Source organism: Dendrobates tinctorius, unplaced genomic scaffold, assembly GCF_039654945.1.
Source record: "Dendrobates tinctorius isolate UK_male_01 unplaced genomic scaffold, ASM3965494v1 ptg000019l, whole genome shotgun sequence".
NCBI lineage: Eukaryota > Metazoa > Chordata > Amphibia > Anura > Dendrobatidae > Dendrobates > Dendrobates tinctorius.
The window spans coordinates 33,348,513-33,492,691 of record NW_027361687.1 but is presented as its reverse complement, the minus strand read 5'-3'; the positions used below and the strand labels follow the sequence as shown (position 1 = coordinate 33,492,691).

Genomic DNA, 144,179 nt, shown 5'->3' with positions numbered 1-144,179 from the left:
TGTGACTGTGTGTAACATGCAGTGTGTGTGTATGTGACTGTGTGTAACATGCGGTGTGTGCGTATGTGACTGTGTGTAACATGCAGTGTGTGTGCGTATATGTGACTGTGTGTAACATGCAGTGTGTGTGCATATGTGACTGTGTGTAACATGCAGTGTGTGCGTATGTGACTGTGTGTAACATGCAGTGTGTGTGCGTATGTGACTGTGTGTAACATGCAGTGTGTGCGTATGTGACTGTGTGTAACATGCAGTGTGTGTGCGTATGTGACTGTGTGTAACATGCAGTGTGTGCGTATGTGACTGTGTGTAACATGCAGTGTGTGCGTATGTGACTGTGTGTAACATGCAGTGTGTGCGTGTATGTGACTGTGTGTAACATGCAGTGTGTGTGCGTGTATGTGACTGTGTGTAACATGCAGTGTGTGTGCGTATGTGACTGTGTGTAACATGCAGTGTGTGTGCGTATATGTGACTGTGTGTAACATGCAGTGTGTGTGCGTATGTGACTGTGTGTAACATGCAGTGTGTGCGTATGTGACTGTGTGTAACATGCAGTGTGTGTGCGTATGTGACTGTGTGTAACATGCAGTGTGTGCGTATGTGACTGTGTGTAACATGCAGTGTGTGTGCGTATGTGACTGTGTGTAACATGCAGTGTGTGCGTATGTGACTGTGTGTAACATGCAGTGTGTGTGCCTATGTGACTGTGTGTAACATGCAGTGTGTGCGTATGTGACTGTGTGTAACATGCAGTGTGTGTGCGTATATGTGACTGTGTGTAACATACAGTGTGTGTGCGTATGTGACTGTGTGTAACATGCAGTGTGTGTGCGTATGTGACTGTGTGTAACATGCAGTGTGTGTGCGTATATGTGACTGTGTGTAACATGCAGTGTGTGTGCGTATATGTGACTGTGTGTAACATGCAGTGTGTGTGCGTATGTGACTGTGTGTAACATGCAGTGTGTGTGCGTATGTGACTGTGTGTAACATGCAGTGTGTGTGCGTATGTGACTGTGTGTAACATGCAGTGTGTGTGCGTATATGTGACTGTGTGTAAATGCAGTGTGTGTGCGTATGTGACTGTGTGTAACATGCAGTGTGTGTGCGTATGTGACTGTGTATCATGCAGTGTGTGCGTATGTGACTGTGTGTAACATGCAGTGTGTGCGTATATGTGACTGTGTGTAACATGCAGTGTGTGTGCGTATATGTGACTGTGTGTAACATGCAGTGTGTGCGTATGTGACTGTATGTAACATGCAGTGTGTGTGCGTATGTGACTGTGTGTAACATGCAGTGTGTGCATATGTGACTGTGTGTAACATGCAGTGTGTGCGTATGTGACTGTGTGTAACATGCAGTGTGTGTGCGTATGTGACTGTGTGTAACATGCAGTGTGTGTGCGTATATGTGACTGTGTGTAACATGCAGTGTGTGTGCGTATAGGTGACTGTGTGTAACATGCAGTGTGTGTGCGTATGTGACTGTGTGTAACATGCAGTGTGTGTGCGTATGTGACTGTGTAACATGCAGTGTGTGCGTATGTGACTGTGTGTAACATGCAGTGTGTGTGCGTATGTGACTGTGTGTAACATGCAGTGTGTGTGCGTATGTGACTGTGTGTAACATGCAGTGTGTGTGCGTATGTGACTGTGTGTATCATGCAGTGTGTGCGTATGTGACTGTGTGTAACATGCAGTGTGTGTGCGTATGTGACTGTGTGTAACATGCAGTGTGTGTGCGTATGTGACTGTGTGTATCATGCAGTGTGTGCGTATGTGACTGTGTGTAACATGCAGTGTGTGTGCGTATATGTGACTGTGTGTAACATGCAGTGTGTGTGCGTATGTGACTGTGTGTAACATGCAGTGTGTGTGCGTATATGTGACTGTGTGTAACATGCAGTGTGTGTGCGTATGTGACTGTGTGTAACATGCAGTGTGTGTGCGTATATGTGACTGTGTGTAACATGCAGTGTGTGCGTATGTGACTGTGTGTAACATGCAGTGTGTGTGCGCATGTGACTGTGTGTAACATGCAGTGTGTGCGTATGTGACTGTGTGTAACATGCAGTGTGTGCGTATGTGACTGTGTGTAACATGCAGTGTGTGTGCGTATGTGACTGTGTGTAACATGCAGTGTGTGTGCGTATGTGACTGTGTGTAACATGCAGTGTGTGTGCGTATGTGACTGTGTGTAACATGCAGTGTGTGTGCGTATATGTGACTGTGTGTAACATGCAGTGTGTGCGTATATGTGACTGTGTGTAACATGCAGTGTGTGTGCGTATATGTGACTGTGTGTAACATGCAGTGTGTGTGTGTATGTGACTGTGTGTAACATGCAGTGTGTGTGCGTATGTGACTGTGTGTAACATGCAGTGTGTGTGTATGTGACTGTGTGTAACATGCAGTGAGTGTGTGTATGTGACTGTGTGTAACATGCAGTGTGTGCGTATGTGACTGTGTGTAACATGCAGTGTGTGTGTATGTGACTGTGTGTAACATGCAGTGTGTGTGTGTATGTGACTGTGTGTAACATGCAGTGTGTGCGTATGTGACTGTGTGTAACATGCAGTGTGTGTGTATATATGACTGTGTGTAACATGCAGTGTGTGTGTGTATGTGACTGTGTGTAACATGCAGTGTGTGCGTATGTGACTGTGTGTAACATGCAGTGTGTGTGCGTATGTGACTGTGTGTAACATGCAGTGTGTGCGTATGTGACTGTGTGTAACATGCAGTGTGTGCGTATATGTGACTGTGTGTAACATGCAGTGTGTGTGCGTATGTGACTGTGTGTAACATGCAGTGTGTGTGCGTATGTGACTGTGTAACATGCAGTGTGTGTGCGTATATGTGACTGTGTGTAACATGCAGTGTGTGTGTGTATGTGACGTGTGTAACATGCAGTGAGTGTGTGTATGTGACTGTGTGTAACATGCAGTGAGTGTGTGTATGTGACTGTGTGTAACATGCAGTGTGTGCGTATGTGACTGTGTGTAACATGCAGTGTGTGTGTGTATGTGACTGTGTGTAACATGCAGTGTGTGTGTGTGTATGTGACTGTGTGTAACATGCAGTGTGTGCGTATGTGACTGTGTGTAACATGCAGTGTGTGTGTATGTGACTGTGTGTAACATGCAGTGTGTGTGTGCGTATGTGACTGTGTAACATGCAGTGTGTGTGCGTATGTGACTGTGTGTAACATGCGGTGTGTGCGTATGTGACTGTGTGTAACATGCGGTGTGTGCGTATGTGACTGTGTGTAACATGCAGTGAGTGTGCGTATGTGACTGTGTGTAACATGCAGTGTGTGTGCGTATGTGACTGTGTGTAACATGCAGTGTGTGTGCGTATGTGACTGTGTGTAACATGCGGTGTGTGCGTATGTGACTGTGTGCAACATGCAGTGTGTGTGCGTATGTGACTGTGTGTAACATGCGGTGTGTGCGTATGTGACTGTGTGTAACATGCGGTGTGTGCGTATGTGACTGTGTGTAACATGCAGAGTGTGTGCGTATGTGACTGTGTGTAACATGCAGTGTGTGTGCGTATATGTGACTGTGTGTAACATGCAGTGTGTGTGTGCGTATGTGACTGTGTAACATGCAGTGTGTGTGCGTATGTGACTGTGTGTAACATGCGGTGTGTGCGTATGTGACTGTGTGTAACATGCGGTGTGTGCGTATGTGACTGTGTGTAACATGCAGTGAGTGTGCGTATGTGACTGTGTGTAACATGCAGTGTGTGTGCGTATGTGACTGTGTGTAACATGCAGTGTGTGTGCGTATGTGACTGTGTGTAACATGCGGTGTGTGCGTATGTGACTGTGTGCAACATGCAGTGTGTGTGCGTATGTGACTGTGTGTAACATGCGGTGTGTGCGTATGTGACTGTGTGTAACATGCGGTGTGTGCGTATGTGACTGTGTGTAACATGCAGAGTGTGTGCGTATGTGACTGTGTGTAACATGCAGTGTGTGTGCGTATATGTGACTGTGTGTAACATGCAGTGTGTGTGTGCGTATGTGACTGTGTAACATGCAGTGTGTGTGCGTATGTGACTGTGTGTAACATGCGGTGTGTGCGTATGTGACTGTGTGTAACATGCGGTGTGTGCGTATGTGACTGTGTGTAACATGCAGTGAGTGTGGACATGTGTGTCTGTGTAACAAGCAGTGTGTGTGTGCACATCTCTCTCTCTCCCTCTCCTTCCCCAGGCAGCGACTCCTTTAAAATTCTTCCTTTCATGGATCCATTTAAATAATGGTCCGGTGACAAACGTTGTGCTCAGTTCAGGAACGGATCTGCTATCCGCCATTTTAGCGGATTTTGACTGAACACAAAAACTGATGTGTGAAACAGGCCTTAGAGAGCTGTAATTGGGGTGATTTCCTGCCCGTCCCCCATAATTATCCGCCTGCTCTGCTCACAAAGCCTGTTGTGCTGATCTGATGACACTTCCCCCATGCGGCTTCCTGTGTGACATACATGTCTGCCGTATGTACAGAACAAGGAGAAGCTTCCCCGAGATAATAGCGACTACAGCCCCCACTGATAAACAGCACGAGTCCATAATTAAAAGGGGAAGTGTATGATTAATAGGGAATGCCATCCCCGGACATGTGATGCCCCAAGGTTGCTGTGTATGTGCCTGTAAGATGCAGCAGGGCCGGCAGCGCCTTCACTAGGTTTGCACATTGGTCACATTCCCCTTAGCAGATAATAAACCTTAGGCCGGGGTCACACTTGCGAGTGTGATGTGAGTCTTGCACCTCATTACCCGGCACTCGGAGCGCTCAGCTGTATAGAAATACATGCCGCCGCACACTCCGGTCCCGAGTGCTGGCGGCAGTGCCAGATACTGAGGCGCAAGCTTCTCGCATTGCAGTTGCATGTGTGACCCCGGCAGGGCCGGACTGGGACTAAAATTCAGCCCTGGCATTTGAAGTTACACAGGCCCACTAGTCACATGGTGACTATATAATATCTTTGTACACTTGTAGTTTACAAGAAGTGAGAGGAGATTAACACGACTATATAACATGTAGTCACAGCTGTGCCCAGTATTTCAGCTCAGTCCTATTTATTGCTTTTAGGTACAGTACTCCTCCCAAATCTCTGTCCCCTTTTGTATGCATGATTACAGAATTCCTGGCAGAACTGCTCTCTATTGGGCAACCAGACCCCCTGGTCATAGCTGCCCCTATCATATCCCCCAACTTTTGAAGAAGGGAAAGATGGACAAAGACTGCGGCGCGCGCAGCGCGCCGCTGCAGATTTTGGCCACGCCCAGCCACACCCATTTCACAACTAGTCACACCCATGTCCACACCTAATCGCACCCATTTAGCACTGCTGATCACACTGACTGGTACTGAGGGCACAGTGGCTGGCATTATGGGCACACTGACTGGCACTAAGGAAGAGAGAAAACAGAGAGAGAGAGAAAAAAGAAAACAGAGAGAGCGAGAAAGAAAGGGGAAAGAAAGAAAGAACAGTGAGAGACAAAGAAAGAACAGTGAGAGACAGAGAAAGAACAGAGAGAGAAAGAAAGAGGGGAAAGAAAGAAAGAACAGAGAGAGACAGAGAAAGAACAGAGAGAGAAAGAAAGGGGGGGGGGGCGAGGGGGGGGGGGCGAGGGGCGAGGGGGGGGCGAGGATGAGGGAGGGGGGGCGAGGATGAGGGAGGGGGGGGCGCGAGGATGGGGGAGGGGGGGGGCGCGAGGATGGGGGAGGGGGGGGCGCGAGGATGGGGGAGGGGGGGCGAGGTGGCTTATCTCCCTGCAGTGCGGGAGGAACTTGGAAACTATCACCGCCCGCAGAGGGCCGGCGGCAGGAGCAACAGTGGCCGCAGCAGCTGGCAAGCGGCCCTGCCGCCCGCGGCCCACGTGACAGCGGCCCAGCGGGAAAATGCCCGGTTGGTTATATTGCCAATCCGGGCCTGGACCCCGGCCTTAGTATTCAGTACATCGCAGCTTATATTTGCACACAGTGATGGACTTACGTGTCCTGCTGTCAGGAGCTTGTCAAATAGGCAGCCCTGCTTTCCATATATGGCCATGAGGTCACATGGTTAGATCACATGACCAGGTCCTGAGCTTAGCACTGCATGAAGAAAAACTGAAGGAGCAGGTAGGAAACAGTGAGGACTACTGTAAGGCTATGTGCCCACGTTAGCGTTTAAAACCTGACACGAAACCGGACTCCTTCCCAGAAAACGCGCGTTTTTTGCACAAAGATCGCGCGTTTTCGATGCGTTTTTTTCCGCGCGTCTTCTGGACTCATAGGAAATAGCTAAAAACGCGGACTTATGCAGAAAATAATGAACATGCTGCGTTTTTAGCCACTAAGCGTTTCCTATGCGGAAAAAAACGCATCAATTGGCACAAAAAGGCCAAAATGCATTAAAATGAATGGGATGCTTATTTTAAGCGTTTGTGAAGCGTCTGATCCGGCACAAACGCTTAAAAAAATGCAATGTGGGCACACAGCCTAAAGGCGGGACCCCAGCTCAGACAGCGGAGTGATCAGGACTGTGCATGTGAGCGGAAGGTGAGACTCGGGGATCGCTGCACCATTCTTGTACCTGCATTACTACACCGGACAGTAACTGGAATTGCTGCAGTGGGATTGAATCTCTTGTTAAACTATCGTTTCTCATTACATACCTCTGTATTTGTACAAGTAAAATGTATCAATAGCCCCTCTGGCCTGCCTGTGTTTTGGACTATTTGGCATGCATCACATTACATCACACTACCAGGAAGCAGATTAAAGGGAATCTGTCCCCCCGGGACGTATATGACCTATTAATATGGGTATACAGGTGATAGAAATGTTACACTGATCCTACCTGTCTGCCTCATATTAATGGGCTTGTTGCTGAGAAATGTTATATTTCTTTATGTTAATGATTTCTTCCAGGCTCTGGGGCGCGCGATGCTGTAAGAAATCTCTGCCTCCTGTCTTCATTGTAATACTTCCTCTCATCAGCGTCAGTTATGGCCCCGGAATATGGCGCCCTGCACTCCTTCAAATACAAACCTCATCCTCCCTTCTGTGGACGCAGCATTCAGGGATCTTCTACGCTGGCGACTTCCGCTCCAGTGATCTCCGGTGTGCACGCTGCTAAGGTGTTCTCCCTACTTCCTCCCTACATACTCATCGCCATGTACACATGGTTCCTAGCCATGACTGAGCAGGGAGGAAGTGGAGAGAGCATATTATCTGCGCGTACATTGGAGGTCACAGTGACTCTCCGGAGCCTGCGCAGTAGAGCAATGAATGCAGCGCCCACAGAAGGGAGGATGAGGTACGTATTTCTGAGGGAGTGCAGGGCACTGGCGCAAGATTCCGGAGCTGTAACTGAGGCTGATGTGAGGGAGTAAGTATTAGGCCGGAGTCACACTACCGTAGAATACGGCTGAGTGCTATGTGAGAAAACATCACATAGCACGCAGTCCAGTGTTATGGGGCAGCTCATATCAGCGATTTTTTTCCTCAGTCGTATTTGACATGCGTGTAAAATCGCTGCGATTAGCACCGATACTCGGCCGAGACTTGCCTATACAAGCCTAAAGGTGTGAGACAAAAAAATCATACAGCACTCTGACCGTGAAAGTGCTGTCCGATTTTTAAGCCCCAATGTCCTTTTAAAAGCTGGCAATTCATCTGCCACATACAGTAAAATCACACTGACAGCTTAGAATATAATAGATACAGTACAGACCAAAAGTTTGGACACACCTTCTCATTCAAAGAGTTTTCTTTATTTTCATGACTATGAAAATTGTAGATTCACTCTGAAGGCATCAAAACTATGAATTAACACATGTGGAATTACATAATTAACAAAAAAGTGTGAAACAACTGAAAATAGGTCTTATACTCTAGGTTCTTCAAAGTAGCCACCTTTTGCTTGATTACTGCTTTGCACACTCTTGGCATTCTCTTGATGAGCTTCAAGAGGTAGTCACCGGAAATGGTCTTCCAACAGTCTTGAAGAAGTTCCTAGAGATGCTTAGCACTTGTTGGCCCTTTTCTCTTCACTCTGCGGTCCAGCTCACCCCAAACCATCTCGATTGGGTTCAGGTCTGGTGACTGTGGAGGCCAGGTCATCTGGTCAAATAGCCCTTACACAGCCTGGAGGTGTGTTTGGGGTCATTGTCCTGTTGAAAAATAAATGATGGTCCAAATAAACGCAAACCGGATGGAATAGCATGCCGCTGCAAGATGCTGTGGTAGCCATGCTGGTTCAGTAAGCCTTCAATTTTGAATAAATCCCCAACAGTGTCACCAGCAAAGCCCCCCCACACCATCACACCTCCTCCTCCATGCTTCACGGTGGGAACCAGGCATGTAGAGTCCATCCGTTCACCTTTTCTGCGTCGCACAAAGACATGGTCGTTAGAACCAAAGATCTCAAATTTGGACTCATCAGACCAAAGCACAGATTTCCACTGGTCTAATGTCCATTCCTTGTGTTCTTTAGCCCAAACAAGTCTCTTCTGCTTGTTGCCTGTCCTTAGCAGTGGTTTCTGTTAGCGTGGGTAGTCTGGGGGCCGGAAACTCCAGGAGTGGACCCTCTGGACCGTGGCAACAAGGGGCCCCGGGTGAGCTGCCAGGTGGAACCGACCCCTATACAGGGACCGTTAGGAGCAGGCCCAGGGGTTCAAGTACCACGGTAGCCGGTACCGAGAGGGGCGGCTCAGGATGGACCGGAGTAGGACTGTGGGACTGAAGTATAGATGACAGAACAGAGCTGGAACCAGGAGGCAGGAATGGAGTAAGACAGTAGACTGGGACGAGAAGGGATGACAGGAGTAGGAACACAGGAGAAAGGATTAGAGGAGGACGGAAGGAATGAAGCTGGATGGAACTGGAACACCGGAGGCAGGACTGGAGTAGGACGGCAGGACTGGAGCAGGATGGAACAGGAACACCGGAGGCAGGACTGGAGTAGGACGGCAGGACTGGAGCAGGATGGAACAGGAACACTGGAGGCAGGACTGGAGTAGGATAGAACAGGAACACCGGAGGCAGGACTGGAGTAGGATGGCAGGACTGGAGTGGGATGGAACAGGAACACCGGAGGCAGGACTGGAGTAGGATGGCAGGACTGGAGCAGGATGGAACAGGAACACTGGAGGCAGGACTTGAGTAGGATGGAACAGGAACACTGGAGGTAGAACTGGAGTAGGACGGCAGGACTGGAGTAGGATGGAACAGGAACACTGGAGGCAGGACTGCGGAAGACAACAAGGAACACGGGTAGCGGGACTGAGAGGCTGCTGCGGGGAGCAGACGAGAATGGAACTGCAGGAGCAGAGAGCACACGATGAAGCGAGGCCCAGTGTGCTAGGAAACACTACAATCAGGCACCTCCCTCAGGGGGAAGCGGCCTGATATGCTCCTGTCTGGTCTGCCATTGGTCAGGGAGGTGCTTCCAGGTCAGGGCATAGCTGGAGCACCAGATGCAGGAGGGAGGCGCGGCCGTGGCCTATGGTGCATGCGCATTGCATGCAGGGATGCCGCCGACCGCACACCTGCCAGAGGCGACCTCCGTGGATATCGGGCGGCGGGAGGCTGCGGCGTGGGAGCGGAGGCCGGGTGAGTACGCAGAGATGGCGTAACAGTACCTCCTCCCCTAAGCCGCCCTCCCCGGAGATTAGCAAGAAATCTCTTGAGGATACGGGGAGCATTGATATTCTCCCGAGGCTCCCAGGATCTCTCCTCAGGACCAAAGCCCTTCCAGTCAACAAGGAAAAATGTCCTACCTCTAACCTTCTTCATGGCGATAATGTCCTCCACTTCAAAGACATCATCGGCAACCACCGGCTGAGGACCGGAATCAGGCAAGGAATGGAAGCGATTCAGCACCACAGGTTTCAGGAGAGAGACATGGAAGGTGTTCGGGACCCGGAGCGAAGCAGGCAACCTCAATTTGTAGGCGACTTTGTTGGTACCTCCAAGAATTTCAAACGGACCGATGTAGCGTGGCCCCAACTTGTAGGAGGGCAGTTTCAACCGGATGAATTTGGATGAGAGCCAGACCTTGTCCCCAACACGATAGAGTGGAGGATCCAATCTCTTCTTGTCGGCAAAATTCTTCATCCGATCAGCGGACTTCTTGAGTGACGTGTTGGTCTCGGCCTAGATCTTGGAAAACTCGGAGGACAAAGCGTTGGCCGCGGGTACCTTGGAGGCAGGAGTTATCGGAAGAGAAACACCAGGATGTCTGCCGAACACAATGAAAAACGGAGACTTGGCCGAGGACTCACCAGCATGGTTGTTGTAAGCGAACTCTGCCCAGGGAAGAAAGTCAACCCAATCGTTCTGGTGGGCGTTGGAGAAATGACGTAGGTACCCAGTCAACGTCTGGTTGGTGCGCTCCACCTGCCCGTTGGACTGTGGATGGTAGGCTGAGAAGTCAAGGGAAATTTTCATGAGCTTACAAAGCGATCACCAGAACTTGGAGGTAAACTGAACCCCTTCGTCCGACACAATGCGTTGAGGTAGTCCATGGAGTCTGAAGATTTGGTGGACGAAGACTTTGGCCAGCTCCGGAGCCGAGGGGAGACCGGGCAGAGGGACGAAGTGGGCCATCTTGGAAAAACGATCCACTACCACCAAGATGACTGTGCAACCAGAAGCAGGAACGGGCAACGGCAGCAACAAGCCGGACGGAGGTCTTCGTGGCACTTTGTTTTTTGCACAGGATGGACAAGAGGCCACAAAATCGAGTACATCTTGGTGAAGCGTGGGCCACCAATAGTGACGCGAGATAAGATCCAGGGTCTTCTTGATCCCGGCATGGCCGGCCAGTTTGGAGGAGTGCCCCCATAGAAGGACTTTTCGCTTGAGGTTCTCAGGCACGAGCATTTTGCAAGGAGGAGGAGCAAGCCAGTTCACTGGAGCCACTGTGATGATCCTATTGGGGTCAATGATATGCGAGGGTTCCTCCGTGGTTTCGTGTGGCTGAAAGACCCTGGACAGAGCGTCGGCTTTGGTATTTTTGTTGCCGGGACGGAAACGGAGCTCGAAGTCAAATCGGGCGAAAAACAAGGACCATCTGGCCTGATGAGGGTTAAGTCTCTGGGCAGACTGGAGATAGGCCAGATTCTTGTGATCCGAGAAGATGACAAAGGGATGGACAGCTCCTTCCAGGAGGTGACGCCATTCCTCCAAGGCCAACTTGATGGCCAGGAGTTCCCGGTCGCCGATCGAGTAGTTACACTCGGATAGAGAAAAGGCCTTCGAGAAGAAGCCACAAGGGTGCAGACGACCGGAAGTGGATCTCTTGGACAATACTGCCCCGGCACCTGCCAAGGAAGCGTCCACCTCGAGTACAAAAGGTTGGTTGCTCTCGGGGCGATGCAGAACCGGAGCTATGGAGAAGGCATGTTTTAGGGTCAGAAAGGCCTCTTCAGCCTCCAGAGGCCAATCCTTGGGAGTGGCCCCTTTATGGGTGAGAGCAGAAATAGATCTTGTGATGGCAGAAAAGTGAGAGATGAATTGCCGGTAATAATTGGCGAATCTGAGAAATCGTTAAATCGCCCTTAGGCTACTTTCACACATCCGTTTTTTTAAATCCGGCATGATGCAGCGAAAACTGTGAAAACCGGATCCGGAATTGGATCCGGTTTTTTCACATAGAATGTAATGATCGCCGCATCGTGCCGGATGGACATGCGGCGACTCCGGGTTTTGCCGGATACGGCAAACATGCACCGTCCGGCGTCTGCAAAAAACGTTGGCTGCAACTTTTTTGCAGCGCCGGACTGGCTTTTTCAACAGCGCATGCCCGGGCACTGTGAGTTTTAACCCCACAAGTGCCCGGCGCGCATCTCTCTCCCCCTCCCCTTCTCTCTCTCCCTCTCTCTCTCTATACGCTCCATACCTTTCTTTGGCTGGCTCTCTCGTCCCCCGCTGTCTCTTTGGCTGATCTCTCGTCCCCCGCTCTCTCTCTGGCTGCTCTCTCATCTCCCGATCTCTCTCCGGCTGGCTCTCTCGTCCCCCGGTGCTGCAGCTCCTTTAAATGTCCTCCAAGCCGCATCAGGAGCCGCATGTACATCCGGTGTCACCGCTGCAGGCCGGATCCGGCGGCCCGGCTTTTCGCCGCACGCCGCCGGACCCCTGACACCGGATGTGTCAAAGAGGCCTTACTCCAACGGGGTGAGGCCATTTGAGAATGGCAGACAGCTTCTCGGGATCCATCCTCAGTCCAGTGTCGGAGATAATGTATCCCAGAAACGGCAGGGAGGTCTGTTCGAAGAGACATTTCTCAATTTTCACATACAGGCAGTTCTTCCGAAGACGCTGTAACACCAAGTGGACACTCTTTCTGTGGGACGAGATATCCGGCGTCCGGCGAGAAGACGAGGATGTCGTCCAAGTATACGACCACACAGGAGTACAAGAGATCCCAGAAGATCTCGTTGAACTCTTGAAACACCGCAGGAGCATTGCAGAGGCCAAAGGGCATGACCAGGTACTCATAATGGCCGTCTCGAGTGTTGAAGGCCGTCTTCCACTCATCTCCAGCCGGATGCGGACCAGATTATAGGCTCCCCTGAGGTCCAGCTTGGAGAAGACCCGGGCTCCTCTGAGACGATCAAACAGCTCCGGAATGAGTGGAAGAGGGTACCTTTTCTTAATGGTAATGTCATTCAAATCCCTATAGTCAATGCACGGCCGTAGAGTTCCGTCCTTCTTTTTGACGAAGAAAAACACGGCTCCTGCAGGTGACGAGGATTTCCGTATAAAACCTTTGGCGAGGTTCTCTCGGATGTATTCGGACATAGCTGTGGTCTCAGCGGGAGACAGGGGGTAGATTCTGCCCCTTGGGGGAGTTGAACCTGGAACAAGTTCAATTGGGTAGTCAAAAGGCCGGTGTGGAGGAAGGACCTCCGCTTCTTTCTTATCAAAGACATCGGCGTAGGAACTGTAGGCTGGAGGAAGACCCGGAAGGTCTGGGAGTGGCCTAGGAGCGGCCACCAGGCGGACAGGAATCAGACAGCGAGCTTGGCATGGGTGCCCCCAGCAGAGTATCTCCCCAGAAGACCAATCGAGGACAGGCTGATGAGCCCTTATCCATGGAAGATCGAGTAGAATGGCGTGGGAGAGCTTAGGCAAAACGTGAAAGGCTATCTTCTCTCGATGTAAGGCACCGATTTGCAACTCCACTTCCTCAGTGACCAAGGTGACGGTCACCTGTAGTGGTTTGCCATCCACCGCGGCAATCTGGAGAGGGTTAGATAGGGCAACCACGGGAATTTGGTATTTGTCCAGCTCTTCTGGCCGAATGAAGTTACCTGCCGAACCCGAATCCACATAGGCCACCTCAGACCCACGTCTCTCCCCTGAAACCAGAAGCACAGAAATAGTAAGAGGTTGAGAGGAATCATCGTCGCCTAGGGAGGCCTCTCTTACCTGACCTAGGCGGAGGAGTTTCCCTGTCTCTTAGGACAGGTGCAGATATAGTGCGATGAAGCTCCACAATAGAGGCACAGACCTTGTGCCTGCCTCTCTTGCTGACGTAACTCGGTCAAGTTGAGATGGTCAATCTGCATGGGCTCGACCAACCGAGGACTGGCAGAACGGATGAAAAAGGGGGCTGGCCTGGTGGATCTCCTCTCTCTCGCTGACTCCCAAGCGCGCTCCTGGAAGCGTAGGTCAATGCGGGTAGCCAGCGAGATAAGGTCCTCTAAGGAGTTTGGGGTATCTCGACCTGCGAGTTCATCTTTTATTCTGCCTGAAAGACCGCGCCAGAATGCCACTACCAAAGCCGCGTTATTCCAGCCGAGCTCGGAGGAGATAGTGCGAAAGCAAATAGCGTACTGACCGACCGTGAGAGAACCCTGAAGTAGATTAAACAGTGATTCAGTGAGGACAGCTAACCGACCCGGCTTATCGAAGACCCTGCGAAAAATATCCAAGAAAACTGGAAGATTCGAGACAACGGGATCATCAAGTTCCCAGAGGGGATTCAACCAGGACAGGGTCTCTTCCTCCAGATGGGACATAATGAAGGCTACTTTGGCCCGGTCAGAGGGATATTGCTGCGGCAACCATTCAAAGTGGAGGCTACACTGATTTAAGAACCCCCTGCAGAGCTTAGGATCCCCAGTGAAGTGAGGCGGTTTGGCGAGGAGGGGCATCGGGAGACCTGTAGGAGCGGAGGGAGGAGTCAGAGCTGTGGCGGCAGAAGGTAGGGCCGACAGGCGGCTATCAAAGGAGGCCATGTGAGACAAAATATGGGCTTGAGTATCTTGTTGCTGGACCAGCTCCTGTTGAACACTGGCAGTTCCAGGATCGGCCACCTGCAGGGCCGACAAACGGGTGTCCATGGACTTCATGACGGACATAATGCGTCCCTGATTCTCCCGCAGGAAGAGTAACTCTTTCTGGGTGGCAGCTGTGGTACCGGCGGGATCCATGGCCTGATTGTACTGTTAGCGTAGGTAGTCTGGGGGCCGGAAATCCAGGAGTGGACCCTCTGGACCGTGGCACCGAAGGGCCCTGGGCGAGCTGCCAGGTGGAACCGACCCCTATACAGGGACCGTTAGGAGCAGGCCCAGGGGTTCGAGTACCACGGTAGCCGGTACCTAGAGGGGCGGCTCAGGATGGACCGGAGTAGGACTGTGGGACTGAAGTATAGATGACAGAACAGAGCTGGAACCAGGAGGCAGGAATGGAGTAAGACAGTAGACTGGGACGAGAAGGGATGACAGGAGTAGGAACACAGGAGAAAGGATTAGAGGAGGACGGAAGGACTGAAGCTGGATGGAACTGGAACACCGGAGGCAGGACTGGAGTAGGATGGAAGGACTGGAGCAGGATGGAACAGGAACACCGGAGGCAGGACTGGAGTAGGACGGCAGGACTGGAGCAGGATGGAACAGGAACACTGGAGGCAGGACTGGAGTAGGATGAAACAGGAACACCGGAAGCAGGACTGGAGTAGGACGGCAGGACTGGAGTAGGATGGAACAGGAACACCGGAGGCAGGACTGGAGTAGGACGGCAGGACTGGAGCAGGATGGAACAGGAACACTGGAGGCAGGACTGGAGTAGGATGGAACAGGAACATCGGAGGTAGGACTGGAGTAGGACGGCAGGACTGGAGTAGGATGGAACAGGAACACTGGAGGCAGGACTGCGGAAGACAGCAAGGAACATGGGTAGCAGGACTGAGAGGCTGCTGCGGGGAGCAGACGAGAACGGAACTGCAGGAGCAGAGAGCACACGATGAAGCGAGGCCCAGTGTGCTAGTAAACACAACAATCATGCACCTCCCTCAGGGGGAAGTGGCCTGATATGCTCCTGTCTGGTCTGCCATTGGTCAGGGAGGTGCTTCCGGGTCAGGGCATAGCTGGAGCACAAGAAGCAGGAGGAAGGCGCGGCCGCGGCCTATGGCATATGCGCATTGCATGCAGGGACGCCGCTGGCCGCACACTTGCCAGAGGCCGACCGCCGTGGATATCGGGCGGCGGCGTGGGAGCGGAGGCCGGGTGAGTACGCAGAGACGTAACAGTTTCCTAGCAGCTATTTTACCATGAAGGCCTGCTGCACAAAGTCTCCTCTTAACAGTTGTTGTAGAGATGTGTCTGCTGCTAGAATTCTGTTCTGTGTGGCATTGACCTGGTCTCTAATCTGAGCTGCTGTTAACCTGCGATTTCTGAGGTTGGTGACTCAGATGAACTTATCCTCCACAGCAGAGGTGACTCTTGGTCTTCCTTTCCTGGGGCGGTCCTCATGTGAGCCAGTTTCTTTGTAGCGCTTGATGGTTTTTGCCACTGCACTTGGGGACACTTTCAAAGTTTTCCCAATTTTTTGGACTGACTGACCTTCATTTCTTAAAGTAATGATGGCCACTCATTTTTCTTTACTTAGCTGCTTTTTTCTTGCCATAATACAAATTCTAACAGTCTATTCAGTAGGACTATCCGCTGTGTATCCATCAGACTTCTGCACAACACAACTGATGGTCCCAACCCCATTTATAAGGCAAGAAATCCCACTTATTAAACCTGACAGGGCACACCTGTGAAGTGAAAACCATTTCCGGTGACTACCTCTTGATGCTCATCAAGAGAATGCCAAGAGTGTGCAAAGCAGTAATCAAAGCAAAAGGTGGCTACTTTGAAGAACCTAGAATATAAGACATATTTTCAGTTGTTTCACACTTTTTTGTTAATTATATAATTCCACATGTGTTAATTTATAGTCTTGATGCCTTCAGAGTGAATCTACAATTTCCATAGTCATGAAAATAAAGAAAACGCTTTGAATGAGAAGATGTGTCCAAACTTTTGGTCTGTACTGTATATACACATAGAATACATATATACTGTATACACTCACTGGCCACTTTATTAGGTACACCATGCTAGTAAGGGGTTGGACCCCCTTTTGCCTTCAGAACTGCCTCAATTCTTCGTGGCAGAGATTCAACAAGGTGCTGGAAGCATTCCTCAGAGATTTTGGACCATATTGACATGATGGCATCACACAGTTGGCGCAGATTTGTCGGCTGCACATCCCTGATGCGAATCTCCAGTTCCACCACATCCCAAAGATGCTCTATTGGATTGAGATCTGGTGACTGAGGAGGCCATTTGAGTACAGTGAACTCATTGCCATGTTCAAGAAACCAATCTGAGATGATTCGAGCTTTATGACATGGCGCATTATCCTGCTGAAAGTAGCCATCAGATGTTGGGTACATTGTGGTCATAAAGGGATGGACATGGTCAGCAACAATACTCAGGTAGGCTGTGGCGTTGCAACGATGCTCAATTGGTACCAAGGGGCCCAAAGAGTGCCAAGAAAAAATTCCCCACACCATGACACCACCACCACCAGCCTGAACCGTTGATACAAGGCAGGATGGATCCATGCTTTCATGTTGTTTACGCCAAATTCTGACCCTACCATCCGAATGTCGCAGCAGAAATCGAGACTCATCAGACCAGGCAACGTTTTTCCAATCTTCTACTGTCCAATTTCGATGAGCTTGTGCAAATTGTAGCCTCAGTTTCCTGTTCTTAGCTGAGAGGAGTGGTACCCAGTGTGGTCTTCTGCTGCTGTAGCCCATCTGCCTCAAAGTTCGACGCACTGTGCGTTCAGAGATGCTCTTCTGCCTACCTTGGTTGTAACGGGTGGCAATTTGAGTCACTGTTGCCTTTCTATCAGCTCGAACCAGTCTGCCCATTCTCCTCTGACCTCTGGCATCAACAAGGCATTTCCGGCCACAGAACTGCCGCTCACTGGATTTTTTTTCTTTTTCGGACCATTCTCTGTAAACCCTAGAGATGGTTGTGCGTGAAAATCCCAGTAGATCAGCAGTTTCTGAAATACTCAGACCAGCCCTTCTGGCACCAACAATCATGCCACGTTCAAAGGCACTCAAATCACCTTTCTTCCCCATACTGATGCTCGGTTTGAACTGCAGGAGATTGTCTTGACCATGTCTACATGCCTAAATGCACTGAGTTGCCGCCATGTGATTGGCTGATTAGAAATTAAGTCTTAACACACAGTTGGACAGGTGTACCTAATAAAGTGGCCAGTGAGTGTATATAGATGTCAGTGACACATTATATACAGCTCTGGCAAAAAATAAGAGACCACTGCACAATTTTATAAAAATCAGCTTCTCTACATGTCTGACAGCCATTCCATTCTAGTGTCATTTGAATTCCAACCGGAGTACACCTCATTCTACTTAATGTGCTTCTGATTAGGTGATCATCTGAACCAAATCTTATTTAATTAAGGAAAGTATAAAAAACCCTGCTGTGGTGTTCACAATCCTCTTGCAATAGGACAAGCTGAATGGCAAAACAAGTGGTAGTAATATCCCAAAAGTAATAGGAATGAAAAAAAATAACTTAACCATGCCAAAGGAGTTGAAAACAAAAGTCTTGAGCCAGGAAAAGAAGGGCTCAACGCTGCTATACTAGCAGAGGGATACAGGGAGCGTCAAGTTGCCTCCATCCTTAAAATTTCTAAGACGGGCAGTCCATTACAACAAGGTCAAGCAGCAGACATTGGGGACAACAAAGCTACAGACCGGCAGAGGGCAAAAACGACTCTCCACTGACTGGGATGACCGTCATCTTATTCGAATGTCACTCAGCAACCGCAGGATGACAACAAGTGACCTACAAAAAGAATTGCAAATGGCAGCTGGGGTGAAGTGTGTGGCAAGAACAGTTCATAACAGGCTCCTAGAGGCATGGCTCAAGTCATGTAAAGCTAGAAAAAAGCCTTTCATCAATGAGAAGCAAAGGAAAGTGTTATGAGTTCATTTTCTGGTCTACCAGTTGTGAGTTCTCCTTCCAGGCTCCCTCTGGTGGTAACAGGAGGTAGTGAGGCTGATTTAATCAGTAGAGATCTGCCACCTGATAATGAGGATGGCGATTGGACCTCAGGAATCTCAAATTGGATTTAAGACGCCCTACTCTGGTGCTGGTGATTCCTTCTGCTTGTCAGGTCTTGGTTCTCAGCTCTGTTCCAGTCAGCTCAAGCTAAGTTTTTCTGCTAATGTTCACACTTGATTTTGTTGTTCTATTCAGTTTTTTGTGTGGTCAGCCAGCCCCGGCTGGGGCTGTGCTGAATTTCCACTCTTATTTATCTGTATTTGCCAATTTGCTTTTTGTCCCTTATTAGATTGGCCTCTTTTTGCTCTGTCTCAGAATATTTCAGAGTGCTGATATAGTGGGAGAAGTCTAGTGACTTCAGGGTTAATTTTGTTATCAGAAGTGTTGGACATTATTTTGTAGGATTTTGGTCAGATTGCAGACAGTGTCTTTCCTTTCCTCTCCTTTCTAGTTAGTTTGGGCCCCATCATGTGCTCAGCCTATTTTCCTGCCTGTGTTTGTGTTTTCATCTTGTTTCACAGTCAATACATGTGTGGGGGCTGTCTATTCCTTTGGGGTCTGCTCTGGGGCAGTTAGTTTTCCCCTTTTCTTGCTTTAGGCTTATTTAGTCCTCCGGCCTTGACGAGGCGTCTAGGTTCATCGTAGGTACACTCCACGGCTGCTGCAAGTTGTGTAGTTAGGATCAGGGATCTGCAATCTGCATAGTTACCAACCTCTCTTGTTTTTCTGGGCTTAGCTGGTTTTGTTTTTTTCCTCCTCGGTGACCCATTCATAACAGAATCACCAGACATACTGCAGATTCTAGGGTACTCAAAAGCAGGAAAAAGTTGTAAAAAAAAAAAAGTGTCAGAATTTTTTTTTTATATGTATTTTTTTCTCTTTTTCTCTGGGGCCGTAGGAGGATTTTTTTTCCCTAATGGAGATTAAGCAATTGTCTGATCGTGTGGAGCAACTTGCTGCTGAAGTGCAGGGAATTTCCACCTACCTCATTCAGTCACATGCTGCTGAACCTAAGATCCCTACTCCTGATGTGTTTTCTGGGGATCGGTCTAAATTTCTGAATTTTAAGAATAATTGTAAATTATTTCTTGCCTTGAAGCCTAACTCATCGGGGAGCTCTGCGCAGCAGGTTAAAATTGTCATCTCCCTGCTGCGCGGCGATCCCCAGGATTGGGCTTTTTCTCTGACACCTGAAAATCCTATTCTGACTAATGTGGATGCATTTTTTCAAGCCTTGGGGTTGTTGTATGATGAACCTAATGCTGTTGATCAAGCTGAGAGAACCCTGTTGGCATTAAACCAGGGTCAGGATTCTGCAGAGTTATATTGTCAAAAATTCCGAAAGTGCTTACTACATGGAATGATGGTGCATTGGCAGCTCTCTTTCGGAAGGGTTTATCAGAGACCGTAAAGGATGTTATGGTGGGATTTCCTGTTACCTCTGGTCTGGATGATTCTATGTCATTAGCCATTCAAGTTGATCGGCGTTTACGTGAACGTAAAACTACACGGGAGGCGCTGCCACCTTTTGAACAAACGTCTGAACCTATGCAATGTGATGGGGTTTTGTCTAGGGCGCAACGTCAGGAGTTTAGAAGGCGTTATAAGCTGTGTTTTTTCTGTGGAGATGCCTCTCATACTATTTCTGCCTGCCCTAAACGAAACGTTTTGCACACACATTTGCTGTGGGCAGTGTACAACCTAAGTTCCTTCTGGCAATTACTCTGATCTGCTCCTTATCCACGTTTTCCACTAAGGCTTTTGTGGATTCAGGAGCAGCGTTGAATCTGATGGATTTGGACTTTGCTAAATGTTGTGGTTTTTCCATGACACCTCTGCGGATGCCTATTACTTTGAGGGGTATTGATGCTACTCCTTTGGCGGAGAATAAACCTCCGTTTTGGACCCAGGTGATAATGCGAGTTACCCCAGACCACCAAGAAAATTGTAAATTTTTGGTGCTGCATAATTTGCATGATACTATTGTTCTGGGTTTTCCCTGGTTGCAAACTCATAATCCAGTTTTGGATTGGAAATCTGGGTCTGTGGTGAGTTGGGGTTGTCAGTGTGTTCTTAGGGACGCTCCTGTTTTCTCCACCTCTCCTCAGTCTCATGATATTCCTGATTATCTGGCCGATTTTTCTGATGTATTTAGTGAGAGTATGTCTGCATCTTTGCCTTCTCATAGGAGTTATGACTGTGCAATTGAGCTGATGCCTGGGTGTAAATTTCCCAAGGGTCGGCTTTTCAACTTACCAGTACCAGACCATGATGCTATGCGATCCTATATTAAGGAGTCGTTGTAGAAGGGTCATATTAGACCATCCTCGTCACCTTTAGGTGCTGTTTTTTTTTTTGTGGCCAAGAAAGATGGTTCATTAAGACCGTGTATTGATTTTCGTTCTCTTAGCAAGATGACGGTTAAATATCAGTACCCGTTACCTCTGATGTCTGATTTATTCTCAAGAGTTGAGTGCCTGCTGGTTTACTAAGCTTGACCTCAGGGGGGCGTATAATCTTATTCGCATCAAGCATGGAGATGAATGGAAGACGGCGTTTAATTCTCCGGAGGGACATTTTGAGTACCTGGTGATGCCTTTTGGGCTCACTAATGCCCCTTCTGTCTTCCAGTACTTTATGAATGATATTTTCCGTGACTTTGTGGATAAGTTTTTGATCATCTATCTGGATGATATTTTGATCTTTTCTAGTGATTGGGATTCTCATGTGGAACACGTCCGGACTGTGTTCCGGATTTTGAGGGAGAATTCCCTGTTTGTTAAGGGATCAAAATGCCTCTTTGGTGTACAGAGGATTTCATTTTTGGGATTTATCTTGTCTCCATCGACTATTGAAATGGACCCGGCCAAGGTACAGGCCATTTATGATTGGGTTCAGCCTACTTCTTTGAAGGCCCTCCAGAAGTTTTTGGGTTTTGCTAATTTCTATCGTAAATTTATATGTAATTTTTCTGGTATTGTCAAACCACTGACTGATCTGACCAAGAAGGGCGCTGATGTGCTGACTTGGTCTCCTGAGGCTGTCTCAGCATTTCAGGAGCTGAAGCGGAGATTTACTTCAGCTCTGGTTTTACAGCAACCTAATGTCTCACTTCCATTTCAGGTGGAGGTAGATGCTTCTGAGATTGGTGCAGGAGCTGTTTTGTCCCAAAAAGACCCTGTGACTTCTAAGATGAATCCCTGTGCCTTCTTTTCTCGAAAGTTCTCCCCACCTGAACGCAACTATGACGTGGGGGATCGGGAATTGTTGGCCATGAAATGGGCATTTGAGGAGTGGAGACATTGGTTGGAGGGAGCTAGACATCAAGTTGTGGTCCTCACCGATCACAAGAATTTGATTTATCTGGAGTCGGCCAAACGCTTGAATCCTAGACAGGCTAGATGGGCCTTGTTTTTCACGCGTTTTAATTTTGTTGTCTCTTTTCTCCCGGGCACTAAGAATGTTAAGGCAGACGCCCTTTCTAGGAGTTTCTTTGCCAATTCTCTTAATGTGACACAGCCTACTACTATCCTAGGTGAGGGGGTAGTTCTTTCTGCCATTTCGCCCGATTTGAGACGCGCCCTGGAGGGATTTCAGGAGGATAAACCTGAGCTTTGCCCTATGGGAAAATTGTATGTTCCTGACCAGTGGAGAAAGAGAGTGATGTCTGAAATTCATTGCTCCGCGTTAGCTGGTCATCCAGGTATTTTTGGTACCAGAGATTTGGTGAGTCGGTCCTTTTGGTGGCCTGCCTTATCTCATGATGTCAGGAATTTTGTACAGTCCTGAGGGACTTGTTCTCGGTCTAAACCCTGTTCTCATTCTAGTGGGTTGCTGATGCCCCTGCCGGTGCCCAAGAGGCCATGGACCCATATCTCAATGGATTTTATTTCTGATCTTCCTGTCTCTCAGAGAATGACTGTTATCTGGGTGATTTGTGATAGATTTTCGAAGATGGTCCATCTTGTACCACTCCCAAAGTTGCCATCTTCCGCTGAGTTGGTGCCCTTGTTTTTACAACAGGTGGTTCGGTTACATGGAATTCCTGAGAACATTGTGTCCGACAGAGGAGTTCAGTTTGTTTCCAGATTCTGGAAAGCCTTTTGTTCCAGTCTGGGAATTCAGTTATCCTTCTCCTCCGCGTTTCATCCCCAGACCAATGGACAGACTGAGAGAACAAACCAGACCTTGGAGTCTTATTTAAGATGCTTTATATATGCTGATCAGGATGATTGGGTCTCATTTTTGCCCTTGGCCGAATTCGCGCTGAACAATAGAGCTAGTTCTGCCACTTTGATGTCACCCTTTTTCTGTAATTTTGGGTTTCATCCTTGATTCTCTTCAGGGCAAGTGGAATCTTCATCCTGCCCAGGTGTGGACACTGTGGTTGAGAGAATGCAGCAGATATGGGACCAAGTGGTGGATAAGTTGTCACTCTCTCAGGAAAATGCCCAGCAATTTTCCAACCGGCATAGGACCATTGGTCCCCGGTTTAAAGTGGGTGATATGGTTTGGTTGTCGTCTAAGAATTTTCCTATGAAGGTTGCATCTCCAAAATTTAAGCCAAGATTTATTGGACCTTATAAGATTTTGGAGATTCTTAATCCTGTTTCTTTTCGATTGGCTCTTCCAGTTACGTTCAAGATCCATAACGTATTTCACAAATCTCTGTTGAAGAGGTTTGTTGAGCCAGTGGTTCCTATGACAGCACCTCCTGACCCTGTGTTGGTTGAAGGCAATGTGGAATATGAGGTAGAGAAAATATTGGATTCTCGTTTGGTTAGACGGAGACTCCAGAATTTGGTCAAATGGAAGGGTTATGGCCAGGAGGATAATTCTTGGGTCTCTGCCTCTGATATTCATGCCAATAGATTGGTTCGTGCTTTTCACCAGGCCCATCCTGATCGGCCTGGTGGGGTGGATGAGGGTTCGGTGACCCCTCCTCAAGGGGGGGGGGTACTGTTGTGAGTTCATTTTCTGGTCTACCAGTTGTGAGTTCTCCTTCCAGGCTCCCTCTGGTGGTAAAAGGAGGTAGTGAGGCTGATTTAATCAGTAGAGATCTGCCACCTGATAATGAGGATGACGATTGGACCTCAGGAATCTCAGATTGGATTTAAGACAGCCGACGCCCTACTCTGGTGCTGGTGATTCTTTCTGCTTGTCAGGTCTTGGTTCTCAGCTCTGTTCCAGTCAGTTCAAGCTAAGTTTTTCTGCTAATGTTCACGCTTGATTTTGTTGTTCTAGTCAGTTTTTTGTGTGGTCAGCCAGCCCCGGCTGGGGCTGTGCTGAATTTCCACTCTTATTTATCTGTATTTGCCAATTTGCTTTTTGTCCCATATTAGATTGGCCTCTTTTTGCTCTGTCTCAGAATATTTCAGAGTGCTGATATAGAGGGAGAAGTCTAGTGACTTCAGGGTTAATTTTGTTATCAGAAGTGTTGGACGTTATTTTGTAGGGTTTTGGTCAGATTGCAGACAGTGTCTTTCCTTTCCTCTCCTTTCTAGTTAGTTTGGGCCCCATCATTTGCTCAGCCTATTTTCCTGCCTGTGTTTGTGTTTTCATCTTGTTTCACCGTCAATACATGTGTGGGGGCTGTCTATTCCTTTGGGGTCTGCTCTGGGGCAGTTAGTTTTCCCCTTTTCTTGCTTTAGGCTTATTTAGTTCTCCGGCCGTGATGAGGCGTCTAGGTTCATCGTAGGTACGCTCCACGGCTGCTGCTAGTTGTGTGGTTAGAATCAGGGATCTGCAATCTGCATAGTTACCAACCTCTCTGGTTTTTCTGGGATTAGCTTGTTTTGTTTTTTTCCTCCTCGGTGACCCATTCATAACAGGAAAGCCAGGCTGAAGTTTGCCAAAGACCAAAAGGATTGGACCATAGAAGACTGGAGTAAGGTAATCTTCTCTGATGAGTATAATTTTCAGCGTTGGGCAACACTTGGTCATCTAATGGTTAGACAGAGACCTGGAGAGGCATACAAGTCACAGTGTCTAGCACTCACTGTGAAATTTGGTGGAGGATCGGTGAGGGTCTGGGGATGCTTCAGCAAGGATGGAATTAGGCACGTTAATCTTTGCGAAGGACATATGTATCAAGCCGCATACAAGGTTATCCTGGAAAAATAGTTGATTCCTTCTGCTCTGGCAATGTTCCCCAACTCTGAGGACTGGTTTTTCCAGCAGGACAATGCGCCATGCTGCACAGCTAGGTCAATCATTGTGTGGATGAAGGACCATCACATCAAATTCCTGTCATGGCCAGCGTAATCTCCAGACCTGAACCCCACTGAAAACCTCTGGAATGTAATCAAGAGGAAGATGGATAGTCACAAGCCATCAAACAAAGAACTGCTTAAATTTGTGTACTGGGAGTGGCATAAGGTCACCCAAAAGTAGTGCGAAAGACCGGTGGAAAGCAGCCAAGACACATGAAAGCTGTGATTAAAAACCATGGCTATTCCACAAAATATTGATTTCTGAACTCTTCCTGAGTTAAAACATTAGTATTGTTGTTTCTAAATGATTATGAACTTGTTTTCTTAGCACTATTTGAGGTCTGCAAGCACGGCATTTTTTTGTTATTTTGACCATTTCTCATTTTCTGAAAATAAATACAAAATGTATTGCTTGGAAATTCGAAGACATGTTGCCAGTAGTTTATAGAATAAAAGAGCAATTTACATTATACTCAAAAATATACCTATAAAGAGAAAAATCAGACAAACTGAAAATTTTGCAGTGGTCACTTAATTTTTACCAGTGCTGTGCATATATATATATATATATATATATATATATATATATATATATATATATATATTACATAGAAGGATGTAAGAAAAGCTGGCAATTCAGCAACCGTGTAGTGTAAAATCACAGCATGAGACAACAGCATAAAATAGATGGATTACATACAGTATATACATATAGAATACATAGATATATAGATGTCAATAACACATACAATTAGTACAGTGTGTGCAGCTTACTGTACATGTATTTAATAAAAGATTATTTTTCTGAAAAAAATGGCGTGGGCTCCTGCGTAGTTTTCTTAACCAGCAGAGGGAAAGTCGACGGCTTGGGGCTAATGTTTATAGCCTGGGAAGGGGGTATTATCCATGAAGCTTCCCAAGCTATTAATATCAGCTCACAACTGTATACTTAGCCATTACTGGCTATTAAAATGGGGGATCCTAAAAAAAATGAAGTATGGTCCCCCTATAATAATAACCAGCAGACAGCTGCAGGCTGATATTAATAGCCTAGGAAGGGGCTATGGAAACTGTTCCCCCATGCTAAAAACATCACCTCTCAGCCACCTCTGAAAAGGCACATCTCTTAAGATGTGCCAATTCTGGCACTTAGCCTCGCTCTTCCCACTTGCCCTGTAGGGGTGGCACGTGGGGTGATAGTTGGGGGGGGTTGATGTCACCTTTGTATTATCAGGTGCCAACAAGCCCTGAGGTTAGTAATGGAGAGGTGTCAATAAGAGCCCCTGATGTGTCTAAACAGTAGACCCCCCCCCACAAGTGACCTCATTTTGGAAACTAGACCCCCCAAGGAACTTATCTAGATGTGTTGTGCAAAATTTGAACCCCCAAGTGTTTCACTAAAGTTTATAACACAGAGCCGAAAAAATAAAAAATCATTTTTTTTCCACAAAAATCATTTTTTAGCCTCCAATTTTTTTATTTTCACAAGGGAAACAGGAGAAATTGGACCCCAAAAGTTGGTGTCCAATTTGTCCTGAGTACGCTGATACTCCATATGTGGGGGTAAACCATTGTTTGGGCGCATGGCAGAGCTTGGAAGGGAAGGAGCACTGTTATGAATGAGTCACCGTAGGAGGCAAAAGCAGAAATACAAGCTAAGTCCAGAAAACCAGAGAAGTTGGCAACTATCAGATTGCAGACCCCTGAACCTATCAACACAACTAGCAGTAGCCGTGGGGGGTTCCTACGATGCCCTAGACCCCTCGATCACAGCCGGAGAATTACATAGGCCTAAAGAAAGAAAGGGGAAATCTAAACTGCCCCAGAGCAGACCCCAAAGCAATAGGCAGCCCCCAACATATAATGACGGTGAAGCAAGATGAAAATACTAACACAGACAGAAAGATAGACTGAGCAAAGACGGGGCCCAAAACTACCTAGATAGGAAAGGACAGGAAGGCTGCTGTCTGCAATCTGCCAAAACCCTATCAAAGACATAAGCCAACAAGCTGATATGAAAAAGGCCCTGAAGCAGCTAGGCTTCAAAAACTAAATCAGCACTCAGGTATTTTCAGAAGACAGAGCTAAATGAATTCAGCACACCCCAGCAGGGAATGGCAGAAATCAGAAAAACAACGCAAAACAAAGTCAAAGCACCAAAGCAAAAGGCCGAGCAGCAAACTTAGCTTTAGAGGAGCAGGAATTCAGACTGGTCTCCAAGGATCCCACAGAGAAATCACCCGCAGGGCAGAAGGGCGTCGGCAGCCTTATATCCAGTCAGTAACTCCACTCAGCCAGTCATCATCATCAGCCTCAGGTGTTTGATAATCAGGCTCACTACCTTTCTTTACCAGAAGAGGGAGTTCCTCGGGCCTCAGTAATGAAGGGGAAAATGAACTCACAACAGTACCTCCCCCTTGAGGAGGGGTCACCGAACCCTCAACTACGCCACCAGGGCGATCAGGGTGAGCCCGATGAAAGGCACGCACCAATCTTTTGGCATGAATATCAGAGGCAGAGACCCAGGAATTATCCTCCTGACCATAACGCTTCCACTTAACCAAATACTGGAGTCTCCGTCTAGCCAGACGGGAATCCAGTACTTTCTCTACCTCATATTCCATGTTACCTTCAACCAATACAGGGTCTGGAGGTGCAACCCCCGGAACAACAGGTTCAACAAACCTCTTCAACAAAGATTTATGGAACACATTATGGATTTTCAATGTGACAGGAAGAGCCAAACGAAAAGAAACCGGATTAATAATCTCCACAATCTTGTAAGGTCCAATAAATCTAGGCTTAAACTTAGGAGAAGCCACCTTCATAGCAATATTTTTTGATGATAACCACACCATATCACCAACCTTAAACTGGGGACCAATGGTCCTATGTCGGTTGGAAAACCGCTGGGCCTTTTCCTGGGAGAGAGATAACTTATCCACCACTTGGTCCCAGATCTAGTGCATTCTCTCCACCACAGTGTCAACACCTGGGCAGGCAGAGGGCTCCACCTGCCCTGAAGAAAATCGAGGATGAAACCCAAAGTTACAAAAAAAAGGTGACATCAAAGTGGCAGAACTAGCTCTATTATTTAAAGCAAATTCGGCCAAGGGCAAAAATGAAACCCAATCATCCTGATCAGCAGAAATAAAACATCTCAAATATGACTCCAAGGTCTAGTTTGTTCTCTCTGTCTGCCCATTGGTCTGAGGGTGAAAAGCAGAGGAGAAGGACAACTGAATTCCCAGCCTGGAACAGAAAGTTCTCCAAAATCTAGACACAAACTGGACTCCTCTGTCAGATACAATGTTCTCAGGAATCCCGTGAAAACGAACCACCTGTTGTAAAAACAGGGGCACCAACTCAGAGGAAGACGGCAACTTAGGGAGTGGTACAAGATGAACCATCTTAGAGAACCTATCACAAATCACCCAAATAACAGTCATCCTCTGAGAGACAGGCATATCAGAGATGAAATCCATTGAAATATGGGTCCATGGCTTCTTGGGGACAGGCAAAGGCATCAACAACCCACTAGAGCGAGAACACGATTTAGACCGGGAGCACGTCCCACAGGACTGCACAAAATTCCTGACATCACGAGACAAGGAGGGCCACCAAAAAAACCGACTCACCAGATCTCTAGTACCAAAAATACCTGGATGACCAGCCAAAGCAGAGCAATGAACTTCAGACATCACTCTCTTCTTCCACTGGTCAGGAACATACAACTTTCCACTGGGACAACGCTCAGGTTTGTCCTCCTGGAACTCTTCCAGAGCACGTCTCAAATCGGGCAAGATGGCAGAAAGAACTACCCCTTCGCCTAAGATGGTAGCAGGCTTGGTCACCACAGGAGAATCAGCAAAGAAGCTCCTAGAGAGGGCGTCTGCCTTGACATTCTTTGTTCCAGGAAGAAAAGAAACCACAAAATCAAAACGTGTAAAAAACAAGGCCCACCTAGCCTGTCTAGGGTTCAAGCGCTTAGCCGACTCTAGGTAAATCAAATTCTTGTGGTCAGTGAGGACCACGACTTGATGCTTAGCTCCCTCCAACCAATGTCTCCACTCCTCAAATGCCCATTTCATGGCCAACAGTTCCCTATTCCCCACATCATAGTTACGCTCAGATGGAGAGAACTTTCGGGAAAAGAAAGCACAGGGATTCATTTTAGATGTTACAGGATCCTTTTGGGACAAAACAGCTCCTGCACCAATCTCAGAAGCATCCACCTCTACCTGGAATGGAAGTGAGACATCAGGTTGCTCCAAAACCGGGGCGGTGGTGAATCTTCGCTTCAGCTCCTGAAAGGAAGAAACAGCCTCCGGAGACCAATTTAACACATCAGCACCCTTTTTAGTCAAATCAGTCAACGGCTTGGCAATACTAGAAAATTTTGCTATAAATTTCCGATAAAAATTAGCAAAACCCAAAAACTTCTGGAGGGCCTTCAAAGAAGTGGGCTGAACCCAATCGTGAATGGCCTGTACCTTGGCCGGGTCCATTTCAATAGTTGACGGGGACAAAATAAATCCCAAAAAAGAAATCCTCTGTACTCCAAAAAGGCATGTAGATCCTTTGACATACAGGGAATTCTCCCTCAAGATCCGGAACACAGTCCGAATATGTTCCACATGAGAATCCCAATCCTTGGAGAAGATCAAAATATCATCCAGATAGATAATCAAAAATTTATCGATAAAATCTTGGAAAATATCGTTCATGAAGCACTGGAAGACAGAAGGGGCATTAGTGAGCCCAAAAGGCATCACCAGGTACTCAAAATGTCCCTCCGGAGTATTAAACGCCGTCTTCCATTCATCCCCATGCTTAATGCGAATAAGATTATACGCCCCCCTGAGGTCAAGCTTGGTAAACCAGCAAGCACCTTTAACTCTGGAGAATAGATCAGAAATCAGGGGTAACGGATACTGATATTTAACAGTAATTTTGTTGAGGGCACGATAATCAATACAAGGTCTTAATGATCCATCCTTTTTGGCTACAAAAAAAAACCCGGCACCTAAGGGTGACGAGGATGGTCTAATATGACCCTTCTCCAACGCCTCCTTAATATAGGATCGCATAGCCTCATGCTCGGGTACAGATAAATTGAAGAGCCGACCCTTGGGAAATTTACACCCCGGGCTCAGTTCAATTGCACAGTCATAACTCCTATGATGAGGCAGAGACGCAGACTCATTCTCTCTAAATACATCATAAAAGTCCGCCAAATAATCAGGAACATCATGCGACTGAGGAGAGGTGGAAAACACCGGAGCCTCACTAAAGGCACACCGACAACCCCAACTCACCACAGACACAGATTTCCAATCCAAAACTGGATTATGAATCTGTAACCAGGGAAACCCCAGAACAATAGTATCATACAGATTATGCAACACCAAAAACCTGCAATTTTCTTGATGGTCTGGGGCGACCCGCATTACCACCTGGGTCCAAAACTGGGGTTTATTTTTAGCCAAAGGAGTAGCATCAATCCCCCTCAAAGGGATAGGCGTCTGCAGAGGTGTCATCGGAAATCCACAATGTTTAGCAAAATCCAAGTCCATTAGGTTTAGGGCTGCTCCCGAATCCACAAAAGCCTTGGTGGAAAATGTGGACAGGGAGCAGATCAGAGTAATAGCCAGAAGAAACTTAGGTTGAACACCCCCAACAGAAAACGTGTGTGCAAAGCGTTTCTCTCGTTTAGGACAGACAGAAATAATATGCGAGGCATCTCCACAGAAAAAACTTATTACGCCTTCTGAACTCCTGACGCTGCTCTCTGGAAAAAACTCTATCACATTGCATAGGTTCAGACATTTGTTCAACAGGTGGCAACACCTCTCGTGCAGCTTTGCGTTCGCGCAAACGCCGATCAACCTGAATGGCTAATGACATAGAATCATCAAGACCAGAGGGAACAGGCAATCCCACCATAGTATCTTTTACGGCTTCTGACAACCCCTTCTGAAAGAGAGCAGCCAAGGCATTATCATTCCAGGTAGTAAGTACTGCCCACTTTCGGAATTTTTGACAGTACAATTCTGCAGAATCACGACCCTGGCTCAATGCCAGCAGGGTCTTTTCAGCCTGATCAATGGCATTAGGTTCGTCATACAACAACTCCAAAGCTTGAAAGAATGCGTTCACATTAGTCAGAATAGGATCATCTGGTTTCAAAGAAAACGCCCAATCCTGGGGATCGCCACGCAGCAAAGAGATGACAATTTTAACCTGCTGCGCGGAGCTCCCTGACGAGTTAGGCTTCAAGGCAAAAAATAATTTACAATTATTTTTGAAATTCAAAAATTTAGACCGATCCCCAAAAAATACATCAGGTGTAAGAATCTTTGGTTCAGCAGTATGTGAATGAGCAAGGTAGGCGGAAATTCCCCGCACTTCCGCAGCGAGCTGCTCCACACGATCAGACAATTGCTTTATCTCCATTGAGAGAAAAAAAAAATTCCCCCTACGGCCTCAGAGATATAGAGGAAAAAATATACACACTTTTTTTTTTTTTTTACAATTCTTTCCTGCTATTGAGTACCCTAGGATCTGCGGTATGGCGGGTGATTCTGTTATGAATGAGTCACCGTAGGAGGCAAAAGCAGAAATACAAGCTAAGTCCAGAAAACCAGAGAAGTTGGCAACTATCAGATTGCAGACCCCTGAACCTATCAACACAACTAGCAGTAGCCGTGGGGGGTTCCTACGATGCCCTAGACCCCTCGATCACAGCCGGAGAATTACATAGGCCTAAAGAAAGAAAGGGGAAATCTAAACTGCCCCAGAGCAGACCCCAAAGCAATAGGCAGCCCCCAACATATAATGACGGTGAAGCAAGATGAAAATACTAACACAGACAGAAAGATAGACTGAGCAAAGACGGGGCCCAAAACTACCTAGATAGGAAAGGACAGGAAGGCTGCTGTCTGCAATCTGCCAAAACCCTATCAAAGACATAAGCCAACAAGCTGATATGAAAAAGGCCCTGAAGCAGCTAGGCTTCAAAAACTAAATCAGCACTCAGGTATTTTCAGAAGACAGAGCTAAATGAATTCAGCACACCCCAGCAGGGAATGGCAGAAATCAGAAAAACAATGCAAAACAAAGTCAAAGCACCAAAGCAAAAGGCCGAGCAGCAAACTTAGCTTTAGAGGAGCAGGAATTCAGACTGGTCTCCAAGGATCCCACAGAGAAATCACCCGCAGGGCAGAAGGGCGTCGGCAGCCTTATATCCAGTCAGTAACTCCACTCAGCCAGTCATCATCATCAGCCTCAGGTGTTTGATAATCAGGCTCACTACCTTTCTTTACCAGAAGAGGGAGTTCCTCGGGCCTCAGTAATGAAGGGGAAAATGAACTCACAACAGAGCACCATTTGACTTTTTCCACGCAGAATTGACTGGAATTGAGATCGGATGCCATGTCGCATTTGGAGAGCCCCTGATGTGCCTAAATAGTGGAAACCCCCCCAGTTCTAACTCCAACCCTAACTCCAACACACCCCTAACCCTAATCCCAAACCTAACCCTAACCACAACCCTAACTGCAATACACCCCTAACCACAACCCTAACCCTAATCCAAACCATAACCCTAACCACAAACCTAACCCTAACACACCCCTCACTCTAATCCCAACCATAACCGTAATCCTAACTCCAACTCTAGCCCCAACCCTAACCCTAACTTTAGCCCAACTCTAACCCTAATGGGAAAATGGAAATAAATACTTTTTTTTAATTTTATTATTTTTCTCTAACTAAGGGGGTGATAAAGGGGCTTTGATTTACTATATTTTTTATTTTGATCACTTTAATAGGGTCTATCACAGTGATCAAAATGAACCAATAGGAAAAATCTCCTATTGTTGCAGGGTGCCGGCCGGCAGATCTCGGCAGGCACACTGTGCACGCGCCTGCCATTTTCTTACTGGCAGAAGGCCTCAGGGACACCGGGCGGTACCGGAGGGGGGGATTGGGAACCCTATTTCTCTCTCCTCTGATGTGCGATCACATCAGAGGAGAGGAATTAAATGGCAAATCAGACTTTTTTTTTTCTTTTTGGCGGTCTCCGTTATACTGTTAATAACGGCAACCGCAACCCCGGAGGTGGTAAAAACCGACCCAAATCATGTTCTCTGGGGTTTCAGCTACCCCCGGCAGCTGAGACCCCTGAGAAATTCCGACTGAGCGGCGTTATACACTTAAACGTCAATGCCGTTAAAAGCGGTGCTGTGGTTATGTACCCTTAAGGCTGGTTTCACATTTGCGCTTTTGTGCGCAGCGCATCGTGCGCACCCGTGCGCATGCGCACTGCGCACCTATGTTTAACATGACGTGCGCATGGTCTTGCGCACACTTGTGTTTTCGTGCGCATGCGTTTTTTTGTCTTTTGCGCCAGGCGCGCCAGACGCAACATGTTGCATTTTTTGGTGCGCCCTGTCTTGGCAAAAAAACGCATGCGCACGCTTGCGCACGGAATGCACAAAAACAACACATTGAAGTCTATGGGAACGCATGCGTGCGCATGGTCTTGCGCACGGTTGCGTTTTTTTGCGCATGCGTTTTTGAGTGAAACAAGTCTAGAATGTTCTCTAGACAATGGAAAAAACGTCACACTTAAAAACGCATGCGCATAAAAGACGCAAACGCATGCAAAAACGCATGTAAAACGCAAACAACGCTGCGGGTTTTTTACGCATCAGCGTGCGCATGACGTTAAAAAACCGCGCGTTTGTTTTGCGTTTTTCTTTGCGTTTTTTATGCGCCCGATGCGCTGCGCAAAAAAACGCTAATGTGAAACTAGCCTTAATAGGTTATATACATTTTGGGGGGGGACAGATTCCCTTTAATTAACCCCTTCCCGACATGCACTGTGTATACACGGTGCTGCGTACGTGCAAACCATCATATAGGTACGGTGCTGCCATGATCAGGTGTGTGTGTGTCAGCTCTGTGAGAGCTGACAGCCTGTAGCAACACCCACACTTGGTGCTAGCTCCGATCGATCGCAGGAGTTTAACCCCTCTGATGCCTATGTCAATAGTGATGGCGACGTTCAGGAGCATCGCACAGGGAGTAAGCTCCCTGTCAGCTTCAATTCCATAGGCACAAAGCGATGCGATCGCGTTGTGTCGATGGTCTCCATTGTGACCTATGACTGTGGGGTCCTGCAGGTAAGGTGGCCTGTGAGCGTCTGCTAAGAGCAGGAGCTCACACATCTCTCCTGCCTGCCACACACTGCTCTGATGCCCTGCAGTGCAGAAACATTGCAGAAGATCAGATCAGTGATCTGTTACTATACAGTGAAGTCCCATCCTGGGACAATGTAAAAAAAAAAAAAAAAAAAAGTTAAGTGTAAAAATATTTAAATATTTAAAAAAATCCACACAGAACAAAATATATATATCTATATATATAGATATATATACATATATATATATATTATTTCAATAAATACATTTATCTATGTAAAAAAAAACAACAAAAAAAACATTTTAATATCTCTATATCCGGAATGACCCGACCTATAAAACTGTCCCACTAGTAAACCCCTTCAGTGAACACCATAAAAAAAATAAAAAAAGACAAAAAAACTATGCTTTATCATCATACCGACAAACAAAAAGTGCAATAAAACCTGATAAAAAAGACAGATATAAACATGGTACTGCTGAAAATGTCATCTTGTCCCACGAAAACCAAGCTGCTATAAAGCTCAGTCAGTGGAAAAATAAAAAAATTTATAGCTCTCAGAATAAAGCGATGCAAAAATAATTATTTTTTCTAGAAAATAGTTTTCATTATATAAGGCCGGTTTCACATTAGCGCTTTTTCAGCGCGCGCACCGCCGGGGGTAGCTCCGCCCCCGAGCCGGCTCTCTGCCCGGCGTGCCCGCCCCTTCCTTGTAGCGCCGCCTCCTAGCGGACAGCGGCGCCTGCGATCGGCGCACCCTATCTTTAGCATAGGGTGCGCCGATCGTGCGCAGGCCGTGCGCTAGTTGCGCTTTGACCTGCGCTGCGCACTTTTGACGGTGCGCCGTGCGCGCCAAAATCCGAAAAGTTTGATTTTGGCGCGCACGGCGCACCGTCAAAAGTGCGCAGCGCAGGTCAAAGCGCAACTAGCGCACGGCCTGCGCACGATCGGCGCACCCTATGCTAAAGATAGGGTGCGCCGATCGCAGGCGCCGCTGTCCGCTAGGAGGCGGCGCTACAAGGAAGGGGAGGGCACGCCGGGCAGAGAGCCGGCTCGGGGGCGGAGCTACCCCCGGCCGTGCGCGCGCTGAAAAAGCGCTAATGTGAAACCGGCCTAAAATCGCCAAAACATAAAAAAATATAAATGAGGCATCACTGTAATTGTACTGACCCAAAGAATAAAACCGCTTTATCAATTTTACCGCAAGCGGAACGGTATAAAAAAACCCCAAGAAAACAGTTCATGAAACGCTGGTTTTTGTTCATTCTACCTCCCAAAAATCAGAATAGAAAGCGATCAAAAAAAGTCACGTGCCCAAAAATGGTAACAATAAAAAAGTCAGCTCTTCATGCAAAAAATAAGACTTCACATGACTCTGTGGGTCAAAATATGGAAAAATTATAGCTCTCAACATGTGAGAAGGTAAAAACTATTTTTCGCAATAAAAGCCATCTTTTAGTGTGTGACAGCTGCCAAACTTCCTTTTCTTTTATTATCCCTGCCATAGTGAAGTGATACCATCTGCGCCTCACATGGTGCGTGGCCTATGGTACTTTATCTCGGAATTATAGAAAGAGTCCCAGATTTGGGTATAGCCCCCATCTCTAAGCACACCATGTTATGTCACCCCCTGGGGGTCGTCCTGGGAACTTTATCCATGGATCTCTAACATCCACTGACCACAGGGAGATTTATGAGACTACCTGACAGAGCGACGGTCTGTTATCCATAGCAACCAATCACAGCACAGCTTTCATGTCTCACTGTGCCATTGAATAAAGAAAAAGTTGCTCTGATTGGTTCCAACTGATACGGCACTTTGTTTTTCAGGCAGTCTACCAGATCTCCCTCCTGTGCAGCAGCGCTGGGGGCGACTCCATACCTGCTGCTGTTATCTACGTGGCTATGTGGTTTCCATGGTCACCAGGTGCAGCCTGGCTTATCGGCATGATGTCACAGTCCTGCTCATAAAATATTCAGTATTTACTTTCCACACCTGCGGGCAATGGCCAGGAAAATGTGACCCCCGGCAACAGAGACGCAGAGCATCGCTCCTCCACCTCCTGACATACACAGTGATATATCCTGCAGATTATTACACCACTGACCCCTCTGCAGAACATCGCTCCTCCACCTCCTGACAGATACAGTGATATATCCTGCAGATTATTACACCACTGACCTCTCTGCAGAACATCGCTCCTCCACCTCCTGACAGATACAGTGATATATCCTGCAGATTATTACACCACTGACCTCTCTGCAGAACATCACTCCTCCACCTCCTGACAGATACATAGTGATATATCCTGCAGATTATTACACCACTGACCTCTCTGCAGAACATCGCTCCTCCACCTCCTGACAGATACATAGTGATATATCCTGCAGATTATTACACCACTGACCTCTCTGCAGAACATCGCTCCTCCACCTCCTGACAGATACATAGTGATATATCCTGCAGATTATTACACCACTGACCTCTCTGCAGAATATCACTCCTCCACCTACTGACAGATACATAGTGATATATCCTGCAGATTATTACACCACTGACCTCTCTGCAGAACATCACTCCTCCACCTCCTGACAGATACATAGTGATATATCCTGCAGATTATTACACCACTGACCTCTCTGCAGAACATCGCTCCTCCACCTCCTGACAGATACATAGTGATATATCCTGCAGATTATTACACCACTGACCTCTCTGCAGAATATCACTCCTCCACCTCTGCAGATTATTACACCACTGACCTCTCTACAGAACATCACACCTCCACCTCCTGACAGATACATAGTGATATATCCTGCAGATTATTACACCACTGATCTCTCTGCAGAACATCGCTCCTCCACCTCCAGATACATAGTGATATATCCTGCAGATTATTACACCACTGACCTCTCTGCAGAACATCGCTCCTCCACCTCCTGACAGATACATAGTGATATATCCTGCAGATTATTACACCACTGACCTCTCTGCAGAATATCACTCATCCACCTACTGACAGATACATAGTGATATATCCTGCAGATTATTACACCACTGACCTCTCTGCAGAACATCACTCCTCCACCTCCTGACAGATACATAGTGATATATCCTGCAGATTATTACACCACTGACCTCTCTGCAGAACATCGCTCCTCCACCTCCTGACAGATACATAGTGATATATCCTGCAGAGTATTACACCACTGACCTCTCTGCACAACATCGGTCCTCCACCTCCTGACAGATACATAGTGATATATCCTGCAGATTATTACACCACTGACCTCTCTGCAGAACATCGCTCCTCCACCTCCTGACAGATACATAGTGATATATCCTACAGATTATTACACCACTGACACCTCTGCAGAACATCGCTCCTCCACCTCCTGACAGATACATAGTGATATATCCTGCAGATTATTACACCACTGACCTCTCTGCAGAACATCGCTCCTCCACCTCCTGACAGATACATAGTGATATATCCTACAGATTATTACACCACTGACACCTCTGCAGAACATCGCTCCTCCACCTCCTGACAGATACATAGTGATATATCCTGCAGATTATTTCACCACTGACCTCTCTCCAGCGCATCGCTCCTCCACCTCCTGACAGATACATAGTGATATATCCTGCAGATTATTACACCACTGGCCTCTCTGCAGAACATCGCTCCTCTACCTCCTGACAGATACATAGTGATAGATCCTGCAGATTATTAACCCGGAGGTATCTCTGTAGACCTGCAGAACATTGCTCCCAGTACATTTTAAAGGGGAGGGGTAGGGCTCAGCTGTCATCTCTCTCTCACACACACAATAGGTGGGATCTCCCCTCGTCATCACCGCCCCATGGTGGCTCCGTCTTCCTCTGTCTTTCATTTGAACATCTGGAGGTTCCCCACCTCCCACCTTCCTCTTACAACCTCAGGACCACCGCCCGCCCCGGGGATTAAATGGTGTGATGTCGCTATAGTAACCATAGGATGTGGCATCCACCGTTAACCAGCGTTTTCAGCTGCTGACAATAGCAGGTTAGCGCACAGCGGCACTCACCGTACAGGAGGGAGGGTCCCCCGTCCATGCCGGAGGATTACAGGAAAGAGGCGAGACCCTCAGGACAAACCCTGGCATCCCACACCCACTGGTGAGTCTCAGGCTCCATGTACTGACCACCACATGTATGAGGCTCCGGTCACAGTGTAGAGTCTTACCCTTCTGGGTGAGGTTACAGATGATCCCCCTAACCTATGATTGCTATACATCCCCCATATCTATATACCTCCTGTGTAATCACCTGTACCGCCATAATATACCCTCTAATTTAGGGGTGCTATTCTCTACCTACTAGGACTCTGTGGTTATGTAATGGTGGCAGCTCCCACACATGACATGAGCAGAGGAGAATATTGAGTGCCCACGATACAGAGAGACACCACCTGAGCTCACAGAGCTGTGCCATTTTTATTTTGGAGACAGATTCCTGATGTCATTATTGTAGTATAGTAGTTATATTCTTGTACATAGGAGCGGTATTATAGTAGTTATATTCTTGTACATAGGAGTAGTATTATAGTAGTTATATTCTTGTACATAGGGGGCAGTATTATAGTAGTTATATTCTTGTACATAGGAGCGGTATTATAGTAGTTATATTCTTGTACATAAGAGTAGTATTATAGTAGTTATATTCTTGTACATAGGGGCGGTATTATAGTAGTTATATTCTTGTACATAGGGGCAGTATTTTAATAGTTACATTCTTGTACATAGGGGCGGTATTATAGTAGTTATATTCTTGTACATAGGAGTAGTATTATAGTAGATATATTCTTGTACATAGGGGCGGTAGTATAGTAGTTATATTCTTGTACATAGGAGTAGTATTATAGTAGATATATTCTTGTACATAGGGGCGGTAGTATAGTAGTTATATTCTTGTACATAGGAGTAGTATTATAGTAGTTATATTCTTGTACATAGGGGGCAGTATTATAGTAGTTATATTCTTGTACATAGGAGCAGTATTATAGTAGCTATCTTCTTGTACATAGGAGCAGTATTATAGTAGTTATATTCTTGTACGTAGGAGCAGTATTATAGTAGTTATCTTCTTGTACATAGGAGCAGTATTATAGTAGTTATCTTCTTGTACATAGGAGCAGTATTATAGTAGTTATATTCTTGTACATAGGGGCAGTATTATAGTAGTTATATTCTTGTACATAGAAGCAGTATTATAGTAGTTATATTCTTGTACATAGGGGGCAGTATTATAGTAGTTATATTCTTGTACATAGGAGCAGTATTATAGTAGCTATCTTCTTGTACATAGGAGCAGTATTATAGTAGTTATATTCTTGTACATAGGAGCAGTATTATAGTAGTTATATTCTTGTACATAGGAGCAGTATTATAGTAGTTATATTCTTGTACATAGGGGGCAGTATTATAGTAGTTATATTCTTGTACATAGGGGCAGTATTATAGTAGTTATATTCTTGTACTTAGGAGCAGTATTATAGTAGCTATCTTCTTGTACATAGGAGCAGTATTATAGTAGTTATATTCTTGTACGTAGGAGCAGTATTATAGTAGTTATCTTCTTGTACATAGGAGCAGTATTATAGTAGTTATCTTCTTGTACATAGGAGCAGTATTATAGTAGTTATATTCTTGTACATAGGGGCAGTATTATAGTAGTTATATTCTTGTACATAGAAGCAGTATTATAGTAGTTATATTCTTGTACATAGGGGGCAGTATTATAGTAGTTATATTCTTGTACATAGGAGCAGTATTATAGTAGCTATCTTCTTGTACATAGGAGCAGTATTATAGTAGTTATATTCTTGTACGTAGGAGCAGTATTATAGTAGTTATATTCTTGTACATAGGAGCAGTATTATAGTAGTTATATTCTTGTACATAAGGGGCAGTATTATAGTAGTTATATTCTTGTACATAGGGGCAGTATTATAGTAGTTATATTCTTGTACATAGGAGCAGTATTATAGTAGCTATCTTCTTGTACATAGGAGCAGTATTATAGTAGTTATATTCTTGTACGTAGGAGCAGTATTATAGTAGTTATATTATTGTACATAGGGGGCAGTATTATAGTAGTTATATTCTTGTACATAGGAGCAGTATTATAGTAGTTATATTCTTGTACATAGGGGCAGTATTATAGAAGTTATATTCTTGTACATAGGAGCAGTATTATAGTAGTTATATTCTTGTACATAGGGGCAGTATTATAGTAGGTATATTCTTGTACATAGAGGGCAGTATTATAGTAGGTATATTCTTGCACATAGGAGCAGTATTATAGTAGTTATATTCTTGTACATAGGGGCAGTATTATAGTAGGTATATTCTTGTACATAGGGGGCAGTATTGTAGTAGGTATATTCTTGTACATAGGAGCAGTATTATAGTAGTTATATTCGTGTACATAGGAGCAGTATTACAGTAGTTATATTCTTGTACATAGGGGTCAGTATTATAGTAGTTATATTCTTGTACATAGGAGCAGTATTATAGTAGTTATATTCTTGTACATAGGAGCAGTATTATAGTAGTTATATTCTCGTACATAGGAGCAGTATTATAATAGTTATATTCTTGTACATAGGGAGCAGTATTATAGTAGTTATATTCTTGTACATAGGGAGCAGTATTATAGTAGTTATATTCTTGTACATAGGGAGCAGTATTATAGTAGTTATATTCTTGTACATAGGGGCAGTGTTATAATAGTTATATTTTTGTACATAGGGGCAGTATTATAGTAGTTATAGTCTTGTACATAGGAGCAGTATTGTAGTAGTTATATTCTCGTACATAGGAGCAGTATTATAGTATTTATATTCTTGTACACAGGAGCAGTATTATAGTAGTTATATTCTTGTACATAGGGAGCAGTATTATAGTAGTTATATTCTTGTACATAGGGGACAGTATTATAGTAGTTATATTCTTGGACATAGGAGCAGTATTTTAGTAGTTATATTCTTGTAGATAGGGGTCAGTATTATAGTAGTTATATTCTTGTACATAGGAGCAGTATTATAGTAGTTATATTCTTGTACATATGGGGCAGTATTATAGTAGTTATATTCTTATACATAGGGGTCAGTATTATAGTAGTTATATTCTTATACATAGGGGGAAGTATTATAGTAGTTATATTCTTGTATATACTGTAGGGGCAGTATTATAGTAGTTATATTCTTGTACATAGCGGCATTATTATAGTAGTTATATTCTTGTACATAGGGAGCAGTATTATAGTAGTTATATTCTTGTACATAGATGGCAGTATTATAGTAGTTATATTCTTGTACTTAGGTGGAAGTATTTTAGTAGTTATATTCTTATTTATATATAGGGATAGTGTTATAGTAGTTATATTCTTGTACATAGGTGCAGTATTATAGTAGTTACATTCTTGTATATAGGGGCAGTATTATAGTAGTTATATTCTTGTACATAGGGACCAGTATTATAGTAGTTATATTCTTGTACATAGGTGCAGTATTATAGTAGTTATATTCTTGTATATAGGAGCAGTATTATAGTAGTTATATTCTTGTACATACAAGCGGTATTATAGTACTTATATTCTTGTACATAGGAGCAGTATTATAGTATTTATATTCTTGTACATAGGTGCAGTATTATAGTATTTATATTCTAGTACATAGGTGCAGTATTATAGTAGTTATATTCTTGTATATAGGAGCAGTATTATAGTAGTTATATTCTTGTACATAGAGGCTCGTTAAAGGGTCAACATTGACTTTTAGGATTGCTACCTCCAATAGGTGGCACTAGAGTTCTAGTCCTCTTCCTCTCTGAAGAGACAATTTGCATAATTAACATATTTCCCAGAGGAGCATTGTGGCTTTAAGTCTCGTCACCTCGACATGCTTAGCATGTCATTCTCCGCAAGGAGAAATTATACTTTTTGGATATCGGGTCAGATGCCTCTCTCACAGCCAAACCAGATCTCCCACTTTGCACTGATGAGGGGCAGTACCCCGAAACACTGTATGTGCAAATGGAGATTCTGGCTTGGCTTTTATCCTAAGTCATGTATCTAGGCTTGTTAAAGGGTCAACATTGACTTTTAGGATTGCTACCTCCAATAGGTGGCACTAGAGTTCTAGTCCTCTTCCTCTCTGAATAGACAATTTGCATAATTAGCATATTTCCCAGAGGAGCATTGCAGCTTTAAGTCTCCTCACCTCAACATGCTTAGCATGTCATTCTCTGCAAGGAGAAATGATACATCTTGGCTATCGGTCAGGCGCCTCTCTCACATCCAAACCAGATCTTCCACTTTGCACTGATGAGGGGTAGTACCCCGAAACACAGTGTCTGCAAATGGAGATTCTGGCTTGGCTTTTATCCTAAGTCATGTAACTAGGCTCGTTAAAGGGTCAACATTGACTTTTAGGATTGCTACCTCCAATAGGTGGCACTAGAGTTCTAGTCCTCTTCCTCTCTGAAGAGACAATTTGCATAATTACTAAAAACTCTGAATCATTTAAATGCACTTTTGCTTTTTATTTATTTAATTATAGCAGGGTCTTTCTCATTTTGTCTTTTGTAGGTTTTGCATTTAGGGTGCAGTATTATAATAATAATATTCTTGTACATAGAGGCATTATTAGCTATATTCTTATATATAGGGGCAGTATTATAGTAGGTATATTTTTGTACATGGGGCAGTATTATAGTAGTTATATTCTTGTACATAGGGGGCAGTATTATAGTAGTTATATTCTTGTACATAGGAGGCAGTATTATAGTAGTTATATTCTTGTACAAAGGGGCAGTATTATAGTAGGTATATTTTTGTACATGGGGCAGTATTATAGTAGCTATATTCTTGTACATAGGGGGCAGTATTATATTAGTTATATTAGTGTACATAGGGGACAGTATTATAGTAGTTATATTCTTGTACATAGGGGCAGTATTATAGTAGTTATATTCTTGTACAAAGGGGCAGTATTATAGTAGGTATATTTTTGTACATGGGGCAGTATTATAGTAGCTATATTCTTGTACATAGGGGGCAGTATTATATTAGTTATATTAGTGTACATAGGGGACAGTATTATAGTAGTTATATTCTTGTACATAGGAGCAGTATTATAGTAGTTATATTCTTGTATATAGGGGCAGTATTACAGTAGTTATATTCTTGTACATAGGAGCAGTATTATAGTAGCTATATTCTTGTACATAGGGGGCAGTATTATAGTAGTTATATTCTTGTACATAGGAGCAGTATTATAGTAGCTATGTTCTTGTACATAGGGAGCAGTGTTATAGTAGTTATATTCTTGTACATAGGGGCAGTATTGTAGTAGTTATTTTCTTATACATAGGAGCAGTGCTATAGTAGTGAGAGAGAGAGATTTTATGTCCCGGGAGGGAAACTGCAGCAGCGGAAATGCAAAAAAGAAGTGACATGCTGCGGAAAATAACCTGCTGCAAAACTGCGCTGATTTTTCTGCAGCATGTGCACAGCGGATTTGGTTTTCCATAGGTTTACATGGTACTGTAAACCGCATGGAAACTGCTGCGCATCCGCAGGATCAAAACCACTGCGGATCCGCAGCAAAATCCGCAACGTGTGCACTAGGGTGACCGCAAAAAAAATCGATGTCGGAATTTTGTCCGTCTGGACCCCACAAAACGATTCCCCTTTCCAGATATTGAGATAGCCAAAATTTGAGCTCGATCAAACGACGTTAACCCGTGCCGCTCGTCGCTCAAAGTTTGAAAAAATCCAAATTGAGGTATTTTTAGGCTGTGTGCACACGCTGCGGATTTTGCTGCGGTTCCGCAGCGGTTTTGGCCGCTGCGGACCCGCAGCAGTTTCTGCTGCGGTGTACAGTACAATGATTCCCTATGGGAATCAAAAACCGCAGTGCAGACGGTGCGGAATTTTCCGCGCGGATTATCTGCGGTTTTCAATCCGCAGAAAGAATTGACATGTCAATTCTTTCTGCGGATTCTCCTGCGGTTTGCCATCTCCTCCATTGAGGAGATGAAAAACCGCAGGGCAAAACCGCAGAGCAATCCGCAGGTAAAACCGCAGGTCTTTTGACCTGCGGTTTCACCTGCGGATTGTACAAAATCCGCGCGGATGAATCCGCACCTTTTCCGCAGCGTGTGCACACAGCCTAAGATTTAGGTATTTTGCATAGTCTGTTAGACTATAAAGAATATAAAATAGATATGACAGGCTCAAACCCCAACTTAGGTGCTCTGGGAAAAAACAAGACTAAAGTATAGGAGTAACCCCGGCACACTAATAACATGAAAGTAAAGTCTTCTCAACGACAGTCTTTAATTGTTGTGATTTTATTGATTGTGAAAAAAAGGGTGGTGTTACAATCCAAAAAAGGGTGGTGTTACAATCCAACGTTTCAGCTCTACTTCTCGAGCTTTCATCAGGGATATGACTAGATCCTTGGTTTTGAGGTGTGTGTATAAGTGGTATAGGTTTGCCTTTGTAATCCAGCTGCTGGAACGGTACCTATAGTAACCACGATGTGTAGGGTCAGCACGTGACTCCCGTCCTTGTGTCCTAAATCTAGTCAGGTGTGGAGGAGGCCTTCCTTCATTGGATTCCTGCAGCCCGTAGAGAGCGGCAGCATCAGCTGATGCTGCAGTTCTCTACCCAAGATCGTCGTGGGACTCACTCGTGGACTGCTTCGGATCATGGGTGAGTTTTTTTGTGGTTTGTTATGTTAATATTTATTCCGTAGATGACAATGGCTTCGGGGAACAATGTGACAAGTATTGGTAAGTATGTTACTCTATGTTATATGTACTGTATGTCTATGTATGTATTGTGTGAATGTATTGTATGTAGCATGCATGTAGTATGTATGTAGCATGTATGTAGTATGTATGTAGTATATATGTGGTATGTATGTAGCATGTAGTATGTATGTAGCATGCATGTAGTATGTGTGTAGTATGTATGTAGCATGTAGCATGTATGTAGCATGCATGTAGTATATATGTGGTATGTATGTAGCATGTAGTATGTATGTAGTATGTATGTAGCATGTAGCATGTATGTAGCATGCATGTAGTATGTATGTAGCATGTAGTATATATGTGGTATGTATGTAGCATGTAGTATGTAGCATACATGTAGTATATATGTAGTATGTATGTAGCATGCAGTATGTATGTAGCATGCATGTAGTATGTATGTAGTATATATGTGGTATGTATGTAGCATGTAGTATGTAGCATGCATGTAGTATGTATGTAGCATGTATGTAGTATGTATGTAGTATATATGTGGTATGTATGTAGCATGTAGTATGTATGTAGCATGCATGTAGTATGTGTGTAGTATGTATGTAGCATGTAGCATGTATGTAGCATGCATGTAGTATATATGTGGTATGTATGTAGCATGTAGTATGTATGTAGTATGTATGTATGTAGCATGTAGCATGTATGTAGCATGCATGTAGTATGTATGTAGCATGTAGTATATATGTGGTATGTATGTAGCATGTAGTATGTAGCATGCATGTAGTATATATGTAGTATGTATGTAGCATGCAGTATGTATGTAGCATGCATGTAGTATGTATGTAGTATATATGTGGTATGTATGTAGCATGTAGTATGTAGCATGCATGTAGTATGTATGTAGTATATATGTGGTATGTATGTAGCATGCATGTAGTATGTATGTAGCATGTAGTATGTATGTATCATGCATGTAGTATGTATGTATGTAGTATGTATGTAGCATGTAGTATATATGTAGCATGCATGTAGTATATATGTAGTATGTATGTAGCATGCATGTAGTATGTATGTAGTATGTATGTAGCATGTAGTATGTATGTAGCATGCATGTAGTATGTATGTAGCATGTAGTATGTATGTAGCATGCATGTAGTATATATGTGGTATGTATGTAGCATGCATGTAGTATGTATGTAGTATGTATGTAGTATGTATGTGGTATGTATGTAGCATGTAGTATATATGTGGTATGTATGTAGCATGCATGTAGTATGTATGTAGTATGTATGTAGTATTTTTTTTTTTTTTTTTAACATTTAACACATTAGCCGGATGATGGGACTACTACTGTCCCATCATTGGCTAATGTGTCAATCACTGTCATGGTAGCAGGCATCGCCCGATGGGACTTGAAGTCCCATCGGACGATGCCTGCACAGACCCCCGGACATCAGCACAGCCCCCCGGCAGGCCGGTACAGACCCCCACAGGGTGCACAGACCACCGGCAGGCCGGCACAGCCCCCCGGCAGGCCGGTACAGACCCCCACAGGGTGCACAGACCACCGGCAGGCCGGCACAGCCCCCCGGCAGGCCGGTACAGACCCCGGGCAGTCCACACAGCCCCCCGGGCAGTCCACACAGCCCCCCGGCAGGCCGGCACAGCCCCCCGGCAGGCCGGCAGAGACCCCCGGAAGGCCCGAAATGACGGCGCATCATGATGCGCACACACCTCGCATCATGATGACGTCATTTCGGCTGTCAATCAACTTTGAACTTCCAATTCCGATGCCCGATATTGAAAAAATATCGGATGTCGGTATCGGAATTCCAATACAGCAAGTATCGGCCGATACCCGATACTTGCGGTATCGGAATGCTCAACACTAGCGGCAGTATTTTAGTTGTTATATTCTTGTACATAGAGGCAGTATAATAGTAGTTATATTCTAGTACATAGGGGCAGTATTATAGTAGTTATATTCTTGTACATAGGGGCAGTATTATAGTAGTTATATTCTTGTACATAGGGGCAGTATTATAGTAGTTATATTCTTGTACATATTGGCAGTATTATAGTATACTCTTGTACACAGGGGTCAGTATTATAGTCGTTATATTCCTGTACATAGGGGCAGCATTATAGTTGTTATATTCTTGAACATAGGGGCGGTATTATAGTAGTTATATTCTTGTACATAGGGGCGGTATTATAGTAGCTATTTTCTTGTACATAGAAGCAGTATTTTAGTTATATTCTTGTACACAAGAGCAGTATTATAGTTGTTATATTCTTGTACATAAGAGCAGTATTATAGTAGTTATATTCTTGTACATAGGGGCAGTATTATAGTAGTTATATTCTTGTACATAAGGGCAGTATTACAGTTGTTATATTCTTGTACATAGGGGCAGTATTACAGTAGTTATATTCTTGTACATAGGGGCAGTGTTATAGTAGTTATATTCCTGTACATAAGGGCAGTATTATTGTAGTTATATTCTTGTACATAGGGGGCAGTATTATAGTAGTTATATTCTTGTACACAGGGGCAGTATTACAGTACTTATATTCTTGAACATAGGGGCGGTATTATAGTAGTTATATTCTTGTACATAGGGGCGGTATTATAGTAGCTATTTTCTTGTACATAGGAGCAGTATTTTAGTTATATTCTTGTACATAAGAGCAGTATTATAGTTGTTATATTCCTGTACATAAGGGCAGTATTACAGTAGTTATATTCTTGTACATAGGGGCAGTATTATAGTAGTTATATTCTTGTACATAGGGGCAGTATTATAGTAGTTATATTCCTGTACATAAGGGCAGTATTATGGTAGTTATATTCTTGTACTTAGGGGGCAGTATTATAGTAGTTATATTCTTGTACACAGGGGCAGTATTACAGTACTTATATTCTTGTACATAGTATAGTAGCTACAGTCATATGTTAAAGTTTGGGCACCCCTATTAATGTTAACCTTTTTTCTTTATAACAATTTTGTTTTTTGCAACAGCTATTTCAGTTTCATATATCTAATAACTGATGGACTCAGTTATATTTCTGGATTCAAATGAGGTTTATTGTACTAACAGAAAATGTGCAATCTACATTTAAACAAAATTTGACCGGTGCAAAAGTATGGGCACCCTTATCATTTTCTTGATTTGAACACTCCTAACTACTTTTTACTGACTTCCTGAAGCACTAAATTGGTTTTGTAACCTCATTGAGCTTTGAACTTCATAGCCAGGTGTATCAAATCATGAGAAAGGGTATTTAAGGTGGCCACTTGCAAGTAGTTCTCCTATTTGATTCTCCTATGAAGAGTGGCATCATGGGCTCCTCAAAACAACTCTCAAATGATCTGAAAACAAAGATTATTCAACATAGCTTTTCAGGGGAAGGATATAAAAAGTTGTCTCAGAGATTTAACCTGTCAGTTTCCACTGTGAGGAACATAGTAAGGAAATGGAAGAACACAGGTACAGTTGTTGTTAAGCCCAGAAGTGGCAGGCCAAGAAAAATATCAGAAAGGCAGAGAAGAAGAATGGTGAGAACAGTCAAGGACAATCCACAGACCACCTCCAAAGACCTGCAGCATCATCTTGCTGAAGATGGTGTCACTGTGCATCGGTCAACAATACAGCGCACTTTGCACAAGGAGAAGGTGTATGGGAGAGTGATGCGAAAGAAGACGTTTCTGCAAGCACGCCACAAACAGAGTCGCCTGAGGTATGCAAAAGCACATTTGGACAAGCCAGGTACATTTTGGAAGAAGGTCCTGTGGACTGATGAAACAAAGATTGAGTTGTTTGGTCATACAAAAAGGCGTTATGCATGGAGGCTAAAAAACACAGCATTCCAAGAAAAACACTTGCTACCCACAGTAAAATTTGGTGGAGGTTCCATCATGCTTTGGGGCTGTGTGGCCAATGCCGGTACCGGGAATCTTGTTAAAGTTGAGGGTCGCATGGATTCAACTCAGTATCAGCAGATTCTTGGCAATAATGTGCAAGAATCAGTGACGAAGTTGAAGTTACGCAGGGGATGGATATTTCAGCAAGACAATGATCCAAAACACCGCTCCAAATCTACTCAGGCATTCATGCAGAGGAACAATTACAATGTTCTGGAATGGCCATCCTAGTCCCCAGACCTGAATATCATTGAACATCTGTGGGATGATTTGAAGCGGGCTGTCCATGCTCGGCGACCATCAACCTTAACTGAACTGGAATTGTTTTGTAAAGAGGAATGGTCACAAATACCTTCATCCAGGATCCAGGAACTCATTAATAGCTACAGGAAGCGACTAGAGGCTGTTATTTTTGCAAAAGGAGGATCTACGAAATATTAATGTCACTTTTATGTTGAGGTGCCCATACTTTTGCACCGGTCAAATTTTGTTTAAATGCAGATTGCACATTTTCTGTTAGTACAATAAACCTCATTTGAATCCAGAAATATAACTGAGTCCATCAGTTATTTGATATATGAAACTGAAATAGCTGTTGCAAAAAACAAAATTGTTATAAAGAAAAAAGGTTAACATTAATAGTGGTGCCCAAACTTTAACATATGACTGTATTTTGCTCAGGGTGTATAACAGAAGCTCTCTGTATATAATAAATGTGGTGACCATCTACCATCTCTGGTGTGCGCGGTGCTGCCTGCTCATCAGTAAGGGTGGTTTCACATTAGCGTTTGAGGCCGCAGCGTCGGCCTGCGCACGGGTGCCGCTAAGCCCCGCCCCCTGCCGAGCCTCCTCCGGTAGCTCCTCCTACCGGCGCATGGCGCTGCATGCGTCCCCTATCTTTAGCACTGGGGACGCAGGCCGTGCGCAGGTATGCATTTGGCGAAGCATGCGTCCTTTTGACGGGTGCGCCGACCAGCGCCAAGCGCAACCTGTTGCAATTTGGTGCTCTCGGCGCACCGTCAAAAGGACGCATGCGCCGCCAAACGCATACCTGCGCACGGCCTGCATCCCCAGTGCTAAAGATAGGGGACGCAGGATGCATGCAGCATCATGTGCCGGGAGGCGGAGCTACCGGAGGAGGCATGGCAGGGGGCGGGGCTTGGCGGCCGTGCGCAGGCCGACTCTGCGGCCTTAAGCGCTAATGTGAAACCACCCTTAGGAAGTCCTGTCCTGTGATACTGTCAGGTATAAGATCCTAGAAAGTCTCAAGGCTGTATATAAGAAGGATATAAAGGGAAAACCAGGTAATGTGAACTGGAGGAACATCCATGTATCGGGATTTGTCCATGTTTGCTAATGTTATTGTTTAAGTGATGTAACAGCGCAATATTTATCTCCTTTACTATTTATTGCTTTGAGATTTTAATGTAATATTTTTGTAACATATGGTTGCCAGTTTTTATATAAAAACATCATTATAGTAGCTATTTTCTTGTACAAAGGAGGCAGTACTATACTGGTTTTACTCTTGTCTATAGTTTCAGTTTTGTACTATATGATAGGATTAGATTCTGAGCTTGGACAGTATCACATGATAGGATTAGATACATTATTTTCTGACCATTAGTAGGAAGAGACTTGGTTTGTGTTTGTGCTGTGGATAGATGAGGCACACTAGTAGTTAATATCCTGAGCAGATGTTGGGGGTTTTAATCTCTATATTCATATAAACTCCTTTTCTCTTCCAGACATCACAGATTCATAAATCATTGGTCTTATAGTTAATACCAGAGATTGCAGATCACTGAGGATTAACCCTTTGATGACTTGAGGGGGTGAAACATCAGCTGTCACATGACCAGCAGATCCAGTGTATCAATCAGAAATGTGTCTTTTTTTTGTAGAGAGACAGGAACATAAAGGTGTGTTCCGGTATATGGCTCTGTAGTGTGACATCTTGTAATGTGTGTAGTCATCATGAAAATCTAACTACTGTAACCTGTGGAGAACATTAGTGTATAAACCAAACCTAGAAAACTCACAAAATAAAAGTCACAAATGCATTATATGGCAGCACACTATTAGTTTTCTTATCTCTCCAACATGTGAATTCTACTTGTACCCTGCAGCCAATCAGTGGTTGCCGGAGGATGAGGAAACTCTCATCATCCTTCCAGTTACCAAAGGTTTAATCATGAAAAATTCATGTGAAATTCTAGGAGCCCCGGAAACTCCGCACCTATAATAACCACCATCATCCGGTGATGTCTTATCAGGTTATCAGCCAGGGTTAACTCTTTCAGATACAGGATTCAGCACATAATCAGAGTACTGCTGTAATGTCTGATACAGTCTGCTGAGCTGTGTATCTAAACCTGGTGTATCTCCTGCATGTTTCGCGGATATCATGCAGTTGGGTCTGGAGAACATTCCGCATTGAGAACATTCCTGGACAGCACAGACCCGTCTTTTCTTGAGCTGATGGCGCAGTCCCAATGAGAACAATGAGGATCATTAAACTCTGAAGTGTCCAACCACACGCGACATGCCGAGCCAAAACTAGAGACTACTAGACACCCTCCTCAACATTGACATTGTAACATCAAGAAAAATTGGTGGAAAGATGAAAATCACAGGATCAGTAGACAGTTACTGGTCGGCATATTATGGAAGATTAGAAACAACATTCAAAATTCTGGTAAAAGCCTCTTTATGACCTCACATCACTGCTCTCAGGGGATATCATGATGTAGAGCATGACGACAGTAGAGGCCTGTGTTCTTCAACATTGTCTTGGAGAAAACATGGGCAACACCATGAAGTATGGAGTGGGGTGGCATAACGTCCACTAGCCGGACCCTCTAGTCTTCATTTTAGGTGTATTAAAAGCTACATTGATTTAGTGGTCTAATCAGTGGAGACGCCATTTCTTTGGGGTCCCAGGAACCATTTTCCAACACGACATCAGCCTACACACAATGCTGGTGCTACCGTGGCCTCAACCTGTTCCCATGGGTGCAGCGTCTCCAGACCATGTATTTATTGTCTATCTATCCATCTATCTCATATCTATTTTCTATCTATGATATATCTACAGGTGCTTCTCACTAAATTAGAATATCATCAAAAAGTTAATTTATTTCAGCTCTGCAATACAAAAAGTGAAACTCATATAATATTATATAGAGTCATTACAGAGTGATCTATTTCACATGTTTATTTCTGTTAATGTTGATGATTATGGCTTACAGCCAATGAAAACCCAAAAGTCATTATCTCAGTAAATTAGAATACTTTATAACACCAGCTTGAAAAATGATTTTAAAATCCAAAATGTTGGACTACTGAAATATGTTAAGTAAATGCACTCAATACTTGGTCAGGGCTCCTTTTGCATCAATTACTGCATCAATGTGGCATGGAGATGATCAGCCTGTGGCACTGCTGAGGTTGCTTTGATAGCAGCCTTCAGCTGTCACGATCCATTTTTGGATCCGTGGCAGATCTGGAATCTCACATTAAAACTTTTTTCCTGCCAGGCCATCGGGGGTAATATCAGTCCCCCCCCCCCGATGTAAGTACATTGCTGGTGAGACATGGCCCAAATGCAGGTCTTTGCCCAACTGCTTCAGACCCTCACTGATGAGTTTAAAGTGTTGCGTGGTGAGGTGGTGCAGCAGCTGCAGCAGTTAACGGGGATCTGGGCCGCAGCTCAGTTGCAGGCTCTTCAGCTCCGGAAAATCAAGCAGGGGGGCTGGCCGGCTGAGGAATACTGCTCAGAGTTCAGGAGGTGGGCCACTGACATGCAGTGCCCTTAGGAGCCACTTTAATCAGGGTCTGTCCCCTAGGTTGCAGGATACTCTGGTGCAGTATGCCGCCCCAGGTCGTTGGAGGCCGCCACGTCCCTTGCTATCCGGATAGAAAGACGCCTCAGGAAGAGGCATACACCAAATGTGCCCCCGGTGGTCCTTGCTAAGGAGGAGGACACTCTGGTGCTGATGGACGAACCAATGCTGGTGGGAGGAGGTAGTTCCCAAACGGTGTAGTCTGCGGTTCGTCGTGGTGTGGGGGCATGTTTTTACTGTGGGCAGACTGGTCATTTCATCGGTGTCTGCCCAGCTCGCTCCAAAATATCTGTACCATCTAAGAAGCCATGTCCCCCTGGTCGTGTAGAGGGAGGCAACCAGGGAGTGTATATTTCTCCAATTTTTCTCCTCAGTGTACCTTACCTGCTGAAGTGGTGGTTGGCGGAGTAACTGAGAGTATACCGGTGCTTGTAGACAGTGGAGCTGGTGGATGCTTACTTTGTCCAGACCCATTGCCTGAGGTGTAGGACGCTAGCAAAACCCTTAAGCGTCCAGGCCATTGACTCTGTCCCACTTAGCCAGGGGAGGTTGACCCAAGTCGTAGATTAGATACATCTGCATATAGGGACTCATCTTGAGAAGTCCATGTTGTGCTACGTCTTGGGGGGGGGGGGGAATGCCATCACCCATCGTTTTAGGCCTCCCTTGGTTGAAAAGACACAACCCGGTCATAGATTGGCGGTCCAGGGAAGCAGCCAGCTGAGATCAGTCATGTAAGGGCTGCTGCCCGAGGGCTACTGTCTCTGCCTTCTTTCTACAACTGTCCCCTTCTTCTGCAGTGGGGGAAGCAGAGGTGCTGCCAGGAAGTAGGGGCAAGTCTCAACTCTCACCACAAGCTAACCCTGAGTGTCGGAGTTCTCTTAAGAGAAGGGGTCAGAGGAGGGTGGTGGTTCCTTCTGACCATTGTGGGGGGTGTGAGTGTGACTACACAGGGAGACTCCTCTGTTGTTGGTTCTGTGAAGAGTTCACCATCTTGTGGCAAACGTGTGCATGGCAATAAACGTTCAGGTCCATACCTGTGTGTGAATGAGTACATATGGGTGTCCCCCAAAAACATCCAGTGGAAGTGAGCTGCTGGGGCCTGGACTTCTCTAGTGATCGGGCCGTATCGGATGTCGGCCATTCACCGCCCAGGGACTTACAAGATGGAGTTACCCCCAGTAATGCCCGCACACAACTCATTCCCCAGGTCGGCGCTCTGGAGATTTGTGGCACCTCCGGAGTATATGTTGTCATTTCCATCAGTCCACGTTTGCCATAAACCTGAGGGTCAGGTGATTGCTGAAGTGAACTCTGGTGGATTGAGGCGTCCTCACCGTAGGTTGCTTTCAGGTGTGGTCTGGTGTTGAGGGCCCAGAGGCCCCTCATTGAGGGAGGGGTGCTGTCACGATCCATTTTTGGATCCGTGGCAGATCTGGATTCTCACATTAAAACTTTTTTCCTTTCAGGCCATCAGGGGTTAATATCAGTTTTTCCCCCCGCTGGCGTAATTACATTGCTGGTGAGTTTGCTGATGCAGGTGGTGACCACTCCCACCTTCCTTTAAAAGGTCACCTGATGCAACAGCTGACTGTTGGTTATACAGGTCCTTTTGGATACCAACCCTGCTGAAGACAGGAGGTTGCTGGTGCAGTGGTGCTTCAGCTGAATGCTGTTATCTGGTGCCTTACTCTGCTGTGCTGTGCATTGCAGCAGAGAAAACTAAATGTGGTTATTGTTACCCTGTTCCTTTTGCTGTCTGTCTAGCCTTACCTTGTGGTGCATTAGTGCAGCGGTGGGACCAGTGTATTCACTTGCCAATTCTCTACTTAGGGATAGGTGCAGGGCAAGTGAGGGCTAAAGTATCCTGGTCGGCGACAGGTTGAAAGAACCTGTATAGGGATGCTAGTAAGAGCAGGGCACATCCTCAGGAGAGTGCAGGAGGTGTCCATTTCCCCGTTCCCTATTGCAGGGCCCACCGTTGTAATTGTTTCCCCCGTGTTCCCATGTTTTTTTTACTGTTTAGTGACCGACCGATTGTTGGGTCATGTCACACAGGGCCAGTCACTTTGTAACATCAGCTCGTCTGCATTGTTGGGTCTGGTGTCTCTCATCTTTCTCTTGACAATACCCCATTCATTCTCTGTGGGGTTAAGGTTAGGCGAGTTTGCTGGCCAATCAAGCACAGTGATATTGTTGTTTGTAAACCAGGTATTGATACTTTCGGCAGTGTGGAGAATTGCCATGTCCTGCAGGAGAATGAAATTTTCATCTCCAAAAAGTTTGTCGCCAGAGGGAAGCATGAAGTGTTCTAAAAGTTCCTGGTGGACAGTTGCGCTAACTCGGGTCTTGAAAAAAAACAATAGACCTACACCAGCAGATGACATGGCTCCCCAAACCATCACTGATTGTGGAAACTTCACACTAGGCCTCAAGCAGCTTAGATTGTGGCCTCTCCACTCTTCCTTCAGACTCTGGGACCTTGATTTCCAAAAGAAATGCAAAATTTACTTTCATCTGAAAACAACACCTTGGACCACTGAGCCACAGTCCAGTTCTTTTTCTCCTTGGCCCAGGTAAGACGTTTCTGCGTTGTCTATTGGTCATGAGTATCTTGACACAAGGAATGCGACACTTGTAGCCCATGTCCGGGTAACGTCTGTGTGTGGTGGCTCTTGAAGCAATGACTCCAGCAGCACTACACTCCTTGTGAATCTTCCCCAAATTTTTGAATGGCCTTTTCTTAACAATCCTTTCAAAGCTGCGGCTTTCCCGGTTGCTTGTGCACCTTTTCCTACCACACTTTTTCCTTCCACTCAACTTTCCATTAATATGCTTGGATACAGCACTCTGTGAACAGCCAGCTTCTTTAGTAATGACCATTTGTGGCTTACCCTCCTTATGGAGTGTGTCAATGACTGCCTTCTGGACATCTGTCAAGTCAGTGGTCTTCCCCATGATTGTGAAGCTACTGAAACAGAATAAGGGTGTGTGCACACGCTGCGGATTCTGTTGCGGTTCCACAGTGGATTTGGCCCTGCGGATCCGCAGCAGTTTCTGCTGCGATGTACAGTACCATTATTCCCTATGGGAGATGGAAACCGCAGTGCAGATGCTGCGGAATTTTCCGCGCGGATTTTCTGCGGTTTCTAAACCGCAGAAAGAATTGACATGTCAATTCTTTCTGTGGATTCCACAGCAGTTTACCATCTCCTCCATTGTGGAGATGGTAAAACCGTAGGGCAAAACCGCAGGATAATCCGCAGATAAACCGCAGATCTTTTGAACTGAGGATTTATCTGCGGATTTTGAAAATCCACGCGGATCAATCCGCAGCAGATTCTGCAGCGTGTGCACACAGCCTAAGAGACCTTTTTAAATGCTTAGGAAGCCTTTGCAAGTGTTTTTGTTAATTATTAATTATTCTAATTTACTGAGATAATGACTTTTGGGTTTTCATTGACTGTAAGCCATAATCATCAACATTAACAGAAATAAACACGTGAAATAGATCACTGTTTGTAATGACTCTATATAATATATGAGTCACTTTTTGTATTGAAGAACTGAAATAAATTAACTGTTTGATGATATTCTAATTTCGGGGGACACACTTGTCTTTCTATCTATATATTATCTTTATCTATCCCATATCTATCATCTATGTGTCTCCTGATGTCTGAGGTGACACTCCTGGGCACAATTACAGGTGAGTGGTGGCAGTACTATGTGCCCGGTGCGGGTGAGCGGGTGTGTGTGGCGTGTTTATAGGATTACACAGCGTTTACAGCGGCGGCCTTGAGCCTCCTCGTTGTTAACCCTCTCCCTGCCGGCCCTGTTCCCGTCATACCCCGGACTGTCGGACTCCCCCACCTTACTGTAGCCACTAGGGCTGCCGGATTGTGAGGCTTCATGCAGACAGTAAGGTCAATACTTCTTCCCTTCATGGGCTCCTGCTGCCCTTTTTTCTTTGTGCTTCTATTCCTCTTCCTTTCTTTCCCCTCTGCTTGCTGTCGTTACAATGTGTCAGTGTGGGCATTCATCTGTTAACACGCTGATACAATGTAACAAACCATCAGTTGTGCCGGTCTAGGTCAGGATGGCTCTCTAGGTTTTCATTGTCAGCAACCACAAATCATATTCTCCACCTCCTAACCCCGAGCTGAGAGGATTGTGTGTTAAGAAGAGCTTCCAATGTACGGGGGTGCAGGGGCCACACACTGTATTACCCAAGGGGTGACGGACGCTGTGGGTGGGGTGGAGCGCGGCTCTTTCCGTCCACAGGTGAGGAGGAGGCTCTCGCCCTGTGGGTGTCACATTCCTGCTGCGCTATGTGGACTGGTGACGTAGTTTCAGTCAGTAAATGATTTCCGGACAGTTCATCAATGTGAGTCAATGAGGTGAAGATCCGCAGTCTGCCTGTGCCAGGCTCCTGACAACTAACACCAGGTAATGGAGGGGTAGAGGGAGGGTATCCTACTGTGCCAGGCTCCTGACAACTGACACCAGGTAATGGAGGGGTAGAGGGAGGGTATCCTACTGTGCCAGGCTCCTGACAACTGACACCAGGTAATGGAGGGGTAGAGGGAGGGTATCCTACTGTGCCAGGCTCCTGACAACTGACACCAGGTAATGGAGGGGTAGAGGAAGGGTATCTCACTGTGCCAGGCTCCTGACAACTGACACCAGGTAATGGAGGGGTAGAGGGAGGGTATCCTACTGTGCCAGGCTCCTGACACCTGACACCAGGTAATGGAGGGGTAGAGGGAGGGTATCCTACTGTGCCAGGCTCCTGACAACTGACACCAGGTAATGGAGGGGTAGAGGGAGGGTATCCTACTGTGCCAGGCTCCTGACAACTGACACCAGGTAATGGAGGGGTAGAGGGAGGGTATCCTACTGTGCCAGGCTCCTGACAACTGACACCAGGTAATGGAGGGGTAGAGGAAGGGTATCTCACTGTGCCAGGCTCCTGACAACTGACACCAGGTAATGGAGGGGTAGAGGGAGGGTATCCTACTGTGCCAGGCTCCTGACACCTGACACCAGGTAATGGAGGGGTAGAGGGAGGGTATCCTACTGTGCCAGGCTCCTGACAACTGACACCAGGTAATGGAGGGGTAGAGGGAGGGTATCCTACTGTGCCAGGCTCCTGACAACTAACACCAGGTAATGGAGGGGTAGAGGGAGGGTATCCTACTGTGCCAGGCTCCTGACAACTGACACCAGGTAATGGAGGGGTAGAGGGAGGGTATCCTACTGTGCCAGGCTCCTGACACCTGACACCAGGTAATGGAGGGGTAGAGGGAGGGTATCCTACTGTGCCATGCTCCTGACAACTGACACCAGGTAATGGAGGGGTAGAGGGAGGGTATCCTACTGTGCCAGGCTCCTGACAACTGACACCAGGTAATGGAGGGGTAGAGGAAGGGTATCTCACTGTGCCATGCTCCTGACACCTGACACCAGGTAATGGAGGGGTAGAGGGAGGGTATCCTACTGTGCCAGGCTCCTGACAACTGACACCAGGTAATGGAGGGGTAGAGGAAGGGTATCTCACTGTGCCAGGCTCCTGACAACTGACACCAGGTAATGGAGGGGTAGAGGGAGGGTATCCTACTGTGCCAGGCTCCTGACACCTGACACCAGGTAATGGAGGGGTAGAGGGAGGGTATCCTACTGTGCCAGGCTCCTGACAACTGACACCAGGTAATGGAGGGGTAGAGGGAGGGTATCCTACTGTGCCAGGCTCCTGACAACTGACACCAGGTAATGGAGGGGTAGAGGAAGGGTATCTCACTGTGCCATGCTCCTGACAACTGACACCAGGTAATGGAGGGGTAGAGGGAGGGTATCCTACTGTGCCAGGCTCCTGACAACTGACACCAGGTAATGGAGGGGTAGAGGGAGGGTATCTCACTGTGCCATGCTCCTGACAACTGACACCAGGTAATGGAGGGGTAGAGGGAGGGTATCCTACTGTGCCAGGCTCCTGACAACTGACACCAGGTAATGGAGGGGTAGAGGGAGGGTTCCTACTGTGCCAGGCTCCTGACAGCTGACACCAGGTAATGGAGGGGTAGAGGGAGGGTATCTCACTGTGCCAGGCTCCTGACACCAGACACCAGGTAATGGAGGGGTAGAGGGAGGGTATCCTACTGTGCCAGGCTCCTGACGACTGACACCAGGTAATGGAGGGGTAGAGGGAGGGTATCCTACTGTGCCAGGCTCCTGACAACTGACACCAGGTAATGGAGGGGTAGAGGGAGGGTATCCTACTGTGCCAGGCTCCTGACGACTGACACCAGGTAATGGAGGGGTAGAGGGAGGGTATCCTACTGTGCCAGGCTCCTGACAACTGACACCAGGTAATGGAGGGGTAGAGGGAGGATATCCTACTGTGCCAGGCTCCTGACAACTGACACCAGGTAATGGAGGGGTAGAGGGAGGGTTCCTACTGTGCCAGGCTCCTGACAACTGACACCAGGTAATGGAGGGGTAGAGGGAGGGTATCCTACTGTGCCAGGCTCCTGACACCTGACACCAGGTAATGGAGGGGTAGAGGGAGGGTATCTCACTGTGCCAGGCTCCTGACGACTGACACCAGGTAATGGAGGGGTAGAGGGAGGGTATCCTACTGTGCCAGGCTCCTGACAACTGACACCAGGTAATGGAGGGGTAGAGGAAGGGTATCTCACTGTGCCATGCTCCTGACAACTGACACCAGGTAATGGAGGGGTAGAGGGAGGGTATCCTACTGTGCCAGGCTCCTGACAACTGACACCAGGTAATGGAGGGGTAGAGGGAGGGTATCTCACTGTGCCATGCTCCTGACAACTGACACCAGGTAATGGAGGGGTAGAGGGAGGGTATCCTACTGTGCCAGGCTCCTGACAACTGACACCAGGTAATGGAGGGGTAGAGGGAGGGTTCCTACTGTGCCAGGCTCCTGACAGCTGACACCAGGTAATGGAGGGGTAGAGGGAGGGTATCTCACTGTGCCAGGCTCCTGACACCAGACACCAGGTAATGGAGGGGTAGAGGGAGGGTATCCTACTGTGCCAGGCTCCTGACGACTGACACCAGGTAATGGAGGGGTAGAGGGAGGGTATCCTACTGTGCCAGGCTCCTGACAACTGACACCAGGTAATGGAGGGGTAGAGGGAGGGTATCCTACTGTGCCAGGCTCCTGACGACTGACACCAGGTAATGGAGGGGTAGTGGGAGGGTATCCTACTGTGCCAGGCTCCTGACAACTGACACCAGGTAATGGAGGGGTAGAGGGAGGATATCCTACTGTGCCAGGCTCCTGACAACTGACACCAGGTAATGGAGGGGTAGAGGGAGGGTTCCTACTGTGCCAGGCTCCTGACAACTGACACCAGGTAATGGAGGGGTAGAGGGAGGGTATCCTACTGTGCCAGGCTCCTGACACCTGACACCAGGTAATGGAGGGGTAGAGGGAGGGTATCTCACTGTGCCAGGCTCCTGACGACTGACACCAGGTAATGGAGGGGTAGAGGGAGGGTATCCTACTGTGCCAGGCTCCTGACAACTGACACCAGGTAATGGAGGGGTAGAGGAAGGGTATCTCACTGTGCCATGCTCCTGACAACTGACACCAGGTAATGGAGGGGTAGAGGGAGGGTATCCTACTGTGCCAGGCTCCTGACAACTGACACCAGGTAATGGAGGGGTAGAGGGAGGGTATCTCACTGTGCCAGGCTCCTGACAACTGACACCAGGTAATGGAGGGGTAGAGGGAGGGTATCCTACTGTGCCAGGCTCCTGACAACTGACACCAGGTAATGGAGGGGTAGAGGGAGGGTTCCTACTGTGCCAGGCTCCTGACAGCTGACACCAGGTAATGGAGGGGTAGAGGGAGGGTATCTCACTGTGCCAGGCTCCTGACACCAGACACCAGGTAATGGAGGGGTAGAGGGAGGGTATCCTACTGTGCCAGGCTCCTGACGACTGACACCAGGTAATGGAGGGGTAGAGGGAGGGTATCCTACTGTGCCAGGCTCCTGACAACTGACACCAGGTAATGGAGGGGTAGAGGGAGGGTATCCTACTGTGCCAGGCTCCTGACGACTGACACCAGGTAATGGAGGGGTAGAGGGAGGGTATCCTACTGTGCCAGGCTCCTGACAACTGACACCAGGTAATGGAGGGGTAGAGGGAGGATATCCTACTGTGCCAGGCTCCTGACAACTGACACCAGGTAATGGAGGGGTAGAGGGAGGGTTCCTACTGTGCCAGGCTCCTGACAACTGACACCAGGTAATGGAGGGGTAGAGGGAGGGTATCCTACTGTGCCAGGCTCCTGACACCTGACACCAGGTAATGGAGGGGTAGAGGGAGGGTATCTCACTGTGCCAGGCTCCTGACGACTGACACCAGGTAATGGAGGGGTAGAGGGAGGGTATCCTACTGTGCCAGGCTCCTGACAACTGACACCAGGTAATGGAGGGGTAGAGGGAGGGTTCCTACTGTGCCAGGCTCCTGACAACTGACACCAGGTAATGGAGGGGTAGAGGGAGGGTTCCTACTGTGCCAGGCTCCTGACAACTGACACCAGGTAATGGAGTGGTAGAGGGAGGATATCCTACTGTGCCAGGCTCCTGACAACTGACACCAGGTAATGGAGGGGTAGAGGGAGGGTTCCTACTGTGCCAGGCTCCTGACAACTGACACCAGGTAATGGAGGGGTAGAGGGAGGGTATCCTACTGTGCCAGGCTCCTGACACCTGACACCAGGTAATGGAGGGGTAGAGGGAGGGTATCTCACTGTGCCATGCTCCTGACGACTGACACCAGGTAATGGAGGGGTAGAGGGAGGGTATCCTACTGTGCAAGGCTCCTGACAACTGACACCAGGTAATGGAGGGGTAGAGGGAGGGTTCCTACTGTGCCAGGCTCCTGACAACTGACACCAGGTAATGGAGGGGTAGAGGGAGGGTATCCTACTGTGCCAGGCTCCTGACAGCTGACACCAGGTAATGGAGGGGTAGAGGGAGGGTATCCTACTGTGCCAGGCTCCTGGCAACTGACACCAGGTGATGGGGGGGTAGAGGGAGGGTATGTCACTGTGCCAGGCTCCTGACAACTGACACCAGGTGATGGAGGGGTAGAGGGAGGGTATCCTACTGTGCCAGGCTCCTGACAGCTGACACCAGGTAATGGAGGGGTAGAGGGAGGGTATCCTACTGTGCCAGGCTCCTTACAACTGACACCAGGTAATGGAGGGGTAGAGGGAGGGTATCCTACAGTGCCAGGCTCCTTACAACTGACACCAGGTAATGGAGGGGTAGAGGGAGGGTATCCTACAGTGCCAGGCAACTGACACCAGGTAATGGAGGGGTAGAGGGAGGGTATCCTACTGTGCCAGGCTCCTGACAACTGACACCAGGTAATGGAGGGGTAGAGAGAGGGTATCCTACTGTGCCAGGCTCCTGACAACTGACACCAAGTAATGGATGGGTAGAGGGAGGGTATCCTACAGTGCCAGGCTCCTGACAGCTGACACCAGGTAATGGAGGGGTAGAGGGAGGGTATCCTACTGTGCCAGGCAACTGACACCAGGTAATGGAGGGGTAGAGGGAGGGTATCCTACAGTGCCAGGCTCCTTACAACTGACACCAGGTAATGGAGAGGTAGAGGGAGGGTATCCTACAGTGCCAGGCAACTGACACCAGGTAATGGAGGGGTAGAGGGAGGGTATCCTACTGTGCCAGGCTCCTGACAACTGACACCAGGTAATGGAGGGGTAGAGGGAGGGTATCCTACTGTGCCAGGCTCCTGACAGCTGACACCAGGTAGTGGAGGGGTAGAGGGAGGGTATCCTGCTGTGCCAGGCTCCTGACAACTGACACCAGGTAGTGGATGGATAGTGGGAGGGTATCCTACTGTGCCAGGCTCCTGACAACTGACACCAGGTAATGGAGGGGTAGAGGGAGGGTATAATACTGTGCCAGGCTCCTGACAGCTGACACCAGGTAATGGAGGGATAGAGGGAGGGTATCCTACTGTGCCAGGCTCCTGACAGCTGACACCAGGTAATGGAGGGGTAGAGGGAGGGTATCCTACTGTGCCATGCTCCTGACAACCTCACACTAGGCTCACTCATACTGTTTTGGGTTTCTGACAACCCGATACTAGGGTCACCCATACTTTGCCTGGTTCCTGACAACCTGACACCAGGTGTCGGAGATATAGAGGGGTCTCTGGTACTGTGCCGGGCTCCTGACAACCCCACACTAGAATCACTCATAATAAGTTAAAGTAATGCTATGCTGTGCCTTTAAATATAATATGGCGCTGTCTCTTTAAATGTAGTATGGCAATGTTTGTTTAATGTGGTGATGTCTCTTTATACTTAAAAGGAGGGGGGACACCTATTTGAACATAGTGACGTTTATTTGTCGCGGGGTCTCTTAGTGTTATGTGCATTTTGGCTATTAGAACCGGGGATATATTTGCTTTTGATGAGATGCTGTCAGGGCATGCTGGGATTTGTAGTTTTGCGACAATCGGAACGTCACTGGTTGGGGACTGCTGACAGAAATACTGTGTTGGATCAATAGATAAATGAGGTTCTCTCCCTTTAAATCTTCCAGTCTATTGTTATCGCAGGGTGTGAGCACTGTGCTTTCTAATAATCTGTGCTCTGTCCCTTTAATAGATACGACATCACCTCCTAAAAGTGCACTGTTCCTTTAAATGCCTGCTGCATTCACCCTGACCATGTCCTGCCTAGCCTGGACTTAAGATGTGGCACTGTCTTTAAATCTTGCTGAATGAAATCCCTGCTCTGTCTCTTTAACGATGGCTGCTGTTCCTTGTAATGTGCCTGTTGCTTACATTTTCGATCACTGCCGTTTCTGAGCGTGTTATGTCCTCTAATCGCTGCAGCGTAGTACTGTCCCTTTAAATTACATAAAATCGTCTCATAGCTTTAAATTATATAAAGAGGCTCTGTCCCTTTAAAAGTTTTCAGCAGAGTATTTCTAGAGGTTTCCTTCGGTTCTCTTTTTTTGGTGTGTGCGCTGTTCCTTTATTACTTCTGAAGTTGACATTAGAGGGGTATTGTCGTTTTTGAGTGCTGTCCCTTTAAGAAGCGGCAGCCGCCCGGAGGCAGAGCTGTTGGGACTTGCTATGATCGCTCTTCCTCATTCCTCAGTCACACACACAGCGACAGCTCTGAGCAACGACCCCAGAGGAGACTTCCCGGGGGGCGACACAGACTAGGTGAGTACCCCCAGCTGGGCACCCCCTGTAGACCAGGGGTGGACACTGTACAGGGCCCCTGTGTAACTACACTATACGGGCCCCTCATACTGCCCCCATCTATGTGTGACAAGAGCCGCCTGCTGGCCGAGGCTGGTAGTGCCCCATTGTGTCCACCCCAGTCCTGGCCATCAGCACTACTACTGAACCCCAGCGTGGATGATGGGAGGTGGAGTACTGATATGGATCCTCCTCCAGCACGCTGTAAACAACAGAAGCATTGTGATCCCAGCAGAGTATCACCCCCCCCCCCCCCCCCCGTCCCCATAGAGATGTGCAGAGCATTGCTCTACCCCCTGCGGCATCATGTCAGATGCACGGTGATGTATGTCACTCCACCATTGATCTGCAGAGCATTGCTCCTATGAGTGATCTTTCCGGAGACCTCGCTGTGGAGTCCCATTATCTGGATTCAGATCAGTTTCTGTCCTCTTATGTCTCTGCCTTCAGGGTCTTGTCTTGGTGCAGTGACACAGAGGGGGGCAAAGATGGCTGATCAGTGTGATAAATGGTGACCCCAGGCTTCAGTATATTGTTTATGATGTGTATTGCGGAGCATCATTCATTGGACAGAGAAATCCTGATAGAGTGCATGGACCCGACATCTCTCGAGTCACAACAGTCCTGTAATAACCACAACACAAATACCGACGAAATACTAAATCTCTGACCGATCATCCCTACTGGTGGGGATCGGGTCCCTGAATACATGTTACAGGACTTATCGAGTTATCTCCTGTATTATACACCAGAGCTGCGCTCACTATTCTGCTGGTGCAGTCACTGTGTACATACATTACATTACGGATCCTGTACTGATCCTGAGTAACATCCTGTATTATACCCCAGAGCTGCACTCACTATTCTGCTGGTGCAGTCACTGTGTACATACATTACATTACGGATCCTGTACTGATCCTGAGTAACATCCTGTATTTTACCCCAGAGCTGCACTCACTATTCTGCTGGTGCAGTCACTGTGTACATACATTACATTACTGATCCTGAGTTACATCCTGTATTATACTCCAGAGCTGCACTCACTATTCTGCTGGTGCAGTCACTTTGTACATACATTACATTACAGATCCTGTACTGATCCTGAGTTACATCCTGTATTATACCCCAGAGCTGCACTCACTATTCTGCTGGTGCAGTTACTGTGTACATACATTACATTACTGATCCTGAGTTACATCCTGTATTATACTCCAGAGCTGCACTCACTATTCTGCTGGTGCAGTCACTGTGTACATACATTACATTACGGATCCTGTACTGATCCTGAGTTACATCCTGTATTATACCCCAGAGCTGCACTCACTATTCTGCTGGTGCAGTTACTGTGTACACACATTACATTACTGATCCTGAGTTACATCCTGTATTATACTCCAGAGCTGCACTCACTATTATGCTGGTGCAGTCACTGTGTACATACATTACTGATCCTGTACTGATCCTGAGTTACATCCTGTATTATACTCCAGAGCTGCACTCACTATTCTGCTGGTGCAGTCACTGTGTACATACATTACTGATCCTGTACTGATCCTGAGTTACATCCTGTATTATACTCCAGAGCTGCACTCACTATTCCGCTGGTGCAGTCACTGTGTACATACATTACATTACTGATCCTGAGTTACATCCTGTATTAGGCTAGTTTCACAGTAGCGTTTTGGCCCACAGCGCATTGGCGCCGCTAAGCCCCGTCCCCTGCCACACCCCCTGCGGTCATCACCTAGTATCGCACATCGCTGCATGCGATCTGCACACCCTATCTTTAGCATAGGGTGCGCAGACCGTGCGCTGGCCGTGTGCTAGTAAGATTTTGCGTGCACTGCGCCCTTTTGACGGTGCGCCGAACACACCATGTTGTATTTTGGTGTGCAGGCCCGCAGCGCACGCAAAATCCTACTAGCGCACGGCCAGCGCACGGTCTGCACACCCTATGCTAAAGATAGGGTGTGCAGATCGCATGCAGTGATGTGCGATACTAGGCGGAGATGACTGGAGGGGGCGTGGCAGGGGCGGGGCTTAGCGACGCCGTGCGCTGCGGGCCAAAACGCTAGTGTGAAACTAGCCTTATACCCCAGAGCTTCACTCACTATTCTGCTTGTGCAGTCACTGTGTACATACATAACATTACTGATCTTGTACTGATCCTGAGTTACATCCTGTATTATACTCCAGAGCTGCACTCACTATTCCGCTGGTGCAGTCACTGTGTACATACATAACATTACTGATCTTGTACTGATCCTGAGTTACATCCTGTATTATACTCTAGAGCTGCACTCACTATTCTGCTGGTGCAGTCATGATGTACATATATCATACATTACATTACTGATCCTGTACTGATCCTGAGTTACATCCTTTATTATACTCCAGAGCTGCACTCACTATTCTGCTGGTGCAGTCACTGTGTACATACTGTACATTACATTACTGATCCTGTACTGATCCTGAGTTACATCCTGTATTATACCCCAGAGCTGCACTCACTATTCTGTTAGATTTCATTGTACACATTCATCACATTATCCATCTCTTGTCTGGTCGTTTGACTCTTCGTAGGTCTGTGTGGACTGACAGGTGCAGCTCTATGGATCAGCGAAAATGCGTCTGATGCAGCGTGCATTACCTCCTGCTCCACACAACACCTGGAAAGTTTGCATTATTTGAAAGGCAAATATTGATATTGAATCTGAGTGAAGTGGAAAGGAACCAAGAAGCGAAACGCCAGGAGCCAACTTCACCTGCATAAGACATTCTGTATGTATAATACACTGTATATAATAATATACTGTATTATTCTGTGTATATACACTGCACAGTACCACTTCTCCTGTCCTGTACACTGTGTGTAATTCTCAGTATCTGTATTATTCTGTATATATACACTGCACAGTACCACTTCTCCTGTCCTGTATACTGGGTGTAATTCTCAGTATCTGTATTATTCAGTATATATACACTGCACAGTACCACTTCTCCTGTCCTGTATACTGGGTGTCATTCTCAGTATCTGTATTATTCTGTATATATACACTGCACAGTACCACTTCTCCTGTCCTGTATACTGGGTGTAATTCTCAGTATCTGTATTATTCTGTATATATACACTGCACAGTACCACTTCTCCTGTCCTGTATACTGGGTGTAATTCTCAGTATCTGTATTATTCTGTGTATATACACTGCACAGCACCACTTCTCCTGTCCTGTACACTGTATGTAATTTTCAGTATCTGTATTATTCTGTATATATACACTGCACAGTACCACTTCTCCTGTCCTGTATACTGGGTGTAATTCTCAGTATCTGTATTATTCTGTATATATACACTGCACAGTACCACTTCTCCTGTCCTGTATACTGGGTGTCATTCTCAGTATCTGTATTATTCTGTATATATACACTGCACAGTACCACTTCTCCTGTCCTGTATACTGGGTGTAATTCTCAGTATCTGTATTATTCTGTGTATATACACTGCACAGTACCACTTCTCCTGTCCTGTACACTGTGTGTAATTCTCAGTATCTGTATTATTCTGTATATATACACTGCACAGTACCACTTCTCCTGTCCTGTATACTGGGTGTAATTCTCAGTATCTGTATTATTCTGTATATATACACTGCACAGTACCACTTCTCCTGTCCTGTATACTGGGTGTAATTCTCAGTATCTGTATTATTCTGTGTATATACACTGCACAGTACCACTTCTCCTGTCCTGTACAATGTGTGTAATTCTCAGTATCTGTATTATTCTGTATATATACACTGCACAGTACCACTTCTCCTGTCCTGTATACTGGGTGTAAATCTCAGTATCTGTATTATTCTGTATATATACACTGCACAGTACCACTTCTCCTGTTCTGTATACTGGGTGTAATTCTCAGTATCTGTATTATTCTGTGTATATACACTGCACAGTACCACTTCTCCTGTCCTGTACACTGTGTGTAATTCTCAGTATCTGTATTATTCTGTATATATACACTGCACAGTACCACTTCTCCTGTCCTGTGTGCTGGGTGTAATTCTCAGTATCTGTATTATTCTGTATATATACACTGCACAGTACCACTTCTCCTGTCCTGTATACTGGGTGTAACTCTCAGTATCTGTATATATACACTGCACAGTACCGCTTCTCCTGTCCTGTATGCTGGGTGTAATTCTCAGTATCTGTATATATACACTGCACAGTACCACTTCTCCTGTCCTGTATACTGGATATATTCTTCATTATCTGTATTATTCTGTATATACACTGCACAGTACCACTTCTCCTGTCCTGTATACTGGGTGTAATTCTCAGTATCTGTATTATTCTGTGTATATACACTGCACAGTACCACTTCTCCTGACCTGTACACTGGGTGTAATTCTCAGTATCTGTATTATTCTGTATATATACACTGCACAGTACCACTTCTCCTGTTCTGTATACTGGGTGTAATTCTCAGTATGTGATTTATTCTGTGTATATACGCTGCACAGTACCACTTCTCCTGTCCTGTATACTGGGTGTAATTCTCAGTATCTGTATTATTTGTATAAATACACACTGCACAGTACCACTTCTCCTGTCCTGTATACTGGGTGTAATTCTCAGTATCTGTATTATTCTGTATATATACACTGCACAGTACCACATCTCCTGTCCTGTATACTGGGTGTAATTCTCAGTATCTGTATTATTCTGTATATATACACTGCACAGTACGACTTCTCCTGTCCTGTATACTGGGTGTAATTCTCAGCATCTGTATTATTTTGTATATATACACTGCACAGTACCACTTCTCCTGTCCTGTATACTGGGTGTAATTCTCAGCATCTGTATTATTCTGTATATATACACTGCACAGTACCACTTCTCCTGTCCTGTATACTGGGTGTAATTCTCAGTATCTGTATTATTCTGTATATATATACACTGCACAGTACCACTTCTCCTGTCCTGTATACTGGGTGTAATTCTCAGTATCTGTATTATTCTGTATATATACACTGCACAATATCACTTCTCCCGTCCTGTATACTGGGTGTAATTCTCAGTATCTGTATTATTCTGTATATATACACTGCACAGTACCACTTTTCCTGTCCTGTATACTGGGTGTAATTCTCAGTATCTGTATTATTCTGTATATATACACTGCACAGTACCACTTCTCCTGTCCTATGTGCTGGATGTAATTCTCAGTATCTGTATTATTCTGTGTATATACAATGCACAGTACCACTTCTCCTGTCCTGTATGCTGGGTGTAATTCTCAGTATCTGTATTATTCTGTATATATACACTGCACAGTACCACTTCTCCTGTTCTGTGTACTGGGTGTAAATCTCAGTATCTGTATTATTCTGTATATATACACTGCACAGTACCACTTCTCCTGTTCTGTATGCTGGGTGTAAATCTCAGTATCTGTATTATTCTGTATATATATACACTGCACAGTACCACTTCTCCTGTTCTGTATAATGGGTGTAATTCTCAGTATCTGTATTATTCTGTGTATATACGCTGCACAGTACCACTTCTGTCCTGTATACTGGGTGTAATTCTCAGTATCTGTATTATTCTGTATATATACACTGCACAGTACGACTTCTCCTGTCCTGTATACTGGGTGTATTTCTCAGTATCTGTATTGTTCTGTATATACACACTGCACAATATCACTTATCCTGTCCTGTATACTGGGTGTAATTCTCAGTATCTGTATTATTCTGTATATATACACTGCACAGTACCACTTCTGTCCTGTGTACTGGGTGTAATTCTCAGTATCTGTATTATTCTGTATATATACACTGCACAGTACCACTTCTCCTGTCCTGTATACTGGGTGTAATTCTCAGTATCTGTATTTTTCTGTCTATATACACTGCACAGTACCACTTTTCCTGTCCTGTATACTGGGTGTAATTCTCAGTATCTGTATTATTCTGTATATATACACTGCACAGTACCACTTCTCTTGTCCTGTGTGCTGGATGTAATTCTCAGTATCTGTATTATTCTGTATATATACACTGCACAGTACCACTTCTACTGTTCTGTGTACTGGGTGTAAATCTCAGTATCTGTATTATTCTGTATATATACACTGCACAGTACCACTTCTCCTGTTCTGTATGCTGGGTGTAAATCTCAGTATCTGTATTATTTGTATAAATACACACTGCACAATACCACTTCTCCTGTCCTGTATACTGGGTGTAATTCTCGCTGTCTGTATTATTCTGTATATATACACTGCACAGTACCACTTCTCCTGTCCTGTATACTGGGTGTAATTCTCAGTATCTGTATTTTTCTGTCTATATACACTGCACAGTACCACTTCTCCAGTCCTTTATACTGGGTGTAATTCTCAGTATCTGTATTATTCTGTATATATACACTGCACAGTACCACTTATCCTGTCCTGTATACTGGGTGTAATTCTCAGTGTCTGTATTATTCTGTATATATACACTGCACAGTACCACTTCTCCTGTCCTGTATTCTGGGTGTAATTCTCAGTATCTGTATTATTCTGTATATATACACTGCACAGTACCACTTCTCCTGTCCTGTATACTGGGTGTAAATCTCAGTATCTGTATTATTCTGTATATATATATACACTGCACAGTACCACTTCTCCTGTCCTGTATACTGGGAAGTAATTCTCAGTATCTGTATTATTCTGTATATATATACACTGCACAGTACCACTTCTCCAGTCCTTTATACTGGGTGTAATTCTCAGTATCTGTATTAATCTGTATATATACACTGCACAGTACCACTTCTCCTGTCCTGTATACTGGGTGTAATTCTCTGTATCTGTATTATTCTTTATATATACACTGCACAGTACCACTTCTCCTGTCCTGTATACTGGGTGTAATTCTCAGTATCTGTATTATTCTGTATATATACACTGCACAGCACCACTTCTCCTGTCCTGTATACTGGATGTAATTCTCAGTATCTGTATTATTCTGTATATATACACTACACAGTACCACTTCTCCTGTCCTGTATACTGGGTGTAATTCTCAGTATATGTATTATTCTGTATATATACACTGCACAGTACCACTTATCCTGTCATGTATACTGGGTGTAATTCTCAGTGTCTGTATTATTCTGTATATATACACTGCACAGTACAACTTATCCTGTCCTGTATACTGGGTGTAATTCTCAGTGTCTGTATTATTCTGTATATATATACACTGCACAGTACCACTTCTCCTGTCCTGTATACTGGGTGTAATTCTCTGTATCTGTATTATTCTGTATATATGCACTGCACAGTACCACTTCTCCTGTCCTGTATACTGGGTGTAAATCTCAGTATCTGTATTATTCTGTATATACAGTGCCTACAAGTAGTATTCAACCCCCTGCAGATTTAGCAGGTTTGATAAGATGCAAATAAGTTAGAGCCTTCAAACTTCACACAAGAGCAGGATTTATTAACAGATGCATAAATCTTACAAACCAAAAAGTTATGTTGCTCAGTTAAATTTTAATAAATTTTAAACATAAAAGTGTGGGTCAATTATTATTCAACCCCTAGGTTTAATTTTTTGTGGAATAACCCTTGTTTGCAATTACAGCTAATAATCATCTTTTATAAGACCTGATCAGGCCGGCACAGGTCTCTGGAGTTATCTTGGCCCACTCCTCCATGCAGATCTTCTCCAAGTTATCTAGGTTCTTTGGGTGTCTCATGTGGACTTTAATCTTGAGCTCCTTCCACAAGTTTTCAATTGGGTTAAGGTCAGGAGACTGACTAGGCCACTCCAACACCTTGATTTTTTGCCTCTTGAACCAGGCCTTGGTTTTCTTGTTTGTGTGCTTTGGGTCGTTGTCTTGTTGGAAGATGAAATGATGACCCATCTTAAGATCCTTGATGGAGGAGCGGAGGTTCTTGGCCAAAATCTCCAGGTAGGCCGTGCTATCCATCTTCCCATGGATGCGGACCAGATGGCCAGGCCCCTTGGCTGAGAAACAGCCCCACAGCATGATGCTGCCCCCACCATGCTTGACTGTAGGGATGGTATTCTTGGGGTCGTATGCAGTGCCATCCAGTCTCCAAACGTCACGTGTGTGGTTGGCACCAAAGATCTTGATCTTGGTCTCATCAGACCAGAGAACCTTGAACCAGTCTGTCTCAGAGTCCTCCAAGTGATCATGAGCAAACTGTAGACGAGCCTTGACATGACGCTTTGAAAGTAAAGGTACCTTACGGGCTCGTCTGGAATGGAGACCATTGCGGTGGAGTACGTTACTTATGGTATTGACTGAAACCAATGTCCCCACTGCCATGAGATCTTCCAGGAGCTCCTTCCTTGTTGTCCTTGGGTTAGCCTTGACTCTTCGGACAAGCCTGGCCTCGGCACGGGAGGAAACTTTCAAAGGCTGTCCAGGCTGTGGAAGGCTAACAGTAGTTCCATAAGCCTTCCACTTCCGGATGATGCTCCCAACAGTGGAGACAGGTAGGCCCAACTCCTTGGAGAGGGTTTTGTACCCCTTGCCAGCCTTGTGACCCTCCACGATCTTGTCTCTGATGGCCTTGGAATGCTCCTTTGTCTTTCCCATGTTGACCATGTATGAGTGCTGTTCACAAGTTTGGGGAGGGTCTTAAATAGTCAGAAAAGGCTGGAAAAAGAGATAATTAATCCAAACATGTGAAGCTCATTGTTCTTTGTGCCTGAAATACTTCTTAATACTTTAGGGGAACCAAACAGAAATCTGGTGGTTTGAGGGGTTGAATAATAAATGACCCTCTGAATAAACTTTTCACAATTTAAAAAAAAATTAAACAAAGAAATAACATTCTTTTTTGCTGCAGTGCATTTCACACTTCCAGGCTGATCTACAGTCCAAATGTCACAATGCCAAGTTAATTCCCAATGTGTAAACCTGCTAAATCTGCAGGGGGTTGAATACTACTTGTAGGCACTGTATACACTGCACAGTACCACTTCTCCTGTCCTGTATACTGGGTGTAATTCTCTGTATCTGTATTATTCTGTGTATATACTGCACAGTACCACTTCTCCTGTCCTGTATACTGGGTGTAATTATCAGTATCTGTATTATTCTGTCTATATACACTACACAGTACCACTTCTCCTGTCCTGTATACTGGGTGTAATTCTCAGTATCTGTATTATTCTGTATATATACACTGCACAGTACCACTTCTCCTGTCCTGTATAGTGGGTGTAATTCTCAGTATCTGTATTATTCTGTATATATACACTGCACAGTACCTCTTCTCCTGTCCTGTATACTGGGTGTAATTCTCAATATCTGTATTATTCTGTCTATATACACTGCACAGTACCACTTCTCCTGCCCTGTATACTGGGTGTAATTCTCAGTATATGTAGTATTCTGTGTATATACACTGCACAGCACCACTTCTCATATTTGCTATGTTCGCTATATATTTATCACTCTGCATATTTTTATTCTCTCCTGTTGCTTCCTGTGCGGTTAGAGTGGTGGCGCTCTGTACTAATAATATGAGTGGTGGATTTTGATGTCAGCTTTTGGACCATAGCACATCACTGTCACTACTCATCTAGGTACGCTACAGTACAAGTCTTTCCAGGGGTCCTTACTGGCATAACCACTGGTTCGGCAGTGATATGGGTCTGGTAGAGAGGAATAATTCTGTATCTCAGTCTGGTAGAAGCAGGTGACTGATTAGTTGGTCACCACAATAGCTCACATTGTAACCCAAAGCTTTGTTTCATGGGCACAGGATGGAGGTGGCGGAACGTCTGCAAATATCACAATTATTCAGTATGAAACCACAAGAGCTTTAAGCGGAAAGTAATAAAAAAAAGAGGAAAGAAGGTGCAAAACAAGGGAACTTGGCGTCAGATTAAAGTGATGTGAGCATGAGTCAAAGTGAGAAAGTATATGAGTAGGGTACGGATTATTATATGAGCAGCATCATGTGTGGTAGTATTTTGGTAGTATATGGAGTAATACATGAGCACCACAAAGGGTATTATTTCGGTAGTGTTATATGGACACAATGTGCTGTAGTATTTTGTTAGTGTATGGAGTATTCTATAGACATCAGATGCAGTACTATTCAGATGTTGCATAGATTATTATATAGGTACCACAATTGTAGTATTTTGGTAGTTTTACATGGACATCATGTGCGGTAGTATTTGGGTACACTTTTATATGGGCACCAAATCCCCGGTAGTTCTTTTAGTATTATGTTACACGCTCCCCTCCCCCACTGTATAAACTTCTTATTTACGGGAAACCACTGTGGAACTGCAGTGACATTACTGATACTAGGAAAACGGATCCATATAACCGGAGTCTGCCCGCCGCTCCGCCCCCATTATGGGACCTGTAGGCCACTGTTAGGGAAGTTGTGGTCAGTGTCAGACACGATTTCAACATCATAGTGAATGTAAATTAATCAGGCCGGCGCCTCCAAAATGGTGCCAGTCATCCCCACACTGTTGCTGGGTGCAATCTTCGGTTATCACATAACTATGTAACATGGTGTCGTAATATAAGGGGTCTGGATATAACTGACGCCTTCACAGACGCGAGCATCAGGGTACTGCAGAGTCGCCTCCAATCATGGTAAATCCACATGATAATGTCACCAGGGTCTCCATAACATTTCCCATAATCCTACGCAGCGACACCTAACTTATTATTGCCGTCTCATCCTACATGCCTGTTATATTGTACAGGCACCTGACTTCAAAACACAGGACTGGAGTATTACCCCAGAGAATCTTCCAACATCCTCCATAAAGAGGAATCTAATGGCTTCCTTCCCCATTTACATTAGTAGCAGCAAAACAACCTGCAGAGCATCACGCCACTGACTAACACATACATCTGTCAAGGAGAGGTTCACTGCTCTGGAGATCATTCCTTCCACCTCCTGACAGATTCATTGTGATATATTCTGCACATATGGTGCAACTTTGGCATGGGGTCACTTACTTTCTTCTCTCTCTTCACAGATCTTGGACATAAGCAATATTTGGGGCCTGTGATAGTCTTCTTGTCGTCATGCCTCGCTGGGTGGTCTGTCAGTGGTTGGCATTGGTGCTGCTGTTATATGTTGATGCGGAGCCTGTGCCCAGGATCACATTCCAGCGGGGTAAGTGGCCCTTCTGGTTCCTGGGAAGCTGAGTGACAACCAATATGGCCTCCATTTAGGGACTGTATGGCTTTATTGAGGGACTGCATTTCTTGAATACCAGGTCTCTGAGAGACTGTATCCCTGGAGGGCTAAGTCTTTAGTGACGGGTTCCCTATTGGACTAGGTTTCTGAGGGACTCTTTCCCTCGAGCACTAGGTCTCTTAGGGACTGTTTCCCTTGAGGACTAGGTCTCTTAGGGACTGTTTCCCTTGAGGGCTAGGTCTCTTAGGGACTGTTTCCCTTGAGGACTAGGTTTCTGAGGGACTCTTTCCCTCGAGCACTAGGTCTCTTAGGGACTGTTTCCCTTGAGGACTAGGTCTCTTAGGGACTGTTTCCCTTGAGGACTAGGTTTCTGAGGGACTCTTTCCCTCGAGCACTAGGTCTCTTAGGGACTGTTTCCCTTGAGGACTAGGTCTCTTAGGGACTGTTTCCCTTGAATACTAGATCTCTTAGGGATTATTTCCTTTCAGGACTAGGTCTCTTAGGGACTGTTTCCCTTGAGGACTAGGTCTCTTAGGGACTGTTTCCCTTGCGTACTAGGACTCTTAGGGACTATTTCCCTTCAGGACTAGGTCTTTTAGGGACTGGTTCCCTTGATGACTAGGTCTCTTAGGGACTATTTTTCTTGAGCACTAGGTCTCTTAGGGACTGTTTCCCTTGCGTACTAGGTCTCTTAGGGACTATTTCCCTTCAGGACTAGGTCTCTTAGGGACTATTTCTCTTGAGGACTAGGTCTCTTAGGGACTGTTTCCCTTGATGACTAGGTCTCTTAGGGACTGTTTCCCTTGATGACTAGGTCTCTTAGGGACTATTTCTCTTGAGCACTAGGTCTCTTAGGGACTGTTTCCCTTGCGTACTAGGTCTCTTAGGGACTATTTCCCTTGCGTACTAGGTCTCTTAGGGACTATTTCTCTTGAGGACTAGGTCTCTTAGAGACTGTTTCCCTTGATGACTAGGTCTCTTAGGGACTGTTTCCCGTGAAGACTAGGTCTCTTAGGGTATGAGCACAAGATTAGGAACAGCTCAGTGTTTGTTCAGGATTTGACGCAGGTGAAATCTACACCAATTCTGCCTCTGAGGTCACTGGCAGGTCACCTGCGTTTTTGATGCATTTTTTCATTGCCTGTGTTTTTTTTGTCATTTGAAATAAAGCTAGTTGAAAGTTGAGTTCTAGGAAGGAAAAAAAAAAGTGACTTCCTGTTTGCAGATATATTAGGGTATGTTCCCACGGTCAGTAAACGCTGCGGGTTGGACGCTGCGTACATCCACAATGTCCAAATGTTGCACATAGTGGATGTGATTTCAAGAAATCCCATGCCCACTATGCATGCACCGATACCTGCGGAGACGGACATGCGGCGTGTCTTTCCAGACCGCAGCATGTCAATTTATGTAGCGGAGATGCTCAGTCTCCTCTGCGTAAATTACCCATACACTTTCATTAGATGCGGTAAAACAGCATTATCTTTCTAGTCACATGTGTATTAAATGCAGGAACGCAGCTTACTACGCATGTGTACTAATTTAAATAGTGGTGAATCTTGTGACTCAGCCGGAAGTACATGACACAGGAAGTGGAGGAAAGCACAGATAGAGGTCCCCTCCTTTTTTAATAAATAAATAATGATTTTTAAAAAATAGCATGGATCCCCATTTATTTGTTAACCAGCCAGAGTAAAGCAGACTGCTGGGACTGGTATTTCAGGCTGGTAAGGATCCAATATCCATAAACCATACCAGTCTGATAATACCAGGCCGCAGCAGTCTGCTTAACTTGGAAGGTTTGCAAAAATAGTGGTGTCCCCCTATTTTTGTTAACCTGCTAAGGAAAATGCAGACAGCTGCAGTTTGGTATATGCACGCTGGCGAGGCCAATAGATTTTGACCCTCACCAGCCCAAAAATAGCAGCCTACAGCCACACCACAATTGGCACATCCAAAGATGCGCCAATTGTGGCACTTTACCCGGCTCTTCCCACTTTCCCTGTTGCTTTGGCAAGTGGGGTAATATTTGTGGGATTGATGTCACCTTTGTATTGTCATGTGATCAATCAAGCCCACGGATTACTAATGTAGAGGCTTCTATAAGACACCTATCCGTTACTAATCCTATAGTTACTTGGTAAATAAAGATACAGCCAGAATAAAGTCTTCTAATTGAAATAATGACCCAGACTCCTTTAATAGATCTTAATTAAACCATACTTACTGTATCGCCTAATTCCACCAAAGCTCTCGATCTCCTGTAAGAGAAATAAAATAAAAAAGCAACAATATCTTTACCTGTCTACTGAGAAGATATAAATACTGTCCCACAACGAGTCCAGCATTGCTACATCTAGATGCTTTTGGCTGAACTGTGGCTTTATGCCACCACTCAGCCTGACATCCAGACACAGCGGAGTTTGAAGATGATCACTGGAGATAACTCAGTCTCCGGCGGTCACATGCGCTTCAGTTCTTGTGATCAGCTGATCGTGAGAACTTGGCTAGTGACCGGAGATAATCCCTTCCCCAGCGGTCACGTGCACTGCAGTTCTCACGATCAGCTCAGCTCATCGCAGGAACTGCAGTGTAGGTGAACTTCCAGCTGAAACAAGGTACAACATTATTTAAATTAGTACACATGCATAGTAAGCTGCGTTCCCGCACTTAATACGCATGTGACTAGAAAGATTATGCGGTTTTACTGCGTCTAATGAAAGTCTATGGGTAATTTACATAGAGAAGACTGAGCGTCTCCGCTATATAAATTGAAATGCTGCCGTCTGGACTGATTCCCTTGCGTACTAGGTCTCTTAGGGACTATTTCCCTTCAGGACTAGGTCTCTTAGGGACTATTTCCCGTGATGACTTGATCTTTTAGAGACTGTTTAACTTGAGGACTAGGTCTCTTAGGGACTGTTTCTCTTGAGGACGAGGTCTCTTAGGGACTGTTTCCCTTGAGGACGAGGTCTCTTAGGGACTGTTTCCCTTGAGGACGAGGTCTCTTAGGGACTGTTTCCCTTGAGGACTAGGTCTCTTAGGGACTGTTTCCCTTGAGGACTATGTCTCTTAGGGACTGTTTCCCTTGAGGACTAGGTCTCTTAGGGACTGTTTCCCTTGAGGACTAGGTCTCTTAGGGACTGTTTCCCTTGAGGACTAGGTCTCTTAGGGACTGTTTCCCTTGAGGACTAGGTCTCTTAGGGACTGTTTCCCTTGAGGACTAGGTCTCTTAGGGACTGTTTCCCTTGAGGACTAGGTCTCTTAGGGACTGTTTCCCTTGAGGACTAGGTCTCTTAGGGACTGTTCCTTTGAGGACTATGTCTCTTAGGAACTGTTTCCTTTGTGGACTAGATCTCTTAGGGTCTGTTACCCTGGAGGACTTTGTTTCTGAGGGACTGTTCTTTAAACATATAGTTCCCATGGAAAACTGTTTACCTGACCTTTTGAGGGATTCTGTTTTTTGGGGACTATTTCGCTAAGGTTTTTCTGGATGAATTTGTCCCTGAGGGACAAACGACCTCAATAAGAGTTGCAATATTAGTTTTTTCCCAGTTTTTTCAGGAAACAGTCTTCCAGAGACAGTCTTCATATGGACTGTTTCTCTGGAAGACTGTTTCCTGAAAAAACTGGGAGAAAACTAATATTGCAACTCTTATTGAGGTCGTCTCCCTGATTTTCCTGAAGCAGACATGACTTATATTTACTGGAAGATTCCTTCTAACTCTGATACTAGAAGTGATCAGAGACTCAGGCCCATCACCTGCAGAAAGTCCCTGGAGAACCAGCAGAACAGGTTGGTTGTGCCATGAGATATTTCACCGCAGGGTCATGTCGGTTTCCTATGTAAAGTTTGTAAAGTTGATAAACATGTGACTGATTCTGACCACTCCCTCCCCAGGGTCACTACAGACAAGTGTAATTATTGTAGTACCTCTGCTACCTGTGTTTTAGGTGACCCATTCAGATCAGTCAACATCTTTAGTAGAAGTGACATCCAGCACTATGATCGCCTGCTTCTCTCAGAGGACAAGGAGACGCTGTATGTGGGCGCCAGGGACAACATCCTTGCCTTCAGTATGAAGGACCCCCGGAATATCCAGCTGACAAGAGAGGTAAGACCCTGTCTTTCAATGAGAGAACAGTGCCTTTGATAAACTATGTATCTAATGGACTTTTCAGGTAGACCATGTTTCTGAGGAACTGCTTCTGTGGAAGACCATATGTCTGAGGGACTGCTTCTCTGGAGTACCATATCTCTGAGGGACTGCTTCTCTGTAAGACTATATTTTTGAGAGACTGCTTCTCTGGAGGACTGTGTATTTCAGGGACTATATTTCTGGAGGACCATGTTTCAGAGGGACTACTTCTTTTGAGAACTAAGTCTTTGATGGACGGCTTACCTGGATGACCATGTCTCTGAGGGACTACTTCTCTTGAGGTCTACGTCTCTGATGGACTGCTTCTCTGGAGGACTATGTGTCTGAGGGACTGATTCTATGGAGGACCATGTATCTGAGGGACTGTGTCTCTTTAGGACCATGTCTCTGAGGGACTGCTTCTTTGGAGGACCATGTCTCTGAGGGACTGCTTCTCTGGAGAACCATATCTCTGAGAGACTGCCTCTCTGGAGGACCATATCTCTGAGGGATTGCTTCTCTGGAGGACTATGTCTTTGAGGGACGACTTCTCTTGAGGACCATGTCTCTGAGAGACTGTTTCTCTTGATGACCATGTCTCTAAGGGACTGCTTTTCTGGAGAACCATGTCTGTAAGGGACTGCTTATCTGGAGGACCATGTTTCTGAGGGACTCATTCTTTGGAGAATCCTGTCTCTGATGGACTGCTTCCCTAGAGTACCATGTATCTCAGGGACTGCTCCTCTGAAGGACCATGTCTCTGAGTGGCTGCTTCTCTGGAGTACCATGTCTCTGAGGGGCTGTCTCTATGGAGGACCATGGCTTAGGTAGACTATTTTTTTGAATGAAGGTGTTTCTAAAGGACTTTAACTCTAGAGCACTATGTCTCTGGGGTACTACGTCTCTGTTGTTCTGGTCCTTTGAGGGACTATTTGTTTTTTACTTACTCATTTCCTGAGGTTTCGCTGGAGGACTTTATCTCTGAAGGACGATGTTTTTGAGGAACTATTTATCTTGGTGCCTGTTTCTCTGGATTACTGTGTCTTAGGGGAAGTGTGCCTAAAGGGAACTGTTCCTCTTGAGGACCTTTTCTTTTGTAGACCGTCTCTTCAAGGGATTTTTTCTTTCCATGACTGTTTCTCCTAGGCACTATTCTTGCTTGGAACTGTTTCTCTGGAGGACTGCTGTGTTTTACAGGGCTGTATTAGAGGCCATGACCAACATGTCTCTCTACAATTTGTATTCCCTCAGATTCCTTGGGCTTCTAAACATGATCAGATTGACAACTGTAAGTCTAAGGCACGGAAAGAGGTAAGAACTGGCGCTGTGTTACCATGATAAACACACTAGATGTCATATATGAAGACACAGGCTACATGACAGGGTCACATGGGGACCTTTAACACCTTAATTAGACCCCCGACTCAAATAAGCAGTGTGTGAGTGACATATTTGCACTTTAGTGCCAAAGCCTAATGCCAGACACAACAGCGATCCATAGAGGTCATTGTAGGACCTGAGGAATCTAGATTCAACAGTGACCCCTATAGGACAAAATTGAAAATAAACATACGTCCTGATATTTTTTATCATATTTTTAGACTGAATGTCTGAATTTCATTCGAATTCTGCTCCCTTTAAATGCCACCCACCTGTACGTCTGTGGGACCAACGCGTTTAGTCCAAGCTGCACCTATGTGGTAAGTACTTGCACCTTTTCCCCAGATTCCTCCTAGAGGCAGGATGTAGGAAAGGGTACTGTCTGACCACGATCTGCGGCATTACAATACCAGGGTAGGTACAATACAGGGAAAGAGCTTGTGAAGTGGCTGATAACAGAGGAAAGCAGCTTGTCCCGACACATATAATATATATATATTGATTAAAGAGTCGGAGCTGAGGGTGCAGTTACACATTACGCCGCTCCTATAATTACACTAGAGGGCGGCTAATCAGTAAATGGCGGATCTCACACTCATTAACCTATTACGTTCCGCAATTAAGTGGCAACATGAAAGAAGCGTCATGACCTCATCAGATGTGACACAAGGAGCTGACAATCTATTAATGTCTTAGGAGCTTTGGACCTCAAGCTCTGCAGTTTGGAAGCACAGGGGTCAATCCTGGACCAAACCGCTTACAACCTATGATTGTCTTAGGAGTTTTGGTGCTGTAGTTTTATAGTTTGGAGACAGTGGAAGTGAATTCTGGACCAAAGAGCTTACAATCTGTTTGTCAATTTCAGAACCTGACCACATTTTCTTTGGTGCTCAATCAAAACAACGAGACCTTGACGGTTGAAGGGAAGGGTCAGTCGCCCTTTGATCCTGAGCACTCACACACTGGCATCATGGTAGGTAAGTATGCCTAGGGTCGCATGAAAAGTGGGGGGCCTTGCTGTGGTTCAATGCCTCGTTCGTCCGCTTCGTAGTTATGGGAGAACAGCGTGATGACTGGTGCATGTAGGAATGACCATGTCTATTCTCACCCAACTCTCCAGGTATCTAGGTAATATTTTTTGTCCTCTTTCCTTGTAGACGGGGAGCTGTATACTGGGACCATGAACAAATTCATAGGAAACGAGCCAATCATACTGAGGAGCTTGGGTACCCGGCTGCCCCTCAAGACCGATGCCTCTCTGGGCTGGCTGCACTGTAAGAGATATATATATGTATATATAATTAGAGTCCAGCCAAAATTGTTTTAGAATTTCATTTTAGGTTTCAGACCCTTTAAGGTAGCAAAGGTTTAAGTCGAAGGGTGCTGCAGTGATTGTTCTCTTACTGTCAGGCTGAGTGACACCTACATTCATTATTTCCTTCTCTATTAGCTGATGCCTCATTTGCGGGGTCGTTCTACATCCAGGACCCGGACTCATCCGGCAGGGTCTACTTCTTCTTTGAGGAGACTGGGAAAGAATTTGATTTCTTCGACAAGGTGACGGTGTCCAGGGTTGCCCGGGTGTGCAAGGTGATGATTAATACTTGCCATAAAGACTAGTATTCAATTCTATCTATATTCAAGATGCCAAATCCCAATCCACCGAAGGACCCATAGACCAGGAAAGACCAAACAGGATATAGTTAATCAATTAATTTTTATTATATTGGTAGTGGAAATAAAAAAAACAATTTAAAAACAATGTGCACATATAGGGACAACTATAAGACAATAAAATGGACCCAATTATATACTATGTTCACATATGTGTTCCTCATATATTTAAATAAATTATTGATGAAAATAATTTTTTGTGCAGACAATAAAGAAAATTTTTTTTTTTCGATATATCAAAAAAAGTGTGAGCAAAATGAAAAATCAGATATTTACTACAATATAAAGTGCAATGTGCATGTGCAGAAAAGCATATATCAATACTGTAACCAATAACTACTGCAATATAAGGTCCAGTGTGCATGTGCAAAAAACCATAGATCTTTGAACTCACATTGCGGTGCAAAAAAGAGTCACAGTGACTTTTACATAAAGTGCAGTGCTATAGAGGAATACATGGAATTAGCTCATGTACCTTTAAGGGTCACCACATCCCTTTAATGTGCATTCCGACGCATGTTTCCAAATATTTCCTTCATCAGGGGGTATATATGTGCACATTGTTTTTAAATTGTTTTTTATTTCCACTACCAATATAATAAAAATTATTGATTAACTATATCCTGTTTGGTCTTTTCTGGTCTATGGGTCCTTCGGTGGATTGGGATTTGGTCTCTTAATCAGTGGGTAAACCACTAATTTCACTGAACACTGGTGGTAGTATATATAATTATTTTTAATTTATTACTATTATATATTTTTATATGTACATATACAAATATTTTATATATCATATATAATACTATAACTGGTGTTCGTGTATTTTTTACTATATTCAAGATGGCAGGATATAGTCTTCCATTATAATTCCAGGATGACATAGGTGGAGACAAAGTTCTACAGAAAAGATGGACAACATTTCTAAAAGCTCAACTTGTCTGCAACTACCTGGACAACTTCCCCTTCAATGTCATATATCACGTGGTGCTGCAAAATTCAGAAAATCCAGAAAATGCTGTGTTCTATGGAGTCTTCAGCTCCCAATGGTGAGTATCACATGAATGGCTGTATTATAGCAGTTACTTGTTTTCTTGTACATATGGGGCTGTATTATAGTAGTTACAGCTTTATTCACATTACGGCAACCTAAACTGACATCCCAAGCAAGGAGAGCATTATAACGAGGCAGCCAAGAGGCCCGTGTTCACTCTGGAGGAGCTGCCAAGATCCACAGATCAGGTGGGAGGAGAATCTGTCCACAGGACAACTATAAGTTGTATACTCCACAAATCTGATTTTTATGGAAGAGTGGCAAGAAGAAGACATTTTTTAAAACAAGCCATAAGAAGTCCCATTTGCAGTATGCAAAAAGCCATGTAAGGGACACAGTGAACAGGTGGAAGAAGGGGCTCTGGTCAGATGAGACTAAAGTAGACCTTTTTGGGCTAAATGCAGAACGCTATGTGTGGTGTAAATGTAACACTTCACATCACCCTGAAACACCATCCCCACTGTCACACATGCTGGTGGCAGCTTCATGCTGTGGGGAGGCTTTTCTTCAGCAAGGGCAGGAAAGCTGGTCAGAGTTGATGGGAAGATGGATGAAGCTAAATATAGGGCAATCCTGGAGAAAAACCTGTTAGAGGCTGCAAAACACTTGAGACTTTGGCGTGGGTTCATCTTCCAGCAGGACAACGTCCCTAAACATACTGCCAGAGCTAAAATAGATTGTTTACATCAATGCATACTTATGAAACCAAGAATAATTCCTCACAAAATAGAGAGATCCCTGCACAAAAGAGGACACAAACATAGAGTGACTATAAAGGAGCGATACGATCAAGAAGCATGGCAAAATATAAATTTTATTGAAAATATATTAGAATAAATAATACATAATAGAAGGAATATGGAAGCAATAAACTCACTTACACATGGTGGGGCAAAGTACAAAAAATAGAAACAAAGCTGCAAATCCCAGGATGGCAGTCACTTTGCAATAGTCACGATATAAGTAGTACATTGTCTATTGTAGAATAAAGTTAGTAGACGCAATACAAGTACACATTATAACTTTCAGATTTATATTTTTTAAATATTATAAAACTTTGTAGAATTTCCTTTACACTTCACAAAAACTTGCTAGCTTGTTTTAGTACCAAATAAAATTCCAATAAAATACATTTCAGTTTGTGGGTGTGAGAAAATGTGGAAAAGTTGGGCATGAATGCATTTTCAAGGCACTGTGTTTTCCTGTATTTAGGAACAGTATTATGGTAGTTATATTCTTGTACATAGGGGAAAACATTATAGTAGTTATATTCTTGTACATAGGGGGAAGTATTATAGTAGTTATATTCTTGTACATAGGGGGAAACATTATAGTAGTTATATTCTTGTACATAGGGGGCAGTATTATAGTAGTTATATTCTTGTACATAGGGGGAAACATTATAGTAGTTATATTCTTGTACATAGGAGCAGTATTATGGTAGTTATATTCTTGTACATAGGGGCAGTATTATAGTAGTTATAGTCTTGAACATAGGAGTAGAATCATAGTAGTTATATTCTTGTACATTGGGGGCAGTATTATAGTAGTTATATTCTTGTACATGGAGGGAAACATTATAGTAGTTATAGTCTTGTACATAGGGTAGTATTATAGTAGTTATATTCTTGTACATAGGAGCAGCATTATAGTAGTTATATTCTTGTACATAGGGGCAGTATTATAGTAGTTATAGTCTTGTACATAGGGGCAGTATTATAGTAGTTATATTCTTGTACATAGGGGCAGTATTATAGTAGTTATATTCTTGTACATAGGGGCAGTATTATAGTAGTTATATTCTTGTACATAGGGGCAGTATTATAGTAGTTATATTCTTGTACATAGGGGCAGTATTATAGTAGTTATATTCTTGTACATAGGGGCAGTATTATACTAGTTATATTCTTGTACATAGGGGCAGTATTATAGTAGTTATAGTCTTGTACATAGGGAGCAGTATTATAGTAGTTATATTCTTGTACATAGGAGTAGTATTATAGTAGTTACATTCTTGTACATAGGGGCAGTATTATAGTAGTTATATTCTTGAACATAGGAGTAGAATCATAGTAGTTATATTCTTGTACATTGGGGGCAGTATTATAGTAGTTATATTCTTGTACATAGGGGAAACATTATAGTAGTTATATTCTTGTACATAGGGGCAGTATTATAGTAGTTATATTCTTGTACATAGGGGGAAACATTATAGTAGTTATATTCTTGTACATAGGGGGCAGTATTATAGTAGATATATTCTTGTACATAGGGGGAAACATTATAGTAGTTATATTCTTGTACATAGGAGCAGTATTGTGGTAGTTATATTCTTGTACATGGGGGCAGTATTATAGTAGTTATAGTCTTGAACATAGGAGTATAATCATAGTAGTTATATTCTTGTACATTGGGGACAGTATTATAGTAGTTATATTCTTGTACATAGGGGGAAACATTATAGTAGTTATATTCTTGTACATAGGAGCAGCATTATAGTAGTTATATTCTTGTACATAGGAGAAGTATTATAGTAGTTATATTCTTGTACATAGGGGCAGTATTATACTAGTTATATTCTTGTACATAGGGGCAGTATTATAATAGTTATATTCTTGTACAAAGGGGCAGTATTATAGTAGTTATTGTCTTGTACATAGGGGCAGTATTATAGTAGTTATTGTCTTGTACATAGGGGCAGTATTATAGTAGTTATAGTCTTGTACATAGGGGCAGTATTATAGTAGTTATATTCTTGTACATAGGGGCAGTATTATAGTAGTTATATTCTTGTACATAGGGGCAGTATTATAGTAGTTATATTCTTGTACATAGGGGCAGTATTATAGTAGTTATATTCTTGTACATAGGAGCAGTATTATAGTAGTTATATTCTTGTACATAGGGGCAGTATTATACTAGTTATATACTTGTACATAGGGAGCAGTATTATAGTAGTTATAGTCTTGTACATAGGAGCAGTATTATAGTAGTTACATTCTTGTACATAGGGGCAGTATTATAGTAGTTATATTCTTGAACATAGGAGTAGAATCATAGTAGTTATATTCTTGTACATTGGGGGCAGTATTATAGTAGTTATATTCTTGTACATAGGGGGAAACATTATAGTAGTTATATTCTTGTACATAGGGGTAGTATTATAGTAGTTATATTCTTGTACATAGGAGCAGCATTATAGTAGTTATATTCTTGTACATAGGGGCAGTATTATACTAGTTATATTCTTGTACATAGGGGCAGTATTATAGTAGTTATAGTCTTGTACATAGGGAGCAGTATTATAGTAGTTATAGTCTTGTACATAGGAGCAGTATTATAGTAGTTACATTCTTGTACATAGGGGCAGTATTATAGTAGTTATATTCTTGTACATAGGGGCAGTATTATAGTAGTTATATTCTCATACATAGGGAGCAGTATTATAATACTTGCTAATGTATAGTAAATGATCTTTAGCTTAGGTTGTCAATGGTTCCTTTTTGCAGATAGTACATGGTAGGACATGCATTCTGTACAATGGGAAGAAAATTGCAGTGATTACTGGGATGCACTGCCTTTTGTGGACCTGTAAATGCAGCACATGGTCGATACTCTGATGAGTAGTAATGCAATGTAAACTTGTCACTGCTCCCTGATCAACAATCTGCACGATATGCTAGTGGCAGCCATATTTGCTACTGAACAATGTGTTTTTAATCAATGGAAATGAGCACTTCTACATGTGTCCGATGCCTGCCTATAGTGTGCTGTGCAGCTACTGTATCTAATCCTATTGTATGATACTGTCTGCTGAGCTGTGTATCTAATCCCATCCTGCATGATACTGTCTGCTGAGCTGTGTATCTAATCCTATAATGTGATACTGTCTGCTGAGCCGTGTATCTAATCCTATCCTGTGTGATACTGTCTGCTGAGCTGTGTATCTAATCCTATAATGTGATACTGTCTGCTGAGCCGTGTATCTAATCCTATCCTGTGTGATACTGTCTGCTGAGTTGTGTATCTAATCCTATCCTGTGTGATACAGTCTGCTGAGCTGTGTATCTAATCCTATCCTGTGTGATACTGTCTGCTGAGCCGTGTATCTAATCCTGTCCTGTGTGATACTGTCTGCTGAGCTGTGTATCTAATCCTATCCTGTGTGATAGTCTGCTGAGCTGTGTATCTAATCCTATCCTGTGTGATACTGTCTGCTGAGCCGTGTATGTAATCCTATCCTGTGATACTGTCTGCTGAGCCGTGTATGTAATCCTATCCTGTGTTACTGTCTGCTGAGCGGTGTATTTAATACTATCCTGTGTGATACTGTCTGCTGAGCCGTGTATCTAATCCCATCCTGCATGATACTGTCTGCTGAGCTGTGTATCTAATCCTATCCTGTGTGATACTGTCTGCTGAGCTGTGTATCTAATCCTATAATGTGATACTGTCTGCTGAGCCGTTTATCTAATCCTATCCTGTGTGATACTGTCTGCTGAGCCGTGTATCTAATCCTGTCCTGTGTGATACTGTCTACTGAGCCGTGTATCTTATCATCTCCTGTGTGATACTGTCTGCTGAGCTGTGTGTCTAATCCTATCCTGTGTGATACAGTCTGCTGAGCTGTGTATCTAATCCTATCCTGTGTTACTGACTGCTGATCCGTGTATCTAATCCTATCCTGTGTGATACTGTCTGCTGAGCTGTGTGTCTAATCCTATCCTGTGTGATACTGTCTGCTGAGCTGTGTATTTAATCCTATCCTGTGTGATACTATCTGCTGAGCCGTGTATCTAATCCTATGCTGTGTGATACTCTGCTGAGCTGTGTATCTAATCCTATCCTGTGTGATACTGACTGCGGAGATGTGTATCTAATCCTATCCTGTGTGATACTGTATGCTGAGCTGTGTATCTAATCCTATCATGTGTGATACTGTCTGCTAAACCGTGTATCTAATCCTATCCTGTGTGATACTGTCTGCTGAGCCGTGTATCTAATCCTATCCTGTGTGATACTGTCTGCTGAGCCGTGCATCTAATCCTATCCTGTGTGATACTGTCTGCTGAGCCGTGTATCTAATCCTATCCTATGTGATGCTGTGTATCTAACTCTATCCTGTGTGATACTGTCTGCAGAGCCGTGTGTCTAATCCTATCCTGTGTGATACTGTCTGCTGAGCCGTGTATCTAATCCTATCCTGTGTGATACTGTCTGCTGAGCCGTGTATCTAATCCTATCCTGTGTGATACTGTCTGCTGAGCCGTGTATCTAATCCTATCCTGTGTGATACAGACTGCTCAGCTGTGTATCTAATCCTATCCTGTGTGATACTGACTGCTGAGCTGTGTATCTAATCCTATCCTGTGTGATACTGTCTGCAGAGCCGTGTATCTAATCCTATCCTGTATGATACTGACTGCGGGGCTGTGTTTCTAATCCTATCCTGTGTGATACTGGCTGCTGAGATGTATATCTAATCCTACAATGTGATACTGTTTACCTGAACCGTGTATCTAGGTCTTTGATCATGTGACTCTTGCAGGCAGGTTGGGGGCTCCAGCTCTTCCGCTGTCTGCTCCTTCAGGCTGAAGGACATTGAAGAGGCTTTTAACGGGAACTACAAAGAGCAGAATAAGGAAAGTTCTAAGTGGACACGATATACGGGCCCTGTGTCTAGTCCCCGGCCAGGCAGTGTAAGTACTTACACTATCACCCCCATCATCTCCTATAATTAGGGAGAATTTCAATAATAAAATTTGTAATATGGCTGCAATACCTCAGTCAACCTTCAGGTGGCTCCACATCACACTCCTATGTTGTAATGCTCTGTGCTGCTGTGTGACTATTACCTCCTTTTTCCCATCCAGTGCTCCTCAGGAAAGTTCTCAGACACTGACCTGAACTTCATGAAGGATCACTTCCTGATGGATAAGAAGGTGTCTCCAGTCGGCAGTCAGCCGCTGCTCATCCAGCAGAGCGTCAGCTACACGCGCATGGCCATAGATACAGTGAGGGCCCTGTCAGGAGAGAAGTACACAGTGATGTACCTGGGCACAGGTAAGTGCCGCTGTGCCCTCTGCTGGTGGAACTCACACCTGCACCCACATGAAAACGGGGATTTGTTTAAACTTCTTTTAGGGAAACATTTTCTTAAACATTTTTCTTTAGAACCTTTGTCTGTATGGTCTCTAATAACTCTGCTTTCCTAGTATCAGACAGATAATGTAGGGAAAACAATGTCTCACAGAAGTATCCCTTTAATAAGTCTCCACTGTGCTGCAGATCGGGGGTCCGTACATAAAGCTGTACTGGTAAAAGGGGGCACAGAATCCTACATCATTGAGGAAATCAACCTCCTGCCCCAGGATGAGCCCATCGGGACCCTCCTACTGGAGTCCACCAAGGTGATAAGTCATCTGTCATTATAACATAATCTATTGTTTTCTGCTATCAGCCACTTATGTGGATCTGCTCAGCACCATTATGATCATGTTTAGACTCTGCCCCTGTAGTTTATATGTAATCTCTTACAGAAAATGGTGTACGTGGGCGCCAGAGATGGTATTCTCCAGGTCCCCCTGGCGAACTGCAGTGTCTACAGGACCTGCATCGAGTGCATCCTGGCAAGAGATCCATACTGTGCCTGGAACATGCACAGTGGCGAGTGTCAAGTGGTGCCATCCGTCCAGGAGAATCGGTAGGTGATGCCCAACATGTGCTCAAAACCTCCAATTTGTACTCTCCAAACTAACATGTCTATATTACCCACAGAGAGGTCTGGCTACAAGATATTGAGAATGGGAACCCCAACACCACTTGCCTGAGCAGCCGAGGAAGAAGCCCTCGACCTGGGCACAGCATCGACAATCCACCCACAAGAGGTGATTGATAGCACTGCCGATCTCTATTGATGGATAGGCGGCATTCTCAGTGATGTCACTGCTGATCTCTAGTGATGGATAGGAGGCATTCTCAGTGATGTCACTGCTGATCTCTAGTGATGGATTGGTGGCATTCTCAGTGATGTCACCGCTGATCTCTAGTGATGGATAGGTGGCATTCTCAGTGATGTCACCGCTGATCTCTAGTGATGGATAGGAGGCATTCTCAGTGATGCCACCGCTGATCTCTAGTGATGCATAGGAGGCATTCTCAGTGATGTCACCGCTGATCTCTAGTGATGGATAGGAGGCATTCTCAGTGATGTCACTGCCGATCTCTAGTGATGGATAGGAGGCATTCTCAGTGATGTCACCTCTGATCTCTAGTGATGGATAAGAGGCATTCTCAGTGATGTCACCGCTGATCTCTAGTGATGGATAGGCGACATTCTCAGTGATGTCACCGCTGATCTCATCATCGTAGGTACGCTCCACGGCTGCTGCTAGTTGTGTGGTTAGGATCAGGGATCTGCAATCTGCATAGTTGCCAACCTCTCTGGTTTTCTGTGACTTAGCTTGTTTTGTTTTTTTTCTCCTCGGTGACCCATTCATAACAGGAGGCATTCTCGGTGATGTCACCGCTGATCTCTATTGATGGATAGGCAGCATTCTCGGTGATGTCACCGCTGATCTCTAGTGATGGATAGGTGGCATTCTCAGTGATGTCACCTCTGATCTCTAGTGATGGATAGGCGGCATTCTCAGTGGTGTCACCACTGATCTCTAGTGAAGAATAGGTGGCATTCTCAGTGATGTCACCGCCGATCTCTAGTGATGGATAGGAGGCATTCTCAGTGATGTCACTGCTGATCTCTAGTGATGGATAGACAGCATTCTCAGTGATGTCACCGCTGATCTCTAGTGAAGAATAGGTGGCATTCTCAGTGATGTCACCGCCGATCTCTAGTGAAGGATAGGCGGCATTCTCAGTGATGTCACCGCTGATCTCTAGTGATGGATAGGAGGCATTCTCAGTGATGTCACCGCTGATCTCTAGTGAAGATTAGGCAGCATTCTCAGTGATGTCACTGCTGATTCATGTAATCATTTCTTTCTTCCAGTTGGTAACATCTCCGTTGCGTATAATTCTGTCATTGAGCTCCAGTGTCCACGCATATCATCTCTTGCCACCTACAGCTGGAAACATCGGGGACAATTCCCGGAGAAGCAGGTGGTGACCTCCGCAGGCACTCTGGTTGTCACAGTGAAGAGAGACACCCTGGGGCAGTACGAGTGCTGGGCCAATGAGAACGGCTTTCAATACATGGCCGCCCAGTACTGGATCAGGGACCTCAGTGGGGTGGGCATCAGTCACAAGGACTCCTACAACCGGGATAGTAACATGGCAATTGAGAATGGCCTTCCATTCAGCAGCAACGAGCAGGACTACTACAAGCCATTTGTGGCAGTGACGGTGCTGCTGGCGCTGACACTGTGCGGGTGTGTGTTTCTGGTGCTGTATTCCTGGCGAGACCAGATCAGAGCCAAGAGTAAGATCCAGGGATGCAGTACACCCGAGTCTGAGAAACTTTCTGGCTCTAAAGTGCAGGAGAAGATCCCGCTCAATGGCTTTTGCCAATATGGCCGTGACATCACCAAACCATGCTGTGTGCCCTGCAGAGGAGGCGGCACGATGGACGTAGACAACAACAGCATCAACCTGACACCAAACGGGGCCGCGGCTGATGCAGCCTCTGACATGTGAGCCGCCACTCCAGCTACGCCACTGTACCAGCTAACAGACTGCCATCTTTTATAAAGAGGGGGGTAATGGCGGATCTTCTGGTCACCTGGTTTATGTGACTATGATGGCCGTCTATCTCCAATACGAGTGCCGCCACACTGGACCAAATATGACTTCTTGGACCATAAGCCAAGATGGCTTCCCAGAAGAGGACGACTGTTACCCCTTTTATAATGTGAACCCACGTGTACATAGAAACATGACCACTGCCTGGAGGAGCGGGTATCTGGTGCCAGCACCGGCGGTGAATGACCAGGATCCCAGCGCCACAATGCACATGAAGCCACGTGACACGCGTGACCAAAGCTGCGAGCGTGACTGCGCAAATGTGTTCATATGTGTGAGATGAGAAGCTATCGTGTCCTTGTCCGTACCGTATCAGTATTATAGGGGGCGTCGTGTACATGAGATCTCACTGCCAGAGGGGGTGCTGTTTTTATATAAAAAACAAAAAAAACAAATAATAATACCTCTGTGTCATCGCTACACAGCAAATGTACCTGAAAACGAGCATCGGATCCTCCTGGGGCAGGTAGCCTTGGATACACGGCTCAGCAGACGGAATTACACATGCAGGCTTAGATACACGGCTCAGCAGACAAAATTACACATGATAGAATTAGATACACATCTCAGGCACTTTATGCTCTATCATCATATTCCGATTTGGATATATTTTGCTTTATGTGGTTCTCTATCGTCACACTGTGGACAGGAGAGGTCACTGCAGGTAAAATTATTCTACTGATGTGTGTGGCATTACAGAGGATCGCATACCCCTGGGATAGTGGCATTGTAGACATGTGTGAACTCATGGAGTGATGGCATGCAGAGGATCACATGCTCCTGAGAGGTTGGCACTGCAGACATGAGTGAACCCTTGGGGCAATAGCATTGCAGAGGGTCATGTATCCCTGGGGTGGTGGCATTGTAGAGGGTCATGTACATCTGGCGTGATGGCATTGCAGAGGGAGGAGCATGTACCTCTGAGGTGGTGCCATTTTTTCAAAGGGTTGAATACCCCTGGGGTGGTGGCATTGGAGAGGGGTGTATACCTCTGAGTGGTGGCATTGGAAAGGGTCATGTGTCTCTGGGGTGGTGGCGTTGCAGAGGAAGGAGCATGTACCCCTGGGGTTGTGGCATTTTAAAGTGGCATTGCAAAGAGTTGGGAATGCCTGGGGTGGTGGAATTGCATAGGGGCATGTATCGGTGGGGTGGTGTCATTGCAGTGAGGCAAATACTTCTATGGTCGCGTACATCTAGGGTTGTGGCATTGCAGAGGGTGATGAACATCTGGAGTGGTGGCATTGCAGAGTGAGGGGCATATACCTCTGGGTAGTAACATTACAGAGGGAGGGCCATGTACCTTTGGGGTGGTAGCATTGCAGAGGGACGTATACCTCTGGAACGATGGTATTGCAGAGGGGCATTTATCCCTGAAATGGTGGCATTGCACAGGGGCGTATACCCCTGGGGCAACCGCATTGCAGAGAAGCATATACCCATCAACCCAGCACATGACATTGCAGTGTAGAACCCGGGAATCCTTGGATCCACTCCAGCTGTGGTGTAATCTCTCCCTGGCTCTGTAAGGAGATTATCGTGGACGATGTGACCTTCGCTGAGTTGATCATCATGTAATTACCCGTATAGATATTATTACAGTCATCGCCACAGGCTCATTAATAGAAGAATGGACAACGAGAATGGAGAATGGGGTCTCAAGTACAATTTTAAAGCCCTTTTCCTGTAATCGGCAGGCTCAGAGCTGCTTATGGTATGGTCCATAGCATTATATATTAAAGGTGTTGATGAAAAGGTGCTGAGGGCACTCCATTTAAGATTGGGATCAGTCAACCGCATACCAAGGCAAACATGTAATATAACAAAAGAAGTGTGCAAGACCAGTTAGGGTCACCAAATAAAATGATAAATTATTTAAAGAGCAAGAACAAACAGTGACATATCGTTAAAAAGCAAACAAGCTAAGATGATCCACCGGATGTGTCTATATTAGGACTAACACCCCTCCTCCAATGTCCATGCCAAGATAAACCACTAATCCAGAGATGTCAAACTGAAATACACAGACAGTCAAAATTAAAAGCTTGGGCAAAGTCACGGGCTAACCTTAATATTTATTAAAAGAAAAATGTCTACAATTGCAGAAATCATCAAATATAACAATGAACTTTTTCATATAAAAATAAAGTTAAGGCTAGTTTCACACTAGCGTTTTGGAGCGCAGCAACGGCCTGCGCACGGCTGCAGCTAAGCCCCGCCCCCTGCAGCGCCCCCGCCGGTAGCTCCGCCCACCGGCGCATGACGCTGCATGCGCCCTGCGTCCCCTATCTTTATCACAGGGGGCGCAGGCTGTGCGCAGTATGCGTTTGGCGGCGCATGCGCCTTTTTGACGGTGCGCCGACCTGCGCCAAACGCAACCTGCTGCATTTTGGTTGCGTCGGCGCACGTCAAAAAGGCGCATGCGCCGCCAAACGCATACTGCGCACGGCCTGCGCCCCCTGTGATAAAGATAGGGGACGCAGGGCGCATGCAGCATCATGCGCCGGTGGGTGGAGCTACCGGCGGGGGCGGGGCTTAGCGGCGGCCGTGCGCAGGCCGTCGCTGCGCTCCAAAACGCTAGTGTGAAACTAGCCTAAAGTGGTTGTCCCAAAAACAAAGTACATTTTAATTAATAGATCTTAGAATAAAGTATTGGAATAATATATGTCATTTAAGAGCAGTAAAAAGCATATGGCCCAATAGCCTAATTTAAATATGTAATAAAAAATATAAAAACCTTGAATAATACTTATAAAGTATGATGCAAACAAAAGTGCCCCCCAAACACAGTAAGACACCACCAAAGTGAATTCCCACACTCACAGTACCCTCTATAGACAAGGTATGATGACCCTATTGTACCCCCCTCCATCAATCCCCTGGACAAATAATGGTCACCCCATCACAGTATTATTCTCCAACTGTGATATACACAGAGATATAAAGTCCATTAAAATTGCTCCATGCAGTATAAGGAAGCTCTGCATTGTCTTCTTTACAGTATAATGGCCCCACATAGTCCTCCATACAGTATAATGGCCTCACATAGTCCTCCATACAGTATAAAGGTCTCCAGATAGTTTTACATACAGTATAACAGCCTCACAATGTGCTCCATACAACATAATGGCCTCACATAGTGCTTCACAAAGTATAAAGGACTCCATCCAGTGGATAATAATAATTAGAAGTGGATATTGTTCCATACAGTAAAATAGTACTCCATACAGTATTATGGCCCCACATAGTGTCCTATACAGTATAATGGCTCCATATAATGCTCCATATAGTATAATGGCTCCACATAGTTCGCTATACAGTATAATAGCCTAGCAAAGTGCTCCATACAGCATAATGGCCTCACATATTGCTTCATAAAGTATAAAGGACTCCATCCTGTGGATAATAATAATAAGTGGATATTGTGCCATAAAGTTTAATAGGCCCCACATAGTGCTCCATAGTATAAAAGGCTCTACATAGTACTCCATACAGTATAATGGCCCTACATAATTCTCCATACAGTATAATGGCCCCACATAGTGTTCCATACAGTATAATAGCTCTAAATAGTTCTCCATACAGTATAATAGCCTAGCAAAGTGCTCCATACAGCATAATGGCCTCACATAGCGCTTTGCAAAGTATAAAGGACTCCATCCAGTGGATAATAGTAATGATAATAAGTGGATATTGCTCCATACATTATAATGGCCCAACATAGTGCTTCATACAGTATAATGGCCCACATATTACTGCATACAGTATAATGGCCCCACATAGTCCTCCATAAAGTATAAAGCGCTCCACATACAGGGGTTGGACAAAATAATGGAAACACCTGGAAACATCAACAAAAGTTAGTTTAATATGGTGTAGGTCCATCTTTTGCGGCGATTACAGCCTGAATTATCTGAGGTATGGATTCATACAAGGTGTGAATTGTTTCCAAAGGAATTGTAGCCCATTCTTCAGTTAAAAGACCCTCCAGTTCTTTGAGCGATGATGGCAGCGGAAATCGACGTCTAACTTGAATCTCTAAAATCGGCCATAAATGCTCAATAATGTTGAGGTCTGGGGACTGTGGGGGCCAGATGAGATGCTCAACTTCATTAGAATGTTCACGTGCCATGCTTTCATGATTCTAGCTGTATGAATTGGTGCATTATCATCCTGAAAGATGGCATTCCCCTCCGGGAACAGTAATTGAACCATAGGATGCACTTGGTCGCCCAAAATGCCTAAATAATCGCGACTTAATTCTTCCATGAAGGGATATCATTGGCCCGGCGGATCTCCACGAAATAGCACCCCAGATCATCACAGAACCTCCGCCATGTTTTACGGTTGGGAGAAGGCAGTCTGGATGGAATGCTTCTTTCAGCTGTCTCCAAGCGTACACTCGGCCGGAGGTCGGAAATAGGGTAAACGATGATTCGTCTGAGAATATCACGTTTCCACTGCTCGAGGGACCAATTCTGGAGGTTTCTACACCACTCTAAATGCTTGGAAACATTTGTCATTGAGAGCAGCGGTTTTCTAATTGCAGCTTTTCCGTGGAAGCCAGATTTGTGCAGCTCCCGACGAACATTTTTCGTGGAAACTGGGTTCTGTAGACGTTCATTGAACTCAGCAGTGATTTTCGGAGCCGTGGTCTTGCGATTCTCTCTCACAATTCACTTTAGAGTCGACGGTCTCTCTCAGTCAACTTCGACTTTCGGCCGGACCTGTGCTTTGCTGCGGATGTTTTTCCTTCTCTTTCAAACGTAGTCATTACTTTGGAGACAGTACCTCTTGACACGCCAAGCATTCGGGCACTTTCTGTTACACTAGCGCCTGCCATACGAGCACCAACAATTTGGCCTCTTTGAAAATCCGAGAGGTCTGCCATTGGTATCAGGTTCTCATCAATGTTCTTACAATTCTGCAAAACAAACAGTTAATTTACATACACATATCACATAACACAAATAATCAACTACAAAACATTACCATATATCACGGTTTGCATGTTTATAACATGTTCAAAGATTATGATGCCAAAACGTTAGGTATTTCCATTATTTTGTCCAACCCCAGAGGTTTTGCCTGCGCAGTCTGGCTCCAGACAGAATGAGGCAGCCAGCGGTGAGGAGTGTGTGTGGCGCCGGAGATGGCGGTACCGTACACACTGCATACCGCCATCTCCAACGCCATACTTACATACCTGACCGGGAGGAGCGTTGCCGCGGCGCTTCTCTTCGGCCAGAGACCGGGGCGGGAGTGCGGCCGGAATCGCGCATGCACATAGCGCGATCAGGCGCCATTTTACTGAAGACACACTTGCAGTGTGTCTTCAGCAATATGGCGCCGGACAGCGCTATGGGCATGTGCGTACTTCAGCGCCAGACTCCTCCCCCGGCCTCCAGCAGAACGTGGTGACAGAAAGAAAGGAGGGTGAGTATAAATGTTTTTTTTTGTATGTGTGTAGTTTTAATAGGAGTGAGGGGGCCAAGCATACCAGGATTGGGGGTGAGGGGACCATGCATACCAGGATAGGGATGAGGGAGTACCATGCATACCAGGATTGAGGGGTGAGGGGACCATGCACACCAGGATAGGAATGAGGGGTGCCATGCGTACCAGGATAGGAGGGTGGCAGCACATATCAGAATGGGAGACCATATACCAATAAAAATGCTCGCCACCCGGGCGTAGAACGGGTTCATAGTACAGTATAATAGCCTTACAAAGTGCTCCATACAGCATAATGGTCTCACATAGTGCTTCATAAAGTATGAAGAACTCCATCAAATGGATAATAGTAATAATAATAATAAGTGGATATTGCTCCATACAGTATAATAGGCCCCACATAGTGCTCCATACAGTATAAAAGGCTCCACATAGTGTTCCATACAGTATAATAGACCCACATAGTGCTTCACACAGTACAATGGCCCCACAGAGTGCTTCATACAGTATAATGGCCACACATAATGTTCCTTACAGTATAGAAGGCTCCACATAGTGCTCTGTACAGTATAATGGCCCCGCATAGTGCTTCACACAGTACAATAGCATCACATAGTGCTTTGTAAAGTATAAAGGACTCCATAAAGTGGATAATAGTAATAATAATAAGTGGATATTTCTCCATACAGTATAATAGGCACTGCACCATATAGTGCTCCACATAGTGCTTCATACAGTATAAAGGGCTACACATAGTTCACCATACATTATAATAGCCTAGCAAAGTGCTCCATACAGCATAATGGCCTCACATAGTGCTTCATAAAGTATAAAGGGCTCCATAAAGTGGATAATAATGATAATAATAAGTAGATATTGCTCCATATAATATTCTAGGCCCCACATAATGCTCCATACAGTATAAAAGGCTCCACATAGTGTTACATACAGTATAATAGACCCACATAGTGCTTCACACAGTACAATGGCCCCACATGGTGCTTCATACAGTATAATGGCCACACATAGTGCTCTTTACAGTATAAAAGGCTCCACATAGTGCTCCGTACAGTATAATGGCCTCGCATAGTGCTTCACACAGTACAATAGCATCACATAGTGCTTCGTAAAGTATAAAGGACTCCATAAAGTGGATAATAGTAATAATAATAATAATAATAATAATAAGTGGATATTTCTCCATACAGTATAATAGGCACTGCACCATATAGTGCTCCATACAGTATAAAAGGCTCCACATAGTGCTTCATACAGTTTAAAGGGCTACACATAGTTCACCATACATTATAATAGCCTAGCAAAGTGCTCCATACAGCATAATGGCCTCACATAGTGCTTCTTAAAGTATAAAGGGCTCCATAAAGTGGATAATGATAATAAGAAGATATTGCTCCATATAATATTCTAGGCCCCACATAATGCTCCATACAGTATAAAAGGCTCCACATAGTGCTCCCTACAGTATAATGGCCCCACATAGTGATCCATACAGTATAATTGCACAACATAGTGCTCCATACAGTATAATGGTGATACATACAATATAAAGAGCTCCACATAGGCATCCATACAGTATAATGGCCCCATATAGTTCTCCATAAAGTATAATGTCCTCAGATAGTGCTTCATACAGTATACTAGCTCGGCACAGTGCTGCATATTGTATAATGCACCCCACATAGTGTTTTATACAGTATAATGAGCCCCACATCATCCTCCACACAGTATAATGGGCACAAAATTGTTCCATGCAGTATAACGGGGCTCTGCGTTGTCTTACATACTGAATAATGGCCTTACATAGTACTCCATACAGTAAAAAGGTCTCCACATAGTGCTCCATACTCACATAAGTGGCAAAATTGAGATCTCACAAGTGAACATGTCTGCTGCTAGTTAGAAGTCAAAATTCACCATACAGTATAATGGCCTTGCATAGTGCTCCATACAGCATAATGGCCTCACATAGCATTCCATAAAGTATAAAGTGCTCCACATAGTGCTCCATACAGTACAAAGAGCTCCACATAGTCCTCCATACAGTATAATGTCCCAATATAGTTTTCCATACAGTATAATAGCCACACATAGTGCTCCATAAAGTATAATGCACCCTACATAGTGCTTCATACAGCATAATGGGCCCCATATAATCCTCCATACGGTATAATGGCCCCACATAGTGCTCCATATAGTATAATTGGTACCTCAAAGTGCTCCATACAGTATAATGTGCACCACATAGTGCTCCATACTGTATAATGGTCACAAAATTGCTCCATATAGTATAGCAGGGCTCACATTGTCTTCCATACAGTATAAAGGCCCACATAGTGCTCCATACAGTAAAATGGTCCCACATAGTCCTTTATACAGTATAATTACCCCACATAGTACTCCATACAGTATAATGGCCCCACATAGTACTCCATAGAGTTTAATGGCCCCACATAGTCCTCCATACAGTATAATGGCCCCACATAGTACTCCATACAGTAAAATGGTCCCACATAGTCCTCCATACAGTATAATTGCCTGCCCAACCCACATAATGCTCCATACAGCATAAAAGGCTCCACATAGTTCTCCATAAGGTATAATAGCCTCCCATAATGCTCCATACAGCATGATGGTCTCACATAATGCCCCATACATTATAATGGCCCCACATAGTGCTCCATACTTTATAATGGATTGTTTCAAACTTGAGAGTTGATTGTTCAACACAAGTGCAATTGTCGGGCAAAGTGAAGGCATATACATAGAAGTGACTAACTTTTCAACCCTCTCGGGCCTTGATGACAAAGTCGCTCTGGGGAAAGGGGACAAAAAAACAGTACATCAGTGCACAAGCATCAAGTTTATGTACAGAAATATACAATATTTACAATAAACATTCCCACTAAGGAAAGGTTGTTTTAACACAAAGCGGATTCATCAACCCAGGTAGCAGCAAACAGCGCACTGTCAGTTATTAAACATATATGAGTTTAAAAAGAATAAGAAACCCTCCTGAAAGTGTAGTTCGTTGATATCAATAATAGCGGAGTCCACGAGGGTATGGGGTAAAAAATAATGGTCAGTAAATGTGTGGGCTTAAAGGGAATCTGTCACCTATTTTTTGGACTATCAGCTGCCAGCACCTCCATCAGGTGCTTAACTACAGAATTCTGTAATGCTGTAGATAAGACCCCGATGTAATCTGAAAGAGAAGAAAAACGAGTTATATTATACTCAGCCAGGGGCGGACTGGGTCCGGTTTTGGTCCGATGGGTGTTGCGGTCTGTTTCGGTGCCTCCCATCTTCTAACGATGACGTCCTCTTCTTTGCTTCCTGTCGCGGCTCCGGTGCAGGCGTACTTTATCTGCCCTGTTGAGGGCAGAGCGGAGTACGGCAGTGCGCAGGTGCTGGACCAGGCCAGAGAGGTCTGGCGCCTGCTCACTGTAGTACTTTACTCTGCCCTCAACAGGGCAGATAAAGTACGCCTGCACCGGAGCCGCGACATGAAGCAAAGAAGAGGACGTCATCGCTAGAAGATGGGAGGCGCCGGACCCGACCGCAACACCCATCGGACCAAAACCGGACCCGGACCGCCCCTGGGTGAGTATAATATAACTCGTTTTTCTTCTCTTTCAGGTTACATCGGGGGCTTATCTACAACATTACAGAATGCTGTAGATAAGCCCCTGATGGCAGTGCCGGCAAAAAAAAAAAAAATAGGTGAGAGATTCCCTTTAAATAAAAGCTGAGCCCCCAAATAAAAAGTCTGTTTGGAAAAGTGGTATACCAGTATAAGGAAATTCCACAATGTGTCCAAATGCCACATTGAGATCCCAGTATTGAAAAGTTTATAGCAAGTTCCTGGAAGGTGGAAAAAGATGTAAGAGGTCTGAAAGTTGGATCAGGCAATGAGGAATAAATCCCTGGTCATGAAATTACCCTTGTGTTAGGTGTCTAGTTCCCACCACTGCACAGGGGGAATCTCAAGCCATGTCTTCTGCGGTCTCCCATTCTTCTTCAGCCGCAGAGGTGTCGGACCCAGTGTCTTGCTCAGGATAATGCTATATGTCTGGTTGCTGCTGCTGCCCCAGGTTCAGCTATAGCAACCAGCATTAGTCAGCGGTGAGCAGATGCTCCTGGGACTAAGTCCTGCTTTTCCTCATCTGATGTTGTAAATATCTTGTGACACACATCACACGAATCCACTTTCAATGGTGGTATACAACTAAAGTGCTGCAGTGCTAGACAATAGTATGGGAAATCGCATGTACGTAACACAACAAGAGAAAAAACAAAATAAATCCCAAAAATGACAAAAAAGTATGCAAAAATAATATTTACTTAAATGGACAAGTACACGGAGAGGAAGGGTTACATCTACTGGTACATGTATATGAGGCCGTCCACCCAGATCAATACATTTTATGTTGTAGCCAAAGAAGTATTTAAAAAAAAATAATAAGGGAACAAATAGCAGGAAAGGAGTACATTGCTGCAAGGTTGTCAACATTGTCAAATGTGAATGGCAAAGTCACATAGAACAGTAGCGTAGTTAGAAAATATTGCACATTCCCACAATTGGCCTATTAGCACAACATTAGAGCCACTGCACCCATCTGAGCATGCCCTGGAGACGACCGCTCATTGGTAGTCAGAGGTCACATGCTCAGGTCCTCAAGCAGCTCGGATTGGGCCATTAGGATCGGTCCCAGAAGGCAGCAGTTATAAAAGGATTGCACAGCCGCACGGCCATACGCTAGTATAGACAATGTGGAGTGAATGTTGTATGCACGTATGAATGTCTCTGGTGACTGACTCATTAAGAAACCCCTACCCTTGGCTTTGCTTGTACGCCACTGTGCACTTGGGCTGCACTCCACAGTAGCCAGCGTCCAGTGGCGTTCGCAGTTGCGGCGCCCTGCGCCTAGTGGGTCTAGAGAGGCTCTTGCCCTGTCCTTGGGGCAGAGTCTTGTGACTGTACACTAGCGCAGACTCAGCTGTGCCCTGTGTCAGTTAACGGTACGGCATTTGTGTTACACGGTACCATGGCTCTTTGAAGCAACAGAGCCCGTCACTACTACATACAGGGTGGTGTTTAACCCACGTGTGTCCAGTGCGATACCGCTATTTAGTGTCCGCCATTACCGAGCAGCAGTTAACATCTCTGCACAGAGGAGCCCGGGCTGCGAACACACCTTATTACCATCTCTTTATTATTTCATGCGTTCCGCCAGCCCCTAACAGGTAAGGGTAGATGTCAGGGTGCTCCCGCATCTCCTGTGAGCATGTCTCAGACAGTGAAACAATACATAAAGTATAATGGCCCCACATAGTGTAAGTGTTCCATACAGTACAACAGCCCAACATAGTGCTCCATACAGTATAATAGGCCCCACATAGTGCTCCATACAGTATAATGGGCCCTACATAGTTCTCCACACAATATAATGTCCCAATATTGTTCTCCATACAGTATAATGACCTCATATAGTGGTCCATATAGTATAGTAGCCACACATAGTGCTCTATACAGTATAATGCACCCTACATAGTGCTTCATACAGTATAATGGGCTCCACGCAGTACAATGGGCCCATATAGTCCTCCATACAGTATAATGGCCCCAAATATTGTTCCATACAGTTTAATGACCCACCTAGTGCTCCATACATTTATAATTGGTACCTCAAAGTGCTCAATACAGTATAATGGGCACCAAATAGTGCTCCATACTGTATAATGGCCACAAAATTGCTCCATACAGTATAACGGGGCTCTGCATTTCAGAATGGGTCACAGTATAATGGGCCCATACAGTCCTCTATACAATATAATGGTCCCACATAGTACTCCATATTGTGACGTCCGTCTGCAAGTCTGGGCTGCAGTAAGACAGCACCCCGAGCAGCCCCGATACCCTTTACCCCTATACAGGGATCTGGATTTACAGCGGAGCCCAGGAGGCGCTGTCTGAATAGGAGCAGTGGGCCAGAGCAGGACGGTCGCCAGAAAGGGGTAAAAAACGGACCAAAAGCGAAGTCAGGTATCCGGGTCTTAACCAGGCGGGCAGCAAAAGTACAAAAGCGGCAGACAATAGCAGAGTCAAATTCAGGCCGAAGTCAGAATCATAAACCAAGAGGACGGCAGAGGTACAGAAACGTTAGGCAAAAGCAGAGTCAAATTCAGGCCAAAGTCAGAGTCATAAACCAGGAGGGCAGCAGAGGTACAGAATCGTTAGGCAGTAGCAGAGTCAGAAATCCAGGCAAAGGTCGGAATCAACTATAGTAAATCACAAAGTAGCATGCAGGGGAACCAAGAATATATCCGGCGGCTTGCAAGCCCAGTCCCAAAGTATTTGAGGGATCAGGTCATCTCTCACAGGCTCCCGGCCTGCTGATGTCATCAGGACCGCCCCCAGGACCAGACCCGATGATGATGCACCAACCCCTTCATGACTGACAGAGGAGCGGAGTCTGCGTCCACCAGACGTCCGCGCAGAAGCCCCCTCACTGCCGCCGCCATCACTCGGGCGTGAACCACGGCGCCTCCCAGTGACTGAGGCAGGAACAGCAGGCCCTGAGTTCGACAGTGATGTGTCAGTCCGGCGCCTCCTGGTGGCCGAGGCCTGGACAGCATGCCCCGAGGGCGGCGTGACAGTCCGTTGCCTCCTGGTGGCTGAGGGCGGAACAGCAGGCCTCGCGTCTGACGGTGACGTGACACATATAGGATAATTGCCCCACATATGCTCCATACGGTATAAAGAGCTCCACATAGTTCTCTCTCCATATGGTATAATAGCCTCGCATAGTGCTCTGTACAGCCTGATGGCCTCACATAGTGCTCCATATATTATAATGACAGCACATAGTTCTCTATACAGTATAATGGCCCCTCATAGTGCTCCATACGGTATAATAGATTGTTTCACCGCACACTCGAGAGTTTTCATGCAAATAATCTTTAATGATTGTTCAACACAAGTGCAAGTGGCGGACAAAGTGAAGGCACATACAAAGAAGCGACTCAAATGCTTTGACCTGCTCGGGCCTTGATCACAAAGTCGCCCAGGGGAAAGGGGGACAAAAAACAGTATGTCAGTGCCCAAACATCAAGGTTATGTACAGAAATATACAATATTTACAATAAAGATTCCCACTAAGGCTATGTGCACACGTTGCGGATTCCGCTGCGGTTTTTTCCGCGCGGAAACGCAGGTAAAACTGCAGGTAAAGTGACCTGCGGTTTTCCTGCATTTTGGTCTGCGGTTTTGCCCTGCGGTTTCACACCTCTACTATGGTAGAGGTATTAAACCGCTGCGGAAACCGCACAAACAATTGACATGCTGCGGTTTATAAACCGCAGCAAAACCGCGCGGAAAAAAACGCACCGTCAGCACAGCGTTTTTGAAACCCCATAGGGTTTCATTGTACTGTACTTGGTCAGCGGAACTGCTGCGTTTCCGCAGCGGCAAAACTGCTGCGGAAACGCAGCAGAAACCGCACCGTGTGCACACAGCCTATCACAAAGCTGATTTAGCTTCAAACAGCCGCACTGTCAGTTATTAAACATATATGAGTTTAAATAGGATAGGGAATCCTCCTGAAAGGGAATTCCAGTGACATCAATAATAGCGGAGTCCATGAGGGCATGGGGTAAAAAATAATGGTCAGTAAATGTGTGGGTTTAAATAAAAGCTGAGCCCCCCCCAATAAAAAGGCTGTTTGGAACAGTACAGTGTCCCAACATAGTGCTTCATGCAGTATAACGCTCACCACATAGTGCTCCATACAGTATAATGGGCACCACATTAAAAAAAACAAAAAAAAAAAACTCGCTCACTTCTGCCCATTTCCCCACTGCTCTGGTCTCTTCATGGTGTATTCAGATCCTCTGCACATCCCAGTATAGTAGGTGCGTTGTAATGATGTAATCGCGCCCAATGCGCTAAGACGTCACGCACAGAGGGGGAATGATCGTGAGGGAGCGTCAGCTGACGCTTTCTCCATCATGGCTTTCAACTGAATTGGCGTCTAGGATGCCGATATAGTTAAAAGAGTGATGCCAGGGTGGTGTACCAGCACAGCCTCATGGGAGAAATTTACTCGAGGGACCCGCCTGGCTTTGGGAGCAAAATATGCTCACCCTACGGGCCAGAGTTTGACATATGTGCACTAATCAAATAAAATTCTAACCACAATAATTATGCAAAACACAATGGATTTTAACATGTCCTTCTATAAGAAACCTGAAAGTGCAAAATGTATACAAAGTCATGGACTGAAATCATCAAATAAAGACATGTGAGTCCTGAATAAATATTTGACAAGTCCTGCAGAAAGACAAGAGACTCCAGATAATACAATTGGGTCTCATACCTATCACAGTGAATAATAGCGGTCCGATTTCCGATCTCGGTCCAGAAAAGTGGGACAAGTGTCATGAGATTTTCATGCGAGTACAATCAACTCCTGGCATCTGATTTACATGCAAATGTGATCCGATTTCAATGTGATTTTAACATGAGCTTTTACTTTTTACTCAATACCCTTGTTTCTACGACTGAACAACAGTTGATCAATACTACTCCAACCGAAGAATTCAAGGTTATTGGTTATTTTAAATTTTTGTGGAAAGTCAAAAACTGAAAAGTGGGACATGCAATATTATTCGGCCCCTTTACCTTCAGTGAAGCAAACTCACTCCAGAAGTTCATTGTGGATCTCTGAATGATCCAATGTTGTCCTAAATGACTAATGATGATAAATATAATCCTGTGTGTAATCAAGTCTCTGTATAAATGCACCTGCTCTGTGATAGTCTCAGGGTTCTGTTTGAAGCACAGAGCGCATCATGAAGACCAAGGAACACAACAGGCAGGTCCGTGATACTGTTGTGGAGAAGTTTAAAGCCGGATTTGGATACAAAATGATTTACAAAACTTTAAACATCCCAAGGAGCACTGTGCAAGCGATCATGTTGAAATGGAAGGAGTATCATACCACTGCAAATCTACCAAGACCCAGCCATCCCTTTAAACTTTCATCTTAAACAAGGAGAAGACTGATCAGAGATGCAGCCAAGAGGCCCATGATCACTCTGGATGAACTGCAGAGATCTACAGCTGAGGTGGGAGACCCTGTCCATAGGACAACAATCAGTCGTACACTGCACAAATCTGGCCTTTATGGAAGAGTGGCAAGAAGAAATCCATTTCTCAAAAATATCCATAAAAAGTGTCGTTTAAAGTTTGCAACAAGCCACCTGGAAGACACACCAAACATGTGGAAGAAGGTGCTCTGGTCAGATGAAACCAAAATTGAACTTTTTGGCAACAATGCCAAGCGATATATTTGGCGTAAAGGCAACACAGCTCATCACCCTGAACACACCATCCCCACTGTCAAACATGGTGGTGGCAGCATCATGGTTTTGGCCTGCTTTTCTTCAGCAAAAACAGGGAAGATGGTTAAAATTGATGGGAAGATGGATGGAGCCAAATACAAGACCATTCTTGAAATAAACCTGTTGGAGTCTGCAAAAGACCTGAGACTGGGACGGAGATTTGTCTTCCAACAAGACAATGATCCCAAACATAAAGCAAAATCTACAAAGGAATGGTTCACAAATAAACGTATCCAGGTGTTAGAATGGCCAAGTCGAAGTCCAGACCTGAATCCAATCGAGAATGTGTGGAAAGAGCTGAAAACTGCTGTTCACAAACGATCTCCATCAAAGAACACTGAGCTCGAGCTGTTTGCCAAGGAAGAATGGGCAACAATGCCAAACGATATATTTGGCGTAAAAGCAACACAGCTCATCACCCTGAACACACCATCCCCACTGTCAAACATGGTGGTGGCAGCATCATGGTTTTGGCCTGCTTTTCTTCAGCAAAAACAGGGAAGATGGTTAAAATTGATGGGAAAATGGATGGAGCCAAATACAGGACCATTCTTGAAGAAAACCTGTTGGAGTCTGCAAAAGACCTAAGACTGGGACGGAGATTTGTCTTCCAACAAGACAATGATCCCAAACATAAAGCAAAATCTACAATGGAATGGTTCACAAATAAACGTATCCAGGTGTTAGAATGGCCAAGTCAAAGTCCAGACCTGAATCCAATCGAGAATCTGTGGAAAGAGCTGAAAACTGCTGTTCACAAACGATCTCCATCAAACCTCACTGAGCTCGAGCTGTTTGCCAAGGAAGAATGGGCAAGAATTTCAGTCTCTCGATGTACAAAACTGATAGAGACATACCCCAAGCCACTTGCAGCTGTAATGGCAGCAAAAGGTGGCGCAACACATCATTAAGTTAAAGGGGCCGAATAATATTGCACGCCCCACTTTTCAGTTTTTGAATTTCGACAAAAATTTAAAATAACCAATAAATTTTGTTCAACTTCACAATTGTGTTAAACTTGTTGATTCTTCACCAAAAATTTACATTTGGTATCTTTATGTTTGAAGTATATGTGGGAAAAGGTTGAAAAGTTCCAGGGGGCCAAATACTTTCGCAAGGCACTGTAAGTCTCTATAGAAGAGGATGGTGAGCAGATATTGCTTTAGAAATACAGATTATCTCATATAACTCAGAATAGAAGACAATGGTGAGCAGATATTGCTTTAGTAATACAGATAATCTCATAATTCAGTATAGAAGAGGATGATGATAAGATATAGCTTTGGTAATACAGATATTGTCATATAACAGTATATAGGAGGATGGTGAGCAGATACAGCTTTAGTAATACAGATTATCTCATAGAATTCAGTATATAAGGGGATGATGAGCAGATAGAACCTTAATAATACAGATTGTCTCATATAACTCCGTATAGACGAGGATGGCGAGCAGATATTGCTTTAGTAATACAGATATTCTCACAAAATTCAGTATAGACGAGGATGGTGAGTAGAGCTAGATCTACTAATATGGATAATCTTATATAGAAGTGGACAAAATGCATCTTGTCAAACACTGAGTTGAGTACCCACAGTAGTGATGTGCACAGGGTATAGGTAACATATTTCCTGTGAACGTGCAGCACACACAAATCTAGCACACTATGCATCATCAGTCTAACACCAATTCCTTCGCACCTTAGTGTTGATAATTTATGATAATCAGTCGCTAGTGCCCAGTACTCAGTACCACTTCTCCTGTCCTGTATACTGGGTGTAATTTTCAGTATCTGTATTATTCTGCATATATACACTGCACAGTACCACTTCTCCTGTCCTATATACTTGGTGTAATTCTCAGTATCTGTATTATTATGTATATATACACTGCACAATACGACTTCTCCTGTCCTATATACTTGGTGTAATTCTCAGTATCTGTATTATTCTGTATATCATGCACAGTACCACTTCTCTTGTCCTGTATACTGGGTGTAATTCTCAGTATCTGTATTATTCTGTATATCATGCACAGTACCACTTCTCTTGTCCTGTATACTGGGTGTAATTCTCAGTATCTGTATTATTCTGTATATATACACTGCACAGTACCACTTCTCCTGTCCTGTATACTGGGTGTAATTCTCAGTATCTGTATTATTCTGTATATATACACTGCACAGTACCACTTCTCCTGTCCTGTATACTGGGTGTAATTCTCAGTATCTGTATTATTCTGTATATATACACTGCACAGTGCCACTTCTCCTGTCCTATATACTTGGTGTAATTCTCAGTATCTGTATTATTCTGTATATATACACTGCACAATATGACTTCTCCTGTCCTATATACTTGGTGTAATTCTCAGTATCTGTATTATTCTGTATATCATGCACAGTACCACTTCCCCTGTCCTGTATACTGGGTGTAATGCTCAGTATCTGTATTATTCTGTATATATACACTGCACAGTACCACTTCTCCTGTCCTGTATACTGGGTGTAATTCTCAGTATCTGTATTATTCTGTATATATACACTGCACAGTACCACTTCTCCTGTCCTGTATACTGGGTGTAATTCTCAGTATCTGTATTATTCTGTATATATACACTGCACAGTGCCACTTCTCCTGTCCTATATACTTGGTGTAATTCTCAGTATCTGTATTATTCTGTATATATACACTGCACAATACGACTTCTCCTGTCCTATATACTTGGTGTAATTCTCAGTATCTGTATTATTCTGTATATCATGCACAGTACCACTTCTCTTGTCCTGTATACTGGGTGTAATTCTCAGTATCTGTATTATTCTGTATATATACACTGCACAGTACCACTTCTCCTGTCCTGTATACTGGGTGTAATTCTCAGTATGTTTTGTTCTGTATATATACACTGCACAGTACCACTTCTCCTGTCCTGTATACTGGGTGTAATTCTCAGTATCTGTATTATTCTGTGTATATACACTGCACAGTACCACTTCTCCTGTCCTGTATACTGGGTGTAATTCTCAGTATCTGTATTATTCTGTATATATACACTGCACAGAACCACTTCTCCTGTCCTGTATACTGGGTGTGATTCCCAGTATCTGTATTATTCTGTATATATACACTGCACAGTACCACTTCTCCTGTCCTGTATACTGGGTGTAATTCTCAGTATCTGTATTATTCTGTATATATACACTGCGAAGTACCACTTCTCCTGTCCTGTATACTGGGTGTAATTCTCAGTATCTGTATTATTCTGTATATATACACTGTACTGTACCACTTCTCCTGTCCTGTATACTGGGTGTAATTCTCAGTATCTGTATTATTCTGTATATATACACTGCACAGTACCACTTCTCCTGTCCTGTATACTGGGTGTAATTCTCAGTATCTGTAATATTCTGTATATATACACTGCACAGAACCACTTCTCCTGTCCTGTATACTGGGTGTGATTCCCAGTATCTGTATTATTCTGTATATATACACTGCACAGTACCACTTCTCCTGTCCTGTATACTGGGTGTAATTCTCAGTATCTGTATTATTCTGTGTATATACACTGCACAGTACCACTTCTCCTGTCCTGTATACTGGGTGTAATTCTCAGTATCTGTAATATTCTGTATATATACACTGCACAGAACCACTTCTCCTGTCCTGTATACTGGGTGTGATTCCCAGTATCTGTATTATTCTGTATATATACACTGCACAGTACCACTTCTCCTGTCCTGTATACTGGGTGTAATTCTCAGTATCTGTATTATTCTGTATATATACACTGCACAGTACCACTTCTCCTGTCCTGTATACTGGGTGTAATTCTCAGTATCTGTATTATTCTGTATATATACACTGCACAGTACCACTCCTCCTGTCCTGTATACTGGGTGTAATTCTCAGTACCTGTATTATTCTGTATATATACACTGCACAGTACCACTTCTCCTGTTCTGTATACTGGGTGTAATTCTCAGTATCTGTATTATTCTGTGTATATGCGCTGCACAGTACCACTTCTCCTGTCCTGTATACTGGGTGTAATTCTCAGTATCTGTATTATTCTGTATATATACACTGCACAGTACCACTTCTCCTGTCCTGTATACTGGGTGTGATTCTCAGTATCTGTATTATTCTGTATATATACACTGCACAGAACCACTTCTCCTGTCCTGTATACTGGGTGTGATTCTCAGTATCTGTATTATTCTGTATATATACACTGCACAGTACCACTTCTCCTGTCCTGTATACTGGGTGTAATTCTCAGTATCTGTATTATTCTGTATATACTGCACAGTACCGCTTCTCCTGTCCTGTATACTGGGTGTAATTCTCAGTATCTGTATTATTCTGTATATATACACTGCACAGTACCACTTCTCCTGTCCAGTATACTGGGTGTAATTCTCAGTATCTGTATTATTCTGTATATATACACTGCACAGTACCACTTCTCCTGTCCTGTATACTGGGTGTAATTCCCAGTATTTGTATTATTCTGTATATATACACTGCACAGTACCACTTCTCCTGTCCTGTATACTGGGTGTAATGCTCAGTATCTGTATTATTCTGTATATATACACTGCACAGTACCACTTCTCCTGTCCTGTATACTGGGTGTAATTCTCAGTATCTGTATTATTCTGTATATATACACTGCACAGAACCACTTCTCCTGTCCTGTATACTGGGTGTGATTCTCAGTATCTGTATTATTCTGTATATATACACTACACAGTACCACTTCTCCTGTCCTATATACTGGGTGTAATTCTCAATATCTGTATTATTCTATATATATACACTGCACAGTACCACTTCTCCTGTCCTGTATACTGGGTGTACTTCTCAGTATCTGTATTATTCTGTAAATATGCACTGCACTGTACCACTTCTCCTGTCCCGTATACTGGGTGTAATTCTCAGTATCAGTATTATTCTGTATATATACACTGCACAGTACCACTTCTCCTGTCCTGTATACTGGGTGTAATTCTCATGATCTGTATTATTCTGTATATATACACTGCACAGTACCACTTCTCCTGTCCTGTATACTGGGTGTAATTCTCAGTATCTGTATTATTCTGTGTATATATACTGCACTGTACCACTTCTCCTGTCCTGTATACTGGGTGTAATTCTCAGTATCTGTATTATTCTGTATATATACACTGCACAGTACCACTTCTCCTGTCCTGTATACTGGGTGTAATTCTAAGTATCTGTATTATTCTGTATGTATACACTGTACAGTACCACTTCTCCTGTCCTATTTACTGGGTGTAATTCTCAAAATCTGTATTATTCTGTATATATACACTGCACAGTACCACTTCTCCTGTCCTGTATACTGGGTGTAATCCTCAGTACCTGTATTATTCTGTATATATACACTGCACAGTACCACTTCTCCTGTCCTGTATACTGTGTGTACTTCTCAGTATCTGTATTATTCTGTATATATACACTGCACAGTACCACTTCTCCTGTCCTGTACACTGGGTGTAATCCTCAGTATCTGTATTATTCTGTATATATACACTGCACAGTACCACTTCTCCTGTCCTGTATACTGGGTGTAATTCTAAGTATCTGTATTATTCTGTATGTATACACTGTACAGTACCACTTCTCCTGTCCTATTTACTGGGTGTAATTCTCAAAATCTGTATTATTCTGTATATATACACTGCACAGTACCACTTCTCCTGTCCTGTATACTGGGTGTAATCCTCAGTACCTGTATTATTCTGTATATATACACTGCACAGTACCACTTCTCCTGTCCTGTATACTGTGTGTACTTCTCAGTATCTGTATTATTCTGTATATATACACTGCACAGTACCACTTCTCCTGTCCTGTATACTGGGTGTAATCCTCAGTACCTGTATTATTCTGTATATATACACTGCACAGTACCACTTCTCCTGTCCTGTATACTGTGTGTACTTCTCAGTATCTGTATTATTCTGTATATATACACTGCACAGTACCATTTCTCCTGTCCTGTACACTGGGTGTAATCCTCAGTATCTGTATTATTCTGTATATATACAGTGCACTGTAGCACTTCTCCTGTCCTGTACACTGGGTGTAATCCTCAGTATCTGTATTATTCTGTATATATACACTGCACAGTACCACTTCTCCTGTCCTGTATACTGGGTGTAATTCTAAGTATCTGTATTATTCTGTATGTATACACTGTACAGTACCACTTCTCCTGTCCTATTTACTGGGTGTAATTCTCAAAATCTGTATTATTCTGTATATATACACTGCACAGTACCACTTCTCCTGTCCTGTATACTGGGTGTAATCCTCAGTACCTGTATTATTCTGTATATATACACTGCACAGTACCACTTCTCCTGTCCTGTATACTGTGTGTACTTCTCAGTATCTGTATTATTCTGTATATATACACTGCACAGTACCACTTCTCCTGTCCTGTATACTGGGTGTAATCCTCAGTACCTGTATTATTCTGTATATATACACTGCACAGTACCACTTCTCCTGTCCTGTATACTGTGTGTACTTCTCAGTATCTGTATTATTCTGTATATATACACTGCACAGTACCACTTCTCCTGTCCTGTACACTGGGTGTAATCCTCAGTATCTGTATTATTCTGTATATATACACTGCACAGTACCACTTCTCCTGTCCTGTACACTGGGTGTAATCCTCAGTATCTGTATTATTCTGTATATATACACTGCACTGTACCACTTATCCTGTCCTGTATACTGTGTGTAATTCTCAATATGTGTATTATTCTGTATGTATACACTGCACAGTACCACTTCTCCTGTCCTGTATACTGGGTGTAATCCTCAGTACCTGTATTATTCTGTATATATACACTGCACAGTACCACTTATCCTGTCCTGTATACTGTGTGTAATCCTCAGTATCTGTATTATTCTGTATATATACAGTGCACTGTAGCACTTCTCCTGTCCTGTATACTGGGTGTAATCCTCAGTATCTGTATTATTCTGTATATATACACTGCACTGTAGCACTTCTCCTGTCCTGTATACTGGGTGTAATCCTCAGTATCTGTATTATTCTGTATATATACACTGCACAGTACCACTTCTCCTGTCCTGTATACTGGGTGTAATTCTCAGTATCTGTATTATTCTGTATATATACACTGCACAGTACCACTTCTCCTGTTCAGTATACTGGGTGTAATTCTCAGTATCTGTATTATTCTGTATATATACACTGCACAGTACCACTTCTCCTGTCCTGTATACTGTGTGTAATTCTCAATATGTGTATTATTCTGTATGTATACACTGCACAGTACCACTTCTCCTGTCCTGTATACTGGGTGTAATCCTCAGTACCTATATTATTCTGTATATATACACTGCACTGTACCACTTATCCTGTCCTGTATACTGTGTGTAATTCTCAATATGTGTATTATTCTGTATGTATACACTGCACAGTACCACTTCTCCTGTCCTGTATACTGGGTGTAATCCTCAGTATCTGTATTATTCTGTATATATACACTGCACTGTACCACTTATCCTGTCCTGTATACTGTGTGTAATTCTCAATATGTGTATTATTCTGTATGTATACACTGCACAGCACCACTTCTCCTGTCCTGTATACTGGGTGTAATTCTCAGTATCTGTATTATTCTGTATATATACACTGCACAGTACCACTTCTCCTGTCCTGTATACTGTGTGTACTTCTCAGTATCTGTATTATTCTGTATATATACACTGCACAGTACCACTTCTCCTGTCCTGTACACTGGGTGTAATCCTCAGTATCTGTATTATTCTGTATATATACAGTGCACTGTAGCACTTCTCCTGTCCTGTATACTGGGTGTAATCCTCAGTATCTGTATTATACTGTATATATACACTGCACTGTACCACTTCTCCTGTCCTGTATACTGGGTGTAATTCTCAGTATCTGTATTATTCTGTATATATACACTGCACAGTACCACTTCTCCTGTCCTGTATACTGGGTGTAATTCTCAGTATCTGTATTATTCTGTATATATACACTGCACAGTACCACTTCTCCTGTCCTGTATACTGGGTGTAATTCTCAGTATCTGTATTATTCTGTATATATATACACTGCACAGCACCACTTCTCCTGTCCTGTATACTGGGTGTAATTCTCAGTATATGTATTATTCTGTATATATACACTGCACAGCACCACTTCTCCTGTCCTGTATACTGGGTGCAATTCTCAGTATATGTATTATTCTGTATATATATACACTGCACAGTACCACTTCTCCTGTCCTGTATGCTGGGTGTAATTATCAGTATCTGTATTATTCTGTATATATATACACTGCACAGTACCTCTTCTCCTGTCCTGTATACTGGGTGTAATTCTCAGTATCTGTATTATTCTGTATATACACTGCACAGTACCACTTCTCCTGTCCTGTATACTGAGTGTCATTCTCAGTATCTGTATTATTCTGTATATATACACTGCACAGTACCACTTCTCCTGTCCTGTATACTGGGTGTAATTCTCAGTGTCTGTATTATTCTGTATATATACACTGCACAGTACCACTTCTCCTGTCCTGTATACTGGGTGTAATTCTCAGTATCTGTATTATTCTGTATATATACACTGCACAGTGCCACTTCTCCTGTCCTGTATACTGAGTGTAATCCTCAGTATCTGTATTATTCTGTATATATACACTGCACAGTACCACTTCTCCTGTCCTGTATACTGGGTGAAATTCTCAGTATCTGTATTATTCTGTATATATACACTGCACAGTACCACTTCTCCTTTCCTGTATACTGGGTGTAATCCTCAGTATCTGTAGTATTCTGTGTATATACACTGCACAGTACCACTTCTCCTGACCTGTATACTGGGTGTAATTCTCAGTATCTGTATTATTCTGTATATATACACTGCACAGTACCACATCTCCTGTCCTGTATACTGGGTGTAATTCTCAGTATCTGTAGTATTCTGTATATAAACACTGCACAGTACAACTTCTCCTGTCCTGTATACTGGGTGTAATTCTCAGTATCTGTATTATTCTGTATATATACACTGCACAGTACCACTTCTCCTGTCCTGTATACTGGGTGTAATTCTCAGTATCTGTATTATTCTGTATATACACAATGCACAGTACCACTTCTCCTGTCCTGTATACTGGGTGTAATTCTCAGTATCTGTATTATTCTGTATATACACTGCACAATACCACTTCTCCTGTCCTGTATACTGGGTGTAATTCTCAGTATCTGTATTATTCTGTATATTAACACTGCACAGTACCACTTCTCCTATCCTGTTTACTGGGTGTAATTCTCAGTATCAGTATTATTCTGTATATACACACTGCAAAGTACCACTTCTCCTGTCCTGTATACTGGGTGTAATTCTAAGTATCTGTATATACACTGCACAGTACCACTTCTCCTATCCTGTTTACTGGGTGTAATTCTCAGTATCTGTATTATTCTGTATATACACTGCACAGTACCACATCTCCTGTCCTGTATACTGGGTGTAACTCTCAGTATCTGTATTATTCTGTATATATACACTGCACAGTACCACTTCTCCTGTCCTGTATACTGGGTGTAATTCTCAGTATCTGTATTATTCTGTATACATACATTGCACAGTGCCACTTCTCCTGTCCTGTATACTGGGTGTAATTCTCTGTATCTGTATTATTCTGTATATATACACTGCACATTACCACTTCTCCTGTCCTGTATATTGGGTGTAATTCTCAGTATCTGTATTATTCTGTATATATACACTGCACAGTACCACTTCTCCTGTTCTGTATGCTGGGTGTAAATCTCAGTATCTGTATTATTTGTATAAATACACACTGCACAATACCACTTCTCCTGTCCTGTATACTGGGTGTAATTCTCAGTATCTGTATTATTCTGTATATTCACACTGCACAGTACCACTTCTCCTATCCTGTTTACTGGGTGTAATTCTCAGTATTTGTATTATTCTGTATATACTCACTGCACAGTACCACTTCTCCTGTCCTGTATACTGGGTGTAATTCTCAGTATCTGTATATACACTGCACAGTACCACTTCTCCTATCCTGTTTACTGGGTGTAATTCTCAGTATCTGTATTATTCTGTATATATACACTGCACAGTACCACTTCTCCTGTCCTGTATACTGGGTGTAATTCTCAGTATCTGTATTATTCTGTATATATACACTGCACAGTACCACTTCTCCTGTCCTGTATACTGGGTGTAATTATCAGTATTTGTATTATTCTGTATATACACACTGCACAGTACCACTTCTCCTGTCCTGTATACTGGGTGTAATTCTCAGTATCTGTATATACACTGCACAGTACCACTTCTCCTGTCCTGTTTACTGGGTGTAATTCTCAGTATTTGTATTATTCTGTATATATACACTGCACAGTACCACTTCTCCTGTCCTGTATACTGGGTGTAATTCTCAGTATCTGTATTATTCTGTATATACACTGCACAGTACCACTTCTCCTGTCCTGTATACTGGGTGTAATTCTCAGTATCTGTATTATTCTGTATATATACATTGCACAGTGCCACTTCTCCTGTCCTGTATACTGGGTGTAATTCTCAGTATCTGTATTATTCTGTATATATACACTGCACAGTACCACTTCTCGTGTCCTGTATATTGGGTGTAATTCTCAGTATCTGTATTATTCTGTATATATACACTGCACAGTACCACTTCTCCTGTCCTGTATACTGGGTGTAATTCTCAGTATCTGTATTATTCTGTATATAAACACTGCACAGTACCACTTCTCCTGTCCTGTATACTGGGTGTAATTCTCAGTATCTGTATTATTCTGTATATATACACTGCACAGTACCACTTCTCCTGTCCTGTATACTGGGTGTAATTCTCACTATCTGTATTATTCTGTATATACACTGCACAGTACCACTTCTCCTGTCCTGTATACTGGGTGTAATTCTCAGTATCTGTATTATTCTGTATATATACACTGCACAGTACCACATCTCCTGTCCTGTATACTGGGTGTAATTCTCAGTATCTGTATTATTCTGTATATATACACTGCACAGTACCACTTCTCCTGTCCTGTATACTGGGTGTAATTCTCAGTATCTGTATTATTCTGTATATATACACTGCACAGTATCACTTCTCCTGTCCTGTATACTGGGTGTAATTCTCAGTATCTGTATTCTGTATATATACACTGCACAGTACCACTTCTCCTGTCCTGTATACTGGGTGTAATTCTCAGTATCTGTATTATTCTGTATATATACACTGCACAGTACCACATCTCCTGTCCTGTATACTGGGTGTAATTCTCAGTATCTGTATTATTCTGTATATATACACTGCACAGTATCACTTCTCCTGTCCTGTATACTGGGTGTAATTCTCAGTATCTGTATTCTGTATATATACACTGCACAGTACCACTTCTCCTGTCCTGTATACTGGCTGCAATTCTCAGTATCTGTATTATTCTGTATATATACACTGCACAGTATCACTTCTCCTGTCCTGTATACTGGGTGTAATTCTCAGTATCTGTATTATTCTGTATATGTACACTGCACAGTATCACTTCTCCTGTCCTGTATACTGGGTGTAATTCTCAGTATCTTTATTCTGTATATATACACTGCACAGTACCACTTCTCCTGTCCTGTATACTGGGTGTAATTCTCAGTATCTGTATTATTCTGTATATATACACTGCACAGTACCACTTCTCCTGTCCTGTGTACTGGGTGTAATTCTCAGTATCTGTATTATTCTGTATATATACACTGCACAGTATCACTTCTCCTGTCCTGTATACTGGGTGTAATTCTCAGTATCTGTATTCTGTATATATACACTGCACAGTACCACTTCTCCTGTCCTGTATACTGGCTGCAATTCTCAGTATCTGTATTATTCTGTATATATACACTGCACAGTACCACATCTCCTGTCCTGTATACTGGGTGTACTTCTCAATATCTGTATTATGCTGTGTATATGCACTGCACAGTACCACTTCTCCTGTCCTGTATACTGGGTGTAATTCTCAGTATCTGTATTATTCTGTATATATACACTGCACAGTACCACATCTCCTGTCCTGTATACTGGGTGTAATCCTCAGTATCTGTATTATTCTGTATATATACACTGCACAGCACCACTTCTCCTGTCCTGTATACTGGGTGTACTTCTCAGTATCTGTATTATGCTGTGTATACACTGTACAGTACCACTTCTCATGTCCTGTATACTGGGTGTAATTCTCAGTATCTGTATTATTCTGTATATATACACTGCACAGCACCACTTCTCCTGTCCTGTATACTTGGTGTAATCCTCAGTATCTGTATTATTCTGTATATATACACTGCACAGTACCACTTCTCCTTTCCTGTATACTGGGTGTAATCCTCAGTATCTGTATTATTCTGTATATATACACTGCACAGAACCACTTCTCCTGTCCTGTATACTGGGTGTAATTCTCAGTATCTGTATTATTCTGTATATATACACTGCACAGTACCACTTCTCCTGTCCTGTATACTGGGTGTAATTCTCAGTATCTGTATTATTCTGTATATATACACTGCACAGTGCCACTTCTCCTGTCCTGTATACTGGGTGTAATTCTCAGTATCTGTATTATTCTGTATATATACACTGCACAGTGCCACTTCTCCTGTCCTGTATACTGGGTGTAATTCTCAGTATCTGTATTATTCTGTATATATACACTGCACAGAACCACTTCTCCTGTCCTGTATACTGGGTGTAATTCTCAGTATCTGTATTATTCTGTATATATACACTGCACAGTACCACTTCTCCTGTCCTATACACTGGGTATAATTCTCAGTATCTGTATTATTCTGTATATATACACTGCACAGTACCACTTCTCCTGTCCTGTATACTGGGTGTAATTCTCAGTATCTGTATTATTCTGTATATATACACTGCACAGTATCACTTCTCCTGTCCTGTATACTGGGTGTAATTCTCAGTATCTGTATTCTGTATATATACACTGCACAGTACCACTCTCCTGTCCTGTATACTGGGTGCAATTCTCAGTATCTGTATTATTCTGTATATATACACTGCACAGTACCACATCTCCTGTCCTGTATACTGGGTGTACTTCTCAATATCTGTATTATGCTGTGTATATGCACTGCACAGTACCACTTCTCCTGTCCTGTATACTGGGTGTAATTCTCAGTATCTGTATTATTCTGTATATATACACTGCACAGTACCACATCTCCTGTCCTGTATACTGGGTGTAATCCTCAGTATCTGTATTATTCTGTATATATACACTGCACAGCACCACTTCTCCTGTCCTGTATACTGGGTGTACTTCTCAGTATCTGTATTATGCTGTGTATACACTGTACAGTACCACTTCTCCTGTCCTGTATACTGGGTGTAATTCTCAGTATCTGTATTATTCTGTATATATACACTGCACAGCACCACTTCTCCTGTCCTGTATACTTGGTGTAATCCTCAGTATCTGTATTATTCTGTATATATACACTGCACAGTACCACTTCTCCTGTCCTGTATACTGGGTGTAATTCTCAGTATCTGTATTATTCTGTATATATACACTGCACAGTGCCACTTCTCCTGTCCTGTATACTGGGTGTAATTCTCAGTATCTGTATTATTCTGTATATATACACTGCACAGTGCCACTTCTCCTGTCCTGTATACTGGGTGTAATTCTCAGTATCTGTATTATTCTGTATATATACACTGCACAGAACCACTTCTCCTGTCCTGTATACTGGGTGTAATTCTCAGTATCTGTATTATTCTGTATATATACACTGCACAGTACCACTTCTCCTGTCCTGTACACTGGGTATAATTCTCAGTATCTGTATTATTCTGTATATATACACTGCACAGTACCACTTCTCCTGTCCTGTATACTGGGTGTAATTCTCAGTATCTGTATTATTCTGTATATATACACTGCACAGTATCACTTCTCCTGTCCTGTATACTGGGTGTAATTCTCAGTATCTGTATTCTGTATATATACACTGCACAGTACCACTCTCCTGTCCTGTATACTGGGTGCAATTCTCAGTATCTGTATTATTCTGTATATATACACTGCACAGTACCACATCTCCTGTCCTGTATACTGGGTGTACTTCTCAATATCTGTATTATGCTGTGTATATGCACTGCACAGTACCACTTCTCCTGTCCTGTATACTGGGTGTAATTCTCAGTATCTGTATTATTCTGTATATATACACTGCACAGTACCACATCTCCTGTCCTGTATACTGGGTGTAATCCTCAGTATCTGTATTATTCTGTATATATACACTGCACAGCACCACTTCTCCTGTCCTGTATACTGGGTGTACTTCTCAGTATCTGTATTATGCTGTGTATACACTGTACAGTACCACTTCTCCTGTCCTGTATACTGGGTGTAATTCTCAGTATCTGTATTATTCTGTATATATACACTGCACAGCACCACTTCTCCTGTCCTGTATACTTGGTGTAATCCTCAGTATCTGTATTATTCTGTATATATACACTGCACAGTACCACTTCTCCTTTCCTGTATACTGGGTGTAATCCTCAGTATCTGTATTATTCTGTATATATACACTGCACAGTACCACTTCTCCTGTCCTGTATACTGGGTGCAATTCTCAGTATCTGTATTATTCTGTATATATACACTGCACAGTGCCACTTCTCCTGTCCTGTATACTGGGTGTAATTCTCAGTATCTGTATTATTCTGTATATATACACTGCACAGTGCCACTTCTCCTGTCCTGTATACTGGGTGTAATTCTCAGTATCTGTATTATTCTGTATATATACACTGCACAGAACCACTTCTCCTGTCCTGTATACTGGGTGTAATTCTCAGTATCTGTATTATTCTGTATATATACACTGCACAGTACCACTTCTCCTGTCCTGTACACTGGGTATAATTCTCAGTATCTGTATTATTCTGTATATATACACTGCACAGTACCACTTCTCCTGTCCTGTATACTGGGTGTAATTCTCAGTATCTGTATTATTCTGTATATATACACTGCACAGTATCACTTCTCCTGTCCTGTATACTGGGTGTAATTCTCAGTATCTGTATTCTGTATATATACACTGCACAGTACCACTCTCCTGTCCTGTATACTGGGTGCAATTCTCAGTATCTGTATTATTCTGTATATATACACTGCACAGTACCACATCTCCTGTCCTGTATACTGGGTGTACTTCTCAATATCTGTATTATGCTGTGTATATGCACTGCACAGTACCACTTCTCCTGTCCTGTATACTGGGTGTAATTCTCAGTATCTGTATTATTCTGTATATATACACTGCACAGTACCACTTCTCCTGTCCTGTATACTGGGTGTAATTCTCAGTATCTGTATTATTCTGTATATATACACTGCACAGTGCCACTTCTCCTGTCCTGTATACTGGGTGTAATTCTCAGTATCTGTATTATTCTGTATATATACACTGCACAGTGCCACTTCTCCTGTCCTGTATACTGGGTGTAATTCTCAGTATCTGTATTATTCTGTATATATACACTGCACAGAACCACTTCTCCTGTCCTGTATACTGGGTGTAATTCTCAGTATCTGTATTATTCTGTATATATACACTGCACAGTACCACTTCTCCTGTCCTGTACACTGGGTATAATTCTCAGTATCTGTATTATTCTGTATATATACACTGCACAGTACCACTTCTCCTGTCCTGTATACTGGGTGTAATTCTCAGTATCTGTATTATTCTGTATATATACACTGCACAGTATCACTTCTCCTGTCCTGTATACTGGGTGTAATTCTCAGTATCTGTATTCTGTATATATACACTGCACAGTACCACTCTCCTGTCCTGTATACTGGGTGTAATTCTCAGTATCTGTATTATTCTGTATATATACACTGCACAGTACCACATCTCCTGTCCTGTATACTGGGTGTACTTCTCAATATCTGTATTATGCTGTGTATATGCACTGCACAGTACCACTTCTCCTGTCCTGTATACTGGGTGTAATTCTCAGTATCTGTATTATTCTGTATATATACACTGCACAGTGCCACTTCTCCTGTCCTGTATACTGGGTGTAATTCTCAGTATCTGTATTATTCTGTATATATACACTGCACAGTGCCACTTCTCCTGTCCTGTATACTGGGTGTAATTCTCAGTATCTGTATTATTCTGTATATATACACTGCACAGAACCACTTCTCCTGTCCTGTATACTGGGTGTAATTCTCAGTATCTGTATTATTCTGTATATATACACTGCACAGTACCACTTCTCCTGTCCTGTACACTGGGTATAATTCTCAGTATCTGTATTATTCTGTATATATACACTGCACAGTACCACTTCTCCTGTCCTGTATACTGGGTGTAATTCTCAGTATCTGTATTATTCTGTATATATACACTGCACAGTATCACTTCTCCTGTCCTGTATACTGGGTGTAATTCTCAGTATCTGTATTCTGTATATATACACTGCACAGTACCACTCTCCTGTCCTGTATACTGGGTGCAATTCTCAGTATCTGTATTATTCTGTATATATACACTGCACAGTACCACATCTCCTGTCCTGTATACTGGGTGTACTTCTCAATATCTGTATTATGCTGTGTATATGCACTGCACAGTACCACTTCTCCTGTCCTGTATACTGGGTGTAATTCTCAGTATCTGTATTATTCTGTATATATACACTGCACAGTACCACATCTCCTGTCCTGTATACTGGGTGTAATCCTCAGTATCTGTATTATTCTGTATATATACACTGCACAGCACCACTTCTCCTGTCCTGTATACTGGGTGTACTTCTCAGTATCTGTATTATGCTGTGTATACACTGCACAGTACCACTTCTCCTGTCCTGTATACTGGGTGTAATCCTCAGTACCTGTATTATTCTGTATATATACACTGCACAGTACCACTTATCCTGTCCTGTATACTGTGTGTAATCCTCAGTATCTGTATTATTCTGTATATATACAGTGCACTGTAGCACTTCTCCTGTCCTGTATACTGGGTGTAATCCTCAGTATCTGTATTATTCTGTATATATACACTGCACTGTACCACTTATCCTGTCCTGTATACTGTGTGTAATTCTCAATATGTGTATTATTCTGTATGTATACACTGCACAGTACCACTTCTCCTGTCCTGTATACTGGGTGTAATCCTCAGTACCTGTATTATTCTGTATATATACACTGCACTGTACCACTTATCCTGTCCTGTATACTGTGTGTAATTCTCAATATGTGTATTATTCTGTATGTATACACTGCACAGTACCACTTCTCCTGTCCTGTATACTGGGTGTAATCCTCAGTATCTGTATTATTCTGTATATATACACTGCACTGTACCACTTATCCTGTCCTGTATACTGTGTGTAATTCTCAATATGTGTATTATTCTGTATGTATACACTGCACAGCACCACTTCTCCTATCCTGTATACTGGGTGTAATTCTCAGTATCTGTATTATTCTGTATATATACACTGCACAGTACCACTTCTCCTGTCCTGTATACTGTGTGTACTTCTCAGTATCTGTATTATTCTGTATATATACACTGCACAGTACCACTTCTCCTGTCCTGTACACTGGGTGTAATCCTCAGTATCTGTATTATTCTGTATATATACAGTGCACTGTAGCACTTCTCCTGTCCTGTATACTGGGTGTAATCCTCAGTATCTGTATTATACTGTATATATACACTGCACTGTACCACTTCTCCTGTCCTGTATACTGGGTGTAATTCTCAGTATCTGTATTATTCTGTATATATACACTGCACAGTACCACTTCTCCTGTCCTGTATACTTGGTGTAATTCTCAGTATCTGTATTATTCTGTATATATATACACTGCACAGCACCACTTCTCCTGTCCTGTATACTGGGTGTAATTCTCAGTATATGTATTATTCTGTATATATACACTGCACAGCACCACTTCTCCTGTCCTGTATACTGGGTGCAATTCTCAGTATATGTATTATTCTGTATATATATACACTGCACAGTACCACTTCTCCTGTCCTGTATGCTGGGTGTAATTATCAGTATCTGTATTATTCTGTATATATATACACTGCACAGTACCTCTTCTCCTGTCCTGTATACTGGGTGTAATTCTCAGTATCTGTATTATTCTGTATATACACTGCACAGTACCACTTCTCCTGTCCTGTATACTGAGTGTCATTCTCAGTATCTGTATTATTCTGTATATATACACTGCACAGTACCACTTCTCCTGTCCTGTATACTGGGTGTAATTCTCAGTGTCTGTATTATTCTGTATATATACACTGCACAGTACCACTTCTCCTGTCCTGTATACTGGGTGTAATTCTCAGTATCTGTATTATTCTGTATATATACACTGCACAGTGCCACTTCTCCTGTCCTGTATACTGAGTGTAATCCTCAGTATCTATATTATTCTGTATATATACACTGCACAGTACCACTTCTCCTGTCCTGTATACTGGGTGAAATTCTCAGTATCTGTATTATTCTGTATATATACACTGCACAGTACCACTTCTCCTTTCCTGTATACTGGGTGTAATCCTCAGTATCTGTAGTATTCTGTGTATATACACTGCACAGTACCACATCTCCTGTCCTGTATACTGGGTGTAATTCTCAGTATCTGTAGTATTCTGTATATAAACACTGCACAGTACCACTTCTCCTGTCCTGTATACTGGGTGTAATTCTCAGTATCTGTATTATTCTGTATATATACACTGCACAGTACCACTTCTCCTGTCCTGTATATTGGGTGTAATTCTCAGTATCTGTATTATTCTGTATATATACACTGCACAGTACCACTTCTCCTGTTCTGTATGCTGGGTGTAAATCTCAGTATCTGTATTATTTGTATAAATACACACTGCACAATACCACTTCTCCTGTCCTGTATACTGGGTGTAATTCTCAGTATCTGTATTATTCTGTATATTCACACTGCACAGTACCACTTCTCCTATCCTGTTTACTGGGTGTAATTCTCAGTATTTGTATTATTCTGTATATACTCACTGCACAGTACCACTTCTCCTGTCCTGTATACTGGGTGTAATTCTCAGTATCTGTATATACACTGCACAGTACCACTTCTCCTATCCTGTTTACTGGGTGTAATTCTCAGTATCTGTATTATTCTGTATATATACACTGCACAGTACCACTTCTCCTGTCCTGTATACTGGGTGTAATTCTCAGTATCTGTATTATTCTGTATATATACACTGCACAGTACCACTTCTCCTGTCCTGTATACTGGGTGTAATTATCAGTATTTGTATTATTCTGTACATACACACTGCACAGTACCACTTCTCCTGTCCTGTATACTGGGTGTAATTCTCAGTATCTGTATATACACTGCACAGTACCACTTCTCCTGTCCTGTTTACTGGGTGTAATTCTCAGTATTTGTATTATTCTGTATATATACACTGCACAGTACCACTTCTCCTGTCCTGTATACTGGGTGTAATTCTCAGTATCTGTATTATTCTGTATATACACTGCACAGTACCACTTCTCCTGTCCTGTATACTGGGTGTAATTCTCAGTATCTGTATTATTCTGTATATATACATTGCACAGTGCCACTTCTCCTGTCCTGTATACTGGGTGTAATTCTCAGTATCTGTATTATTCTGTATATATACACTGCACAGTACCACTTCTCGTGTCCTGTATATTGGGTGTAATTCTCAGTATCTGTATTATTCTGTATATATACACTGCACAGTACCACTTCTCCTGTCCTGTATACTGGGTGTAATTCTCAGTATCTGTATTATTCTGTATATAAACACTGCACAGTACCACTTCTCCTGTCCTGTATACTGGGTGTAATTCTCAGTATCTGTATTATTCTGTATATATACACTGCACAGTACCACTTCTCCTGTCCTGTATACTGGGTGTAATTCTCACTATCTGTATTATTCTGTATATACACTGCACAGTACCACTTCTCCTGTCCTGTATACTGGGTGTAATTCTCAGTATCTGTATTATTCTGTATATATACACTGCACAGTACCACATCTCCTGTCCTGTATACTGGGTGTAATTCTCAGTATCTGTATTATTCTGTATATATACACTGCACAGTACCACTTCTCCTGTCCTGTATACTGGGTGTAATTCTCAGTATCTGTATTATTCTGTATATATACACTGCACAGTATCACTTCTCCTGTCCTGTATACTGGGTGTAATTCTCAGTATCTGTATTCTGTATATATACACTGCACAGTACCACTTCTCCTGTCCTGTATACTGGGTGTAATTCTCAGTATCTGTATTATTCTGTATATATACACTGCACAGTACCACATCTCCTGTCCTGTATACTGGGTGTAATTCTCAGTATCTGTATTATTCTGTATATATACACTGCACAGTATCACTTCTCCTGTCCTGTATACTGGGTGTAATCCTCAGTATCTGTATTATTCTGTATATATACACTGCACTGTACCACTTATCCTGTCCTGTATACTGTGTGTAATTCTCAATATGTGTATTATTCTGTATGTATACACTGCACAGTACCACTTCTCCTGTCCTGTATACTGGGTGTAATCCTCAGTACCTGTTTTATTCTGTATATATACACTGCACTGTACCACTTATCCTGTCCTGTATACTGTGTGTAATTCTCAATATGTGTATTATTCTGTATGTATACACTGCACAGTACCACTTCTCCTGTCCTGTATACTGGGTGTAATCCTCAGTATCTGTATTATTCTGTATATATACACTGCACTGTACCACTTATCCTGTCCTGTATACTGTGTGTAATTCTCAATATGTGTATTATTCTGTATGTATACACTGCACAGCACCACTTCTCCTGTCCTGTATACTGGGTGTAATTCTCAGTATCTGTATTATTCTGTATATATACACTGCACAGTACCACTTCTCCTGTCCTGTATACTGTGTGTACTTCTCAGTATCTGTATTATTCTGTATATATACACTGCACAGTACCACTTCTCCTGTCCTGTACACTGGGTGTAATCCTCAGTATCTGTATTATTCTGTATATATACAGTGCACTGTAGCACTTCTCCTGTCCTGTATACTGGGTGTAATCCTCAGTATCTGTATTATACTGTATATATACACTGCACTGTACCACTTCTCCTGTCCTGTATACTGGGTGTAATTCTCAGTATCTGTATTATTCTGTATATATACACTGCACAGTACCACTTCTCCTGTCCTGTATACTGGGTGTAATTCTCAGTATCTGTATTATTCTGTATATATACACTGCACAGTACCACTTTTCCTTTCCTGTATACTGGGTGTAATCCTCAGTATCTGTATTATTCTGTATATATACACTGCACAGTATCACTTCTCCTGTCCTGTATACTGGGTGTAATTCTCAGTATCTTTATTCTGTATATATACACTGCACAGTACCACTTCTCCTGTCCTGTATACTGGGTGTAATTCTCAGTATCTGTATTATTCTGTATATATACACTGCACAGTACCACTTCTCCTGTCCTGTATACTGGGTGTAATTCTCAGTATCTGTATTATTCTGTATATATACACTGCACAGTATCACTTCTCCTGTCCTGTATACTGGGTGTAATTCTCAGTATCTGTATTCTGTATATATACACTGCACAGTACCACTTCTCCTGTCCTGTATACTGGCTGCAATTCTCAGTATCTGTATTATTCTGTATATATACACTGCACAGTACCACATCTCCTGTCCTGTATACTGGGTGTACTTCTCAATATCTGTATTATGCTGTGTATATGCACTGCACAGTACCACTTCTCCTGTCCTGTATACTGGGTGTAATTCTCAGTATCTGTATTATTCTGTATATATACACTGCACAGTACCACATCTCCTGTCCTGTATACTGGGTGTAATCCTCAGTATCTGTATTATTCTGTATATATACACTGCACAGCACCACTTCTCCTGTCCTGTATACTGGGTGTACTTCTCAGTATCTGTATTATGCTGTGTATACACTGTACAGTACCACTTCTCCTGTCCTGTATACTGGGTGTAATTCTCAGTATCTGTATTATTCTGTATATATACACTGCACAGCACCACTTCTCCTGTCCTGTATACTTGGTGTAATCCTCAGTATCTGTATTATTCTGTATATATACACTGCACAGTACCACTTCTCCTGTCCTGTATACTGGGTGTAATTCTCAGTATCTGTATTATTCTGTATATATACACTGCACAGTGCCACTTCTCCTGTCCTGTATACTGGGTGTAATTCTCAGTATCTGTATTATTCTGTATATATACACTGCACAACACCACTTCTCCTGTCCTGTATACTGGGTGTACTTCTCAGTATCTGTATTATGCTGTGTATACACTGTACAGTACCACTTCTCCTGTCCTGTATACTGGGTGTAATTCTCAGTATCTGTATTATTCTGTATATATACACTGCACAGCACCACTTCTCCTGTCCTGTATACTTGGTGTAATCCTCAGTATCTGTATTATTCTGTATATATACACTGCACAGTACCACTTCTCCTTTCCTGTATACTGGGTGTAATCCTCAGTATCTGTATTATTCTGTATATATACACTGCACAGAACCACTTCTCCTGTCCTGTATACTGGGTGTAATTCTCAGTATCTGTATTATTCTGTATATATACACTGCACAGTACCACTTCTCCTGTCCTGTATACTGGGTGTAATTCTCAGTATCTGTATTATTCTGTATATATACACTGCACAGTGCCACTTCTCCTGTCCTGTATACTGGGTGTAATTCTCAGTATCTGTATTATTCTGTATATATACACTGCACAGTGCCACTTCTCCTGTCCTGTATACTGGGTGTAATTCTCAGTATCTGTATTATTCTGTATATATACACTGCACAGAACCACTTCTCCTGTCCTGTATACTGGGTGTAATTCTCAGTATCTGTATTATTCTGTATATATACACTGCACAGTACCACTTCTCCTGTCCTGTACACTGGGTATAATTCTCAGTATCTGTATTATTCTGTATATATACACTGCACAGTACCACTTCTCCTGTCCTGTATACTGGGTGTAATTCTCAGTATCTGTATTATTCTGTATATATACACTGCACAGTATCACTTCTCCTGTCCTGTATACTGGGTGTAATTCTCAGTATCTGTATTCTGTATATATACACTGCACAGTACCACTCTCCTGTCCTGTATACTGGGTGCAATTCTCAGTATCTGTATTATTCTGTATATATACACTGCACAGTACCACATCTCCTGTCCTGTATACTGGGTGTACTTCTCAATATCTGTATTATGCTGTGTATATGCACTGCACAGTACCACTTCTCCTGTCCTGTATACTGGGTGTAATTCTCAGTATCTGTATTATTCTGTATATATACACTGCACAGTACCACATCTCCTGTCCTGTATACTGGGTGTAATCCTCAGTATCTGTATTATTCTGTATATATACACTGCACAGCACCACTTCTCCTGTCCTGTATACTGGGTGTACTTCTCAGTATCTGTATTATGCTGTGTATACACTGCACAGTACCACTTCTCCTGTCCTGTATACTGGGTGTAATCCTCAGTACCTGTATTATTCTGTATATATACACTGCACAGTACCACTTATCCTGTCCTGTATACTGTGTGTAATCCTCAGTATCTGTATTATTCTGTATATATACAGTGCACTGTAGCACTTCTCCTGTCCTGTATACTGGGTGTAATCCTCAGTATCTGTATTATTCTGTATATATACACTGCACTTTACCACTTATCCTGTCCTGTATACTGTGTGTAATTCTCAATATGTGTATTATTCTGTATGTATACACTGCACAGTACCACTTCTCCTGTCCTGTATACTGGGTGTAATCCTCAGTACCTGTATTATTCTGTATATATACACTGCACTGTACCACTTATCCTGTCCTGTATACTGTGTGTAATTCTCAATATGTGTATTATTCTGTATGTATACACTGCACAGTACCACTTCTCCTGTCCTGTATACTGGGTGTAATCCTCAGTATCTGTATTATTCTGTATATATACACTGCACTGTACCACTTATCCTGTCCTGTATACTGTGTGTAATTCTCAATATGTGTATTATTCTGTATGTATACACTGCACAGCACCACTTCTCCTGTCCTGTATACTGGGTGTAATTCTCAGTATCTGTATTATTCTGTATATATACACTGCACAGTACCACTTCTCCTGTCCTGTATACTGTGTGTACTTCTCAGTATCTGTATTATTCTGTATATATACACTGCACAGTACCACTTCTCCTGTCCTGTACACTGGGTGTAATCCTCAGTATCTGTATTATTCTGTATATATACAGTGCACTGTAGCACTTCTCCTGTCCTGTATACTGGGTGTAATCCTCAGTATCTGTATTATACTGTATATATACACTGCACTGTACCACTTCTCCTGTCCTGTATACTGGGTGTAATTCTCAGTATCTGTATTATTCTGTATATATACACTGCACAGTACCACTTCTCCTGTCCTGTATACTGGGTGTAATTCTCAGTATCTGTATTATTCTGTATATATACACTGCACAGTACCACTTCTCCTGTCCTGTATACTGGGTGTAATTCTCAGTATCTGTATTATTCTGTATATATATACACTGCACAGCACCACTTCTCCTGTCCTGTATACTGGGTGTAATTCTCAGTATATGTATTATTCTGTATATATACACTGCACAGCACCACTTCTCCTGTCCTGTATACTGGGTGCAATTCTCAGTATATGTATTATTCTGTATATATATACACTGCACAGTACCACTTCTCCTGTCCTGTATGCTGGGTGTAATTATCAGTATCTGTATTATTCTGTATATATATACACTGCACAGTACCTCTTCTCCTGTCCTGTATACTGGGTGTAATTCTCAGTATCTGTATTATTCTGTATATACACTGCACAGTACCACTTCTCCTGTCCTGTATACTGAGTGTCATTCTCAGTATCTGTATTATTCTGTATATATACACTGCACAGTACCACTTCTCCTGTCCTGTATACTGGGTGTAATTCTCAGTGTCTGTATTATTCTGTATATATACACTGCACAGTACCACTTCTCCTGTCCTGTATACTGGGTGTAATTCTCAGTATCTGTATTATTCTGTATATATACACTGCACAGTGCCACTTCTCCTGTCCTGTATACTGAGTGTAATCCTCAGTATCTATATTATTCTGTATATATACACTGCACAGTACCACTTCTCCTGTCCTGTATACTGGGTGAAATTCTCAGTATCTGTATTATTCTGTATATATACACTGCACAGTACCACTTCTCCTTTCCTGTATACTGGGTGTAATCCTCAGTATCTGTAGTATTCTGTGTATATACACTGCACAGTACCACTTCTCCTGACCTGTATACTGGGTGTAATTCTCAGTATCTGTATTATTCTGTATATATACACTGCACAGTACCACATCTCCTGTCCTGTATACTGGGTGTAATTCTCAGTATCTGTAGTATTCTGTATATAAACACTGCACAGTACCACTTCTCCTGTCCTGTATACTGGGTGTAATTCTCAGTATCTGTATTATTCTGTATATATACACTGCACAGTACCACTTCTCCTGTCCTGTATATTGGGTGTAATTCTCAGTATCTGTATTATTCTGTATATATACACTGCACAGTACCACTTCTCCTGTTCTGTATGCTGGGTGTAAATCTCAGTATCTGTATTATTTGTATAAATACACACTGCACAATACCACTTCTCCTGTCCTGTATACTGGGTGTAATTCTCAGTATCTGTATTATTCTGTATATTCACACTGCACAGTACCACTTCTCCTATCCTGTTTACTGGGTGTAATTCTCAGTATTTGTATTATTCTGTATATACTCACTGCACAGTACCACTTCTCCTGTCCTGTATACTGGGTGTAATTCTCAGTATCTGTATATACACTGCACAGTACCACTTCTCCTATCCTGTTTACTGGGTGTAATTCTCAGTATCTGTATTATTCTGTATATATACACTGCACAGTACCACTTCTCCTGTCCTGTATACTGGGTGTAATTCTCAGTATCTGTATTATTCTGTATATATACACTGCACAGTACCACTTCTCCTGTCCTGTATACTGGGTGTAATTATCAGTATTTGTATTATTCTGTACATACACACTGCACAGTACCACTTCTCCTGTCCTGTATACTGGGTGTAATTCTCAGTATCTGTATATACACTGCACAGTACCACTTCTCCTGTCCTGTTTACTGGGTGTAATTCTCAGTATTTGTATTATTCTGTATATATACACTGCACAGTACCACTTCTCCTGTCCTGTATACTGGGTGTAATTCTCAGTATCTGTATTATTCTGTATATACACTGCACAGTACCACTTCTCCTGTCCTGTATACTGGGTGTAATTCTCAGTATCTGTATTATTCTGTATATATACATTGCACAGTGCCACTTCTCCTGTCCTGTATACTGGGTGTAATTCTCAGTATCTGTATTATTCTGTATATATACACTGCACAGTACCACTTCTCGTGTCCTGTATATTGGGTGTAATTCTCAGTATCTGTATTATTCTGTATATATACACTGCACAGTACCACTTCTCCTGTCCTGTATACTGGGTGTAATTCTCAGTATCTGTATTATTCTGTATATAAACACTGCACAGTACCACTTCTCCTGTCCTGTATACTGGGTGTAATTCTCAGTATCTGTATTATTCTGTATATATACACTGCACAGTACCACTTCTCCTGTCCTGTATACTGGGTGTAATTCTCACTATCTGTATTATTCTGTATATACACTGCACAGTACCACTTCTCCTGTCCTGTATACTGGGTGTAATTCTCAGTATCTGTATTATTCTGTATATATACACTGCACAGTACCACATCTCCTGTCCTGTATACTGGGTGTAATTCTCAGTATCTGTATTATTCTGTATATATACACTGCACAGTACCACTTCTCCTGTCCTGTATACTGGGTGTAATTCTCAGTATCTGTATTATTCTGTATATATACACTGCACAGTATCACTTCTCCTGTCCTGTATACTGGGTGTAATTCTCAGTATCTGTATTCTGTATATATACACTGCACAGTACCACTTCTCCTGTCCTGTATACTGGGTGTAATTCTCAGTATCTGTATTATTCTGTATATATACACTGCACAGTACCACATCTCCTGTCCTGTATACTGGGTGTAATTCTCAGTATCTGTATTATTCTGTATATATACACTGCACAGTATCACTTCTCCTGTCCTGTATACTGGGTGTAATCCTCAGTATCTGTATTATTCTGTATATATACACTGCACTGTACCACTTATCCTGTCCTGTATACTGTGTGTAATTCTCAATATGTGTATTATTCTGTATGTATACACTGCACAGTACCACTTCTCCTGTCCTGTATACTGGGTGTAATCCTCAGTACCTGTTTTATTCTGTATATATACACTGCACTGTACCACTTATCCTGTCCTGTATACTGTGTGTAATTCTCAATATGTGTATTATTCTGTATGTATACACTGCACAGTACCACTTCTCCTGTCCTGTATACTGGGTGTAATCCTCAGTATCTGTATTATTCTGTATATATACACTGCACTGTACCACTTATCCTGTCCTGTATACTGTGTGTAATTCTCAATATGTGTATTATTCTGTATGTATACACTGCACAGCACCACTTCTCCTGTCCTGTATACTGGGTGTAATTCTCAGTATCTGTATTATTCTGTATATATACACTGCACAGTACCACTTCTCCTGTCCTGTATACTGTGTGTACTTCTCAGTATCTGTATTATTCTGTATATATACACTGCACAGTACCACTTCTCCTGTCCTGTACACTGGGTGTAATCCTCAGTATCTGTATTATTCTGTATATATACAGTGCACTGTAGCACTTCTCCTGTCCTGTATACTGGGTGTAATCCTCAGTATCTGTATTATACTGTATATATACACTGCACTGTACCACTTCTCCTGTCCTGTATACTGGGTGTAATTCTCAGTATCTGTATTATTCTGTATATATACACTGCACAGTACCACTTCTCCTGTCCTGTATACTGGGTGTAATTCTCAGTATCTGTATTATTCTGTATATATACACTGCACAGTACCACTTCTCCTTTCCTGTATACTGGGTGTAATCCTCAGTATCTGTATTATTCTGTATATATACACTGCACAGTGCCACTTCTCCTGTCCTGTATACTGGGTGTAATTCTCAGTATCTGTATTATTCTGTATATATACACTGCACAGTGCCACTTCTCCTGTCCTGTATAATGGGTGTAATTCTCAGTATCTGTATTATTCTGTATATATACACTGCACAGAACCACTTCTCCTGTCCTGTATACTGGGTGTAATTCTCAGTATCTGTATTATTCTGTATATATACACTGCACAGTACCACTTCTCCTGTCCTGTACACTGGGTATAATTCTCAGTATCTGTATTATTCTGTATATATACACTGCACAGTATCACTTCTCCTGTCCTGTATACTGGGTGTAATTCTCAGTATCTGTATTCTGTATATATACACTGCACAGTACCACTCTCCTGTCCTGTATACTGGGTGCAATTCTCAGTATCTGTATTATTCTGTATATATACACTGCACAGTACCACATCTCCTGTCCTGTATACTGGGTGTACTTCTCAATATCTGTATTATGCTGTGTATATGCACTGCACAGTACCACTTCTCCTGTCCTGTATACTGGGTGTAATTCTCAGTATCTGTATTATTCTGTATATATACACTGCACAGTACCACATCTCCTGTCCTGTATACTGCGTGTAATCCTCAGTATCTGTATTGTTCTGTATATATACACTGCACAGCACCACTTCTCCTGTCCTGTATACTGGGTGTACTTCTCAGTATCTGTATTATGCTGTGTATACACTGTACAGTACCACTTCTCCTGTCCTGTATACTGGGTGTAATTCTCAGTATCTGTATTATTCTGTATATATACACTGCACAGCACCACTTCTCCTGTCCAGTATACTTGGTGTAATCCTCAGTATCTGTATTATTCTGTATATATACACTGCACAGTACCACTTCTCCTTTCCTGTATACTGGGTGTAATCCTCAGTATCTGTATTATTCTGTATATATACACTGCACAGAACCACTTCTCCTGTCCTGTATACTGGGTGTAATTCTCAGTATCTGTATTATTCTGTATATATACACTGCACAGTACCACTTCTCCTGTCCTGTATACTGGGTGTAATTCTCAGTATCTGTATTATTCTGTATATATACACTGCACAGTGCCACTTCTCCTGTCCTGTATACTGGGTGTAATTCTCAGTATCTGTATTATTCTGTATATATACACTGCACAGTGCCACTTCTCCTGTCCTGTATACTGGGTGTAATTCTCAGTATCTGTATTATTCTGTATATATACACTGCACAGAACCACTTCTCCTGTCCTGTATACTGGGTGTAATTCTCAGTATCTGTATTATTCTGTATATATACACTGCACAGTACCACTTCTCCTGTCCTGTACACTGGGTATAATTCTCAGTATCTGTATTATTCTGTATATATACACTGCACAGTACCACTTCTCCTGTCCTGTATACTGGGTGTAATTCTCAGTATCTGTATTATTCTGTATATATACACTGCACAGTATCACTTCTCCTGTCCTGTATACTGGGTGTAATTCTCAGTATCTGTATTCTGTATATATACACTGCACAGTACCACTCTCCTGTCCTGTATACTGGGTGCAATTCTCAGTATCTGTATTATTCTGTATATATACACTGCACAGTACCACATCTCCTGTCCTGTATACTGGGTGTACTTCTCAATATCTGTATTATGCTGTGTATATGCACTGCACAGTACTACTTCTCCTGTCCTGTATACTGGGTGTAATTCTCAGTATCTGTATTATTCTGTATATATACACTGCACAGTACCACATCTCCTGTCCTGTATACTGGGTGTAATCCTCAGTATCTGTATTATTCTGTATATATACACTGCACAGCACCACTTCTCCTGTCCTGTATACTGGGTGTACTTCTCAGTATCTGTATTATGCTGTGTATACACTGCACAGTACCACTTCTCCTGTCCTGTATACTGGGTGTAATTCTCAGTATCTGTATTATTCTGTATATATACACTGCACAGCACCACTTCTCCTGTCCTGTATACTTGGTGTAATCCTCAGTATCTGTATTATTCTGTATATATACACTGCACAGTACCACTTCTCCTTTCCTGTATACTGGGTGTAATCCTCAGTATCTGTATTATTCTGTATATATACACTGCACAGAACCACTTCTCCTGTCCTGTATACTGGGTGTAATTCTCAGTATCTGTATTATTCTGTATATATACTGCACAGTGCCACTTCTCCTGTCCTGTATACTGGGTGTAATTCTCAGTATCTGTATTATTCTGTATATATACACTGCACAGTACCACTTCTCCTGTCCTGTATACTGGGTGTAATTCTCAGTATCTGTATTATTCTGTATATATACACTGCACAGTGCCACTTCTCCTGTCCTGTATACTGGGTGTAATTCTCAGTATCTGTATTATTCTGTATATATACACTGCACAGTGCCACTTCTCCTGTCCTGTATACTGGGTGTAATTCTCAGTATCTGTATTATTCTGTATATATACACTGCACAGAACCACTTCTCCTGTCCTGTATACTGGGTGTAATTCTCAGTATCTGTATTATTCTGTATATATACACTGCACAGTACCACTTCTCCTGTCCTGTACACTGGGTATAATTCTCAGTATCTGTATTATTCTGTATATATACACTGCACAGTACCACTTCTCCTGTCCTGTATACTGGGTGTAATTCTCAGTATCTGTATTATTCTGTATATATACACTGCACAGTATCACTTCTCCTGTCCTGTATACTGGGTGTAATTCTCAGTATCTGTATTCTGTATATATACACTGCACAGTACCACTCTCCTGTCCTGTATACTGGGTGCAATTCTCAGTATCTGTATTATTCTGTATATATACACTGCACAGTACCACATCTCCTGTCCTGTATACTGGGTGTACTTCTCAATATCTGTATTATGCTGTGTATATGCACTGCACAGTACCACTTCTCCTGTCCTGTATACTGGGTGTAATTCTCAGTATCTGTATTATTCTGTATATATACACTGCACAGTACCACATCTCCTGTCCTGTATACTGGGTGTAATCCTCAGTATCTGTATTATTCTGTATATATACACTGCACAGCACCACTTCTCCTGTCCTGTATACTGGGTGTACTTCTCAGTATCTGTATTATGCTGTGTATACACTGTACAGTACCACTTCTCCTGTCCTGTATACTGGGTGTAATTCTCAGTATCTGTATTATTCTATATATATACACTGCACAGTACCACTTCTCCTTTCCTGTATACTGGGTGTAATCCTCAGTATCTGTATTATTCTGTATATACACACTGCACAGAACCACTTCTCCTGTCCTGTATACTGGGTGTAATTCTCAGTATCTGTATTATTCTGTATATATACACTGCACAGTACCACTTCTCCTGTCCTGTATACTGGGTGTAATTCTCAGTATCTGTATTATTCTGTATATATACACTGCACAGTACCACTTCTCCTGTCCTGTATACTGGGTGTAATTCTCAGTATCTGTATTATTCTGTATATATACACTGCACAGAACCACTTCTCCTGTCCTGTATACTGGGTGTAATTCTCAGTATCTGTATTATTCTGTATATATACACTGCACAGTACCACTTCTCCTGTCCTGTATACTGGGTGTAATTCTCAGTATCTGTATTATTCTGTATATATACACTGCACAGCACCACTTCTCCTGTCCTGTATACTTGGTGTAATCCTCAGTATCTGTATTATTCTGTATATATACACTGCACAGTACCACTTCTCCTTTCCTGTATACTGGGTGTAATCCTCAGTATCTGTATTATTCTGTATATATACACTGCACAGAACCACTTCTCCTGTCCTGTATACTGGGTGTAATTCTCAGTATCTGTATTATTCTGTATATATACACACTGCACAGTACCACTTCTCCTGTCCTGTATACTGGGTGTAATTCTCAGTATCTGTATTATTCTGTATATATACACTGCACAGTGCCACTTCTCCTGTCCTGTATACTGGGTGTAATTCTCAGTATCTGTATTATTCTGTATATATATACACTGCACAGAACCACTTCTCCTGTCCTGTATACTGGGTGTAATTCTCAGTATCTGTATTATTCTGTAAATATACACTGCACAGTACCACTTCTCCTGTCCTGTACACTGGGTATAATTCTCAGTATCTGTATTATTCTGTATATATACACTGCACAGTACCACTTCTCCTGTCCTGTATACTGGGTGTAATTCTCAGTATCTGTATTATTCTGTATATACACTGCACAGTACCACTTCTCCTGTCCTGTATACTGGGTGTAATTCTCAGTATCTGTATTATTCTGTATATATACACTGCACAGTACCACTTCTCCTGTCCTGTATACTGGGTGTAATTCTCAGTATCTGTATTATTCTGTATATATACACTGCACAGTACCACTTCTCCTGTCCTGTATACTGGGTGTAATTCTCAGTATCTGTATTATTCTGTATATACACTGCACAGTACCACTTCTCCTGTCCTGTATACTGGGTGCAATTCTCAGTATCTGTATTATTCTGTATATACAATGCACAGTACCACTTCTCCTGTCCAGTATACTGGGTGTAATTCTCAGTATCTGTATTATTCTGTATATATACACTGCACAGTACCACTTCTCCTGTCCTGTATACTGGGTGTAATTCTCAGTATCTGTATTATTCTGTATATATACACTGCACAGTACCACTTCTCCTGTCCTGTATACTGGGTGTAATTCTCAGTATCTGTATTATTCTGTGTATATACTGCACAGCACCACTTCTCCTGTCCTGTATACTGGGTGTAATTCTCAGTATCTGTATTATTATGTATATATACACTGCACAGTACCACTTCTCCTGTCCTGTATACTGGGTGTAATTCTCAGTATCTGTATTATTCTGTATATATACACTGCACAGTGCCACTTCTCCTGTCCTGTATACTGGGTGTAATTCTCAGTATCTGTATTATTCTGTGTATGTACTGCACAGTACCACTTCTCCTGTCCTGTATACTGGGTGTAATTCTCAGTATCTGTATTATTCTGTATATATACACTGCACAGTACCACTTCTCCTGTCCTGTATACTGGGTGTAATTCTCAGTATCTGTATTATTCTGTATATATACACTGCACAGTACCACTTCTCCTGTCCTGTATACTGGGTGTAATTCTCAGTATCTGTATTATTCTGTATATATACACTGCACAGTACCACTTCTCCTGTCCTGTATACTGGGTGTAACTCTCAGTATCTGTATTATTCTGTATATATACACTGCACAGTACCACTTCTCCTGTCCTGTATACTGGGTGTAATTCTCAGTATCTGTATTATTCTGTATATATACACTGCACAGTGCCACTTCTGCTGTCCTGTATACTGGGTATAATTCTCAGTATCTGTATTATTATGTATATATACACTGCACAGTACCACTTCTCCTGTCCTGTATACTGGGTGTAATTCTCAGTATCTGTATTATTCTGTATATATACACTGCACAGTGCCACTTCTCCTGTCCTGTATACTGGGTGTAATTCTCAGTATCTGTATTATTCTGTGTATGTACTGCACAGTACCACTTCTCCTGTCCTGTATACTGGGTGTAATTCTCAGTATCTGTATTATTCTGTATATATACACTGCACAGTACCACTTCTCCTGTCCTGTATACTGGGTGTAATTCTCAGTATCTGTATTATTCTGTATATATACACTGCACAGTACCACTTCTCCTGTCCTGTATACTGGGTGTAATTCTCAGTATCTGTATTATTCTGTATATATACACTGCACAGTACCACTTCTCCTGTCCTGTATACTGGGTGTAACTCTCAGTATCTGTATTATTCTGTATATATACACTGCAGAGTACCACTTCTCCTGTCCTGTATACTGGGTGTAATTCTCAGTATCTGTATTATTCTGTATATATACACTGCACAGTACTACTTCTCATGTCCTGTATACTGGGTGTAATTCTCAGTATCTGTATTATTCTGTATATATACACTGCACAGTACCACTTCTCCTGTCCTGTATACTGGGTGTAATTCTCAGTATCTGTATTATTCTGTATATATACACTGCACAGTACCACTTCTCCTGTCCTGTATACTGGGTGTAATTCTCAGTATCTGTATTATTCTGTATATATACACTGCACAGTACCACTTCTCCTGTCCTGTATACTGGGTGTAACTCTCAGCATCTGTATTATTCTGTATATATACACTGCACAGTACCACTTCTCCTGTCCTGTATACTGGGTGTAATTCTCAGTATCTGTATTATTCTGTATATATACACTGCACAGTACCACTTCTCCTGTCCTGTATACTGGATGTAATTCTCAGTATCTGTATTATTCTGTATATATACACTGCACAGTACCACTTCTCCTGTCCTGTATACTGGGTGTAATTCTCAGTATCTGTATTATTCTGTATATATACACTGCACATTACCACTTCTCCTGTCCTGTATACTGGGTGTAATTCTCAGTATCTGTATTATTCTATATATACACACTGCACAGTACCACTTCTCCTGTTCTGTATTACTGGGTGTAATTCTCAGTATCTGTATTATTCTGTATATATACACTGCACATTACCACTTCTCCTGTCCTGTATACTGGGTGTAATTCTCAGTATCTGTATTATTCTATATATATACACTGCACAGTACCACTTCTCCTGTTCTGTATTACTGGGTGTAATTCTCAGTATCTATTATTCTGTATATATACACTGCACAGTACCACTTCTCCTGTCCTGTATACTGGGTGTAATTCTCAGTATCTGTATTATTCTGTATATATACACTGCACATTATCACTTCTCCTGTCCTGTATACTGGGTGTAATTCTCAGTATCTGTATTATTCTATATATACACACTGCACAGTACCACTTCTCCTGTTCTGTATTACTGGGTGTAATTCTCAGTATCTGTATTATTCTGTATATATACACTGCACATTACCACTTCTCCTGTCCTGTATACTGGGTGTAATTCTCAGTATTTGTATTATTCTATATATATACACACTGCACAGTACCACTTCTCCTGTCCTGTATACTGGGTGTAATTCTCAGTATCTGTATTCTGTATATATACACTGCACAGTACCACTTCTCCTGTCCTGTATACTGGCTGCAATTCTCAGTATCTGTATTATTCTGTATATATACACTGCACAGTACCACATCTCCTGTCCTGTATACTGGGTGTACTTCTCAATATCTGTATTATGCTGTGTATATGCACTGCACAGTACCACTTCTCCTGTCCTGTATACTGGGTGTAATTCTCAGTATCTGTATTATTCTGTATATATACACTGCACAGTACCACATCTCCTGTCCTGTATACTGGGTGTAATCCTCAGTATCTGTATTATTCTGTATATATACACTGCACAGCACCACTTCTCCTGTCCTGTATACTGGGTGTACTTCTCAGTATCTGTATTATGCTGTGTATACACTGTACAGTACCACTTCTCCTGTCCTGTATACTGGGTGTAATTCTCAGTATCTGTATTATTCTGTATATATACACTGCACAGCACCACTTCTCCTGTCCTGTATACTTGGTGTAATCCTCAGTATCATTCTGTATATATACACTGCACAGTACCACTTCTCCTTTCCTGTATACTGGGTGTAATCCTCAGTATCTGTATTATTCTGTATATATACACTGCACAGAACCACTTCTCCTGTCCTGTATACTGGGTTTAATTCTCAGTATCTGTATTATTCTGTATATATACACTGCACAGTACCACTTCTCCTGTCCTGTATACTGGGTGTAATTCTCAGTATCTGTATTATTCTGTATATATACACTGCACAGTGCCACTTCTCCTGTCCTGTATACTGGGTGTAATTCTCAGTATCTGTATTATTCTGTATATATACACTGCACAGTGCCACTTCTCCTGTCCTGTATACTGGGTGTAATTCTCAGTATCTGTATTATTCTGTATATATACACTGCACAGAACCACTTCTCCTGTCCTGTATACTGGGTGTAATTCTCAGTATCTGTATTATTCTGTATATATACACTGCACAGTACCACTTCTCCTGTCCTGTACACTGGGTATAATTCTCAGTATCTGTATTATTCTGTATATATACACTGCACAGTACCACTTCTCCTGTCCTGTATACTGGGTGTAATTCTCAGTATCTGTATTATTCTGTATATATACACTGCACAGTATCACTTCTCCTGTCCTGTATACTGGGTGTAATTCTCAGTATCTGTATTCTGTATATATACACTGCACAGTACCACTCTCCTGTCCTGTATACTGGGTGCAATTCTCAGTATCTGTATTATTCTGTATATATACACTGCACAGTACCACATCTCCTGTCCTGTATACTGGGTGTACTTCTCAATATCTGTATTATGCTGTGTATATGCACTGCACAGTACCACTTCTCCTGTCCTGTATACTGGGTGTAATTCTCAGTATCTGTATTATTCTGTATATATACACTGCACAGTACCACATCTCCTGTCCTGTATACTGGGTGTAATCCTCAGTATCTGTATTATTCTGTATATATACACTGCACAGCACCACTTCTCCTGTCCTGTATACTGGGTGTACTTCTCAGTATCTGTATTATGCTGTGTATACACTGTACAGTACCACTTCTCCTGTCCTGTATACTGGGTGTAATTCTCAGTATCTGTATTATTCTGTATATATACACTGCACAGCACCACTTCTCCTGTCCTGTATACTTGGTGTAATCCTCAGTATCTGTATTATTCTGTATATATACACTGCACAGTACCACTTCTCCTTTCCTGTATACTGGGTGTAATCCTCAGTAT

The 144,179-nt window shown here is 43.4% G+C and overlaps 1 protein-coding gene across 6 annotated transcripts; it reads left to right on the top strand.

Moving 5' to 3' along the window:
- Positions 1-37,645: 37,645 nt before the first annotated feature.
- SEMA4A (semaphorin 4A) lies at positions 37,646-92,311 on the top strand. Of its 6 annotated transcripts, none has more exons than XM_073566857.1 (16): positions 37,646-37,976; positions 66,273-66,470; positions 74,744-74,883; positions 78,862-79,022; positions 80,298-80,357; positions 80,648-80,746; positions 81,292-81,403; positions 81,584-81,700; positions 81,877-82,016; positions 82,974-83,146; positions 88,700-88,850; positions 89,025-89,214; positions 89,440-89,561; positions 89,691-89,854; positions 89,929-90,038; positions 91,160-92,311. In XM_073566857.1, exons 3-16 carry the CDS (start codon positions 74,793-74,795, stop codon positions 91,801-91,803), a joined length of 2,334 nt encoding a protein of 777 aa, XP_073422958.1. In that variant the 5' UTR covers positions 37,646-37,976; positions 66,273-66,470; positions 74,744-74,792; the 3' UTR covers positions 91,804-92,311. The 6 variants fall into 6 exon arrangements, with proteins under 6 accessions (XP_073422958.1, XP_073422956.1, XP_073422960.1 ...); XM_073566856.1 differs by lacking the exon at positions 37,646-37,976 and adding an exon at positions 63,530-63,650; XM_073566855.1 differs by lacking the exon at positions 66,273-66,470.
- Positions 92,312-144,179: the final 51,868 nt, after the last annotated feature.

Excerpts from the sequence above, each read along its gene's own strand:
- SEMA4A (XM_073566855.1), top strand. The coding sequence starts at position 74,793 with ATGCCTCGCTGGGTGGTCTGTCAGTGGTTGGCATTGGTGCTGCTGTTA. Across the intron at positions 83,147-88,699 it reads GGAGTCTTCAGCTCCCAATG|GCAGGTTGGGGGCTCCAGCT; the intron begins GTGAGTATCACA and ends TGACTCTTGCAG. Across the intron at positions 89,562-89,690 it reads TCCTACTGGAGTCCACCAAG|AAAATGGTGTACGTGGGCGC; the intron begins GTGATAAGTCAT and ends AATCTCTTACAG.